Source organism: Taudactylus pleione, unplaced genomic scaffold (assembly GCF_031769625.1).
Source record: "Taudactylus pleione unplaced genomic scaffold, aTauple2 ptg000386l, whole genome shotgun sequence".
Taxonomy (NCBI): Eukaryota; Metazoa; Chordata; class Amphibia; order Anura; family Myobatrachidae; genus Taudactylus; species Taudactylus pleione.
This window is the reverse complement of record NW_028284787.1, coordinates 18,711,983-18,856,161: the sequence shown is the minus strand read 5'-3', so window position 1 is coordinate 18,856,161 and position 144,179 is coordinate 18,711,983. Positions and strand designations below refer to the sequence as shown.

The following is a 144,179-nucleotide window of genomic DNA, read 5'->3' as shown; positions in this document are numbered from 1 at the left end:
CTAAAAAAGGGTGACACTGGTCATTCTCACTTTATAGAAGCCTCTGGATATTTATTTATTTTTTTCTTCAGCAGTCTGATAGTCCGATAAGTAAATAGTCCGATAAGTAAAGATTACGTGAGCAGGGAGGTTGTAGAATTTCCCAGCCATACTTACTTATCACATTACTTATCTCTGATGCTGTAGGTGGATTTCTCCCAAAATAACAACTGGCCCATGGAAGGTTTCGAGACAGCGTGGCAGGTGGGTTATGAGCATTTTCCCTAACAGCTCTTTGTGACAGGGAGAGTGAGTCTGCTCTGGAAGACTGGGTCCTGCACTGCAAAATGCCTGAGTTAACTTGGGGAGAGTAGAATCACTAAAGATTGTAGGATAGTGAGATTGCGTTTGCTTTCTTTGTCTCGCTTTATTTTCTCACTTCACTGATCATCCTGATTTCTTCTTGTCCAACTTCTACTTCATCCTCCTAGTAAGAGGTTTATTGTGCAAACTAGCCTGTAGTCTTTGATGTTCCATGGTTGGAAATGATTTAAATGTACCTTTATCCAGTACAATTGAGGTACTCGCTGTTCCAGGTGAAGGAAAGTTTTCTGAAATAAGGATTTTTGCAGCAGTACCACCTTGGGCGGTACCAGTTTGGTCACAAAACACAAATTAAAGCCACTACCTAATGACCTTCAGTATCCTTATTCTCATGCTGAGGAAGCTCAGCGTTTGTCAAGGATCTGTTATTGGCCCCTTCTCACTTTACACCTTCTCAATTGGAGATCTCATTAGCCCCTTTGGCCTCCAGCACCACCTTTATGCTAACAACACCCAAATTTACCTCTCCTTTCCTGACCTCTGTCCTCTCTCATGTCTCTACCTTTCTGCCATCTCCACCTGTCCCAGCGCTTTCTCCAACTCATTGGGCGGAATTAAATTGTTTACGTGGTCCGGATCTCCCGTCTAAAGTGACAGGAGATCACGGGCCGCTATTCAATTGCTCCCATTTTTCACACTAATCATGCCCAAAGTGGTCGGGTTTACCCACGTAAACCAGCTACCCCCGACCAAAGTGCTGGGCTCAACCACAGAAAGTGATGTTTGGGCAACCAAACAGGTCACTTTTCGCTCATTTCAGCTCTCGCCCCCCTGGGGCTGTGAGCTGAAATGGAGCACTGATAGCTGATCGCGCCTGACAGTAGCAACAATTGAATAGCTCCGTCGGGCACGATGGGGGTAGGAAACAATTGAATTCCGCCCATTATGTCTAAAACCGAACTTATTGTATTTCCCCCATCTAGGACTCCCTCACCTCCTCTTCTCATTATCTATTGACCTCACCACATTTACCTTTGTTCCTCAAGTCTGCTGCCTGGGCATCATCCTTTACTACTCTTTTTCCTCCATCCCAATAATCTCTATCACAATCTTGCTGCTTCTAACGCAATATCTCTAGAATCAAAACCCTTCCTCACAATGAGCACCACCAAAACTCTCATACATGCACTTGTCATTTTCCACTCATGCATCCAAGATTTCTCCTATTCTGCCCCTCTACCCTGGAACACACTCCCTTGCTCTACCAGACTTTTGGGCAGCCTCCAAACCTTCAAAAGATCCCTCAATATTCACTACTTTATAAAAGCCTATCAGCCATCATAACTCTCTACTCAGGACCTCTGAGCACCCAGCTACTGTACTCTCTTTTCCAGTTCAACCTTCTATTCCTCTCCCTCATAGAATGTAAGCCCTCATTGGCTGGACAATCTTCATTTGTTCTCTTCTCCTTGCACTTTTCCCTACTCCTTTCTGTGTGAGCCATTATTGATTGAGCCATATTCCCCCACTGTCTTTGTTTTGCTTTTTTAATTCTGTTTATCCTATTTATTTTTGCAATTTATTTTTATTATCACTGTACACTGCTACAGATAGCTTGTGGGACCCTATAAATAAATGTTGATAATAATAATACATTTTCCACAAGGTGCTTTTTGTCAAGGAACATGAGATAGCTGTATATTCTGAAATGTATAAATAAATAGTATAAAAACATATATAATACCACATCTAAAACCAATATCAACTCACCATAATACAGTTTACTATTGCACAATTTAAAAGCTGCAATTTACATTAATGTATTTTGATGGGCTTAATAACCCAATAGTGAATAAATGTAAACATTTCAGCAAAAGGTGAAACTTCTAAAATCATGGTTATATAAGAAATGAATCCTCTGGAAAAGAGTCGTGCATCTTGTCACAAAATTATATTAATTATTCTGGAGCGTAAACAGCTGAACCAATGGGGAACGAAGATCTGATTCTTTCTAGTAGATCCTATTTACCTCTAGTCCTTATAGAGAGCTTTATTTAAATTTTTCTTGGTGAACAACAAGTCCAGGTTGCCCTGTTGCCAGGGATAGCCAAGGCCTGTGGTTCTTCAACTGCCAGCTTGCCTGGCACTAATGTTTGGCATGCTAGGACTTGGAGTTCTCTTTTTAACAATTAGCCCCATACCTACTGGACATAGGCAATAGGCAAAAGCTCTGGTGGTATTGGCACCAGGGCTGGTTATAACCAGGAGGGAAACCAGACCTGTTGTAGGCAAACTGGAATGATAATTGTGCCGTGTATGACCAGCTTAATCGTGGGATCCGCAGAAACTCTTGTCCTATTTACCACTGTAGCTTTTCTACATGTGGTACATACATTTTTGTTAAAAACAGAAATCACACATGTTGCATGGCAAATTTACCAAATATGTCCCAGGTCCTGGTCCCAGCTGTCATGACACTATAATTTCTAGTTGACTCTTGTCTCAATCTATCCTGTTTAGTGCACCTAGCCTGGAGGTGAAGTCATACAGCTCACAGGTTGCAGGCCCCGAGTCTAGCACAGGATGAGACTAGTGAGGGAAGTAGATATGCTTGGTAACTAGTTCAAGAAGTATAGATGTGGCTTTGTAGAGCAAGTGAGGGTTAGTGCAGAGATGATGCTGGAGGATTGCTGAAGTAGTGAAATGTAATGCACAGGATATGTTGCAGGACTGTTGGAGCAGTGTGAGAATCAATGCAATGGAGATACTGAAGGTCTGCTGGGGGAAGTACAGAAGTTAAAGCACACATTTAGTTGCAGGATTACAGGAGTAGTGTGAAAGACAGTGCACTTGAGACATAGCAGATCTGATGGAGCAAGCATGATGGTTAAAGCACTGTCTGCTGCCTGCCAGCCAGGGAGACAGGTGGGGGCCCCCTCCTCTCTTAATATGCTCCTGTGTGAGAGACTGTGTACTGTTGATGTTGCAGGTCTGCTGGAGCAGTGTTGGTGTTAATAAACAGGTGTAGCTGCAGGACTATATGAGCCACAAGGATACATAAAGAGATTTTAAAGAGGAGACTGGATCTCTTAAAGCAAGGCACTGATGACTGTACAGGTGTGCAAGAAACTTCCAGAAGGATTGCAGATGGAGTCACAGGAACACAATGATACCAGGAACCAGGAGCCAAAGATCTGATGACCAAGTACTGTAGGTTAGATGAAGTCCAGGTGTTGAGGAAGTGCACAGAAGGGGTTTAAATAGCTCGCAACAAGAGGACTAACTCAGGGTTGGCTGACAGCCCCTGGGTGACCACAGGTCCAGGGACAGGATTTGTAATTTGTGGAAATCTAGCAAAGATGGTGATTCCCATGTACTGCATCACCATGTGAGATGCTGAAACAGCCAATCTCAGAAGATAGCAGGAGAGAACCACAGCCCAGCGGACACCGCAGAGAGAGGGAGATAATCCAACAAGATATCAGACATGGTAAGCTGAAGCCAAAGTCCAGCGGTTTGTGACACCAGCACTCCATCACAGGAGCAGCACACTCTATAGCGAGGCACATAGCTGACACAGCTGGGACACTGTAAGAAGACTTTTCTTGGCTCAGTGGCAATTTCATCATCACTGACTACATGACTGCTGGTCAGTCTCATTCTCAGCTTTCCATCACAGGAGCAGGTAACTCTCTGCAGCATGGCACATTTTGGATATCTGTACGAGATTTTTTCTTGGTAAGCATATATTATCTTACCACTTTGTTTATTACAAACTTGCAGCTTGTATTAATGAGCCTTTTCCTAACTAAACAGTAATCAAATTCTAAGGTAAAATCCTATGCTGGCACCTGGATAACGTATATTTTGGGACAGTGGTTAAGATATACAAATACATAATACTGGACATTATCAGTTGAAATACTTTCATCGCTGTTGCCATTAATATATCATTTGCTGCTTTTTTTCCTGGGAAGGAAGTTGTTATCTAACACCTATTACTATAATCAAGGAGGATTTACATGTCCCTTCACCTATTTGGACACAGATCTTTATACATACCATGCTGTGAACTCTATATCATTTTCATTATAGAGAATCCTTTGTTCTAATAATATATTTACATCGACACAGGGGGCCTGATTCAGAGCCGGACGCTCTGACAGAGTGCTCACTCTGAATCAGGGCCACAGCTATAGTGAGCGGCCATGATGATGGTCGCGATGGTCAAGACCATCGCGACCATCGGGCTTGTGACGAGACCCTTGTGGTAGGGTCTCACTGCCGCAAGCCCCAGAGTGCTTTTGGCTCTAACAGAGCCGAAAGCACTCCCACTGATATCACTTGTGATGTCAGTGGGGCCGGCCCCAGATGGTAGGCCCCATGGGAACGCCTCCGTCTGGGTAGCCATGCCCCCGGCCCACCCACCAAAGGGGGCGTGCTGTCACTCAACATCGACAGCTTGCCCCCTTTGGTACGAGACCCGGAGCGACGGTTTGCCCGTCGCTATCCGGGTCTCACGAATGCGCATGACGGAGCCAGCTCCATCGTGCGCATGCGCACTGGGCCACCATCAACCCACTTGCGAGCGCATAGCGCTCGCGAGCGGCTCTGAATCAGGCCCAGAGTCCACCGTGAATGGCTAATCTTAAGGACAGTATATTGAAAGGATTAAAAGTTCAGTAGCATTATTATATTAATATCTACCTGGATACTATCTATGTGTGCTTAATTGATATATTGTCATCAGCTCCTGTTATTTGCACATATTGGGCCTGATTCAGAGATGGACACAATGCCGATATTTATGCAGTTGAGTGATTATCGGTAAACTGCGTATGCAGCTAACTTGCACTGCGCATGCGTCAAGGTACATTACTGCAGTTGCAGTGACTTTTTACTTGCAGTGTGATTGACAGTCGGGAGCATTTGTGGGAGGTAATGGGGAGTGGGGGCAAATAACGAAGGCCTTTCACAACCGTTTTCGGGGCATTTCTCAGCCTGCGTCTGCGATCCTGTATGCAGAGAAAGTGGCTCCGGTGTTTCAGTTCCTGCAACCATTCTGAGTAGCCATAGAATGTGATATTAGAATGATCTGCGAACGATGCTGCACCTACAGTATGTACGCAGATGTTTGTATTTGCAAAGCCGCTGGTGGGTATCACAATACAATCCCTTGAAGCATTTGCTTTTTTTCGCACATAGGCTGCGTACGAGATCGCAGATGTGATGGCATATATCCCTGAATCAGGCCCCTTGTTTTGTGTTTTTGGCAATAAATTGTTATATTTTAGTTAAGATTATTATTATTACTATTATAATTTATTTATATGGCGCCATAAGTGTTCCGCAGCCGTAGATCCTTTTTTGTCAGTTCTGTGCATTAGAGCTCCTTCATTCCTTTACTATTTCTGTTCTGAAGGTTAGCCAACCTCTATTAGAGCTGCATTTTACTCCACTCATTCCATACTGTAAAGACTGTGCCCTAATCATTTTTGGGCCTTTTAGGGCCTTTGCTGACTCCACTATCAAAACTGCAATTCTGCCCCATATAGAATTGCTAAATTTGAAAAATGAAAAAACTGAGACAAAATTTGTGAGCATCCCGTTGATGCAGTCAACTCGCACCGCAACGTATTACATAAACCTCATAATATGGGAATTATCTTGCCGTGAAGGCAAAATACAGGCTGACCATAGAATTTGGACATTTAGTGTACTCATATGTATTTTCATTAAAAAAATGTGTATACTGAACAAATAAATAAATATTTTAAAAAACTAACATTATGATGTCGCCCTCGCTTTTATTTTGAGAGTAGATTAATTTTCCGCTTTGACAGGTGTAAAAAAACTGGTTAGCTTCCTGGAAGTCAAGGAAGTCTGAGCAGCAAGTTTGTATTTCTTTGATTTAATATGGACCATAATACATACATGCCTACCCTCCCGGTTTTCGCGGGAGGCTCCCAATCTTTCGGGTAACCCCCCACACCCCCGGAAGGGTAGGCATTACTCCCGAATTCTGCCCACTTCCTAGTGAAGTGGGCAGAATGAGAATTCCCGCGCCGATTGCGGGTCTCCGTGTAGGGGGCGGGGCTTAATGACATGATTCTGCATGAATCACGTCATTTGGCCCCACCTCCTATGTAAATGCTAGCCAATCACAGCAATTTTACCGTGAGGGGGCAGGGCTTAATGACGCAACTCATCAGGCCTCGCACCCGTCGCCACCCTCTGGCTTCTCCCAGGAAGAGAGCTTTCAAGGTAGGCAAGTATGCCATAATGTCAGACCTCTCACCATTTCCAATGGAAAACACAGCCCTGCACATTGAACATAACACAGTTGTATTGTCGTTATCTTAATAGAATGAAAGGCATTACGCAATTTATCAGTTAACTGACATTTTCTCTTTGATGGTGGCATTCTTAGATAATTATAAATTAGCAAGAGCTTAAAACACAAAATAGGATTTAATATAAATGATGGACAATTTTTTTAATCAAAAGATCCAAGACCAAGTTGTAATACAACATACACTTTTATCCCTTATTGCAGGGAAATAGTGTAGCTTATATTCATTAGTATATGGAGTCTTTTTCTACTTTGCCCAACAATTAGTAGTGTGAAATTGATTTGCCACACTCAGAGTAAAAGTACGTAAAGCCAAGTACAACTTGAAATAAAAAAATCGATTTTTGTCCCTTATTGTAGGGGAATAGTATAGTTTATATTTAGTTTTCAGTATTTTGCACAGCACGTCTCAGTAGTAGGGCCAAGAGAACAAGACAACTCCAAGTCCAAATCCAAATAATAACATATATTTTTCTCCCTTATATTGCAGGGTAAGATCTGCCAAACCAAGCCAATAATAATCCAAATAATAATAATAATAATAATAATTATTATTATTAAAAAAAGCAGCAACAATAGATAAACGGGTTTGGTCGGGCCTGGCAGTCAACAATCTCTGAGCAGCCTCAAGCAAACAGACTATATAATATACAGGCAATACAGTATTCAGTATACAGTAGGTAGTCTGTGTTGACTCTGGGCCTGATTCAAAGATGTAATCTAACCCGATGGTTTTCATACATCTCTGATAATTTAGGAGCTGCGCAAGCGCAGGACACGTTCTACACATGTGCAGGGATCTCGGACGTCAATATACCAACATCAGAATCCCGATGCCCGTCAAAATTCCAACCCTGCCATCCCGAAGACATCAGGATACAGACGTCAGCATCCCGACCGCTGTCATCCTGAAGGTAAGTATGCGGTCAAGTATGACAGTTAGCCTGGGGGGGTAGGTTTAGGGACCTTCTGTGGGGGGGGTGTGGCGGGGTTAGACATTGACCAGGGTGGGTTAGGCTGCGGGGAGGGAAGGTTAGGCACCACCAGGGGGAGGTTAGGGTTAGGCACCCCAGTCAGAAATGTAAGTGGGAGAGGATTTGGTGACTGCTTTGTAGGCAAGTGTAAGAACCTTGAATTGGCATCTGAAGGGAAAGGGGAGCCAGTGTAGGGCTTGAAGTATAGGGGAAGCAGATGTAGAACATCTAGAGAGGAAGATGAGCAGAGCAGCAGCATTGAGGACCGCTTGTAGTGAACAGAGGTGGGAGACTGGGAGGCCAGGTTACAGTAGCCCTAATCTGGAGATGACCAGCAAGTGGATGAGGAAGGTGTCAGGTTTGCCATTGTGTAATCTCCTACTGAGGGGTTGTGATCTTGGGTTTGGAAGAATTTGGGGTGAAAGGCCTGGATATCAGAACTCCTCATCCACAGATCATGGAAGTTGGTGAGACCTGGTCAATGGTGCGGAGTATAACCTGCAGGGATGTGTTCACCAGTGACCTCTCCAAGTGGGTTATGGGTTTAGCTGCACCCTGCAGGCAGGTTGCAGTCCTTTGAACAGGTATCCAAGATCCATGGAAATAGAGACTCTAGGTAGCAATGGCCAAGGGGAAGTGCCTAACAAAGGCACTGTTACACAAGGAGTTTCACCAGCAGATGGTACTTGAGGAATACTCCAGGAATAGCGTACTGATGCACTTTTGCACAACTGGATTGCACTTGAGAAGTACTTTGAAATTGACACTTGAGAGGAATACACAGCTAGTGGTGTGCGGATGCACTTTTGCACCACGGAATGGCACTCGAGGGATAAACGGGAAGTGGTGTGCTGACCAGGAATGGCACATATAATGCACACAGGCAGTGATGTAATAGCACTGTTGCTGGAAGTGAAGCACTCAGGCAAAGATGTTAGTCGCACTGCTGCTCCGGAAGTCACACTGTAGCCCGATGAATCACTGGAAAATAAGAAAACCAAGGGAACCTGGAATGAAGACTCTACTAGCACACTAGAACACTAGGAGTGACAATTGTTGATCATGCAACTTCCTGGAGTTCTGTAGCCAGATATATACCCAGGGGTAGCATATGATTGGAGCACAGTGTCAGCTGACCTAGACAATGCTACCATTGGTTGGGATATGGTCACATGAGAGGAACTGTCATGGTGGCACCCATAACGGGAACTCTGATCCCTGACACACACAGCTGACCATGGAAGTCCGCAACCACCTAAGGCAGAATGCTCAGCACCTCGCCCATCACTGCACCAGATGTCTGACCGCATGAGAAGTCAGGGGAAGCCAGTGCGGAGGTAAGAGATGGCTGATCCTAGGCTGAACCCTGACAAGACCCCTCCCTTTCAGGGTGGACACCGGACACCCATAAAGGCTCAGCTGGAACTTCTCAGAAGGACAGAACATCAACTAACCACCTCGAAAAGTGAATATTTTCACTTTAGTTTTGAGCCCAAACTTCCAGAAAACCTTGAAGAGATCTTCACTAAGAATACAAAAACAAATGTTTTACTTGAAAACACAAGAAAATCAAACAAACAATCTTGCTTGAAAACATAAGAAGAATTAGGTTCCACAAGACTTGAAAATACATTTTTCAGATATCTTCCAACTCTCGTATCCAATTTTAGAGTCTGACGGTGCTGGACTATTACTTCCAGAGATAAATTGCTCAAGAAATAATTGCTTGCTGAACAAAATGTCAATCAATTCAAAGAAGCCATCCACATTAATGACCAACTCCAAAACTCTTTGCTTTCGCTCGTCTGGATTTTCCACCGTAATGGCCCATAATAAGATAAGATAATTGGTTTTACTGCAAATCTTCCCCAAAACTTTGCCTCCATAATTCTCTATTAATGAGTTGGCTTCATCATTTTCAATGGACTCCAAGACTCCCATGATTACAAAGGTCAAGCCCTTCAAGAAATTATCTGTTCCCATAAAATGTTGCTTAGTGCTTAGAACCTTAGCTGAAGAACTGGTTTTATCTATAGAGGAAGGCAGAAGATCTGATTGTGCACATGAAATTTCCTTGGTCTTTAATTTGGAGCCTTTTCCTTTCAGAAATGTAGATACCGCAGATATTTTAGTCAAACAATCTGGAATGGACAAGTTACTATCAGGAGTAGACATGGAACTACATTGGAAATCTACCGATTGATAAACAGAAGACGTAATTGGCATTAATTGATGTCCTTTCTGCACCAGTGTCACATAATTCATTATTCTCAGTGATAATATGTTCAGTACACACTTCATCGCTGGACGAGGAAAACATGAATTCAAATAACTCATTCTCATCTATGACCTTAATACCAAGACTCATGATGAGGTAGTAGGTTTCTCTGCTAATATTTTCCGCAACTTTACCCCCAACAGCCTCTACTAGTGACTTAAGTCCTTTTCTCCCCAGAAAACCAGAGATCTCAGAGATCACAAATATTAAATTTCCCATGTGATTATCCGCTCCCTGGGAAGTCTGTGCAAAACTTTAGACACAGTTTTTACAGAGATAGAGGCTTGTAAAGATCCTTCAAAAGTAGAAAAAGAAGAATTCATAGCTGAAATGGATAGATCACCGGAGGTTGCCTCCTGAGGTGTAGTACTCGAAAACCCCTCCTGGGGTACAACATCTGAAATCCTCTTCAGGGGGATGAAACTTGAATCATAGACCCCTTCTTGGGGTATGGTACTTGAAATAGAAACTCTCTCCTGGGGCGTGAGACTTGTAACCCCCTCTTGGGATGAGAGACTTGAAACTCTCTCTTGGTATGTGAAACATGAGATGGAAACTCCCTCTTGGGGTGAGAGACTTGAGACCCCTACCTGGGGTATGGAACTTGAAAACCCCTGCTGAAGTATGGGACTAAAAACCCCTTCCTGTGGTAAGACACTTGAGAATCCCTCCTGAGAAATGACACCTGAAGCCCCACCTTGGGAAATAATACTTGGAATCTTCTCCTGGGACATGAAACTTGTAACCTCCTCCAGGGGCATAAAACTTAAGGCTGAGTCCCCTTCTTCGGGAGTGAAACTCGAAACACAAACCCTCTCCTGGGGTTCGACACTTGAAAGCTCCTCATGGAGAATAAAACTGGAATACCCTTCTTGACGAAGAAGCAGGGATTCTCTCCTGGGCTATAACATCTGGAAACCCCTGTTGGGGTACATCCCTTGAACCTCCATCTTGGGAATGGAAATTAGAGACCCCCTCCTGGGTTATATATCTCAAATTGGAGACCTCATCCTGAGGCATGAAACTTGTAATCCCCTCCTGAGGTGAAGAACTCGAAACAAAGACTCCGTCCTGGGATGTGAAACTCGAATTGGAAACCCCCTCTTGGGGAATGTAACTTGAAATGAAGGCCCTCTCCTGGGGCGTAAAACTCAAAAAGAAGGCCCCCCTCCTGGGGCATGAAACGCGAAACAAAGACCCCCTCCTGGGATGGGAAACTTGAATTGGAAACCCCCTCTTGGGGAATGTAACTTGAAATGAAGGCCCTCTCCTGGGGCGTAAAACTCGAAAAGAAGGCCCCCTGCTGGGGCATGAAATTCAAAACGAAGGCCCTCTCCTGGGGTGTGAAACTCGAAATGAAGACCCCTTCCAGGGGCATAAGACTTGTAACCCCTCCTTGGGGAATAACACCAGAGGACCCCACCTGGGGAATTAAACTTGTAACCTCTTCTTGGGGTGAGAGACTTGAAATTGAAGGCCCCTTCTGGGGCATGGCACTTGGAACCCCCTCCTGGGGTAGAACACCCAAAAACCCCTCCTGGGGTATGAGACTTGTAACCCCCTCTTGGAGTGAGAGACTTGAAATTGAAGGCCCCCCTGGGGCATGGCACTTGGAACCCCCTCCTGGGGTATGAGACTAGTAACACCCTCTTGGGGTGAGAGATTTGAAATCGAAGTGCCCTTCTGGGGCATAGCACTTAAAACCCCTTCCTAGGGAAGAACACCTGAAAACCCTTCCTGGGGTATGAGTCTTGTAACCCCCTCTTGGGGTGAGAAACTTGAAATCAAAGCCCCCTCCTGGGGTAGGATACCCAAAAACCCCTCCTGGAGTATGGCACATATTCTCCCTCTCGGAGAGAGCGACTTGAAACTCTCATTTGGGTAAATACACTTGAGACCCCCTCCCGGGCTGAAATACTTCAAACCCCCTCCTGGGGTAAGAAGCTCAAAACAGAGACCCCCACCTGAGATGTGGTACGAGAAATCCTCTCGTGGAGTTTGTTGTTCAAATCGGTAGGACCTAAATCTGAATGTTCTTCTATTGGTGCCCCCCATAAGTTTCCGATCAAAGTCCACGACTGCCTCCTTAGCAGTCCATACCCCAACTGGGATAAAATACTCGGACAAGTCTCCCGGAGTTGGTAATACTGATACCCCTCCTGAAGTCGGCTGAGAACACTTCTCAGAAAGGTAAGGCACCGACGTCTGCCTGGATACAGATGATTCAGGTGTTACCCCTTGACTCCTAGATCTTGAGGAGAGACTTGTTACGGGACCTCCGTCGAAAAGTTGAACCTTCTTTAACATGGTGGATCTTATCCCTTTGCCTGAAACTGAGGAAAGTTCGGTTGCCGACGGGTAACGAAGGGAACTCGGAACAAGATCTCTGAAGCGCAGGCCTTTGGTATCAGAGTTAGGCTGACAAATGGAACAGTCTCTGATAAAATTATCGGAGCTCCCACAATATAGACACAGAAAAAATTCTCTACAACATTGGCGCTCAGCCTCAGAAAGCTTAGGACATGGGAAACTCCGATGCCTGACTTCATTCTGTGTGGAGGAGGAATCAGATGAATTAGATGAAACACCTAGAAGCTCAGGAATAAATTAAAAAAATTTTAAGAGGGAATCCTGTACTTGTTCTAGTAATTGCTGGAAGGCAGCCAGATGTCCGGAGTTAAGAACACTAGAAAGCATTGATGTAGAGAATTGTTTAGATAGTGCCTGAAAATTCTGTGTAAGTTGTAACTGTGCTATTTCCTGTTTTTTTAAATGAGAGGCAAGATCTTGAATAGCCCTAATATCCAGAGAACCACTGACTTACATATTTTTTGGGCCTGATCAGACTGTTAGGTTTGCCATTGACAAATCCCCTACTGAGGGGTTGTGATCTTGGCTTTGGAAGAATTTGGGGTGAAAGGCCTGGATATCATAACTCCTCATCCACAGATCTTGGACATTGGTGAGACCTGGTCAATTGTGCGGAGTCTAACCTGAAGGGAGGTGTTCACCAGTGACCCTTCCAAGCAGGATATACATTTAGCCGCACCCTGCTGGCAGGCCGCAGTCCTTTGACCAGGTATCCAAGATACTCTAGAGACTCTAGATATCTATGGCCCAAGGGAAGTGCCTAACAAAGGCACTGTTATACAAGGAGTTTCACCAGCAGATGATACTTGAGGAATACTCCAGGAATAGCATACTGATGCACTTTGAACAACTGGATTGCACTTGAGAAGTACTTTGAAATTGACACTTGAGGTACACTGGAAGTTACACTTGAGAGTAATACACAGGTAGTGGCGTGCAGACGCACTTTTACACCACAGGATGGCACTTGAGGGGCACCCAGGGAGTGGCGTGCGGATGCACTTTTGCACCATGGGATGGCACTCGAGGGATACATGGGCAGTGGCTTGCTGATGTACTTTTGCACCATGGGGTGGCGCTCGATGAATTCACATGTAATGGCGTGTGGACGCACTTTTGCACCACAGGGTGGCACTCAAGGAATTCACAGGTAATGGCTTGTGGATGCACTTTTGCACCATGGGGTGGCTCTCAAATACACAGGGAGTGGTGTGTCGATGCACTTTTGCACCAAGGAATGGCACATATAACGCACATAGGCAGAGATGTAATAGCACTGTTGCTGGCAGTGAAGCACTCAGGCAAAGATGTTAATCGCACTGCTTCTCTAGAAACCACTTGTAATTTGCACACAGGCAGGGATGTTGGTCACACTGTAGCTCGAGGAATCACTGGAAAACGATAAAACCAAGGGAACCTGGAACGAAGACTCTACTTGCACACTAGAACACTAGGAGTGAAAATTGTTGATCAGGCAACTTCCTGGAGTTCTGGAGCCAGATATAAATGCAGGGGTAGGAGATGATTGGAGCACAGCGTCAGCTGACCTAGACCATGCTACCATTGGTTGGGATACTGTCACATGAGAGGAACTGTCATGGCGGCGCCCATGATGAGAATTCCGATCCCCAACACACACAGCCGACCATGGAAGTCCAGAAGCACCTAAGGCAGAATGCTTAACACCTTGCCCATCACTGCACCAGACATCTGACCGCATGAGAATTCAGGGGAAGCCGGCATTGGTATAAGAGATGGCTGATCGTAGGCTGAACCCTGATAAAGGGTCTAATCCTGGAAATATTTTTGGGTGGAAATGGCAGGACTGCATGACGTGCTGAATGTGTGGTTTAAAGGAGAGGGAGGAGTCTAGGATAACTCCAAGATAGCGCACTTTGGGACTAGAGGAGATAGTTGTGCCTTCAATAGATAATGAAATTGTGGGAAGTGAGGTAGTGGAAGAGGGTGGGAAGATGATCAGTTCAGTCTTAGACATGTTAAGTTTAACAAAGCGCTGGGACATCCATGAAGAGATAGCAGAGAGACAGTTGGAGATATGGGTAAGTAGCAAGGGGGAGAGGTCAGGGATGGAAAGGTAGATTTGAGTATCATCAACATAGAGATGATATTGGAGGTCAAAAGGTTGATGATTTCACCTAAATAGGATGTATATAGGGAGAATAGAAGAGGTCCAAGAACAGAACCACGGGGAACTACTGTTAGTGGAAGTGGGGGGGGAGGAGTCATGAGAGGAGACAGAGAAGGAACGATCAGAGAGGTATAGGATGACAGCCAGGATAGGGCAGTGCCATGTAGACCAAGAGAGTGAAGGGAATACAAAATATGCAACAAGCGCCAAAAAGAACCTTGTAATGGGTATACAACAGAAAAACTTACTTCACAATGGTATTAGTGAAAGATATTTTTACTGTTAATGTAGAAGGTCTATACACAAATGCATTAAAAACAAAAAATAATAATAGCTCCAAAATGACTATGCACAGAAACAAATATACTCCCTGATGAAGGCCGCAAGGCTGATACGCGTAGGAGCACAGACTTTGTTTCATTTTCCAGTAACAGCCATCACATAGCTGCACCTGCAATGAGAAGTGGATTCTGCTCTCCCTCCATCTGTACAGCCGGCATCCGAGACACTTACCCGCGGCAACTTCCAACATCTGAGACGCGATCACGTGATCGAAGAAAGGAGAACCCGGAAGTCACCAGGATAGGAGATTCCCGGCAGAGACAGTAGTGCGCAGGCGGCACGCACTGTGAAGATGGACAGAGACGGAGTGAGAGACGCCCGCATCGCACACAGGTAAGACTCCGTTGGAGAGACCACCTGACGTTTGGCCCGGCAAGGCTTTTTCGCCAGACACAGTCACTCCAAGACTGCTGTGACAGTTTCAGTGGTCTCAGGACAGTAGCATTGCCCCCTTCACAAAGAGCAGTACACTGTGTGTGTACACATACCCCGGCTGCCATAAGCAAGTCCAGAGTTTGACACCGGTCCTGCAAGGCAGTCCCGCCCATTCTGCAAACACCTATGCCGGCCAGTTTTAACAGGACCACCTCTACAGAGATGCTGCAGCATCACTACTAAAACTGTATTACCTTACACGCATTAGCCCATTTGGAGTTGTGGGACGCCACTCTCCATTAGGGTGCATCAGTAACTCTTCACAAAGTGGTTGGTTTCCGATGCCAGTGAACCACACTTCTCTTTGTCATTTAAACCCGCCTCCGTGCGGTACTCAGCGGTATTATATGAACCTCTAGTAGGATCATATTTTCCATTTCTACGGTGTTACATTTCTTGTGCCACGAGTTTATTTTGTTTTTGTTCTTGTTTTGTTTCTGTGCATATTTATTTTGGAGCTATTATTATTTTTTGTTTTTAATGCATTTGTGTATATACCTTCTACATTAACAGTAAAAATATCTTTCACTAATACCATTGTGAAGTAAGTTTTTCTGTTGTACACCCATTACAAGGTTCTTTTTGGTGCTTGTTGCATATTTTGTATTCCCTCTACTGTGTCTGCAGGACTACGGGGCACCTCCATTTGCAACCATCTGCTGCCTTGGGTAAACCCTACGAGTGAGCGCCAAGTGGTCTATAGTTTCTGTCAAGAGAGTGAAGGATTTGCAGGAGGAGAGGGTGGTCTACAGTGTCAGATGCAGCAGAGAAGTCAAGGAGAATGAGCAGAGAGTAGTGGCCCTTAGATTTGGCAATAAGGAGGTCATTGCATACTTTTGTGAGGGCAGTTTCAGTGGAGTGGAGAGAACGGAAGCCAGATTGAAATGAGTCAAGAAGGGAGTGGGAGGAAAGAAAGGTGGTAAGGCGGTTGTAAACAATACGCACAAGGAGTTTGGAAGCAAAAGGGAGGAGAGAGATGGGTCGAGAGTATGTTAGGATCAAGGGTAGGTATTTTAAGAATGGGAGAGACAAGAGCATGTTTGAATGCAGAAGGGACAGTGCCAGATGATAGGGAAAGATTGAGGTGGTGGGCAAAATGGGAACAGGCAGGAGACAGGTAACAGAGGAGATGGGAAGGGATAGGGTCAAGGGGCAGGTGGAAGGAGGGGAGGACCTGATGAGGGCCATGACTTCATCTCCAGAAACAGGGGGGAAGGATGTCATAGTTGGCGAGACAGATGGGGAGGGGTGGTCAAGGAAAGGAGGGGCAGGAGTGCTGAGGGTCTGATAGGATATGATGTCCTCATGTATGGAGTCAATCTTAGATGTAAAGTAGGTGGCAAAGTCAAGGGCAGAGAGCGAGGAGGGAATGGGCAGAGGAGGGATTTGAAAGTGGGAAAGAGACACTGGGGGTTTGAGGACTTGGAGGAGATGAGGTTTTTTAAATATGATTATTTGGTGAAGGACAGGGCAGCACTGTAGGATGAGAGAATACATTTGAAATGGAGGAAGTCTGCCTTAGAGCGTGATTGCCTCCACTGATGCTCGGCAATTCGTGTACACTTTGGCAGGTATCTGGTGCATTTGGAATGCCAGGGTTGTGGTGTGGATCTGTGGGGGTGAGTAGTTATTGCTGGAGCAACAGAGTCACGAGAAGAAGTAAGGGAGGCATTGTTCAGGTAAGTGGCTTGTTCAGGACAGGAGAGAGAAAGTATAGGTGAAAGAAGAGAGTCCAGGAGGAAGGAAAAAGCAACAGTGTCAATAGCCTCAATGTTACACTTAGTAATGTTAGCCTTAGGAGGTAGAGGAGGGGAAGTAGAGAGGGATAAGTTAAAAAAGAGAAGGTGATGGTCAGAGAGGGGGGATTGGAGTAATCCGAAATATCACAACAGTGGGTAAAGACAAAGTCAAGTGAGTGCCCACTCACATGGGAGGGTGATGAGGTTCATTGGGTGAGACCAAATGAAGAGGAGAGGGTAAGGAGTTTAGCAGCAGAGAATTCTGTGGGAATGTCAATAAGAAAGTTAAAATCACCTAGGATAAGGGAGGGAAGATCTGAGGAGAGAAAGGTTAGGCCCCCAGAGGAGAGAACATCAGGAGAAGTGGTGTCAGAGGGTGAAATCCAGGTTTAAGTAATGGCTAGGAGATGTAGAGAGTTGGGTGGGGACCAGTTTATTACAGACTGACCGCAGCAGAGCCATCATGACGGCCATGACCTTTGTGAACACTCTTGGTGCCGATGAAAGACCGAAAAGGTAGGGCCTGAAATTGCAAATGCGAGTCTAGGACCGTAAATCGAAGAAAAGCCTGATGAGGAGGCCAGATGGGGATGTGGAGGTAGGCATCCTTTATGTCTAGGGACACAAAAAAGTCATCTTTTTCGAGTCCTGCTATAACAGATTGGAGAGACTCAATCTTGAACTTGAAGGCTCGAAGATAAGGGTTTAGATCCCTAAGATTGAGAATGGGTCTCATAGAGCCGTCCGGCTTGAGCACCACAAACAAGCTGGAATAAAAACCCTGACCTCTCTGATGGGTCGGAACCTTCACTACCACTTCCCTGAAGTGTAGAAGTCATGCGGAAGGTTTTGCTGCTGTCTTGTCCTGCTGGGATCCGGATGTAGAGGATGTCGCAGTTCTACCGCGGCCTCTGGACCCACTGGAGAAAGCCGGAGCTCCCCTGGATCATCCTCTAAACTGACCGGGGGCACGAAAGGACCGAAAGGAGTGTCCTGCTGTAGGTCGTCTAGGAGGAGGAGCCGCAGATGGTAGGTAAGTGGATTTCCCAACAGTATCCTGTGAGATCCACTTATCTAACTCCGTCCTGAAAAGAACCTCCCCGGTAAAAGGAATAGCTTCTACTGCTCTCTTGGACTCTGCATCTGCGTGCCATTGATGCAGCCAAAAGGCTCTTCGGGCTGATATAGCTAAAGCCGAAGATCTAGCAGAAAGACCACATATGTCCTTAGAAGCTTCCCCAAGGAAAGCGGCTGATTCTGCTATCTGTTCAGCCAGCTGAATAAGATCTTCAGTCTGCGTTCCGGTCCTGAGACCTTCTGCAAGCTGTGTAGCCCAGACTTCGACAGCCTTATTTACCCAACAGCTAACCAGTGCTGGATGCAGTGATACTCCTGCCACTGTATATATGGATTTTAGCATGTTTTCCAGCTTTCTGTCTGAGGACTCCTTTAAGGAAACAGCCCCAGGTACAGGAAGCACTGTCTTTTTAGAAAGACGGGATACTGAGGGATCTACTGCTGGCTGAGTTTCACATAATTTCCTACTATCTGGTGGAAATGGATAATAGGATAAAAGTTTCTTAGAGATCTGAAACCTCTTATCAGGGTGTTTCCACACTGAGGTTACAATATCATCCAACTCCTCAGAAGCTGGGAAAGTGACAGCCTGTCTAAATCTCTTACCAAATATAGACGGTTTAGAAGTCACCTCTGAGTCTTCTATATGCAAGGCCTGGTGTACTGCAGTAATTAATGCATCTATGCCCTGAGAAATAGGTTCTGACTTATCAGAAAACTGAACCTCCTTTTGAACCTCGCCCTCTTCAGGCTCCTGCGCCTCCTCGTCATCCAAATCATCCCAATGTAAGGGATTCTGGATAAGTCTCTTATTAGGAACATTATATGACGAAGCAGCAGGGGGACCTGGGACATAACTTTAGTAAGTCCCTCCACAGATCTGGCTAAAGAACGTGCCCAATCTGGTTCAGGTGATCTCTGCCTGATCACCTCCCTGTCTCTGCGAGCTGCTACAAGCTCATCAGACAGTCTTGACAGATTTTATCTGATCAGACCATAATGGTTGGGATGGTGTGTCAGCAGCCTGCGGCTGAGACACACACTTGTCACAGAGCAGAGAAGAGTTAGATTGGTCTTGTGTGAACTTCTCTACACATTTCTTGCATGACAAGGCTTTTTTTGCAGCTTTAGATCCCTTGGAAGCCATGCTGCATCACTCTGTCACACACACCAGTAGGTGAAAGGACAGATATAGAGACCACACAGTAGAAGGGGGGGGCAGAGAGGGAGATATGCTATGCATCCTATAGAGCTCTAAATAATAGAGCTATAATACTCTGAAATAAAACACCCCCTACTTTGCCTTATTTAGCCTTCTGAGTGCAGTCCACAAGCAGCCCTTCTTCTAAAATGGTTCCCCAGCATCCTTGCAGAAGCGCTGGGGTTGCTGGGAGGCAGGGGCAGAAGTCTGACTTAAGCTCCGCCCCCTCCGCTATGGTGCCTTCACAGCGCTAGCGGCTGCTGCTTGTTTTACTTGCCTTTTAAGTCCTGGCTCTCCCGCTAGTCAGGGAGCGAGGATGCACTGATCTTATGCTGCCGATGGCGGGGTTTTTGCGGGGGGAAGCCCATGACATGCACCGCATACAGTGCGTCTTGGGCTCCCCAGAGACTGAGGTCTCTGTAGCTAGAGACCTCAGCAGTGAGGTCTCCCTGGCAGCTCCAGCAATGCAGACAGGCAGGGGCAGTGGGCTGCCCATCTGTATTCTCTATTGCTTGAAGCTCAAATATATTCTTTTTCAGTGTGCCTTAAGGAGCATAGGTCCAGCTCCCAGGGCACAATTTTTAGACTGACCTGGGGGGGTAATAGAGGGGGAGGAGCTAGCCACCATTCAAGTTTTTTTATTAAAGGTGCCAGCTCCCGGTTAACCCACTTCTATACCCCATTGTACTGAGGCTCCAGTGTCCCCTAGTGGATGAAGGAGAAATAGGGGAGACCCACTTACATGGTTAATGACATGTGGTGCTTGTTGTTATGGAAACACAACATCATATGTGTTACATGAACACTGATTGGCTGCTGTCCGTTTTAGAGACAAGATGTGTTATTGGATCCTGTGTTACAGCAGCCTGAATGGGGAAGGCAATCAAAAATGAGCTAGTTTGCCCATGAGAAGCTTCAAACAGGTGTGGGTGATTGTTTCTAAATTAGTTAATGAAACTTCTTTTTCAAACACTGTGTTAGCAGTAACTTGATGAGGAGAATGCAATATTACTAAAATTGCAAAAATACACTTATCTATCATACTTTATTTTGGTGATTTAAATGCAATACGGCGTCAGTATTTTGGTGATTTAAATGCAATACGGTGTCATCGTTGGCTGTTTATATATAAATAAATCATACTTTATGTTATAACTGAATGTTAGCAACATCATAATCTACTGTTTGTATATATATGTGAATCATGATAGAAGTTTGTAGCTGGATATTAGCAACCATTGTGTCTGTGAGATAACAATGAATGCAGAAGGTATACCAATGTATCAATACGTTATCATGGTACTGAATTTATACGGCATTATACACAGTTAATTGGTTGAATGACTGACTTATTTGTATGTCTGTATTGCCAAGGAAATTCAATGTTTGTTGACATTAAAAAACAGGAAGGCAAAAGAGGGAGGGGGACAAAAGGTTCCTATAGACAAGAGGGGTTAGGGAATGCATTCAATTACATAGAGAACCTATCAGTGTAGTGAGAGGTTCAGTAGTTGATAATAGATTTAACCTCGTTGTCAATATAAAGTCCCTTTGGTGTTTGTGTCTTAAGTGTAAATATCCACTTGAGCTCTTCTTTGTCCAGTTGTTTTTCAAAATTACCACCCTCCAGTTTTTGTGAATCAGTTGTATGCTTATTATTTGTAATCCCCCGGGATCATTGTTATGTGAATTTTTGAAGTGATTTGATAGGCTGTGGGTGACTAGGCCTTTCTTGATATTTCTCACGTGTTCTGAAGTTCTTGTGCATAGTTTCCTCTTAGTCTTTCCCATGTATTGTAGACCGCAAGGACATTCAGCTATGTATAGGAGACCTATACTGTCACACGTGATATGTTCCTTGATTTTGTATTCTGATTTGGTTTGGTTAGATATAAAGGTTTTGATGCGTTTGGTAGTGTTGTTGCAGGAGTGGCAATATGAGCATCACCCACAAAAGAAGAATCCCCCAGGATTATTGTTGGTAAGTGTTTTCTGTATTAAGCTGGTTGGTGGGATATGGTTTTTATTGAGTTTTGAGTTGAGATCTGGGGCTTTTCTAAAGATTATGTGCGGTTTGTCAGGAAGAATATCCGAAAGTTTCTCATCCTAGAGGAGAATGTGCAGTGTTTTCTCATGATCTTCTGGAGGGACGTTGAGTCACGGCTGTATTGTGTTACCATGCATGTTTTAAAATTATCGTTTGTGGTTTGTTGTTTTGGTCTGTGTTTAATTAATGTGTTCCTGTCGGTATTTAAGGCTTTGTCATATGTCGTCTCTATTGTTGTGGAGTCATATTGTTTGGATATAAATTGTTTTTTTCATCTCCTTCCCTTGTTCTATGTAGTCCTGTATTCGTGGCAATTACGTCTTACTCTTTGGAATTGCCCCATGGGGACACTCCCAAACTAATTGGGGTGGTGACCACTGGTTGATAAAATATAACTATTTACGTCAACACTTTTTTGGAAGGTTTTGGTTAGTATTTGATTTTTTTTTATGAAAATGGTGAGATCCAAAAAGTTGACTTGTTCTTGGCTATAATCAGTGGTGAATGTCAGGTTCCTGTCATTCTGGTTGATGTGATTTAAGAAAGTTTTTAGGGACAATTCGTCACCTTTCCAAATAAACAGGATGTCATTGATATAACATCGCCAGAGGACTAGACTTGTGCCGAACTCGCTAACTGACCAAATGGTACTATCTTAACATTAACTCATGAAAAGGTTAGCGTAGCTCGATGCAAATCTAGTCCCTATGGCTGTATCTGTAGTCTGTTTGTAAAACTTGTTGTTAAACCAAACATAATTGTGTTGTAGTATGAATTTCACTCCCTCTAGTATGAAGTTGATTTGGTCTATCTGTATATCTGTGTAGAGTAATAGAGTAAAAAACTGGTACCATGGGATGTTTGTTAATCAGGAATTGGTATTCTGCTTTGTTTAGAATGCCTCAGTCTTGGCCTGCCTCTAGATGTTGTAATTTTGCCTGATATTGGTTCGTAGGGTCCAAATCCATTCTTCTATGTAGTCTGATTTGTCTAGTAGGACAATCCCCCCTCCCTTGTCCGCTGGTTTGATTATCAGATTTATATTATCCATTAGCTCATGTAGAGCGATCCTTTCTGTTCTAGTTAGGTTGACTTTGTGGTTTTTATCTGTTTTCAGATTGTCTAAATCCTTGGTGACTAGGGATTGGAATGTATCGATGAATGGGCCTCGTAGGTGTTGTGGATAGAACTTGGAGGGCGGTTTGAGATTAGATTGTTTAAATCCGAGTGAATCCTCTATGGGTCTGTAGTCCACTCTACTCTCATTTTTATAGTATTTTTGTAATGTGAATTTCCTAATAAATTTATTAAGATCAAGGTACGTTTCAAATTTGTTAATGCTTTTATGGGGGGCAAATTTTAGGCCTATGCTGAGTACCATTACATGGGTTTCATTCAATGCGTTGGTGCTCAGGTTGAAGATCCCATTTTTTCGTGTTGTGTCTGTGTTTTGTTAGCTTTATTTATTATGGGGGTGTTTTCCTCCAGTACATCCCCTTCTGTGGTTTCCAGTTTTCTTTTTTGTGGGGTGTGTGTCATTTGGCAGGCTAACAGGCCTGCACCCATATCTAAAAAAACTGAACCCCATTCTGGTTGTGGGTCCTCTCTAATTAATTTGGAGGAGTTGGTGGGGGGGAGTGTTAAAGAAATATCTGTGAATGTTTGTAGGCCTGCGTCTACTGAAAGTCTGGCTAGTTGTTCGTAATCAGTGTCCTCTTCTATACTATAGGTAAAAAAGGTTGAGTTGATGCTGGTGTTTAGTGTCGTATCATCCTGTTGAGTGTTGAGTTTTTTTGTAGATTGGTGTTCTATTTCTGCCTTTGTCTGTATTGGTCAAGGGTTTTTCTTCTTGTTTTTTTTATTTATTTTTTTGATCTTTTTGGATCCTGGTGTGGTGAATCAAATGTTTTAAATGTTTTGATCTTGTTTTTATCGTTGTTTTAGGTTTTACCTAGTCTGTCTCTGTTTGGTGGGAACTATTGAGCTTTCATTTCTTGCAAGTTTGGTAAGTGCAATAGCTTCTAATTGTAGGTATTCATCATCTTTTTTGTATTCGTCTAATTGGTTATTCAGTGAGTCTAATACCCCTTTTACACCGGAGCTAAAACCTGGGTTATTGAAGGGTTAACCCGGGCAGCTCACTAGTGTAAAAGGGGAGAGGGTTGGATCGCCGGGTCGAGTGACCCTGCTATTTATCCATCCCAGGTAAATAGCAGGGTTTAACATTGGCATAGCCCGTGAAACCCTGCTGTGAGAACAGCGCGCTCCGGGTCACGATGACCTGGAGTGCGCTGCTAGCCGGCCGATTGGTCCGGCTTCAGTGGTGCTTGGAGATGACGTCATCTCCAAACGACCACTTACACGCCAGAAAAGCCGGGTCTACACAGACCCAACTCTGGTGTGAGTGGCGCTGACGGCAAAATTCCGGGTCTGAGCTGGATAGGAACCCTGTTCCAACTCCGGGTTGGACCCGGAATTTTGGTGGAAAAGGGGTAGAAGTCTCCTTCTAGTTGTTTGAGTGTTTCGGTGTGTGTGTCAATAATTTTATTAATTGTTTGGAGCAATCGTTTAATATGTTGTCCCATTTGGTCATGAAGTTAATGTTCTCTTTACTATGGGTGGGATGTTTCTTAATCTTCAAGCCCTTAGGTATTGTGTTATTTGTGAGATACCATTCCAATGTCTTCTTATCCCACCATGTTTTTGTTTCTTTCTGTATTAGTTTTTCTAATTGTAGGAAGGTATCGCAGAAATTAGTACCCTTGATTTGTGCATTCGTTGTGGTGTCCAGCTCTAGGAACATCTGCTGTGCCCTTGCATCTATATTGTGCGTTATGTCTAGCAGTTGCATTTATGAGTAGCTGCAGGTAATCAGGATTAGACAATGATTAATTAAATGAGAAGAACCTGCGCTTACTCTCTAAGAAGTAAATCAGCAGCCAGCACCTTGGGGTATTCCAGACCCCTCGATTATAATTTGCAACAAGAAAATATGTGCCTGCGCTTGAAAATGAGTAAATGTATAAATTAATCTTCTTGTAAATGATGATGACTAAGTACTGAATGTTCTTTATAGATTTAATTATTGCTGTTTTAGAGAATAAAGTGGAGTCACAATGCTCCTCTCTGTAATCATTAACATACACCGATCATTGTGATTTGTGTATGTTTCTGCATGTGTACTTAATGTAGTGTTTATATATTTTTTAAAATGATGTAGGGTCCCCCCATAAAAGCCATAACCAGCGCCAGACTGGTCAGCCAGTCCTGGTTCCAAAAATTAAGGGGAACAAAATGAGTAGAGTTCCACCGTAATTTAGGAACCAGCACCTGGCTGCAGGGCCAGTGCTGGTTTTAAATATAAGGAGAAAAAAATTGCATAGGGGTCCCCCTATATTTAAAACCAGCAGCGGACCCAAACTGACCGGGGTGTAATGCCACAGCCAGGAGACCCTATTACCAGGTCTCCATGGCCAAAGCATTCTCACCCCAAGCCAGTCAGGCCAAGCTGGGAATCTCAGGGGAGGTGGGGACCCTCCAGTAACAGCAATTAAATAATTTAACACTAGCCTGTGTTGCACCAGTTCTTTCTTGTACGCTTGCAATTCTCTCCCTGTATACCTGAATGTGTCATCGTACATCTCAGTGAAATTATCTATCAATTTAGCAAGTTCCTGAATATATCTAAAGTTTAATGTACCCCGAGCGATCCAATGTGACTAAAACTTGAAAGCCAGTTGTCTCACTAATTAACTGAGTGGCTTTGTGCACGTCACCAGGTATCATATTTTGTTTGCCTCTGTGTTCATATTGTGTGTGAAGGTATGGTGATGGTGTGTTTTTATGTATACCAAGCATTTCAACATGTGTGAGGGTCATAACTTCTGGGACTACTCTTCCCAGTTAACACAAACCTTCGGAACTCAGGGAGAGCCACTTAACTCAACGCATACTGGTACCTAAAATGTCTCCCACTAGATTTATACATTATCAGGGAGAACATAAGGAATGGTATGCATCATTATAATTTCTTTGGTGGCATTATCAGCTCTTTGTGAGAAGGTCATCGTCTGATTATTCCCTGTCACTTCCCAACTCCCGGTTTATTGGGGTTGGTTATGTTTAAACACAAAAGTGATCTATCTGCTTGGAATTGATAGAGTTTGAAATGAGGTAGTTTGGATGAGAGGAATTTTCCATCCAATGTTTTCCCTTTCTGTAATTCTAAAATTTCCGTGATATTCAGCGGAAATGGCACCAACCCTTCATTATGCTGTCCATGTGGCACATGTGAACACACCCAGCAATCAGTTTGATTGAACACTTTGCCTACCATGCTATGATAATCCTCTAAAGGATACCCACCCCAGTACGCGTTATATTTAGGCTGGCACCGTTGGATACAATTCTCATCAACTAGGGACCCACAAAGCTCACAAATACAGGAATCTTCAGACGATAAACCTCCACACCGTCCCCGAGTATCCGGAATAACAGCTCTCTTAACAATAACAGTACTAAGATTGGTCAGACACTCCCCTGATTGGCATTGCACTCCTTCTGACTCCACTCCATCAGCACTGCCATCAACTCCCCTCTCCACAATCGGTCCCCCTTCACAGAAACCGGACATTCCCGAACCGACCAGGATGATGAACACTCTAAAAGAGAACATAAAAATGAACACAGCAGGCCCGTCCATTGCCACAACAAGACCTACAGATTTCTTTTAGTTCAGGTATTTCACTACAACCTTTTCAATCCTCCCGGAACAAGTTCGCGAGCGACAGGTCCATGCTATCAGCCTTGTCTCCGACTTGTTTCTCCACCGGTTGATTGACCTTTTTGCAGTGAGTGGAATGGACCCAGGTATCTCTCTCAGTCACCTTCAACGATGTAGTACTTGTCAGCAGCACCTGGTACGGACCTTCTCACCGATCAGTCAAACAACCTGAACGCAAGAAATTTCTGATCATAACATATTCTCCTGGTTCAACATCATGACAGTTCGTTTCAGGCATATCATTGGACAACAATTTCAGTTTCTGCTGCTGTTGTTTTAACGGCTTACTCATTGATATAAGATACTTTACAGTTACCTCGTTGTTACCTTTCAAGTCTTCCTGTGGACTTATAATCAAATGAGGTTGTCTACTGAACAGTATTTCAAAGGGAGACAGATTTAGAGGGGGTCTGGGAGTGGTCCTTATACTATGCAGGACCAATGGTAATGCTTCTGGCCAACCTAGTCCAGTCTCTGCCATGATTTTACTTAACTTATTTTTAATAGTCCCGTTCATCCTCTCTACCTTGGCACTGGCTTGCGGTCGGTAAGGGGTGTGAAGTCGGCTATTAATACCCATCAGCTTACACATATTTTGAAAAACATCACCTGTGAAATGAGTACCCCTGTCACTCTCGATGATTTTAGGGATACCGTATCTGCATACAAATTCCTGAACTATTTTCTTGGCAGTAAATGCAGCAGTATTAGTGGCCGCTGGGTAGGCCTCAACCCAATTAGAAAATACATCAGTGCACACTAATACATACTTAAGAGAAATCAATTTATATCACCTGGAAAGGTCCATCAGTCGGTGGAATGTGGGACGGTTCGGTAGGGATCGCTTTCCCTATGTTCTTCCTCAAGCAGGTCAGACAGGACATTGCTATCTTTTCTGCATGTGAAGAAAAACCTGGTGCGCACCAGTATGCTCTCACCAACTTGCACATACCTTGCTTTCCCAGATGAGTCAGACCATGTGCTGCCTCAGCCAGGCTGGGGTAATATGCCATGGGGGCTACTGGCTTACCTTGTCCGTCCCTCCAGAGCCCAGAGGACTCTTTCCCACATCCCATAGACTTCCAAATGGACTTTTCCTGGATTGAACACAAATTTTGCATCTCAATTAATTTCAGCATATCAATTGTTTGGAAAGACATAATTTTTTCAGTGGGAAAAAACATTTTTAACCCTACTGCCCATTTTGCAGCTTCATCAGCTCTGTTGTTGCCCAGTGACACCGGGTCATCCTCACATGTATGGGCTTTACACTTGATTACTGCCACCACTTTGGGCAGTTGGATTGCTTCTAAAAGATGTTTTATGTGTCGGGAATGTGCAACTGGTGTGCCTGCTGCTGTCATAACATTTCTCAGACGCCATAGAGCCCCGAAATCGTGCACCACCCCGAACGCGTACCTCAAGTCAGTGTAAATGTTAGCAGATTTGCCTGCTGCCAGTTCACATGCTCTAGTTAGTGCTTATATGATGTCTGTCATTTATAACAGCATAACCTGTACATAATTCACCTGTGTCTGTTTGTCTATGACAACTCCCATCCATGTAAAAAGTCACATCTACATTCTCTAAAGGTGTGTCATGTATGTCAGGTCTAGCAGTAAAAGTCTGATTCAGATATTCCATACAATCGTGTGTATCATTATGTCCGCTGAAGTCACCCTCCGCCAGCAACTTGTCTCCTTCCACCGTTTGTACATCTTGTTGTACATATGGTAAATACGTTGCTGGATTCAGCGTGCTGCAACATTTAACAGTGATGTTCGCAGGTGCGATTAGAGCTAGTTCCCATTTGGTAAACCTAGCCGAAGAGACATGTCTGGTTTGAGCAGAGTTCAGCAGAGCAGGTACAGCATGGGGAGTATAGACAATCATATTATGACCCAATACTACGTCCTCACTTTTACTCACCAATAGAGCGGTAGATGCTAAACTTCTCAAACTGGTGGGGAGTTATCTCACCACATTGTCCAATTCTGCACTGTAGTATACTACAGGCCTACTGGCATCACCATGTTTTTGTGTAAGGACACCTGGAGCACAACCATCAGCTTCCGTACAATACAAATCAAAAGGTTTTTCATAATCAGGTATTCGCAATGCTGGTGCTTTGGTCAGACTATCCTTAAGATTAAGGAAAGCCTGCTGATTCCTCTGTGTGTATGACACAATCGGGCTTTGAGGAAGAGACTAAGTCATGCAAAGGCAAGGCCAAAATAGAAAAACCTGGTATCCACATTCTACAGTATCCACACATTCCCAAGAAGGTACGAATTTGCTGTTGATTCTGTGGCAGTGTCATGTTCTGTATGGCCTGGATTCTATCACTTGTGAGATGTCTTAACCCCTGGGTTAGGCAGTGTCCCAAATATTTTACTCTGGATTGGCACGGCTGTAGTTTGTCTTTAGCCACCTTGTGTCCTGTATGCGAGAGATGAAGCAACAAAAGTTTAGTATCATTCAAACATGACATAAACAAATCAGAACACAGAATTAAATCGTCCACATATTGAATTAGAACAGATCCATTTGCAGGTTGAAAAGATTGTAAACAGTCGTGCAATGCCTGGGAAGATACTGGGGCTGTCTATGAAACCTTGGGGCAACCATGTCCATGTATATTGCACACCTCTGTATGTAAATGCGAATAGATACTGACAGTCAGCATGGAGAGGCACAGAGAAGAAAGCAGAACAGAGGTCAATGACAGTGAAATGGGTTGCGTTTGGAGGGATCTGCATAATGACAGCTGGATTTGGCTCTCTACTACCTTATTAACACCTCTAAGGTCCTCTACCAGCCTATAACCCCTCCCACCACTCTTCTTCACTGGAAAGATGGGACTGTTGGCTACACTAGCTGTACGAACTAAAATTCCCTGTTGCAATAATCGTTCAATTATTGGAAAAACCCCTAATTCTACCTCCTGTTTTAGTGGGTACTGGGGAATTTTTGGAGCTTGCCTACCGCTTTTCAAATTTACCATTACAGGGCTTACGTTTGCCATTAATCCAGTGTCCTGTCCATCCGTAGTCCAAAGGGAATCTGGAACAACATTTAATCTACCTGGGATGGATTTTCATTTAAACTGGTAGAATGATACATTATACTTTGGGGAGTGTCCAACATATCCCGCACCTCGTGCGCAACTCTCTCAGGGATATCACCATCAGGGGTGCAATATATAACACATCCCATCTTACATAACAAGTCTCTACCCAGCAGGTTAGTAATAGCCGCAGCAGCCAGAAGGAAAGAATGCCTGGTATGCAACGGCCCAATAGTAACCTCTGTGGACTTTGTTAAAGTATAATGTTGCACTTTACCGGGTACACCCATTGTTGGTACTGTCTCGTTGGTCACCTGTAAATTAACGGGAGATTTTCTCACTGACCTGGTCGCCCGTGTCTACAAGAAAAGGATATTCAGTACAAGCTACATCAACCATCATGACCAGTTCTTCCTTAGTACTTCCCGTTAACCTGACTATCTGTAGACTACAGGTATGACCTGACCCCTAGCGTTGGCTACCATTCTCCAATAAAGCATTAACGGCCACAATTGGAGCTGGTGCTTGCTGGATATTTGCTGATCTTTGTGCGTATCCCTTATGGGGATATCCAGGTACTCTCAGGTTTGGGGGTCCTACCCTTTTTACTCTGCAGGTTCTACTTAAATGTCCTGGCTGGTTACAATTAAAACATATTCATGGATCGGATGAAGACACGGGTTGTTGTGAGGTTTGAGCAGGGGGAAAAGGTGGTGGATATGGGCAGAGATATGGAGGATAAGAGTATTGTGGGGGATATGAAGTTTGTGAGTAGTGTGGGACCTGTGGTTGTGTAGGGTTAGTAGAATAGAGCTGTGTTTGCTGTTGCGTGGTATTAGTGAGGGCATATAACTGTTCAGGTGTAGGTGTGTGTGTAGATGCAAGTGTGTCTGTTAGCTGTGATGTTACCGTCATTCCTTCCAGAGCTTGAATACTGACAGCCATTAGTTTTTCACTCTGGGTCTCTCTCTTCTTTGAGATGTTCTCATCATGTTCTATGGTAGATTCTATGAGTGTATCTATTGTGACTCCCCTCCAGCCAGGTTGTGAGGTCTGAAACCGAGTCTTTAAGTTTTCCTTAAGACCATCCATGAGTACCATGACTATAACTCCCCTGTGGTGAGTGCTATCTTTAATATCTTCTATCCCAGTGTACTGGGTGATAGCTAGCAGAGCCCGGTCGCAATAATCTTCTGCAGATTCACTCTCCTTTTGCTTTATGGTGAAAATTTTGTTCCAGTTAACTACTACCGGAAAATATATACCCAATTGAGTTACAATGCGGGAAATGTTACCTTGGTTTACTTGGTCTGTTAAGGGAATGTCACCATCCAATACACAATCCGTGATAAATTTTGTCACGTCGGTATTGCGTGGTAGACAGGCCCTTAACACCACACGCCAATCTTTATTAGTTGGCTCATGAAAACTACCCAAATTCCTCAAAAATCTCTGACATTTGGCTAGTTCCTTTTTGGGATCGGGGAAATCATTTTTGATGGAATTTAGTTCTGCTCTTGTCCGAGGACAATGCATCATCACCACCCTCGTGGGCACTACACCGTTCGCATCTGCATTTCCATTCGGAACAGTTATTGTCCGAATGGGATGCAGACTGGTAGCACTGCTACCTTTGACCTTGTTACCTGGCTGTGGGTTTATTCTGTTGCTGCTATGTATGGTACAACTTCCTCTACGGGTGCAGATGGTGTTAGCACTTCCCTTGCTGTTATCGATGGAGATGGCGGCACCACTCGTGATTGTCGTGGCGTAGCATCTATCATTTGTACAGCATGGGAAATGGCAGACATTACAATAGGCTCATCATCCACATCATGAACATTTTCTTTATAGTTGCTTAAGAGAGGGTACAAATTGCTTGTTACATTTTTATGGGTATTTTTGATAACTGTACTTGCACCTCCATCCACATAAGGTGGGGGTGGTGCACGTGAACTGCTGGCAATACCTTCCGCAACGCTACCTTGCCACATGTGCACGCCATTTTGCGGCTTGCCGGCATTGCAATTCAGCGTTGTGCATGTATTCTCTAGCAATGCGCTCACAACGCTAGTTTGCATTTTTAAGCCACGCATCCCCTTCATGCTGCCACAACTTTAAACATTCATAATATTTGACCTTTTTCTCTCGGGAGCTGATGTGATCCTGGACATTATCTAATACATCTTTATCAAAACTACCAATTCTGGGAAACGGTCTAACTCTCTTCATCGTCATTTTAAACCATACATCACAATACCTTATTGCATAAGTACCGTACTTAGTATGCATAATACGACGGGCCGATGCAAACGGCGCTTCCATTAGCAGCACATGATTGTCTAACATCTCTATTGTTTGCATGGCTTCCATTCTGAGACAACTCCTATGTTTTTCAATAAAGATTTAAACTGGTGAAAGATAGACAAGATACTTTCACTTACCTGTGGACGATTTAAACGGCAGCGCCCACACACCTGTGAAGATTTGAAGAAAGCTACTCCACATACCCGGATAAGATTTAAGAAGGCAATTTCCACACCTATGGAAGTTTAAGTTGGCTACTTCCACGCACCTCTCTACAACAAAGACAACATGTACACCTGCTGCTGTGTATAGAACGGTAAGCTGCTTACCGAGCGGCAAGCACTTAGCCCTTAAAGGTCATACGGTACCCCTAATTTTAGGGAACAAGTGACCCCTACCAACAAATACTCACTGTTACACTTTTTTTCTGCGCAGAAAAATACACGTTAACCCAGATATTGACAACAATTGAAAAGAATGTAAACCTCAACGGCTTTGTTTAAATACGTGGCAGCACGACCGGAAGTACGTATACGCTATTGTGCGACCAGTCGCATACACAACAATGTGACTACCACACAACCGTATGACAACCTTTAGCTGCGTACACAAAAGTGCGTCTTTACTGTGCGCAAAACTGTGACTCAGCCGTGTGTTCAATACTGCGGCACCCCTTTAAATGTTAGGTTCTATAAACAAAGGAAAATAAACTTTTTCCTCTTGTCCCTGGATTCTAGTCAGCATCCCTGGCTGACACGAAAATGGGTAGCGATCTCTCAGCACAGAGCGGTTGCAGGTAAACCCTGCATGTGGCCACTCCACCCTTTGGTGAGAAATCGATAACCGTAAGTGCCATGTGAGCGGGTGACTTCACTACGAGCCCCCAACTAACGATACTGCCTTTGAACCTCTATATACCCCTGCCTATACCTTCTAATATCCTGCCTACAAACCTCTAAGGATGACGCTAATTTGCGTACGCAGTCATACAGTAAATAAAGACTCCAGACTTGGAACGTGTGGTTCCAAAGCACAAAGTATTATTCAAGTAAAAGTACAGTCAGTTACACGCTATGATCCTCATATAATCTTAGCGCAAAGAGATTATACAGACCCAAGTACAATTATACATACGCAGCGCTCTCTGGTCCAGATGTAGGCATCAGCAAGAAACCCCTCGTCAATCAGCATTCAGAACGAAGACTAGGAACCCAGCTTCAGAGCACACATATTTATACCCCCCAGGAATAAACAACACAATAGAAAAGTTTGTTGCTAATACCATTGGTCCTAAAGGAGAGGGCATATGTTACGAGGCATTTATCAGGTTGGTTCAAATAGACACAATCCAGCCTCTAACAACTGTTGGTCTCTGGTTTCCCACCTCATGCAAATCCTAACAGTTGCTCAAATAATGTCAATTTTGTTGCTTGAAGTCTCTGCGGTCCATAAGTTGAGAATGCATGCTGCGATCTCTCCATCGATATTACCGGAATACTGTTGAGAGAATACGCATCAGTACAATACCAAACATGGCTTACTTACACGTATAAAACCTTAGTTACGAAATAACCTAGCAATGATAATAAATGTGCATACTCGAATCTTATACCTTAAAACTTATGGAACCTTGTATGTGAATATGTAATGTGTGAGTATGTGGGGTTTGATTTTAAGTCGCTAGTTAACTTGGGGCAGATGCATGTGCATGGAGCTAATATTCAGCGTTTTCATACAGGATCTTATGCATTCACTAATATGCGACTAGTTAACAGCGCAATTGTGCGTATTAATGTGTGTATGAGAAATGGTGAAAGATGCAATCGCATGATGCTAATAGTAATATCACCACATGTACTAAAGTGTGAGTTTATCTAAAATGGCGCTTAGGCGGCCATTCACAAAATGGCGTCTTGCAATCTCATTTCCAAGATGGCGTAGCTGCATTCCAATTTTTAACTGATCTTGTCTCAGCCAATTATCCAGCTTCGACAAATGCAACTCCTGCAGTGGGAAGTACAGGCAATATAAAGGTGCCCATCCTAGACGATTTATGTGAGCGATTGAACGATAACGATATCGTTCAAAAATCATTTGCAAAAATGTCTTAAACGACCAGCGATGAGCGTGCCCCCTGGTCGTTTAGACATCTATCATCGTGCAAACATGCTGGACAATCTGACAATGGTTCAGCAAGTTTCCAGATGATTGATGAGCCTGCACTGAACGACTGAACACTCAGTGTTGGCTCATCAGACTGACAAATGACTGCACGCTTACAATGTCATAATCGTGCAGTCGTTTTCATGTCTGCTAGTGGATGGGCACCTTAAGTTCTATGTAGGGTCCAAACAAAATAGTTAAGTTTATTATATACAGTAGAACAGAAATCATAACAAGGAAAAAACACTTATCTGGGATCCAATTTTATTTGAAGACCTAGCTCCCCTGGAGTCACCAATAAACTGGTCAAAAAAGTTGTTACTTCAGATATATACTTCTTGCAATTAGGCTTGTTAATTCTCTTCCAAAAGATAAGATTAAGGGGGAGACACTTAAAAAACAGGTATTTTGCAGCCTTATTCCCATTTTTGGAGTAAGGATTAGCAAAAAATTTTAGATCTAGTGTGAAAAGGTTAGCAATGGTACTACAAACACACTACAATTTAAAAAACAAACAAACCATTATTAAAGTGCCTGCTACTAGAACTGTGACCCCATTGGTAATGGGCATTATGTTGTCCAGTAAAGATGAAGTGTGTCCCCTTACAGGAAAGGATATGTAACCAAGCTGAACATAACAGAGATTAAAAAAAAAATGATGAATTGTAAATATTTAATGGATTTTCAGAAGCACTATTGACACAATTATTTCCTGGTATCTTGCTGTATCCTGTACTTTTTTCATAGATTTGTAATTTTTATCGTACACTGCCTGCAATCGCAATGCCGTCGCAGACCGATATAAAGATGCCCAATTCCCCTATAACACATCGGTAATAACTTGCAATCCAGCGAAAACATCGGTACCATCAAGTAACATCAGAGCCTCACGCAATTACAGCAGGTCAGACCTTACTCAGAAATTGCTAACCTTTCTTAAGGCATTCAGAAGGACAGGCACACCTGCGTTTCTCCAATCACTCCGCCGTCACCACTCCCAAACGCTGACTGGGTGTGGTATAAGAGACAATGTCTAGGTAGACACCAGATGTTAGACAGACAATAAGTCGTCAGCGACAAAAAGTCGACATGTAAGGTCGACGGGTACAAATGGTCGCCAAGGTCAAAGGTAGACACAAAAAAGGTCGCAGTAAAAATGATCGACACATAGCCCTATTCTTCACTCTAACTCTCCCCTTGGTGCCTAACCCTACCCCTCCCTCCTGGTGCCTAACCGTCCTTTCTAGTACCTAACCCTCCCCTTGGTGCCTAGCCCTAACCGTCAGGGTAGGTGTCTGACCCTATCCATCCACTCTAGTGCCTAACCCTCCAGTTAGTGTCTAATCCTAAAAAAAAAAAAAATCATTTGTCAACCTTTGACCTTGTTCACCTTCTTCCATGTCAACTTTTGTCCCTGTCGATCTATTGACTATCTAACATCTGGTGTCTATCCAATTGCTGTCTATCTACAGTCCGGAACCCACGCTGACTACCTGTCGCTCACTCTGCAATGGCTTATCACAGTGCGATCGCAGCGTAGCCTTTGCGCGCACACCCACACTGCGATGCATACGCAGTACACAGCAATCGGGCAACTGCGTACATTGTTGCAGTTGTGATCTGTAATGAATCAGGCCCTCTGTACCATTTGTATGCAGAGAACAAGTTGAAACTACTTAGTAGGGCAAAAGAAAATGAGTGCTCTGCTTCAATCGAGGTGGAAAAAGCTCAAAATATGGTAGTATGGAAACAGTGCTTAAGAGCCAGATCTTAATGAGTTAAAGGAATTTCTGAAAGTATGTGGTGATACCTGATCATATATTGTACCTGTTATGGAGTGGTCTAAGAGATTATTTTTAACCAGATGTGTTCACGAATGTAGAAACAATTGCAGATTATCTAAGTTTTAGGTATGATAAGAGAAACATTTTTGAAAAAATTTTTTTTTTACCAAAATACCCTCAAAATTTATTTAAAAAAAAAATAATGAAGTTAAAACACATTTTTGAAAATGTTTTTAAATATTTTATTGAAATTAAAATGCCAAGGCATTTCGCACCCAGCATATCTACTGGCCCTCATAGCAAAATTAGCACACATCCTCCAGTGGCAATAGATTCTCAGTAGTGTTATACCCCACCACCATAGTGGTAACAGACTCCCAGTGACATAATACCCACCACCCCAGTGTAAATAGGTCCCCCTAGTGCAATGTGTCACAATGGGCCAGCAAAGCGCTTTGAGCATGCTTGGATGGGGGTGGTGGGTGGGAGAGGATATTGGGGGAACCAAGTACCCTTCTTTGCACCAAAGGGGGCGTGCTGTCACTCAACTGCCCGTCGCTATCCGGGTTTCGTGCATGTGCAAGACGGAGCCGGCTCCGTCGTGCACATGCGCTCTGGGCCACCATCGACCCGGTTGCGAGCGCTCAGCGCTTGCGACCAGGTCTGAATCAGGCTCAGACTTCCTATTTATAGCTGGGGCGCTAAGCAGGATGGCACAGTTAACAAAAGCCCAGCTAGATGTGGTCACATTCCATGTGACCATGCCAGTAACATGGTTAAAGTTACTGTACATGGCCCTTAATCTTTCATTTATTTTAAAATGTTTCAAGCTATAACCATGATTGCAGCTGCCCAGGGGCGTAAAATGCTTTGTAACATTCATGACAGATATATACTACTGTCCCTGGTTCGTACTGGATTTCTGAAAAAACGTGATCCTGGAACTAAAGTTGTATATGCCTCTGGATCTTGATTTCTCCATCTTGAAACAGACAGATGAGTAGAGAGGAGCGAAAATTATTGGTGGAATATGTATCACATGGTGGACCATGCTGTTTGAGAACTCCCCTTCCCCAATCTGTATGAAAAAACTCTTTTGCTGCACGTTTGCTCATCGCTGATAGATGAACTCCCATAAACAAAAAAACAGCCATGCATGGGAATGAGGGTTCCTGAACTCAGAAAGTAATCTGATATTGCTGTATATCACAATAAGTTCATACCAAATTTGGAGAATAAGTTTATAAAGAAAGAGATGGGCAAACATGAGAAATGCTCTTAATGGAACATTACTATTATAATGGTGGACTATGAACAGAGCAATGACTTTAAATTAAAGTTCATAGTTTTAGATTTATGGGACTTGATCCAATTAGGTGTGAATTACTCGAACCCGCAAGCAAGTGAGGCTATATGGCACACTTACTCTGACCTCGCACACAAAAATATGCAGGTCCGGGGTGAGGTTTGGCAGTGATGAGGGGAGAATTGCTGTGCTTTTGCAATGGCAATTTGCCCCCTTCGTCCCTAATTGGATCGAGCCCATGGTGTCTAGGAGTGCATTATTACAAGGACATTTGCAAACTGCTTTTGGGCCCTGAGATGCAGTCATGGCTGTCTTTGCCTAGACAGATCAGGATAGCACTCAAGATACTTACGAGGCAGAATATATTAGGAGCTGGAACATTTTCTGACTGCTTATACACGATTGCTGCAGAAGGCAGATGCTGCTTGCTGTCTATGGAGCTGCAAACAGAATCTGCCATCTGTAATGCGAGTAATTGAATCTATACATCTCTATTTATTTGATTTATTTATTAGCACGTAATCCTGCCCAAGAATTAGTTCTACTAAGAATTTCTCATACACACACTTATGAGGTACTAGCTGGAGTACCTGGCGTTGCCCGGGATTTTAAGAATGTTTATTACACATCATCCTCCAACAAACCTCTCCACAAAAACTGTGACAAACTTCCCCATCAACAATCCTAAGGTCTTCGAAGGAAGTAGGACCTGTAACGGTGTAAAGCAAACTTTGGAGATAGAAGCATTCAAAATTTGTAGGATGTAAAAGTGTAAACACGGGCAAGAGCTTCTGTTGCTCTGATACCAGGATGACCATCTACAGTGACTCCCTGTTTTCTGCGCATAAAAACTTTTGGAGAAGCATTACATGTGTAATATTTTGGAAGGTCACAGTACAGCAGTGTCCTTGCAAAGTCATCATTTTGACACAGCTCAAAGAAAGAAGTCAATGTTGTTGCGTAATTTGGTATAGTCAGACAGCTGAGAATGCTGGGAAACTCTGCTAAAGCGCTCTTCGATAATAAACATTAAGATCATGACAAATCATGACAACAAAAACGCTCGCTCAGAGGCCCTACCCATATGCCGTGAGATCCCACAATGAGCGTCCAGCAAAAGCTGTGGTTTTTAATGAATTAAAAATGAACAGTAATTTATTTCCATTTAAAAAATTTTTAGTTTACCTCGCCGTGTTTGAATATGCTCATATGTAAAATGTCAAGATCTTCGCTTGTAAACTGTGGATTTGTATAGAAATACAAAAGGACAAATTTTTGCTTTTATATAGTAGAGAAGATAGAAAAGAAAAAATAGTAGATGAGCTAAATCCTTTTCTAATTCCGTACCTGACCTGTAGAGGGCGAATGCTATGCAAAAATTGTGGTTTTTCATTAATTAAAAATTAACAGCAATTCATTTTTATTTCAAAATTTTTTAGTTGCCTCAGCCGTGTATAATACGCTCATATGTAAAATTTCACGATCGTGACTTGTAAACTGTGGACAAATTTTTGCTTTTATACACTGTAGTAGAGATAAGAAAGTTCTTAAATATCACCACTGGAAGCAGCAGACAGCAGTACTGAGTGCAAGGCCCCACAATGAGCATCCAGCAAAAATTGTTTTTATTAATTAATTAAACATTAACAGTAATTAATTTCGATTGAAAATTTTTTTAGCTGTCTCGGCCATGTTTTAATACACTTGTATGTAAAATTTCACGATCTTGGCTTGTAAACTGTGGATTTGTATAAGAAAGACAGAAGGACAAATTTTCGCTATTATACAGTAGATAGTGAGAAAACCTGAAGCTTTCAGTATTTTTCAATGTGAACTTAACCAGTTAATCTAGCATATTTACAATAAGCAGGAATGTTGACTAAACAAAGTAATACAAATAATACATTTAGCATGATACTTTTTTTGTTACTAACAAATTACATAATGTTATGAAGAATTATGAAGTTTTTGGGATTGTACGCTTTAATGAAATTGTTATGATACAATGCTGGTTGCTTTTCTTAGAGCCAAATATCCAGTAATAACATCTGTGGGAAGCATCCTGATGTAACTGAATTCCTCTACTGTGCTGAATCGCAGCTTGGTTTGAGGGTCAGTATAATTGGCCTAGGAAACACAAAAAGAAACCATTAGTGAAAAGGCAAACAAAACATTTAATATGTCTTCTATAAACGGCTTTCTCATGGTCCAGCAATAGTCAACATGAGTTTTAATCAAAGCCAACAATCATTGGTGGCTTTGACCAGTAGTTTTAAACAGCCAAAAATTAAAAGTCTATACTTGTAAAAAGAAAGCATATGTAGAGCATGTATATATTATTTATGTCATATTACAAGTTATGACATTTTCACAATGTAACTATACACCCAACAGCCATAACATAAAAACCAACTAACTAATATTGTGTATTGTGACGCAAAAACAGCTCTGACCCTTTAAGGCATGGACTCCATAAGACCTCAAAGATGTCCTATTGTATCTGGCACCAAAACATTAGTAGCAGATCATTTAAGTTGTGCTCTTGGGTCCTCATGGTTTTTTCAGCGCATGCCACAGATGCTCGGTCAGATTGAGATGTGGAGAATTTGGAGGCCAAGTCAACACCTTGCAATTTTTTGTTATATTCCTCAAACCATTTCTGAACAATTTTTGCAGTCTGGCAGATTGCATTGTCCTGCTCAAAGAGGCCATCAGGGAACACAATTGCCATGAAGAGGTGTACTTGGTCTGCAACAATGTTTAGGTAGGTGGTATGTTTTAAAGTAAAAGCCACATGACCCAAGGTTTCCAAACAGAACATTGCCAGGAGCATCACACTGCCTACACAGGCTTGCCATCTCTTTCCCAGGTAACCGACACACATGCACCTGGCAGACCACATGATATAAAAGAAAATGTGACTCATCAGACCAGGCCACTTTCCAGGCTCACATGCCCATGGTTGGCACTATCAGCGGTGGATAGGGGTCAGTATGGGCACTCTGACCATTTGGCAGCTACATAATCCTATACGCAGCAAACTGTGATGCACTGTGTGTTCTGACCTTTCAATCATAGCCTGCACCGCTACCACAGCCTCAGAGTCCTTGAACACCACTGCAGTGTGCAGTCAGGGCCTGATTCAGAGCCACTCGCTCTGAATCAGGGCTGGGCTTTTTTTTTTTTTTGGATCGGCCTCTTGGCCATTCGCATAGCTGCGGCCATGATGATGGTCGTGATGGTCAAGACCATCGCGACCATCGGGCTTGCGACGAGACCCTTGTGGTAGGGTCTCGTGGCCGCAAGCCCCAGAGAGATTTCGGCTCTAACAGAGCCGGAATCTCTCCACTGACATCACTCGTGATGTCAATGGGGCCGCCCCCAAACGGCAGGCGTTCTCATGGGAACGCCTCAGTTTGGGCAGCCACCCCCCGGCCCGCCCACCAAAGGGGGCGAGCTGTCACTCAACATCGACAGCTCGCCCCCTTTGGGGCGAGACCCGGAGCGACGGATTGCCTGTCGCTAGCCGGGTCTCGCGCATGCACACGACGGAGCCGGCTCCGTCGTGCGCTTGCGCTGTGGGCCACCATCGACCCGATTGCGAGTGCTCAGCGCTTGCGACCGTGTCTGAAACAGGCCCTCAGTCTGTTCATATGCAGCCATTGTGGGCCCAGATGTCACTGTTATGAAACAGCAAAATGAAGGAAATTTAAAAAAAAGGTAAAACAAAACAACAACAAGTAGATAGAACGTGCAAATAAACCCACGAGTCTCATATAAGGTAAAGCAGTCTGCAACTCACAGGTCAAAATGTTGTCTCTGGGGACAAACAGTTGATGGATATATAACAAATACATGGCTTGGAGGATATGTTAAAGAAATTTGTATAACTAGGTGAAGTCAGTTACAGTAACTAAATTCTGAGGATGCAATTACTGCTTTAATAAAATAAAGCCGGGTACACACTAGACCAGGGATGGGGAACCTCCTGCCCAGGGGCTGTATAAGGCCCCCGGAATCAATCGGTCTGGCCCGCGGAGCTTTTTTCTGCTAGGCTCATCTGGCTAGCAGGGTGCCTAGATTGGAACACTGCAGCCAGAATCTATGCAGCAGTGCCGCCTGGAGGGTCCTTAGGACACTTCAGACGGTCACACTGCTGCCCTTACCTCTCCCAGGAGCATCATCAGGATGCTCCGGGCATTGCTGTAATCATCGGCGATTGTGGCCCTACCCCTGTGTGATGTCACGCGGAGGGGGCACGGCCTGCACCAGGCCCGCAAATAATGTTCTATATATCAAAATGGCCCTCGGCAGGAAAAAAGGTTCCCCACCCCTGCACTAGACAGATCGGACGACATATCGGGCACATCGACATGTGTGTGCACCCGCTATGTTGCTGATGATGCGCACTGGGCGATATAGTCAGCGGGGGCCATGCTGCCGAATGCATAATGGCCCCGCCGTCACCGGCAAGTGTGTATGCACTTGCCGATGCCGCCGCCACCCCCGCTAGCGACAACGCGCTGGGTACACACTTCGTTTAGTGTGTACCCAGCTTTAGTTTAAATTCTTGCTAGTTCAATGACTGTTAGCAGACAAAACACCACAAGTGTAATCATATGGATACATATGCAGATCACTTACAAGACTGAGATCCCATTACTGTAATAACACCCAATTGATTCTAAACATAGCTAATTTTCCTTATCAAATCACCACTGCCACAGGTTCAACAACATACATATTGCTTTTACCATAGTAAAAATATGGGGATATTACCTAAGACCTGAAATACTACCTTTATTTTTATGCAATTACAAAATGACAAACCTAGGCGATAAAGTACCAGAAGCTATAAAATTTAAGAGACAGGTTTAGTTCCAAAGGACATGTATTTTCAATGTACGGTTTTCTATTAAATTATATTTACATCTCATTAAAATGTCTGAACAGTACAAACATGATACAGAGCCTTTATGCATTTAAACACAGAGCTACACAATATTGTGCTCTTAATCACTGCTTATATATATCAAAAGTCATGAGGGTTTTCGAAGTGATGTTTACATTAAGTAAAATATTATTTATCTGCAGAAGCAAAGAAAAATTATTTGAGAGGTCAATAAACCCAGATAGAAAGCTTAAAAGGTATGTGTGGGCATTTGTTATGCTAATAGAGGAACATTCTTTACAGACTTGGAAATCTAGAAGAATAGAACACACACATCAAAATGCTAAGGGACAAATATCACACAGCAAGTCAAAGACTAGGAAACTATACATGCCATTATTCCTCTAGGAAACTATACATGCCATTATTCCTCTAGGAAACTATAGGAAACAAAGCTTTTATTCCTGTCAAACTACTGTAAATATTTGGCTTTATTATTTTGTGTAGAAAAAATAGTAATAGTACATTAAGTAATGATAATGAGGCACCCTACTGAGTATAGCAATTGCAAACGGAACTATAATGAAAATATACTGCTATGTTTATTAGAGCTTTTTGATTTATTTTACTACTGTATAGGGAATTTTTTTTCAGCTTCATTAATTTGAGGGTATTTTTATAATTAATAATAAAAAATACTCATATTCACACCATATCACTGTATGTTCTCTCCCAACACACACACACGTTTAACCTGGCCCAAGCAAGGTTGACAAATACAATACTTCATCCAATACCAGGATTGTTACGTTGGATTAGTCGAGCTGAAAACTGAATTAAGTAAAAACATGTTCACCCAGACCCAATCTACTATAAATTAAGTTATTTCACTTATCCAGAGTAGAGTATAAATCGGTAAAACATACAGTTGGATGCAACCTTTTGAGAACCACTGTAAAATATTTCCTTGAATCTTTCACATTAATAGAATGTCTGCAGTGATTCAAATTGAAACATAAATTTTCTGCACCGTTTAATGACCAATTAATATTTTATGATGATTTTAACAGCGTGAAAAAAGAAAAACAAATAGGGAATGTGGTCTATCTTGGGCATTTTTTGATTAATAGATGTTCAATTCCAACAATATGCTGGTGCAGTTAGAGCTATTTGTATACACTGTGGAATGTGACCCCAATTAGCAGCTTATTTGATGCAGTACAAATGATTGTTTTTATGCTTTATTTTTGTTTTTATCCATTTACATGATGCTGAGGGGTATATTATAGAAGTGGAGATGTTGCCCATAGCAACCAATCAGATTCTACTTATTTACCTAGTACCTTTTAAAAGATAATAGCTATAATCTGATTGGTTGCTATGGGCAACATCTCTGCTTCTATAAACCCTCATTTTAGTAAATATACCCCTGAGAAGATGTTCTAAGACTATCCATCATTGAGAGATATAGAAGGGTATTCAATATGAAACGTTAACCTCGCCGTCGAAGATTTCGCCGCACATCGGAGCTTTTGCCGCCGAAAAAGTATCGCGCGCGCTCCCGCTTATTCCCGTATTCAATATGAAATCGTTGAAAACGGGACCCGGCGATACTTGGATCGACGAAAACAAATGGGAATTTTTTGGAAATAATTGTAGGAGTCCCCTAAAGATGTCCAGACCTGGGGGATCACTATGGGTACCCCCGTTTTTGCCTGCAGAAGTCGGGGTTTTTAAATAGCCGTGGCAGGTGTTTTTTTCCCGACTTTGAAGAAGTGATGCAGAAGAGCATTTAGCTTTTTTTTTAGTTTTTAAAAGTGGTCCCATCAAATTTGGGGTACATGAAAATGGGTACTAGCATATTTTTAAGTCCCTAAAGTTATTTTAAAAAAATTCAGCAAAAATGCACCTGCCGCTACTTTGCGCAATGAAAAAAAACACCTGCCACATACTTGGGGACCCCACCAGAATTTATATTTTTAGTTTGGCAATTTTTTCTCCTTTCTTTATATTTTCACAACACATTTTTTTTTTTTTTTTTTTTTTTTTAGGGTGTCCCGATTTCTTTTTTAAAAAATTTTTTTGGAACATTTCCTTTTAAGGGGACATTCCCAAAAGTACAGGCTATTTTTTATAAGCCTGCACCCCCAAACCAAAATTCTGCACTTTTTTTTATTTGAAAAATTATCCCTGTTTTTTCAAAAATGACCCTTGACCCCATTAAGGAATAAAAACGTGAATTTTCGGGAAATATGCTTGGGACCCCCCTAAAGATGTCCAGACATGGGGGATCACTATGGGTTTTTAACTAGCTTTGCCAGGTCTTTTTCCCTGCCGCGGCTATTAGAAACCCCGACTTCCCTGATCAGCCAAAGTGATCCCCCATGTCTACACATCTTTAGGGGGGTCCCTAGAATATTTCCCGAAAATTCCCCTTTTTGTTGAACCTGTAAAAAAAAGTAGCAAAAATTTACAAAAAAAATTACATAAGGTCCCCCCCCAAGTTTGTTTTCCTTTGTTGATAGTATTTTGCGTTTAAAAGGGGTGTTTAAGTATTGTGCACGTGGCTAAGTCGCATTTTTGTGCGCAATAAAGACGCACATTTGTTTAGGGTGTAACACGTTACCTAAATGTTAAGGGTATCGTAGGACCCTTAAGTGCTAGGCGCAATAGAAATGTTAGACAATGATGTGCTGCTAATGGAGGCGCTGCTTGGATCGGCCCGTCGTATTATGCATACTAAGTACGGTTCTTATGCAATAAGGTATTGTGACGTATGGTTTAAAATAACGATGAAGAGTGTTAGACCGTTTCCCAGAATTGGTAGCTTTGATAAAGATGTATTGAATAATGTCCCGGACCACATCAGTCTGATGCGGTCTCGAGGTAAAAAGGTAAAATATTATGAATGTTTAAAATTGTGGCAATATGAAGGGGATGCGTGGCTTAAAAATGTGCAAGCGACACAAACTAGCGTCGCAAACGCATTGCCAGAAAATACACCCGCATCGCTGGATTGCAATGTGTGCAAGCCGCAAAATGGCACGCACATGTGGCAAGGTAGCGTTGCGGAAGGTATTGCCAGCAGTTCACGTGCACCACCACCACCTTATGTGGATGGGGGTGCAAGTACAGTTATCAAAAAAAAACATAAAAATTTAACAAGCAATTTGTACCCTCTCTTAAGCAACCATAAAGAAAATGTTCATGATGTGGATGATGTGCCTATTGTAATGTCTGCCATTTCCCATGCTGTACAAATGATAGATGCTGTACCACGACAATCACGAGTGGTGCCGCCATCTCCATCGGTAACAGCAAGGGAAGTGCTAACACCCTCTGCACCCGAAGAAGAAGTTGTTAATACCATACGTAGCAGCAACAGATTAAACCCCCAGCCAGGTAACAAGGTCAAAAGGTAGCAGCGCTGCCGGTCTGCATCCCATTCGGACAATAACTGTTCCGAATGGAAATGCAGATGTGAACGGTGTAGTGCCCACAAGGGAAGTGGTAATTCATTGTCCTTGGACAAGGGCAGAACTAAATTCCATCATAAATGATTTCCCCGATCCCAAAAAGGAACTAGCCAAATGTCAAAGATTTTTGAGGAATTTGGGTAGTTTTCATGAGCCAACTAATAAAGATTGGCGAGTGGTGTTAAATTTATCATGGATTGTGTATTGGATGGTGACGTTCCCTTAACAGACCAAGTAAACCAAGGTAACATTTCCCGCATTGTAACTCAATTGGGTATATATTTTCCAGTAGTAGTTAAGTGGAACAAAATTTTCACCATAAAGCAAAAGGAGAGTGAATCTGCAGAAGATTATTGCGACCGGGCTTTGCAGGCTATCACCCAGTACACTGGGTTAGAGGATATTAAAGATAGCACTCACCACAGGGGAATGATAGTCACCATACTCATGGACGGTCTTAAAGAGAACCTAAAGACCCGGGTTCAGACCTCACAGCCTGGCTGGAGGGGAGTCACAATAGATACCCTCATAGAATCCGCAATAGAACATGATAAAAACATCTCAAAGAAGAGAGAGACACAGAGCGAGAAACTAATGGCTGTCAGTATCCAAGCTCTGGAAGGAATGACGGTAACATCACAGCCAGCAGACACACTTGCACCCACACACAGAACTTTCACCTGAACAGTTATATGCCCTCACTAATCCCACGCAACAGCAAACACAGCTCTATCCCACTTATCCTACACAACCACAAGTCCCATACTACCCACAAGCTCCATACCTCCCACAATATCCTTTTCCTCAATATCCTTACCCATACCCACCACCTTTCTCTCCTGCTCAACTCAATCCTTCCCACGAAAGTGTTTTAATTGCAACGAGCCAAGGCAACATAAGTAAGAGCTGCACGGTAAAGAGGGTAGGACCCCCAAACCAGGGAGTACCTGGATATCCCCATAAGAGATATGCACAGAGACCAGCATATGTCCAACAGGCACCAGCTCCAATTGTGGCCGTTAATGCTTTATTGAAGAGTGAGAGCCAACGCTAGGAGTCGGGTCATACTTGTGGTCTGCAGATAGGCAGGTTGACGAGAAGTACTAAGGAAAAACTGGTAATGGTAATTGATGTAACTGATACCCAATCTCTGTTCTGCTTTCTTCCCTGTACCCTAACACCCTGACTGTCAGAATTTTTCTTTTGCCACCTAGGGGGAGATGGACACGAGTGTCCCTTTGTTTTCATAGACAACCCCAGTATCTTCTCCCAGGCCTTATATGAGTGTTTACAATCTTTTCCACCTGCCAATGGGTCTTTTCTAATGTAAAATGTGGACGATTTATTGTTGTATTTAGGTCATGTTTAAATGATATTAAACTGTTGTGCTTTATCTCTCACACACAGGACACAAGGTCGCTAAGGACAAACGGCAGCCATGCCAGGCTAAGGTCTAATACTCTGAATACTGTCCAACCCAGGGGCCCAGGCAATATTTAGAGCAGTAGATATTGATAACAGAATTTAACTTGCAGGAATTTGTGTACAAATACAGTATCCCTAGAATAATTGAATATAGGAGGGATACTCATTTCACAAGTAATGTCTTCTATAACCTGTGTAAGGTGATGGGTATTAATATCAAGATCATCCCAGACCATCTGTCTACCTGTCCCCCTTTGAGATACTGTTTAATGGGCAGCCTCATGTGAAAATACTTAAATCCTACATAATAGAGATTCAGAGGTATTAGTTACATACATTTGCAAATATATGAATAAGCGCCAGGCCAATCGTCAAGGCTCCTCTATACTGGCGTCCCTAACATTAAAGGGTTCACGTCCAAGAAGCAGGGTACCCCAAAAAATTCCAGCCAAGGACCATCCCCAGGGCATCACACGAAAAGGGGAAAAAAAAGTGATAGTGAAGTGTAAAGGATAGATGTGTAAGGATAAATCACTAAGTGTTAAAGAAATGTGAAAAAATTAAAATGACAAATAATAAACAAACAATTAGAAAAGTTATAAAAATATTCTATGTGAATTAAGTGGTGAGAGGACCTGGCACTCTCAGAAGGGCTGTTTGGAGAGACTGCAGCAATAGTGTATGAGGAAATATCTGTATAAATTAAAACAACCTCAAAATATTTATGTTACAACTTTACATATGCTATCTAAACACTAAAAATTATGGAATCAAATAGTGGGCCTGATTCAGACCTACTCGCGAGCACTGAGCGCTCGCAAGCGGGTCGATGTTGCCCAAGTGTGCAAGTGCACGACGGAGGCGGCTCCGTCCTGCGCGAGACCCGAATAACGACGGCCAAGCCGTCGTTAAGGGTCTCGCACCAAAGGGGGCGTGCTGTCGATGGTGATTGACAGCACACCCTCTTTGGTGGGCATGCCGGGGGCGTGGCTGCCCAGACGGAGGCGTTCCCATGGGAATGCCTACCGTCTGGGGCCGGCCCCACTGACATCACTAGTGATGTCAGTGGGAGTGCTTTTGACTCTGAAAGAGCCAAAAGCACTCCAAGGCATGCGGCAGCGAGACCCTACCGCAAGGGTCTCGTCGCAAGCCCGATGGTCGCGATGGTCTTGACCGCTTAACAGGTTAGATATATATGGTCAGTGTTCCTGGTCATATCAGGCCAGCAAAAAAAATAAAAAATAAAAGAATAAATGTTTCTCTTGGATAGAATACACTGTATCTGTGGTAACTTGTAAATATACTCACGTCTCTGCCTCCGAGAGACATATTGGATCCATAAAATGCGCACTCTATACCCTGAGGGACTTAATGAAATGGCGGAGGTGGATTTTGACATATAGTCCTTGATTCGACTACAGTTCCCTGTAGGTCTCTGGGACTATATCAAGTCAATATCCAATTATCACCATAGAATTAATATTCACAACATTGAATATATGTAATAAAACAATGTAGTGATATGCATAACACTGTTGTTTTCCAAAATGTATGAGATTGACAAATGAATATATATATATATATATATATATATATATATATATATAGATGTATACAGTATGGAATTATATATCTATATATTGATTCAAAATTGGGAACAGATTTATTGTACAATATAATAGAACATATGAATAGCTCATTCAATATCATTTATTCGTATTACAATATATTTTTACATCTATGTATATTTATTTTATTTACATAAATTTTTTTCAAAAAGTACTAGTGCTGTTGTCTTGAAATATCCCGTTGTTTTGTTATTTTGTTGTAAGCTATACTTTTACTAAAAGGATTTGTACTGTCAAAACACTTATGAGCCTTAAGTATTTTCTCTATCATACACACACAGTACTGTGACCATTTGTTATATTGTACTAAATCTATAAAAAAAGATAAACAATGGGGGAACAGTAAAGAAATTTAAAGAAAACTATTTGTCAAAGGTCTGTGGAACACTTCTGTGCGTGTGAGTATGGACAATATATATATATATTTCTTCTTCATTCTCCATGGCAGCCACAACAGTGGGTTAGTCCCCCAGCTCCCTAAAGACAAACAGGAAGTTTTTGCTACAGGGACCTCCCACTTGGTGTATATAAGCTAGCTCCTCATATTCCCCTGTGTCTATTCGAGTGTCTCTTCATCACCTTCTCTGTGGTACAGGTGGCTGATGTGCCGGGTTCCCGATGCAGCGGTGGCTCCATAACAGATTCTCTAGCGGCCTCGTAACGCATCCCTGGCAGAGGCTGATGCTGCGATCATCCAGGAGGCATTGTGTCTCTGACCGGGCAGGCGCCCACCAATTATTGAGGTCAGAAGGCTATTAGGTTGGTGCCGTACACCGGAGAGGCATCTCGTGTATGTCTCTGCCAAGCAGTTGCTGTGATTGCAGACATGGAACAGGAGCCTTCCCCCCAACAGCCGAATAGCGCCCAGATGGGGTAAGTCCTTATTAGATGGGCGCAATTTTCCATTTTAGTTTAGGGCAGATAATAGTAGGATTTTATTATTCTTTCTCTGCAGTGTGCCTAGTTCAGTGGAGCACAAGAAGAAACTTTCTAAAAAGAAACATATGAATGTTAAATGTGCAGCATGTGACATACCATTTTCTGGAAGTCAGGATGTGGCTTTTTGTGATGATTACAAGCATAAATCTCCATCTGTTCAGAGTCAGCAAGTTACTCAGATTCAGGATCTGATGGAATGGTTGAAAAAGTCTTGTCTCCAAAGAGGAATTTTTAACCCTTCAGTGGTCTAAAAGATCAAGGTCTCAGACAAGTCTTGGATTGGAGGAGGCAGAGTCCTTTGAGCAAATGACCTCAATTCAGATCCGCTCGCAAGCGGGTCGATGGTTTTGCATTGCGCACGCAAGCACCGTAGCGAGTGAGAATTTCACTCGCTCCGGGGCTCGCTACAAACGGGGCGGCTGTCGATGTTGATCGACAGCTCGCCCCGTTTTGTAGGCGGGGTGGGGGGGTGGCTGGACAAACTGAGGCGTTCCTGAAGGAACGCCTGCCGTTTGTGGGCGGCCCTACTGACATCACCAATGATGTCAGTAGTAAGAGCCGGAAGCTCACTGGGGCTTGCGGCAGACGAGACCCTACCACAAGGGTCTCGTCACAAGCCTGATGGTCGAGACCATCACCTGGCCGCTCACAAAAGCTGTGGGTGGTCGCCCACAGCTTAGCGAGCGGCCAGGAGGCCGGCTAAAGAAAAAAAAATGCGGCCGCCCACATTAAGAGCGAGCGGCTCTGAATGAGGTAAGTGTTAAGGAAGGATTGGAACAGGTATCCAGTGATGAATCTGGTGAGATTCGGGAGGAAACAAGATCTTTTAATATGGATATTGTAGAAATGATGTTGAAAAATATTTATAAGTCTCTGAATTATAAGGATGTGCCTGAAGGCAATGAACAACAGGATTTATTGTTTGAAGATAGAGCAAAAATAAATAGAGTTTTTCCTGTACATAAGGTCATGAAGGAAATTGTGTTAAAGGAATGGCAGAATGTGGATAAAAGACAGGGAAGTCTGGCCAGAATTGATCGTATGTATCCTATAAGGCATGATGAGTTTTTTAAATGGCGCATTATTCCCAAAGTGGATGCTCAGGTTGCAGAAGTGATGTCTAAAACAAGTATTCCTTTAGAGGATGGAGCCTCTTTTTAGGATACAATGTATAAGAGAATGGAAATCTCTCACTTAAAAAGGGACATCTGGTGTAGCAATTGCTTCTGTGTCCAGAGCTCTAAGATTATGGAGTGCTAATATGCACACAGATTTAGAAGAAAAGATTTCAAAACAGTATTTGTTAAAAAATCTGGAGATAATGCATAGAGCGGTTGAATATTTATTTGAAGCCTCTTTGGATGTGATAACTTTTAGTGCAAGATCTATGGCTGCTGCAGTGGTTGCAAAGAGAGCATTGTGGCTTCGTTCTTGGTCTGCTGATGCTCACTCTAAAAACAGATTAACAAATCTACCATATGAGGGGTCATTACTGTTTGGAAATAAATTAGAAGCATTGATACAGAGGATAACAGGTGTGAAATCTACTAAGTTACCTCAAGACAAGTGGACAAGATATCAGACGCAGACCTCTAAACAGTTTAAGGAGGCATGAGGTTACAGGCCAGGGATACCGTACAATAGAAGATGCTGTACAGGCGTGACAAGACAGTCATTTCGTAAAAACCCAGGGTAGACCTTATGGACGAAGACAATGACTATATACCGTCCCTCCCCAGATTACCAGTAGGGGGCAGACTTTTAAAATTAGCAGAAATATGGAAAAAGATTACCCAGGACAGATGGGTTTTACAGATAGTCTCCAAGGGTTATTAGATAGAATTCCAGGAATTTCTCAGACAGGACAGATTTGTGATCTCAAGAACTCCAACATCAGAACTAAAGATCCTAAAAGAAAGTATAAAGGAGTTAATCAGTTTACAGGCCATAAAACCAGTGAAAACAGGGAAGGGCTTTTATTCTCAAATGTTTCTAGTAAAGAAACCATCGGGACAGTTCAGGACAATATTGGATTTAAGAGACTTAAACAAGTTTCTTCAGACAAGAAGATTTTCGGATAGAAACTTTAAAAACAATTCTGTTGGGAGTAAGAAGATATTTTCTAATGTTTTAAACCTGAAAGACGCTTACTTCCACATTCCAATCTAGCATCTGCATCAGAGCTATTTAAGGATTTGTATCCTATAGTCAGTCACTTTCAATTCACATGTCTACCATTCGGTCTGGCGTCATCCCCAAGAACGTTCACAAAGGTCTTGTCAGTAGTAATAGCCTATCTACGAAGACAGGGCCTGTCAATTTGGCCATATCTCGACAACATACTGATTTCAGGAAAAACAATACCAGAAATAAAGGACAGTCAGGACCAAATTCTTAAAACCATACCATTAAGTGGCTGGGTAGTAAACTGGAAGAAGAGTAAATTGGTAAAAGTTCAACAATTACAGTTCCTGGGGGTACAGATAAATACTGTTCGATACGAGATCACACTCTCGGAAGACAGATACGAAAAGATTCAAAGACTGGTTGCATTTGTCCTAAAATGCAGAAGAATACAATTACGTACGGCTGTCTCTCTTCTAGGAATGAGGTCTTCAACCATAGGGATCATACCATGGGCAAGATGGCGAATGAGAGATCTTCAGTGGAATATACTAAAGTTTACTCGTAGAGGATTACCGCTACATCATTACGTAACGCTGGAACAGCACACAAGGAAGTTCCTAATGTGGTGGAGGACTTTGAAGAGAAAGGAAATATCAACATCGTTAGCACAGCCACAGTACCTAAGACTAACTACAGATGCAAGTTCAACAGGCTGGGGAGCACATCTACTACATCTAATTATGCAGGTACAGTGGTCTCCACAGGAGAGACTACTATCATCAAATCTAAGAGAAATGAAGGCAGTCTGGAATGCGAAGATGTTTTTCAAAGATAAGATTAGAGATTCTCATTTGAAGATTCTGTCAGACAATATGACAGTACAGGTTGAGTCTCCCATATCCAAATATTCCGAAATACGGAATTATTTTGGCATGACTTGAGATAATGAAACCCTTGATTTTTGGTGGTTTAATGTACACAAACTTTGTCTAAGGCACAAATTATTAAAAATATTGTATAAAATAACCTTCAGGCTGTGTGTATAAGGTGTATATGAAACATAAATGAATTTCATTTCTGTACACAAACTTTGCTTGAGCCACAAAATTATTGAAAATATTGTATAAAATTACCTGCAGGCTGTGTATATAAGGTGTAAATAACACATAAATTTATTCTGTGTGTATATTTGGGCCCCATTCCCAAGATATTTCATTATGATATGCAAATATTCCAAAATACGGAATATTCCGTTATCCAACATACCCCTGGTCCCAAGCATTTTGGATATGGGAAACTCAACCTGTAGTAGCTTACTTGAGTCGGCAGGGTGACACCAAAAGCAGAAGTCTTATGGAAGAAGTAAAGAACATTATGTTTTGGGCACAGAGGTATCTACAGTCCCTTTCAGCAATCCATGTCCCAGGGGTACAAAATGTGACAGACGATTTTCTGAGTCGCAAGGATTAGAACATGAGAATGGGAGTTGAATATGGAAATCTTTCAAGAAATAATGGAGATTTGGGGTGCCTGAAATAGATTTAATGGCAACAAATCTGAATGCAAAACTTGCTCGGTTTTTCTCCAGATATCAGATGAAGGGAACTCAAGCAGTAGATGCATTATCGATAAAGTGGAGCTTTCACCTAGGATACATTTTTCCACTTTTTCCCTTGATACCTCGAGTTCTGAAGAAAATAAGAGAGGAGCAAGTCGAGATAGTAGCAGTGTTACCATATTGGCCAAGAAGAGCCTGGTTTCAAACAGCTCTGAGGATGTCAGTAGAGAAGCCATGGGTACTTCCAGTCAGAAAGGATCTTCTAAGTGAGGGACCTGTTTTTCATCCAGGAATAAGAGAGCTCAATTTATCGGTATGGAGATTGAGTGGTCATTATTAAAACAGAAAGGACTTTCAGATCAAGTTATTAAAATTCTTCTACAGGCAAGGAAAAGAGTTTCCTTAGAAGTATATTATAAAATATGGAAGACGTTTTTGGTCTGGAGAGGGGCAGTAACTGACCCTTTGAATGTAGAGATTCCACAGGTCTTACAATTCTTGTGTGATGGTTTTATGAAAGGTCTGGCAGTGGCAACTATTAAGGTGCAGATTTCCGCTCTAAGGACCTGATTCAGACCCATTCGCTAGACGCGTTGGCATGCACCCAGCGTATGCACATCTTGCCAACCTACAGAAGGCAGGCGATCGCACGGCAAGGCATTAGCACGCCCACTATGTCTTGGCGTGCGATTGATTTGTGTATGCAGATGTCCACCAGCCTGTCTTCAGACGCATACTTGCGCACGTCAGCTCCAGGAAGTGTATGCAACCATCGGTACATTGGGTACCATCGGAAGCGATCGCAGAGCTTGAGGCAAACCATACCCTACTGCAAGCACTGCGAGCACTTCAGTTTAAAGCCAGCCAGGTGACATGTACTATGACGCTGCCTCTCAATTATGCACGCCTCTGAAACGGCATTAAGATGCTCAGGCACGCCTGTGTTCGCACTACCACTCCCCAGTTTATAATGTCCAGTCCCTGTCACCACCAACAAACGGCTTCTCTGGTCACTCATTCTGCTGGGCTGTCTATGCGCAGCGAGCAAATGCTTCCCGATCTCTCACACTGGTTCGCGCCTTGCGATGCATATGCAGGGCCACAATGCGAAAATTGGCCAGCTACAAGTGAACACATCCTAGCGAGCGGGTCTGAATCAGGTCCTAAGTGTACTGATGAAATCAAACTTGTGAGAGGAAACCTTAATTAAGAGGTTTTGTCAAGCCATAAAGAAGTTTCGACCACAAATAAGATCTTTGGTAGCGCCTTGGGATTTAAATCTTATACTTAACGCGATGATGGCAGCTCAGTTTGAACCGTTAGAAGAGGTGGCTTTGAAATATGTGACATGGAAGATAGTTATTCTAATTGCAATTACATCTGCTAGGAGAGTTAGTGAACTACAGGCTTTATGGGCAGAAGAACCTTTTCAGACAGAGTAGTGTTGAGAACTAATCCTGCTTTTCTTCCTAAAGTGGTTTCTGTTTTTCATTTGAATCAGGAAATTGTTTTACCTAATTTTTTTCCTCAGCCAGAAAATGAAGAAGAAAGGAACCTGTATAAATTGGATTTAGTAAGAGCTCCTACTATATACTTGGAATGAGTGAAGATATTAGGAAAACAAAACATCTCTTGGTCATTCCTACTGGAGTCAGGAGAGGCTGTGTGCCAACCAAGCAAACTATTTTCCAGATGGATCAGATAAGTACTTGTCTTCGTATATAAAAAGGAAGGACACATAGTTCCAGAAATTATAAAGCCACACTCTACTAGGGCGATGTCAGCATCATGAGCAGAAAAGGCTCAGGCATCAGCAGTGGACATTTGCAAAGCAGCAACTTGGTCCTCTATACACACATTTTCAAGACAGTATGCTTTACAGATTGCGGACCCTCACTTTGGAGGTCAAGTACTTCAAGGGACCTTAAATAAATAGATTTGCATCAGATTTGGAGTCTTGACTATATATATATATATATTTTACATATACACAGTCAGGTGCACAAATATTGGGACATTGACAGAATTTTCATATTTTGGCCTCTATTCACCACCACAATGGCTTTGAAATGAAACAAACGAGATGTGCTTTCACTACAGACTTTTAGATTTAATTTGAAGGTAATTACATCCAGGTGAACGGTGTAGGAATTACAACGGTTTCTATATGTGCCTCCCACTTTTTAAGGGGCCAAAAGTAATGGGACAAACTAAACAATCCTAAATGTAACTTTCACTTTTTAATACTTTGTTGCAAATCCTTTGCAGGCAATTACAGCCTGAAGACTGGAACGCATAGACATCACCAGACGCTGGGTTTCATCCCTGGTGATGCTCTGCCAGGCCTCTACTGCAAATGTCTTCAGTTCCTGCTTGTTCTTGGGGCATTTTCCCTTCAGTTTTGTCTTCATCAAGTGAAATGCATGCTCAATCGGATTCAGGTCAGGGGATTGACTTGGCCATTGCATAACATTCCTCTTTTTAGCCTTCGGGTCATTGTCCATCTGCACTGTGAAGCGCCGTCCAATGAGTTTTGAAGCATTTGACTGAATATGAGCATATAATATTGCCCAAAACACTTCAGAATTCATTCTGCTGCTTTTGTCAGCAGTCACATCACCAATAAATACAAGGGAACCAGTTCCATTGGCAGCCATACATGCCCACGCCATGACACTACCACCACCATGCTTCACTGATGAGGTGGTATGTTTTTGATCATGAGCAGTTCCTTTCCTTCTCCATACTCTTCTCTTCCCATCACTCTGGTACAAGTTGATATTTGTCTCATCCATCCATAGGATGTTGTTCCAGAACTGTAATGGCTTTTTTAGATGTTGTTTGGCAAACTCTAATCTGGTCTTCCTTTTTTTGAGGCTCACCAATGGTTTACATCTTGTGGTGAACCCTCTATATTCACTCTTGTGAAGTCTTCTCTTGATTGTTGACTTTGACACATATACACCTACCTCCTGGAGAGTGTTCTTCATTTGGCCAACTGTTGTGAAGGGGTTTTTCTTCACCAGGGAAATTATTCTTCTGTCATCCACCACAGTTGTTTTCTGTGGTCTTCCGGGTCTTTTGGTGTTGCTGAGCTCTCTGGTGCGTTCTTTCTTTTTAAGAATGTTCCAAACAGTTCATTTGGCCACACCTAATGTTTTTGCTATCTCTCTGATGGGTTTGTTTTGATTTTTCAGCCTAATGATGGCTTGCTTCACTGATAGTGACAGCTCTTTGGATCTCATATTGAGAGTCGACAGCAACTGATTCTAAATGCAAATGTTACACCTGGAATCAACTCCAGACCTTTTACCTGCTTAATTGATAATGAAATAACGAAGGAATAGCCCACACCTGTCCATGAAATAGCTTTTGAGTTCATAGTCCCATTACTTTTGGCCACTTAAAAAGTGGGAGGCACAAACCATTGTAATTCCTACACCGTTCACCTGATTTCGATGTAATTACCCTCAAATTAAATCTGAAAGTCTGCAGTTAAAGCACATCTTGTTTTTTTCATTTCAAAGCCATTGTGGTGGTGAATAGAGGCCAAAATATGAAAATTCTGTCAATGTCCCAATATTTATGCACGTGTGTGTGTGTGTATATATATATATATATATATATATATATATATATAAAATCTGGCCCAATATATATATATAAGCTTGGGTACATCCCACTGTTATGGCTGCCATGGAGACCGAAGAAGAAAATTACGAATTATATCTTGCCGATAATTCAGTTTCTTTGAGGGCTCCATGGCAGCCCTCTCTTGATTGTATTTTTTATACAGAGGTGATGGAGACACTCAAAATGACACAGGGGAACAGGAGGAGCTAGCTTATATACACCAAGTGGGAGGTCCCTGTAGAAAAAAATTGCTGTCTGTCATTAGGGAGGTGGAGGACTAACCCACTGTTATGGCTGCCATGGAGCCTTCGAAGAAACGGAATCATATATTTGATTGATAGATATATATATATATATATCTATCAATCGAACTCCTTCGACATTCCTGTCCCCACTAGGGGTAACTTGCTCCGGTGCTCGCCTACGGGGGTCAACACCCCTATCTTATAGGACTTGAACAAATCGGCACTCCAGAGACACAAAAATGTGTGAATCAACTGTAAAATTTTACTGAGGTCGTCAAAGTTTCGGGGACGTGCTCCCCTTCTTCAGGACTGTATAACTTTCTGGATTTGTAAGGTCTTGTTCAGGTCTAAAGGAGGGCCTATGTAGAAAAACTGGTGGGGTGGCCATCTGAGAAATGAGAGGGCATACCCGTGAGAGAGACCACTTCTCTTATCCAAGCATCCGTGGTGGTTTGACACCAGTACTGGGCGGAAGTTGGCCCCCCACTCTGGAATCCCCCAGAGGGAGGCCCGTCCCGTCAGGCTGATGGTTTATCCTCGGATTTTAAAACAGGGCATCCGGGTCTGCTTGGTCCTGGGTTTGGCGGCCCTCGTGGAGGTGCCTAGGAAGGACTGGCCTTTAGGCTTACCTTGAGGACGAAAGGCCTTAAAAGATGTAGTCCGAGGCCTTGTAGTAGAATTTGCTGAAGGGAGATATACAGTTTTTGATGCTGCCAACGTGGTTACAATCTTGTCAAGGTCTGGGCCAAACAAGATCTCCCATTATAGGGAGCTGCGGCAAAGTCAGAAAAAAAGGGAAAGATATATGCTGACAGTAGATGATAGAAACAGATAGGCAGCACTAGCATAAGTCACATACAATGCAGAAATAAAAGATAACTGCAAACTGGCACTACAATCAACTACACAGACTCAGTGTCTGGTAGGCTATAGCGCTACATACACTGACTCCAGGGAGAGATATGTAGGGGGACCGAACCCTGCATATCCCTGAGAGAGCTGTGGCTGTGCCTGGAGAAAATGGCTGCTGGAGACCTCAGAGGGGGCGGGGTCGGAGGAGAGCAACTCAGGGAAGCGAGACCTCAGAGGAATGGCGCCCTAAGCTTAGGGGAGGGGCCGCTTTAATGGGGAAAGCTGACCACCCCATGGTGATTGTTTACCCACCGGGACGCTGGATTCCTGCCCCATATGTACCCTGGTGGTTTACACTCAGCGCCTCCGGTCTGTCGCCTGAGACCGAAGGTATGACTGCCAATGCGCGGGTCACCGCAAGCGATGACCCACCTTACCTGTCCCCTTGTGTCCGGGTTGCTGTATGGGTCTGTCCGGGTGCGGCTAGCAAAGACCCTGGGATGCTGGCCGAAATCCCCAGCCGAAACTGGTGCTGCGATGCCCGGAGGGGTGACGAAGTGGCATCACAGACGTCCTGTGGACAGTCTGCTGCTGCGCATTCACAGGAAAATATATAATAAACAAAACATAAAAAGAAAAGCTATTTGGGCTGCCTAAGCAGCCCACTGCATATTGGTGACCCGACTCCGGACGGGTACCTAGGAAACTGAGGTGCCTCTGGCTTGGGGTATAGTGAGATGGACCGGTGCATCCTGGGAGCTAAAGCTTTAACTGCGTGGTGCCCGGTGTTCTCATCCACCACCTACACCCCCAAGGTCTCCCTGTGGAGCCCTATGGACCCTGAAGAAGAAAAACTACTTTGAGACATGTGCCATGATTATTACTGTGTAGAAACTACCAGTGAAAAATTAATATGACTTACATCAATAAAACATAGTCAATAAATCTAATCTAAGACTGTACGCAATAAAAGTTAAAATTACTGTATTAAACCTGAAAATGTTCATTCACTGGCTGATTCACCCTATGTATAATGCTCTATGCGCTCTCCTTTAATGTTATGGATTCCTCCTCATTACTGCCAGATTTCTCTCACTTTAATTTATAGAATAAATATTTTTAGTTTTTTGCGATGTAAATATATTTTATATAGCATTTAAATACTTCGGAAATTGTTTTCTGTTCACAGACAACTTGTACTTACCGGAAGTCCTGATATGTCAGAATATTTCTTTGATGGTTTGCATGAGGGTGGTGCATCAATATTAAAATCTGCAATACAAAACAAATAATAATAATTTAAAAAAAAACACACAACACATCAGCAGGACGATGAGTAGAGATAGGGACATTTTCAAGTTACACTCAGTGAAGCAATGTCCAATTGAACTTCTGGGTAATGCAATTTAGATGTCAGCCCTGAGAGATGATAATTTTTGAGCTTGGCCTGAACATGTACTGGCACAGAAAATCCACAGAAGTCCCTGCTCCTCTTGGACAATGGACTTGCTTGTTTGCATTAATAAAACAAAAACACACCAACACATCAAATTCATTAATAAATAGTGATGATCATCATCACATTTTTGGCAGGTGTAAAACAATATTACCTGACAAACAAAACAGTAAAACAATACATATAAAATCCTACAAAAATGAATGCCAGATTTGATCAGATTTTTTTATTATATTTTACACAAGCCAAAAGGAGTAATTAACTTCATAAGCTTGGAAGAAAATGATGGCATAAATTAAATGTTAAAATTTATGAAAAATGAATATGTAAAACTCTGGCATTTTCATAATTAGCTGCCCTTGAACAGCTGCTTAAAAGTATGGCACCAAAAATGAGATACTGAGAAATCAGAGCTATGCACTCAAAGTACAAGAGCACACAAATTCAAATATGTGCATCAACTTTACTTAAATTTAGTTTTTGTTGCAGCAACATGAACTTTATCTTTAATGACTAATGCTGGGCATACACATTATCTGTCAGTGTCCAATTTGGCTGGTTGAAATAAAAATTCGGTAATGTATGGGAGCAAATGACAGGAAAATAGACAAAAATGGTCAGTCAGACAAATTGGTTAAAACACATGAATTTAACCAATTTGAACAATTGTTTATTGACTGTTTTCCAGTGTTTAAGACCATATGATCGACTATTTGCTCCCATACATTACCATGTTTTCATTCCAACCAGCCAGATTGGACAGATAATTGTATAGTGTATGCCCAGCGTTACTCTTCACACTAGAAGACCTTTCCGATCACGTTAAAACAGACAAAAAATTACTAATACGTTTTTCTTCCATTAGGTGCAGAGACTTATAATTTCACATCTGTTTACACAGTTAACACACGTCATATTCACAAAATGTTGTACACCAGTGTAAGTACAGACATCAGCACTGTATTCTGGAGACATCCATTTTAGTTAAAAAAAAAAAAAAACAAACATACTATGGGCCATATTCAATTTGCAGTAAAAAGTCAGTTGCCGGACTTTTCAGAGTCATCGCAGGTTTCAGGATCGAAAAGTTATCGTGCTCGTCCCCGCATATCCCCATATTAAATTCCAAATCGGTAAAAACGGGACCCGGCGAAACCTAAATCGCCGAAAAGTCCTGTCATTTTTGGGGAAATCATCCTGACACACCCCTAAAGATGCTCTGACATGGGGGTTCACTATGGTATAACCCTGCTAAAGATATTTGGGGTTTTGAAATGGTCTCAATAAGTGCTATTTAGCGTATTTGAGCTAGTGGTGAAGAATAGTATTTTCCACTGGTTTTAATAAGTAGTCTCTTCAAATTTGGGGTACAGGAAAATGGATGCAAGCATATTTAAAAATCACTAAAGTCAAGCATTAAAAGCGCCAAAAAAGCACCTTCAGCAAACACCTGCAATCAACAAAACACCTCCCCCATACTTGCAGACCCCCCCAAAGGCTATTTCGCTAGTTTTTGAATTTGGACCCCCCACTTTGAACTTTTTCGTCCTCTTTTTCAAAGTGCTTTTTTGGGCTACCCTTTGAATTTTTTTAAGATTTGACGCAGTTAGAGTCAAGGGGGGTGTACAAAGTGTGCAGAGAGGTTTCCGCACCTCTGCACCCCAAAACCGCAATTCTGCACTTTTTTCTGCCAGGTATTCATAGGTGAAACTTTTTCGCCCACTGCATTGCGTTTTTGCACTGGCGAAAAAGGTGCTACAATTGAAAACGGGGAGAAGTGAAAACGGCGAAAATTATGTCATCGGCGAAAAAGTTTTGCTGAGAACGGCTTTTCGCTCCAAATTGAATACGGCCCTATAACTTACAAACCAACACTATCTTCACAGGACATTCTGCAGTAGTCATGTGATGACCAATAAAGCATATCAATGTAATTGATGTAAGTTGCATAAATAATTAACTAATAACAGAATTAGCCAGAAAGCAAGGAGCTGTAGAAGGATAACTATTTTATTATGTATAACCAGTAACTTGCAGTTTAACCTGTACAGAGTATTCTAAAAGCCACCATTTAAAAGTGTATATAGTTTTGCAACACCTTATCTACAGAGAATGTAAAAGTGTGAACGGGTTGCTTTGCTTGCTCATCAAATTTGTAACTTACTTGTTTTTATCCTAATCGTTACAAATGTATAATTTGACAGTGTTTGTGGTAAAAAAAACAGCCCCTTTCTGAAGGCTTATTTCATTTAACAAAAATACATAATGGCATAGTGGCATTTCTGTTTTGCATTCAGCTGTTATTTTCAGATACTCAACAGAAAATAAAATGTTCAAAACATTAGACAATCTTATTAAACCTAACAGAGGGGAAAGTAGTGCAAGTCGGCATATTTTCAGTGAAAGTTTTGTGTGGATTTTATTATTTATAAATGCATGTTAAGCAGCTTACAGCTCGGATCATTTAGTTGCCATGGCAATGCCCTTTCTAATGCAAGAATCTGTTTCAGGTTCTTCCAGGTCCTGTTCTTTTTGCCAGCTGCAGCTCCTCCAATTCCTGAATGCTGCAATAAAAAGAAGTAACAAAATCAATTGGATTAATGTTATGTACTATAATTAGCCTAATATTGTACTTCTTGTATTACTGATAGTAATATTATAGATAGAGACATCTACAAATACAGACATACATAAACAAATCTGAATAAAACTACAATTTCTTGACTTTTCTAACATTGTACACTTGAAATTATGTCATCCTAATATCAGTTTGTTTGAATCAAGGTTGCTATCACACATTAAAATAATGGTGTCAAGGGTTATTTTTAATGTTGTCTTTGGAATTATCAACACTAATGAGAAAGTAGCTATATATAAGCAGACATGCGAGGCAGTCATTTAATGGTTTGAAAAATTACACACTGAAGTGCCAAAAGTCATAAGATAACAGTATGTAAAGGTAATGGTAGGTGGCATCACCATACTGTGACGTCCTGGAAATGCCCAGACCTACATCAGTTGTAATCTGACATCTTGTGAGTCAGTTTGAATACCAGCTAGGCTGCTAATGGCAAGACAATTATTATTGAAGTTCAAACGGGGCATTATAGTGGGTGCCCGATAGATGGGACATTACATTTCCAAAGCTGTGCGGACATTTAACATTGCTCATTCTCAGATGTCAAGTGTGTACAGGGATTACTTCAGAAGTTCATGGAAGGCATTACCACCCACGGTGGACAGAGCAGCGACAATGGGTGCTTAATGATTGTGACCAGCAGTGACAAACAAAGCGACACGGGTTCAAATCACATCCAAATTCAATGCAGGTGGTACCAGATGCATATCCATGGGAGCAGAAGAACCACCAGAGTGCCCGTTAACACGACAACACCAGACAGTGCCTCACATGGGCACGTGACATTGCTAATTGGAGCGTGGAGGACTGGAATGGTCCGATGAGTCACGGTTCAAGTTGTTTCAGGCTTATGGTAGGGTTCGCGTGTGGCACTGACACCATGAGGCCATGGACCCCAGTTGTGAACAAGGCACCATGGAAGCTGGTGGTGGTTCCATAATAGTGTGGGATGTGTTCATGTGGCATGGGTTGGGTCTGCTTGAACAAGTCATTGAATGGTAACCGCTACGTTTCATTGCTTGATGACCATTTGCAGTCCTTCATGGACTTCATGTACCCCCACAGCAATATTCAAACAGGATAATGCACAGTGTCATCAGTCCCAAGTTGTCCAGAATCAATTCAAGGAGCATTCTGGAGAATTATGATAAATGGTGTGGCCACTACATTTGCCCGACATGAACCCAATTGAGAATTTATGGGATGCAGTGGAGAGGTCCATTCACACCCAATATCCTGCACCTACAAATATCAGGGAGCTTCGAGAAACTATCCAGATGGCATGGGTTCAACATCTCTCCAGAGGTCTTTCCTACACTTGTGGAATCGATGCCACGTCGAGTGGAATCGATGCCACTTCACCAGTCTAGAGGGGGTCCTACACGATGTTACGCATCTAACCCATGACTTTTGGAACCTCAGTGTACACTCAAGTTTATTTTATGTTCAAATCAAGACTTACCCTGATTAAGGGCCTGATTCAGAGGTGGACGCAAGTAGTGTCAGTGCTGCGTCTTCGGTAGCAGCCAATCTGAGTGGTTAAGTTAATGTAGCAGGAGGAGTTTTCTGTAAAAAAATGCCTCATGCTGGCTTCTCAGATCAGCTGCATGCTTCCGAAGATGCAGAATCGGATCACCATCGTATGTGCCATCAGACATCTGCGCAACCTTAAGTTTGCTCAGAATGTCCAACTATGGAGGCCAGTGAAGTTGCATTCGACAAAGTAGTTGCTGGCTTCAGCACGTCACAGACACATAGAAGATGCCTCAGTTTTCTGAAACGCGCCTCCTTCCCATCCCCAAAGCCTGCAGTCTGTCAATCAGGTTGCGGCATCCCCCATACTGCGCCCGCAACTGCAGCACCATTGTGGCACGTGACCTGCAGCAACATTCGGTCAGCTGCGACCGAATTGGTCAAACGTTTGAGGTTGAATCGGGTCCTAAATCTTGATTAGAGACAAAACACGTTGGGGCGTTCTGAGACACCTTCTTAAGCTGGTGATCAGCTTCAGAATTTACCTCGATAAACCAAGCTTCTGTATACTGGTTGAGTCTCCCATATCCAAAACCCTTGGGACCAGGGATATATTGGATATCGTAATATTCGCATACCATAATGCAATATCTTGGGAATGGGACCCAAATCTAAACACAGAATGCTTTTATGTTTTATATACACCTTATACATACAGCCTGAAGGTTATTTTCTACAATATTTTTTATAATTTTGTGCATCAAAAAAAGCTTGTGTACATACATGAAATTCATTTATGTTTCATATACACCTTATGCTGGGCATACACTGCCAGATAAAATGTCTGTCAGACCGACAGACATTTTATCTGGCTGCCTGCCAGCCGCAGATGTCGCCGGCATACACTGTGAGAGAAATCTCACAGTGTATAGCCCGACATCCGCGCTCCGCCCCCGGGGGAGGAGACATTTCCCTGTTCCTTCTGTAGGAAGGAACACAGGAAATGTCTGTCTGTTGGCCGCGCTGGGCATACACTGCCCGATGCGGCCAACAGTTTCCCGGGTAAATATCGCATCGGACGGGCATGCTGGACAATCCAGCATGCCCGACCGAGCAATATTTAACCCTCGGTCTCCCGCATACACGCTGCAATTATCGCGGCGATCCGCCGATATCGGGCGGATCGTCCCGATAATTGCAGAGTGTATGGCCAGCATTATACACACAGCTTTAAGGTTATTTTATACTATATTTTTAATAATTTTGTGCCTTAAACAAAGTTTGTGTACATTGAACAATCAGAAAGCAAAGGTTTCACTATCTCAGTCATGCTAAATATATTCCGTATTTCGGAATATTTGGTTATGGGAGACTCAACCTGTATTGGGATAAGCAGGGTTTTTTTTTTTTTTAAGCCTACTTAATGTACACACATTACTTATTTGTTTCAGCCCTCAATAATAAAATACTACACTATACGGTCAGTCTGTTTTTGTTCCACATATCTCCCCTAAATCTCCTGAAGAGATGACATCTCATGATAGAATTCAGAAAACCATAAAAATCCACAGATAAGCTTAAATTATTTCACTATTTGATACAAGAATATTCTTTATGCCAAGTCTAATTATGATTTTATACTAGAAATGAAATGTATATGTGATACTAAAAATTGTACCTAGAGGCAGACAGTGTTTCTCCTAGATGTACACCACCAGTTTAATCTTAAATTGAAGATACTACAAATATTTGGTTGCACAATCATCACAGATATCTTAGTAGAAAAATAGCACATTTATTAAATCAATAAAAAAAATCATAACATTAAAAATATACAAATAAAACATTAAAACACCACAGGTACAGAGAGACTCATTTATCAACGAGTTGTATCACTCACGAGTTGCATATGATAAATGATGCTCCAGCCAAATCAGCTCCCAACTGTCATTTTTAAGGATACTGGATTTAAACCTCTATACGCTCCTGCCTATACCTTCTAAATCCTGCCTATACCTCCTAGAATTGACGCTATTTGTGTATGCAGTCATACAGTAAATAAATGCCTTCAGACTTTGAGAAATGTGTTTCCAACGCACAAAGGTTATTATTCAACATAAAAACAGTAGGTTACACGCTGTGATCTAAAGATAATTTAGCGCAAAGAAATCATACAGACCCAAGGTACAGTTATACATACGCACGCGCACTGGGACCAGTTACCGGCATCAACAAGAAACCTCCATCATCAGCAAGAAGACTCCAGATTGGAGTCGGTACGCACATTTATACCCTTACAGGGATAAGCAACACAATAGGCAAGTTTGGCATGGTTCCATTGGTTCCCAGTCACGGTGCTTCTGTTACAGGACATTTAACAGGTTGATTCAAATGGACACAGGTCAGCCTCTGACAGTCTTTTGTCTCCTTTTTCCTGCCGCATGCAAATCTAAGCTGCTAACATTACAAAGTACATTTTAGTGTTTTAGCTCTCTACAGTCCATAAGTTGAGAATGCATGTTGCGATCTTCTCACCGATGACACCGGACAGCTGTTGAGACAGTAGATCAGTACAACACCAAACACAGTTTGCTTATCATGTACTAAACCTTAGATATCAAAATAGTCTCTATTTCACAACATTAGTAAGAAATGAATAAACCTTGAATATTACACTTTGAAGCTATGGAACCTTTTATGTGAGTGTGCAGTGTGTAAGTATGAGGGGTTTGGGAAAAGAAGCTAGTTAACTTGGGGCAGATGCATACGCATGAAGCTAATAAACAGCGTTCACATGCAGGACATTATGCATTCGGTAATGTGCGTCGTGTTAACAGCGCAACTGTGTGTATTTAATGTGTGTACGGGGTATGGTGAAATATGCGATCGCATGATGCTAATAATAGCATCGCCGTATGCACTTAAGTGTGAGTTTCTCTAAAATGGCACCGGGCGGCCATTCGCAAAATGGTGTCATGCAGATCTCATTTTCTAAGATGGTGTCTTGTGGCCATTCGCAAGATGGCGTCATTCCAATCTAATTTTAAACGGATTCTGTCTCAGCCAATTATCCAGCTTCGACATTTTTCAAACAGTTGACAGTTGGGAGTTGATTGGCTGGACAACCATTTTTCATATGCAGCGAGTTTAAATAATTTGCCCAGGTTACACAAATTGTTATAGCTTCACAAATTTATGTAGATATATCCCCTGGATGTCCTCAGCTTGCAATAAAACTGTGAATATTTAGAGCTAAGGGGCCTATGTATCAAAGCTGGGAGAGAGATAAAATTGTAACAAATCAGCTCCTATCATTTTTTAAACACAGCCTGCAAAATGTAAATTGGAAGCTGATTGGTTAGTACTTTATCTCTCACAATTTTATCTGTCTCCCAGCTTTGTTACATAGGCCCCTAATTCTGGAACCTGAATGCTAACATGTCTCATGAATGGTGATTCAGTTACTGACTTTGAAAGTACAGTAGGCCAATTTATCAAGGAAAACTTACCCAAGATAGCACTTAAGCTATTTTGATAGTATTTTGTGAGGTTTATTATGACTGTTGGGTTATGATGATTTGTTCACATTAGTGGTGGCAGTTGTACACGTTTATCACTGTAAAAAGGTGATTTTGTTACAGCTGGAATTGCCCAATAAAGTGTATTGATTATTATATAGGTTTGCTACCTGCTAATGCAACCACCACTACTTATATTTCCTAACCATGTTTTACAAAAGGACAAAATGACAATTTGGAATGTATCAAGATGGCTCAATACTTTGTGAACAAAAGTTGACATAAACATGCAAACATAGGGGGTGATTCAATTCAGCGCGATGTTGGAATACCCCTGGGAAGGAGTTCCCGGAGCTATTCAATTGACCGCGCTAGAGGATTTCTGCTTGCACCCTACTGAGGTGCGAGCAGAAATCCAACTTAAGAGCCAGCTACAATTTTGTCTTCCGGCTTAGCGCAGCGCTAACAACATCGCACACACCACTTTAGTTGGAGAATGCAGGTTACCGCGACTAAACACCCAGCTTAAGGCACCTTAATTGTCCATTCTCAGACTTAAGCAGTTCTAGTTTGGCTTAACAGTGAGGTCAATTGAATAGCTCCAGGAAGTCCTTCCCGAGACTATTCAACATCGCGCTGAACTGAAATCGCCCCCCAAAATCTCAACTACAAATCAAAAAAAGTTAAGACTAATCAAGTAGTACATCCATGAAATGTCGCCTTTACTGAGCATCTGGAATAGGTGGACTAAAACAATGCCCACTTATCGATATTGGGGTGTTACAACAAACTTGTGTTTCATCCACCCAACATTTGTCCTCTCTTTCTGGGAATATAAAACACACTTCCTGCAGTATCTTGTTTCCTAATGCTGGGCATACACAATACAATTATTGGGCGATCCGCCCGATATCAGTGGATCGACCCAATAATTGTACTGTGTGCGCGGGTGACTAAGGGTAAAATATCAGTCGGGCATGTTCTGCAAGTTAAATGTGGACCGCATCGGGCAGTGTATGCCCAGCCGTGCCCGACTGACAGTCATTGCACTTGTTCCATCACAGAGAAGGAACTGGGAATTGTCTCCTCCCCATCCAGGGGAGGAGCGCAGATATCGGGACAAATACACTGAAATATCTCACAGTGTATGCCCGAGATATCTGCTGGGTGTCAGGCTGCCAGATAAAAATGTATGTCAGACTGCCAGGCATTTTATCCTGCAGGGTATGCCAAGCACTAGGAATGAAACTTCCAAGTTCTAACTCATTCATCATAAGCACCTAAACAACAAACTTTCTTACAGATGGTTTGCCTGCATACTCAGTGAAAACACAATCAGCAGAATGTGTTTCATTCTATTCTTCTTCCTGTACATCTGTAGTTATGTTGTGCTTGTCCAGAAACTAGTATTTTCACAGCAAGTGATGAGGAATAGGACTTGCATTCTACTACACCTTTGCCTATTGGCTTAACTCAGTGCTTTTGATGTGTTTGTGGCAAGGAAGATATTACTTCCCATCTCTCAATCAACACGGCATGCTTTTCATGAATCTCCTCCCTACTAAGAAATAAGATTTTAACATTCTGAACTATTGAATATGCCTCTTAACAATTTGAAATATGTAGGTAGAGTTAATATTATATGCTATATCCTCATCAGAAATATATTGAGAATAATACTATTGTTAAGGATTATTTAAAAAAAAAAAAAATACTTAGCACCTGGTTCATTCGAAAAAATGTTATCACCATCTCCTTTTAAAAACAGCTTGTATTTAGAAACATTATTATATAAAACTGAATTTTGAGGTAATACAGACGTGTCCTGTTACATAGTTGCCACTGCTGCATGTCGCGCGCCCACGAGAGGGCATGTGCGTTGCGTTCGCACCCGCGATCCATGGGATTGATGGTGCGAATGTGGCGGGCGTGGCAAATCGAATGGCGTAATGCGTGTGCACGTTTGCCGCATCGGCAAGAATATTTAGGGCCGTATTCAATTTTCGGCGATACTATTGGGATTGTCATTAGCTCCCCTAATGATACTTAGCAAAGTTTTTTTTTTGTAAATTGCGTACTTTGGCAAAAAACGACCGCTGAAATTTCGTTGGTTTTTTTTTGTGAAAAATGCATTTAATGTATTGGGGTTGGTATTTTGGAGGGACATATAGATGCGCCAAGTGTTTTAAACATCGCATGTGGCTGGCGCAGTCGTTTTTTAAAAGAGTGTTTAAAACGCTTGGCACATTCCTTATGGCCCAACGAAATACCAGACACAATACGTTAAACGCATTTTTCACGGGAAAAGAAAAAATTTATAGAAATTTCAGCGGCCGTTTCTCACCAAAGTACGCAACTTAGAATTTTTTTTCCCGCTAAAGTATCATTAGGGGAGCTGTCCAAAGGGTTCTGTAAGAAATCCCCACATTTTTACCCAAAAATATGGATTTTGCAAATTTTTTCTCCTGCCCTTGGCTGGAGAAAAGTTTTTCCAGCTTGAGGGATAGTCTCGACGTTTCGGTCCGTATAGGATCTTCCTCAAGAGGCACATCTTGCATATCTTGCAACAGGGCAAACAGCCCACCCAGAAGCCAACCTCATACTGACCATGTCTCACAGGCCCCTATAAATACCCCCAAAGAAATGGGCGTCAAACACATCACCCAATTACAGCACATGTATAATAATAAACAAATCATCGCAGCCCAGGCACTCACCTGATAAAAATCAGCATGAGCCTCCATCATGCGATGCAAACAATAAGTATCTGCAACTCGATACTATGCCAGGTGCACACCCGATGGGCATATATCCACATCACCCCACGAGATCCACCGGCCGTCTAAAGAGAATGATAACATCCGGCCAGGTGCAATGTACATCCGGATGGCACGCATACAGTCACATGGTGCGCGCCAACCAACCGGCCCAGGGAAACATAACAGTCGCCTAGACCAAATACCAGCATCCGGCCAAGTGCAACACACATCCGGATGGCACACGCAACCACATGGTGCGCGCCATCCATTCGGTGGAGAATATCAACATCCAGCCAGTGCGCTGTCAGTGCACAGCCCGAATGTAACCATAGCAACCACAGATAACAAATACATTAATGCGTTACAACTAAGACGCAGTATATTTGGACTTTCTGGTGTGGACCCCAGTGGATGATACTATTTATGGATGCGAGTGCGACCCAACAATAGAGTAAATATACACATACATACACACACACACACACACACACACACACACACACACACACACACACACACACACACACACACACACAGAGTCAGGTGCATAAATATTGGGACATTGACAGAATTTTCATATTTTGGCCTCTATTCACCACCACAATGGCTTTGAAATGAAACAAACAATATGTGCTTTAACTGCAGACTTTCAGATTTAATTTGAGGGTAATTACATCCAAATCCGGTGAACGGTGTAGGAATTACAACAGTTTCTATATGTGCCTCCCACTTTTTAAGGGGCCAAAAGTAATGGGACTATGAACTCAAAAGCTATTTCATGGACAGGTGTGGGCTATTCCTTCGTTATTTCATTATCAATTAAGCAGGTAAAAGGTCTGGAGTTGATTCTAGGTGACATTTGCATTTTGAATCCGTTGCTGTCGACTCTCGATATGAGAACCAAAGAGCTGTCACGATCAGTGAAGCAAGCCATCATTAGGCTGAAAAATCAAAACAAACCCATCAGAGAGATAGCAAAAACATTAGGTGTGGCCAAATGAACTGTTTGGAACATTCTTAAAAAGAAAGAACGCACCGGAGAGCTCAGCAACACCAAAAGACCCTGAAGACCACGGAAAACAACTGTGGTGGATGACAGAAGAATTATTTCCCTGGTGAATAAAAAACCGCTTCACAACAGTTGGCCAAATCAAGAACACTCTCCAGGAGGTAGGTGTAAATGTGTCAAAGTCAACAATCAAGAGAAGACTTCACAAGAGTGAATATAGAGGGTTCGCCACAAGATGTAAACCATTGGTGAGCCTCAAAAACAGGAAGACCAGATTAGAGTTTGCCAAACAACATCTAAAAAAGCCATTACAGTTCTGGAACAACATCCTATTGACAGATGAGACAAAGATCAACTTGTACCAGAGTGATGGGAAGAGAAGAGTATGGAGAAGGAAAGGAACTGCTCATGATCAAAAACATACCACCTCATCAGTGAAGCATGGTGGTGGTAGTGTCATGGCGTTGGCATGTATGGCTGCCAATGGAATTGGTTCCCGTGTATTTATTGATGATGTGACTGCTGACAAAAGCAGCAGAATGAATTCTGAAGTGTTTTGGGCAATATTATATGCTCATATTCAGTCAAATGCTTCAGAACTCATTGAACGGCGCTTCACAGTGCAGATGGACAATGAGCCGAAGCATACTGCAAAAGCAATCAAAGAGTTTTTTAAGGCTAAAAAGAGGAATGTTATGCAATGGCCAAGTCAATCCCCTGACCTGAATCCGATTAAGCATGCATTTCACTTGATGAAGACAAAACTGAAGGGAAAATGCCCCAAGAACAAGCAGGAACTGAAGACATTTACAGTAGAGGCCTGGCAGAGCATCACCAGGGATGAAACCCAGCGTCTGGTGATGTCTATGCGTTCCAGACGTCAGGCTGTAATTGCCTGCAAAGGATTTGCAACAAAGTATTAAAAAGTGAAAGTTAGATTTAGGATTGCTTAGTTTGTCCCATTACTTTTGGCCCCTTAAAAAGTGGGAGGCACATATAGAAACCGTTGTAATTCCTACACCGTTCACCTGATTTGGATGTAATTACCCTCAAATTAAATCTGAAAGTCTGCAGTTAAAGCACATCTTGTTTGTTTAATTTCAAAGCCATTGTGTTGGTGAATAGAGGCCAAAATATGAAAATTCTGTCAATGTCCCAATATTTATGCACCTGACACACACACACATATATTTTATAATATATATATATATATATATATATATATATATATATATAAATAAACTCTTATGCAGCTATAATCAGGTAAATTAATTACTTATTCTATAGCAAAAGTAAGGTTTAGAAACACCCCTTTTATGAACGCACCTATTAGATGAAAGCAAAGGGGGTGTGGTTTGGACTCCCACAGACCAGGGAGGACAGAGGCAAAGGCACTCTCACAGGAACATACAGCTGAACACTTAAGGTGCGTACACACGGGATGACTGCACGAAGATCAGATAACGATCGTTATGCATGTGTTGGATGATCATTATCGAACATCCATCACATGCATCAACCTATCACGTCCGGCGATTAACGGTCGCGGGTCCCTGTAGTAAATAGGCCAACATGGTCAAAATCGACTATGTATGCCGGTTTTCCCGGGTGACGGACGATGGTCGATAACGACCATTCGTGCCCGCGCATCGACCATCGTTTGCAGGGGCATTAAAGTGAACAATTGGAACGATAACAATAAGATACTTATCGTTTAAATCGTTCACTTTATCTGAATTTGTGCGGTCATTTTTCTCCAAAGTGTGCAAGTTACGAAAACATTTTGGGGTAATTTATCATTGGGAGGGGTGTCCAAAGGGTTCTGAAAAAGGAATTATTGAGGAGTATAATCAGTTTTTCCATTCAATATTCAATGTAACCAATGTTTGTACGCACTTGCTTGAATCTGCAAAGCCGCCAGTAGGCGTCTCAATATATTTCAAGGTGGCTGCATGCATTAGCATATTTTCACACAGCAGCTGCGTACAGGATTGCAGCTGTGATTGCATTAGCTTACATATCTAAATCAGGCCCTGAGAGTCAAGAGGGGAATTAAATATCCAAGTGATAATGACAAGAAAATTATATGGATAGATATCTAACCTTTGTGATCATTCAAGGTCCAGCAGGGAGCCGGACCGTAAAAAGGGCACTGGCACGCACGAAAAAAGGTTCCCCACCCCTGCTGTAGAATATATTTTTCAGTTTGATGTCAGCTGGCGATTGTAGTTTGTTAAAGGAATTCGTAATGGAGTTTTTGTATTATTCTGTGAAGATGTCTTGAAACATGTGCTTGGTTCAATGAGAGTTTTCCTGTAAGCAAAGGAAGTCCATGTGCTTTTCCATCCCCCCTTGAATCTTGTTAATGGTGACTGTATTTTGGAAGGATTGTGAGGTCTGTATTAGATATTGGAATACTATATAATGCAATGTTTGCCTGAAGATATCATACAGTATTGGTGTGTGTGTATGGTGTAGCAATCGGCATACAGTATCCAGTTTCTACATGTATAATACTATTGCAAGGATGGTGAAGTTGGTGTATGGATAGATATGTGAATAACTAGATGTATTACAGAGCTACAGCATTATGGGAGTTTTTCTCATATTCAAAATGAAGTCAGGCCTATAATCAAAGGAACTCCATGTGGTCTCCCATCTCACACACACACACACACACACACACACACACACACACACACACACACACACACACACACACACACACTGCTTCCTAGCAGCCAACTTGAATTCTCTTTCTTTCTCTTTGTCTCTCACTCTCTCTCAGTTATTTTTGTATAGTGAATATTGTATTTTGACTAATATTGTGAATTTTAAATACTGTTTTATGATATACTTTATGTATGTGGACTTTAAGAGCATTGATTTGATTATTTAAATACACTTTTACTTTACTACATCTCGTGTGCAATGTTCTTATTGAAATGAAATTATCCTAATGATTCAAAAGGGGAAACACTTTGAAAGTTCATATATTCATTATAATCTGTTAATAAAAGAATAAAGATAGAATATTTGCTTCATACATATGAGATTAAAACAGGCAACTGCATGTACAAACAAACGAAGGAAGGAAAAAAGGAAAAACACCCCGTAACAGGGCCGATTCAATTCAGAGCGCTGTTGATAGCGCTGGGAGAGAGCTCTCGGACCTATTCAATTCAGAGCGCTGTTGATAGCGCTGGGAGAGAGCTCTCGGAGCTATTCAATTCAGCGCACTGTTAGGTAGACTAAATGATTTCTTCCCGCACACTCCGCAGGGTGCGAGGAGAAATCTGACTAAAGAGCTGGCCCTGGAGCTGTTTGCCGGCTTAGAGAGGCGCTAACAACCTCAAGGCAGGGACTTTAGTCAGAGAGTGACGGTTCTCACACCTAAACACCCTTCTTTAGTCGCAAGAACCGGCATTCTCCGTCAGACTAGTCGTCCTACACTGTGAGGTGATTGAATAGCTACTGGACCAACTTCCCGGCGCTATTCAACTCACTCTTAATTGAATCGCCCCAATGATAGCATCTTCCCATTTGGAAGATTACAGAGCTGGGTCAGGTCTACAAGTCTTTAACCACTTGCCTGGCGTGGTTGCACCGCTTACGACCACGACAGGCTGTGTGTTCCCTGACATGGTCACAAACAATGCGACCAGTCAGAAACCCCTTTCTGCCAACAGCCGTCAATCACAAAAGGACCTTCCAGACTCTCTGCATCCTTGCAACCCCCCCCCCTGTCCCCCACCCCCAGTCCTGATAACTGCTTGTTTTTTGGGCACCTGGAGCTATTCAACTGCTGCTCCAAATCGAGAGCAAGTGCTCAGATTTCTGCTTGCAGCCCTGAGGTGGCGAGCAGAAATCTGCTAAAAGTCAGCAGTTTGGGCACACTACACGGTACTTTAGATAGGTTTATCTGCTTTACGCAGCTATACCCGATGCACTTGGGTGCAAAAAGCGAGATAACCACTCCAGAGGCGGATTTAGACCTCAAGGGGTCCTAAGCAGTGTGGAGCGGGGAGATGGCGACACTGATATAATGCAGTCACACTAATGAGTGTAATATAACGGGTATTATAAGGGATGTAGGACCTGTTAGGCAGCTACAATCAATGAGGGGAAGACACTAAAATAATACCCTTTATTACACCCATTAGTGTGACTGTATTATACATCAGTGCCCCCACCCCTTCCTGATTGTAGCAGACAGGCCCCCCCACCTCCTATACATACACAATACTATTAGAGTATTGTGTATGTATAGGAAATGGGGGCCTGTCTGCTCGCATATAAAATATCGTAGTCAGTGTGTGCCACAAGCTCCCCCCCATGCCCTTTCTTCCATGATAGCAGGCAGATGATGAATCAAACTGTACTTAAAATAACACTGACCGGCCTCTCCTGGTATGAGGGCAGGCTAATCATATACAAAATTAAAATGACAATAAAAGGTACTGGCAGGAGCCGGCAGCCACTGTGCCAGGAACACTAACCTCAGCCTCTTCTTTCTTCTATGGGCATGTCCCGGCCTCTTACTGTAAGCCAGCCGGAGAGCCACCAGGTGCTGGCCGCATCCACTCTTGGGGTCCTGCTGCTGCGGCATCCTCATCAGCGGTCCCAATGCTGCTACATCCTCTCCCGTGGTCCCGCTTCACAACTCAGACTCGAGTCCCGCATGGTTTTTGGCCCTTCCCTCAGCTCCCACCCAGCGCCTGATGTCCTTCCCGTAAAGAGGGTCAGTCACTGCCGTCCCAGCTCCTCTCTCCATGCGTGTGACGTCATACGCATGTGCATCATGATGTCACATGCTCTACACACTGCAGGATTCAGGCGTTCGCTGGAGCAGGCACCCGGCAGCTGTGCTGACAGCCTGCCGGGGGGACTCCGTACGCAGCCAGCGCAGAGTTCGGAAATGCCCTCTATATAAAAGCCCTGTTGGTGGGTCCTCCTGGACCTGCTGGGCCCTAAGCGCCTGCCTTTGTTGCCTAGTGAATCCGCCACTGAACCACTCCCAAGCAAAAATTTAATAGCTACATTGTTTTTTACCTAATTCAATCATACAAAAACCCCAATAATATCTTAAAGATTCTTGGAAAAAATATTACCAGTTAAGGGCCGTATTCAATTAGCGGCGAAAACTGAAAATTTTCGCCAAAAAAAACCTTCAAAAACGTCAAATAGGCAAAAATGGAGAAAATAAACCGGAGAAAAAGTTCTCCATCCCAGACCAGGAGGAAAAAAAAAGTGCAAAATCCCTATTTATGGCTAAAAGTGTGGGGATTTCTTTCAGAACCCTTTGAACACCCCCCTAATGATAAATTACCCAAATTTTTTTTCGTAAGTTGCGGACTTTGGTGAAAAATGAGCACACAAATTTTGGGTAAAAAAAAAAAATGGTTGAAAATTATAAAAAGCTATTTTTTTTTACAGGAAATTACTGTTCCAGATAAATTTGGGGGTACGTTAAAATAGGTGCAAGTATATTTTCGTATTGTAAAAACTTAATTTAAAAAAAACGCCTGCTGCTACCGCATGCAATGTTTAAAACACTTGACGCATCCATTCTGCCCCCTGAAAAGTCAGACCCAATACGTTAAAACCATTTTAAAAAAAAAATTTCACCAAAAATTTGTGCGGTCATTTTTCTCCAAAGTGTGCAAGTTACGAAAACATTTTGGGGTAATTTATCATTGGGAGGGGTGTCCAAAGGGTTCTGAAAAAGGAATTATTGAGGAGTATAATCAGTTTTTCCATTCAATATTCAATGTAACCAATGTTTGTACGCACTTGCTTGAATCTGCAAAGCCGCCAGTAGGCGTCTCAATATATTTCAAGGTGGCTGCATGCATTAGCATATTTTCACACAGCAGCTGCGTACAGGATTGCAGCTGTGATTGCATTAGCTTACATATCTAAATCAGGCCCTGAGAGTCAAGAGGGGAATTAAATATCCAAGTGATAATGACAAGAAAATTATACGGATAGATATCTAACCTTTGTGATCATTCAAGGTCCAGCAGGGAGCCGGACCGTAAAAAGGGCACTGGCACGCACGTAAAGGAGATGTGGCCATGAGAAGAGGGGGGGTGTATTAAGACACGCCCTATCATCACTCATGGGGGAGTGCCCAGCACTCACGGACATGCAGGGCTACCCCCAAGCTCTCCAATCACTTTGAAAAGATGCCGAGCGCATGCATTCACCGGCGGGGAGTGCTGCACCACAACTTTCCCCCCATGGGACGGAACCCGTCAGGCTGTTTCAGCAGGGCGCCACCATAAGGGAAAGTCACATTTTGAGGTTTTGAAATTGAGCAGGGCACAGCACCCTGCTAAAAAAGCCTAGCAGGAATGATAAACCTGCTGCTTTGCACAGCCTGGACCACTCTCACTCAAGAGATCAACAGCGCTTGTGTAGAGTGTCTCTGCATCTCTGGTACATATAGTAAGTTTCCTTGTAAGATTGTATGACCATATTTGAGATTCCATATGGAGTACAAACAAATGTTTTATATTTCTGAGATTTTCAGTCCCAGTTCAATACACAGCGATTGCTCTCACAAGATGTAATGAATGCAGTTTATTTTCCTTTTCACCCATTGGTTAAGAATAAAACATTGGTAATTTCTCGGTTGATATGAAGAGTGGATACGATCTTTGGTGGGAAAGTGAATGGATTCCATGCAACATAGTGCCTGTGTAAAGGACAATCAGGTATCTAGGAGGGAGTTCAGCGGTACACAGACGAACAGTATAGGAAAGATACAATAATATTTTATATACCGCAGGTAGCATACAGAGCAACAGTAACAATGAAATAATACATTAAATCAGTCAAATTAAGTCAGGTAGGTCTCAGAAACTGGTACACTCCCACAATTCTTTAACACAGTACTAACCGCTCACAAACTTAGACTAGAATAGACCTTAGCTAGGGACTATAAAGTCCAAGGTAGACGGTCAATATTTTAAGTCCAGTTTCCACTATGCAAAATGGCAAAATCCTTGTTGGGTCCACAAAAACTGGAAGAGGCTACTATACCATATCCAAGCTGTGGAAAAACAACCAACTCCTCTCTAGCCCCCCATGGTTGAATCTAAAATTTTCTTCCAGCTCTCATATATCCTCAGGACCTTCTTACCCCAATATCTTCCCCCACAGTATGCTCGCCTCTCACTGGATCCGTGGCTGTGACAACTGACACAGGTTGGTCAATTCCATTTGGGCTAAATCAGGTATCCCCCCTGGGGACAAGGATCCAGTAAGCATTTCTGGACCATCAAGGAAAGAAATGTCCACTTGCCAAGGAGATGAGGGGTTGGGCCTAAGTAAATCAGTAACCTACACCAGTTTAACCCTTTCCAATCAGAAGTAATGTCAGGGGGCTCCAGAAGATCGCCATTTCCCTTAGGGATTGAGAAAGGAGTGAGTGTAAGAGGGAGATACAGCATACCATCAACATACTTTCAGAAGACTTGGCATCATTAGAGAAACAGAAGAAAATCATAACATATAGGTTAATCCACTGAATACAATGCAATACATTGTCCCGATATTATTACCACCAAAAAAAATCAGAACTCCCCCCTTTTAACCTACTTCTTAAAATGGTGAATCCATAAGAACCCTAGTGGTAACTGTACTACATTGCGAAGCAGCAAAATTTTGGTCAACATTTTAACAAAAATAATCTTAATATATAAAAAACAAATGTCCTAGAGCCCAGTCCAAACCTTTGGTTGTAGAAACATTAAGTCAGTGGAGTATATTCCTTCCATGACCTAAGCACCCACTAAGCAGGGATTTATCAAAATGTGACTCCTAAGGTGGTGCAAAGGGGTAAAAAATAAAAAATGTCCTCCCCTTTGCAATGTCCTAGCTGACAGACTCATCAACACCCAGCCCAAATCCCTGGATCTAGAAACATGACATTTTGGGAATATATTCCTACCATGACCTAAGCACCCACTAAGCAGGGATAGGTTAATTCGATTCCTAAGGGGATGAAAAGGGGTAAAATGTTTCTTATCGACCAGGATGATTGGTGATAAAAGCAACATGACTCAAGTGCTGCGGGACTGTAAGCTCATTGTCTGGGACAAGTGGCAGCTCCAGAGATGTAGCTCTAGCGCAGTCCATTATTCAAATAAGCCACACCTCTGGAGCCGCCACTGCTAAGGACTTAACACTTTGGGGTATATTTACAAAAGGAAGAGTTTTTAGAAGTGAAGATGTTGCCCATAGCAAACAATCAGATTCTAAACATTTAACTAGCACCTTCTAGAACATTATACCTAGAATCTGATAGGTTGTTTTGACTTTGGACTGCAATACGGTACTTCACTTGATTTGCGATTTGGTTTTTGGACATGGCAATTGAGCTTTTGAATGTTAATGGGGAGGTGGTGCCCCCATCACACCCGATGCCAAGAGTGGATGAATTGATTGAGAGACTAGGGACGGCAAGGTATTTAACCACTCTTGACCTAACCAAAGGGTATTGGCAAGTACTGTTAACCGAGAGCGCCAAACAAAAGACAGCTTTTTCAGTGCCAGAGGGCTTGTTTCAGTAAAAGATGTTGCCCTTCGGGCTACATGGGGCACCTGCTACCTTCCAAAGAATGATGGACAGGATTCTAAGGCCCCATAGACGGTATGCGGCTGCTTATCTGGATGACGTGGTCATTCATAGTCCTGAATGGCAGTCTCACTTACCCAGGGTACAAGCAGTTTTGGACTCCATCTATAAGGCAGGTTTGACAGCCAACCCAAAAAAGTGTTGTCTAGGCATGGAGGAAGTAAAATATCTGGGATACACCATTGGCAGAGGCCTGATAAAGCCTCAGCTCAATAAAGTTGATGCCATACAAAACTGGCCACGGCCTCTGAATAAGAAGCAGGTGAGAGCCTTCTTGGGAATTACGGGGTACTACAGGAGGTTTATACCCAACTTTGCCACCATGGCAGTCCCACTGACTGACCTGACCAAAGGCAAACAAAAAGTCATGGTAGAATGGAGTCCTGAGGCGGAGAAAGCTTTTCAGGAGTTGAAAGTAGCGTTGTGTTCCCAACCAGTCCTGATGACCCCTAATTTTGACAGGGAATTCATAGTACAAACCGATGCATCAGAAGTAGGTATAGGGGCGGTCCTGTCCCAGAACAAGGAGGGTGAGGAACACCCTATTTTCAATCTAAGCAGAAAGTTGAATGTACATGAGAGAAACTATGCCACAGTGGAGGAGGCGTTGGCCATAAAGTGGGCGTTAGAGGCTCTCAGGTACTGCTTGGTTGGAAGAAAGTTCAAATTGATCACTGACCATGCCCCTTTGAAGTGGATGTCCGAAAATAAAGACAGTAATGCGAGAATTACGAGATGGTTCTTGGCGTTACAAACTTTTAAATTTTCAGTGGAACACAGGCCAGGAAGCCAGCTGGCCAATGCTGACGCGTTGTCACGCGTTCATTGTTTGGGGGCTTAAATTGTTCCGCCCCACAGGTCAAAACAAAGGGGGGGTATGCGATAGGATCATTGGTAAAGTGGTCGGTGGCAGGTACATTTGTCCCAGATTCCTGTCTTATGTGTTTTAAACCCCCAGGAGAAAGTCTGCAGTGTAGCAGGCTTGAGTTTCGGCTTTTTGAAAAGCCGGTTTGGGACCTGGGGGTTGTGGGTGAGAGGAGAGGGAGGGCTCCACCCATGGCCACTCCAGGTTTTGGTTCTCGCAGCCTGGTAACAGGCTTGTTAGGGTTTCCACCTGAGAGTGGCCAATATAAGCCTAGTGTGTTGAGGGCTGATTGTCTCACCTGGGAGAGCAGACAGGGAGTTTGCTCAGAGACACTTGAAAACCTAACTGTAAGTGTTGTGCTGTGCCCTTGTTGCTGGTGAGGGCATTAGGCCCTGCCAGGTAGTGAGGGAACTACCTGTGAAGTTAGTGCCCCGACAGGGCAAGGATTTTTGTTTATGTTTTCTTTATGTTGTTTCTGACATTGTACAATAAAGACTGGCGCCGACCAGCTTGTACTTGCATCCAGTCTGGCGTACTGTTTCCCAGCTGCTGTGTGTGAAAGGAAGGAGTCCTCTACCCAGGAGAGGGAACCCCTAACCTAACTGTGTCACGCTATATTAAGGTAAAAATGTTGGGATTTGGTTCAGAACCCCTGAGACACCAAAACTCCCTCTCAAGTCCCCGCAACCCACCCTTATCCGATGACTAATTAGGCACTTAGAAGTTATTATCTTTGTTTGCCCAATAACGACATGTATTTTCTAGGATGACAAAGTGCAAAGTGATGGAATTTTGGGGTCAAGTTATGGGCTGGTATATTGGGGTGCTTTATGAGTGAAACAAATGTTTTTAGTCTTGCAGGTGGGAGTAGTCAGTCTTTTTGCACCTTTTTTAAAGTCCCCTAAAAATACCCAAATATATATTTATACCTATTTTTATGTACCCTGAATTTAATGAGCGCACTTATTTTGCTGAGAAAAATAGCTTTTATAATTTTTTTTCCATTTTTTTTTGTTAAATGCATACAACAGCCATTTGACTCAATTATTACACTTCTATGCGGTTATCCTATGTTAGTTTGGCAATTTTTGTGGTACAGGCAAATTTCCCCATTTTCACAGCAAGAATTTTCGCGATTTTGGAATTGAATAGGTGCTATAACGGGAGCGAGCATACCCACTAAAAGCCATTTTAAATACATCAGCTTATTAATCTTATTTTTTTTTTTTTAACAGAGATGCCTGACATCTAACTGAAGTTGAGACTGTACGGTCGTTGTACATAATCAACTTCCTTTTCAGGGAAGTAATACATCCTTCCAGTACCCTTTGTGATAGGAGGGCTGACAGAGGAAATATATTGCACATAGGAACATAACAGATGTCTTCTTTCTTCTGTAGAAGCCAGTGAAATGATCGCGCAGGGCCTTAGGTGTGCATGAACTTCAACATCACATTCCTCCTTATCTTATTAAAGTACTTATAAAAAAAATGATTATCATAAACACATGATATGTATGAATTTGTACAGATTTGTGACATTTTGACTAGTGTTGGATTGTTCTGAGATAACAATCCAAAATTCTAACACTATGCACTCTTTTAACCCAAAAATGACATGTCATTATTGGCCAATTAAAAACGTCAAGGTGCCTAATTAGGTCATCGGAAGGGGGGGCAGTCTTAACAGGGGTTCTGAATCAAATCCTAACATTTTTACATCAAAATAGGGATTTTCCCTTATTTTGCACCTGCTCATAGTAGGTGAAGTGAAATTTGAATACACCCCTATGTGTAATAAGAAATCTGCACATATATGTAGAAATATAAAAATTAAAATACTCCCCTGGCGGGCAAAATTATACCTAATGGTAATTTTCATTTTTAAAGATAGATTTTTAATTAAACATTACTTTACTCATCTAAAATAAATGGAAGATATATAAGCAATGCCTGGATTCAATAATACAGAGAAATATATAAAATCCCTAATCTAAACGCACTTTCCCATCTGGTTATAGGTGTCAGCTATCTCAAGAAAAAGTAAATAGCAGTGGTAATCTGCTATTAAGGAATCTTATTTTGACAGTGAAATTGATATGCAGCGACTTAAGTGCTTAGATGCTAATTAGTACTCGTCTAATTAGTAGTAAACTTAAGAATGTGAATATTTTTCACATAACCCTATTATGTGGTAATATTAAAACTAGTGACCAGTTAAGGGATAAATAAATATACTAAAAATTCAACAAGTGGATGATGTGATAAATTGTCAGTGCATCTGTGCAAAAAGACATATAGAAAGTGAACCAATGTATGTACTACTATCATGCACAAACAATATTTCTCTTATAGTCTATTGTAATGAATATATAATGCATTATTATTATTATTATTAGGTATATACCAGGGAGACATTTAGATAAAAAAAAGATAGACAGTTTTATTCAGATTACAATTTTTTTTTCTGGAATCTCCATATTCTGATTGACAAAGGGCCAAAATTTCAAAGTGATACTTTGGTTAGGCACTGAGATACGAATGTTTTTCCACATACACCTCAGATAAAAACTTAATTTCCGAACAATTTTTCAAAACTTTGACCCCCTATTTTTCAAAAACTATGAGCCCTAGAGAAGAAAAAAATTACATGGGTTTGTTGCTATGTGGTAGTATTAAGTGTACAAAGTTTCATGAAAATCTGAGTCAGTTGGTGTCATGGCCTGGGTGAACTGACATGGAGTGACCCTATAAACATTTAACCTTTCTATGTTTGTTTGATTATTATGGTTTTATTTCAAGCGCTCATTTTCACATTTTTACATGCCTTCAGAAAGTCACGCCAGGGGGTGGCTGGGTGGGTCCTCCAACACCAGGGAAGTAAGGCACTGCCCAGTGAATACAGAGGCATCCAGGCGGCACCACTCACACATCCCTAGATACGGAGCTGAAAGCATTGTAACTGTTCAACAGTTTTACAATCAATTTATATGCCTTAGTAGGCCAATAAGATTGTTAAAATTCAACCAGACAAAAGAGTGCTTGACATTACAATTAATTCAACCATATAGTTATTTTGTCTTACAATAAATTGTTAATTTTATGTCAAGCGCTCTTTTGTCTGGTTGAATTTAAACAATCTTATTGGCCTACTAAGGCATATAAGTTGAACATTCTATATCCAGGCTTTTTTGTGTTTTCATATACTAGTGTTGATTGCAGATTAACATGGTTAGGAGCAGCTTAACTATATTTAGATATCATTATTATTTACATGTGCACCTGAATTATATATGTGAATTGTATATATATTTTGTATATTAAGTTTTAGAATCAATTATATTTTTTTCAGAACTTGTACGCCAAGGCCCTGTGAAGATTAACATTGCGGACACTGCAGCTAGCAGAGGGAGCTATCGAGATCCCTCTCTGCTGTAACTGCACTACGGAGCTCCGGGAGCTGAGAAGCTCTGGGGCACTGCAGCCCTGTGTACATATACAAAATAAAAAAGTCACTCAAGGCGCTAAAAAGAAAGTCAGCAGAAACAAACCTCAAAAACAAGTCACCAAACTTGTATAAAACATACAATAAACACAATCTCTCTGCGCCAATCCTGTTCTAGATATCAACTTCTGTGCCTCATTTATTGTAGAGATCTTCCAATAATAATGTATCCCATGATATCAGTGATTCTCAAAATAAATAACAAAAAAAAGTTTAAGCACAATGTGGATATACCAAGTTTATGTGAAAAATTGGAAAGTGCAAAAATAGATTCTCGGCCAAAAAAGTTCTGAGCAATGACCAAAACCTGCATGCATGAAAAACACCCAAACTTCACTCTTAGAGCAAGACTTGTAAGGAATAGTGCTTACATTAAAGCTTACATTAGAGTATAAGGGGTCACTCCTATAATGGTTTCTTTCACTCTATGTGCCTCCACCAATATAGACCAAACGCATACCATATGCAAATGAATGTGGAAATGCTCACACTATATCTTACATATGTACTCGTGTTTGTACTCATATCAGGGTTTCTTTGAAATATCTATCAATCCAAAGTCATAGGTTACTCATGCAGAGAAACATGAAATAATCCTCATGGTGCAGATATGATCTAATATAACACTTTTAATATACAGTAGGTCACTTCTGTAGCAGATGACGAAGTAACTGGATCCACATGAAGAGAACAGCAGCAAAGGAGCCCGGGTACTTCTATAGCTGCATCGATTCCGGATCAGATACTGCTGGCAATGGAAGGTGAGACTATTCCCCTAACACTCCTCCGACATGCTTCAACACAAATGTGTGTCTTTCTCAAGGTGGAGTGCATATGTAAAAGGACAGGGTTTAAATACCGCTGGACCGGAAGTTTAGAAAAAAAATGAAAGTGTGCATCCGCCAAACTAGTCCACTTATACTCCGAATGCTACACAGTATAAATAGGGCGATCAGTGCGATGTCTGAGCGCTAGTGAACGGGCATCCTAATGAGGGCTAATATATAACACAAACATGCCCCATTCTGAGATGGAAATACCGCAGTATATTAAGTGCGCACGCCATCTTGTTAGCGTGACCGGTTTTCTATAAAGTTATTCTGGTGACACGTGATCATAAGGACAATTGATATCCAATCACATGACTTTCAGATATTCATTTGTCTGGCTTCCTATAAAGCTAATTCAAGTGCCAAGTGATCCCAAAAACATAGATGCCCTATGAAGGGCAAATCTAAAAGGGAATGATTTAAAAAATAAATAGATAAAAAGGGGATATTAAAAATGAATAAAAATAAGGTCAAATATTCGGCTTCCTTTGTAACAAACATATATCATATCGTAAACATAAACCTATATACATATTTCAATAAATACAATAAAAGACCACATTTTATAAAAACCATTTGACTTCAAATTCATGATTAAGCCCCATGGGTTTTAAGGTATTCAAGTCATATATACATCGCATTTCCTTTTGGGCTAGGCGAACATCTGTTATTGGTTCTCCAATTTTCCTTTACTAGGTATACATCACATATACATTTTAAACCTTTCAAAGACCCATTTGGTTTCTCTTTAAAATGGTCCTCAAAGGGGTCCCTCTCTAAACCATTTAAAATTTTTCTTACATGTTCGCCCCACCTTATTTTAAGTTTTCCCAACATAAACTTTATTACATTTGCATTCTATTACGTCTATGGCATACCTCAAATGTAATGAAGTCTGTGATTTTAAAATTCCTATTATGAGTTTTATATTCTGTGACTTTGGATCTCTCACTGGGACAAGTTTTACAAAGTTTACAATCCCCACATCAATAAAAACCCTTATTTCTTGGTAATAACCTATTAGTTTCTGTGGGTAAAGCACTTGAAACCACAGTATCCTTGATAGTGGGGGCTCGCCTATAGATGAATTTGGATTGTTTTGGAAGGATCTCCCCTAAGACTTAATCTTTTAATAGTAATTTCCAGTTGTTCTTAATTATCGTTTCAACTCTTTTGTAATGGGTATTAAATCTGGTGCAAAAGGCTAGACTATACTCAGCTGTAAGGGGTCCTTTTTTCTTTTCCTCGAATAACACCGTTCTATTTTTTATACTTCCACTATGGTGTTTTTTAAAAAATCATCACTATATCCCTTCTGTAGGAATTTCTCCACCATTTGATTGACTTGATTCTTAAATGTGGTTTCTTCTGAACAATTTCTGCGTACTCGCAGCAATTGTCCTTTGGGCGCACCATCTAGCAGCTGCGGTAAATGATTACTTTGCCACTGAATATAAGTATTTGAGTTTGTGGGTTTGTTATAGTTATATGTCACAAGGGTCCAATTTTTTACTTCGATAGATCCAAAAAATTAACTACCTCACAACTTATAGTAAAAGTGAGGTTGATATTAAGATTATTTCTATTTAAATAATCACAAACATGTTCACCTTTCCAAATAAAAAGGATATCATCTATGTATCGCCACCACTGTACCAGGTTCACACTCCAGTCATGTTCAGTCCAAACATGGGACCCTTCCCACCTGGACATAAATATGTTCGTATAACTGGGCGCGAACCTGGTGCCAATTGCAGTGCCGACATCCTGTTGGTAAAACTTCCCATCAAAATTAAAATAATTATTATTAAGAAAAAACATTATTCCCTCTAAAAGAAACTGGGTTAATAAAAGATCACATTCTGTCTTCTCTAAGGTTGTCTTAATAGCCTCAATACCATCATTGTGTGAGATAATGGTGTACAGTGATGACATCAGCTGTAACTAATATCATGTCATCCTCCCATTTCACTTTGCTCAGTTTGTTCAATACATCTTTTGTGTCCCTTCACCACTTAACTGACAAACTTTTTTTTCCAAAAACCGTTCCAAAAATGTCAGGTTTTTTTTATGATTGAATTAGGTCAAGAACAGCTTTATAAAAAACTTATCCAAAACGATTTTTTAAAAAAAAATTATATATTTTTTTTAAATGCTGTATACCATAAAAATGGCAGTTTATAAAAGGTATATAGCGGTAATGGCCATCGATAGAAACATCAATTGAGACCACAGCTGCCGATGTTTCCTTAACATCGGTTTGGAGGCTGCCATCTACAGTATATACGTATATATATATATATATATATATATATATTAGGGGTGAGCGGGTTCGGATTTCTGAAATCCGAACCCCCCCGAGCCCCACCGATCCGAGTCAGGCTCGACTTTTCCCGCCTGACTCGGATCTGAAATCGAGGCAAAACGTCATCATCCCGCCTTCCGAGTCTCGCGGGTTTTGGATCCTATATAAGGTACCCGCGTCGGCGCCATTTTCTCACTCGGCTGTGGACAGTGAAGAGGGAGGGTGGGAGTTAGGGCTGTGTAGTGTAGTGTAGTGCTGCTGTTGTCCACTACTTCAAAGTCCATAGGGGCTGGCTGTGTTGTGCTGTGCTGCTGTTGTTAATAGGGGCTGTGTCCACTACTTCAAAGTCCATAGGGGCTGGCTGGACTGTGTTGTGCAGTCAGTTCTCCATAGGGGCTGTGTCCACTCCAAAGTCCTGTGCAGTGTCCCAGTCCTAAAGGGGTGCAGTAGTGTTGTCCAGGGGGTGCTCTGTCCATCAGGGGTGCTCCCCCCAAGCGCTAAAAAAATAATATATTTTCTGTGTTTGTTAATTGTGTGCGCAGTAGCCGCACGTGCATCAACAAAGTAGTGCCAAGCGTGCGCCTGTGTCATAAGTAAAGGGCCGGCTGGCTTGACCGTTAAAGGGTGCTGTAACCCCCGAAAGTACACTCCAGTCCAAACCAAAAAAAAAATTATTTTCTGTGTTTGTGAATTGTGTGCGCAGTAGCCGCACGTGCATCAACAAAGTAGTGCCAAGCGTGCGCCTGTGTCATAAGGGCTGGCTGGCTTGACCGTTAAAGGGTGCTGTAACCCCCAAAGTACACTCCAGTCCAAACCAAAAAAATTTTTTTTTCTGTGTTTGTGAATTGTGTGCGCAGTAGCCGCACGTGCATCAACAAAGGAGCAGCGCCAAGCGTGCGCCTGTGTCCCATAAGTAAAGAGCCGGCTGGCTCATTTCTTAAAAGCTGGTGTAACCCACAAAGTGCACTACTCTCCAGCAAAAATAAAAAAATATTTTCTGTGTTTAGCCGCACGTATATATCAAATCGATATAACATAAATGGAGGACCAAACTTTCTCCGATAAAAATAAAATAGAGAAAGACCAAGAACCACTTCCTCCTAGTGCTGAAGCTGCTGCCACTAGTCATGACATAGACGATAACATGCCATCAACGTCGTCTGCCAAGGCCGATGCCCAATGTCATAGTAGAGGGCACATACAATCCCAAATGACAAAGTTCAGGAAAATGACCTTGAAAAAAACATTTAAATCAGCTGAAGAGAAACGTAAACTTGCCAATATGCCATTTACGACACGGAGTGGCAAGGAACGGCTAAGGTCGATCCCTAGTATGTTCATGACTAGTGGTTCAGCTTCACATGACGATGGAAGCCCTCCTCCCACTAAAAAAATCAAAAGAGTTAAGCTGGCAAAAGCACAGCGAAGAACTGTGCTTTCTAAGAAGATATCACAAATCCCCAAGGAGAGTCCAAGTGTGGTGGTGGTTGCGATGCCTGACCTTCCCAGCACTGGACGGGAAGAGGTGGCTCTTTCCACCATTTGACTGCTATGTTGGTGTTAGACGTGCGTCCGGTATCCGCCATTAGTGCAGTGGGATTTAGACAATTGATGGAGGTAGTGTGTCCCCGGTTCCAAATCCCGTCTAGATTCCACTTCACTAGGCAGGCGATACCGAGACTGTACAGAAACGTCAGAGTGTCCTCAGTGTCCTGAAAAATGCCGTTGTACACACTGTCCACTTAACCACGGACATGTGGACAACTGGAACAGGGCAGACTAAGGACTATATGACTGTGACAGCCCACTGGGTAGATGTATCACCTTATGCAGCAACAGCAGCAGCGTCACCAGTAGCAGCATCTCAGAAACGCCAGCTCGTTACAAGGCAGGCTACGCTGTGTATCACCGGTTTCAGTAAGAGGCACACCGCCGACAACCTCTTAGAGAAACTGAGGGAAATCATCGCCCAGTGGCTTACCCCACTTAGACTCTCCTGGGGATTTGTGATATCTGACAACGCCACCAATATTGTGCGGGCATTATATCTGGGCAAATTCCAGCACGTCCCATGTTTTGCTCACACAATAAACTTGGTGGTGCAGAATTTTCTGAAAAGCGACAGGGGCGTGCAGGAGACGCTTTGGGTGGCCCGAAAAATTTCTGGCCACTTTCGCCATTCAGCGACTGCGTGCCGAAGACTGGAGCGCCAGCAAACACTCTTGAACCTGCCCCGCCATCACCTGAAGCAAGAGGTTGTGACGCGGTGGAACTCAACCCTCTATATGCTTCAGAGGATGGAGGAGCAGCAAAAGGGCATACAAGCCTATACATCCACCTATGACATAGGCAAAGGAGGGGGTATGCACCTGACTTAAGCGCAGTGGAGAATGATTTCCGTGTTGTGCAAGGTTCTCCAGCCCTTCGAACTTGCCACACGTGAAGTCAGTTCAGACACTGCCAGCTTGAGTCAGGTCATTCCCCTAATCAGGCTTTTGCAGAAGCAGCTGGAGAAAGTGAAGGAGCTAAGACGGAGCGATTCCGCTCGGCATGTGGGACTTGTGGATGAAGCCCTTCATTCGCTTTGCCAGGATTCCAGGGTGGTCAATCTGTTGAAATCAGACCACTACATTTTGGCCACCGTGCTCGATCCTAGGTTTAAAGCCTATGTGGTGTCTCTCTTTCCGGCCGACACAAGCCTGCAGAGGTGCAAAGACCTGCTGGTGAACACACTGTCAGCTGAAGCGGAACGTGACACGTCAACGGCTCCTTCTTCATTTTCTCCCGCAACTGGGGCTGCCAGGAAAAAACTTAGGTATCCTAAGCAACCCGCTGGCGGAGATGCAGGGCAGGCAGGACCAAGTTTGGACATCTGGTCCGGACTGAAGGACCTGGCAACAATTTCTGACATGTCTACTGTCACTGCATATTATACGGTCACCATTGACAGAATGGTGGAGGATTACATCGGTGACAGCATCCAAGTAGGCATGTCAGACAGTCCATACCTGTACTGGCAGGAAAAAGAAGCAATTTGGAGGCCCCTGTACAAACTGGCTCTATTTTACCTGAGTTGCCCCCCCTCCAGTGTGTACTCCGAAAGAGTGTTTAGTGCAGCCGGGAACCTTGTCAGCGAAAGGCGTAGGAGGTTGCTTCCACAGAATGTGGAGAAGATTATGTTCATCAAAATGAATTATCAGCTCTTCCAGGGAGACCAGCCTCCAGAAGGTACAGAGGGACCTGTGGTGGTGGATTCAAGTGGGGACGAGTTAATACTTTGTGAGGATGAGGATGTACACACTGAAGAGGGTGAGGATCGGTGGATGAGGATGACATCTTGCCTCCGTAGAGCCAGCTTGTGCAGGGACACATTAATTGCCAGCTTGTTTTGTGGGGGCCCAAACGAACCAATCATTTCAGCCACAGTTGTGTGGCAGATCCTGGCGCTGAAATGACTGGTTTGTTAAAGTGTGCATGTCCTGTTTAAACAACATAAGGGTGGGTGGGAGGGCCCAAGGACAATTCCATCTTGCACCTCTTTTTTTTCTTTGCATTATGTACAGTTTGGGGCCTAGTTTTTCAAACTGCCATCCTGTCAGCCACTGCAGTTTCACGCCTAGATGGGTCACGTGTTTGTGCCGCCCACTCGTGTCGCTTAGCATAGTCATCCCAGCTACCTCGGTGCAACCTTTTGGACATAAAAACACTATTGTGAGGTGTGAGGTGTTCAGAATAGACTGGAAATGAGTGGAAATTAAGGTTATTGAGGTTAATAATAGCATAGGAGCAGAAAAACCTACAAATTCTGTGATTTTAGCTGTTTTTATGCTTTTTTAAAAAAAAATACAGATCCAAAACACAAAACCCAGAACCCAAAACACGGAAGGGTGGTTTTGGCAAAACCAATCCAGATCCAAAACCAAAACACGAAAAGTGGACGGTGCACACCCCTAATATATATATATATATATATATATATCGTTCCCGCTAGGCTGTTTTAGCCTGTGGGTGCCGTCCTCACCCGCAGGACGCAGTGTCCGGCGGGTGGAGAAATGTGCGGTGACCCGGTCACCACCGAAGAATGGACACGGGGCGCATGCGCCCGGCATCTATTCTCCCTTTCTACAGCGCTTGGGGGCTGCTCGGCGTGTCCGTAAGTGCCGGGCACGCCCCCAAGTATGACGAAAAGGGGACATGTCTTATAGACTTCCCCCCTTTTCATGACCATGCCCCCTTTTCGGGCACGCGCGCGCCTTCGGCGTGTGCACATGGTTGCCCTCTCTAGCTCCGGTGCCCTGCCTGCCGCCGGAGTTAGAGTGAACACAATATATATATATATATTATATATACACACACACACACACACGTATACATATATAATTTTGAAGGCAGGGTACAATTTGAGGGGTGAAGCTTGCTCCTGTTTTACCGGGCTCTCGCAGGGCTGGGGGAGGTAGAGGAGCAGTGTTTCCTCCGAGAGCGCTGTGCTGTTCCGCCAGGTCTGGGTGTTACCAGGCTGCCGCTTGTTGGTGCATGGGGGAGAGGGTGACAGCGAGCTCTGTGCTGTGAACATTTTCCCGGCAGCTGCTGAGTCCTGTGCAGCCGCCGAAGGTGGGTCCCAACGGGCTGGCTGCCGCTTGTTGGTGCAGGGGGGAGGGAGAGGGTGACAACGCCTGAGCGCTGTGCTGTGAACATTTTCCCGGCAGCTGCTGTGACTTGTGCAGCTGCCGGAGGTGGGTCCCAACGGGCTGCCGCCTGTTGGTGCAGGGGGGAGGGAAAAGGTGACAGCGCCAAGATCAAGCTGTTGGTTTTTCTATTCCCGGCGGCTGCTCTTCCCTCTCTGCATCCGCTGGGTGTTGGTGCTGTGGGAGTCGGGCTGCCTCATCGTTCAGACACATGGAAATGTCTGAAGTGTGCAGAGGGACTGGGAGGTCCCTCTGAGATAGGCGGCTGCTAGAAGATCATCTTTCAGCAGCCGCCCACTGAGCTTTTCTGACTGGTCGTATCAGAAACGACCATGCCAGGCAAGTGGTTAAATGCGATCTCTTTCAATACCAGTGGCTGTAAATGATGCTCGATATATGCTGATAAAATAGCTGTAATCGCATTAGTCCCTGACACAATAGGATGTCCAGGGGTATTCAAGGTACACTTGTGTATTTTTGGCAAGAAATACACAACTGGGACAGAGTAATCTTCATTGATGAGGAATTCAGAAATGTCTTTGGTTATAGCACCCTGCTCTAAAGGTTTATGAATATACAACCTAAAAGACTGTAGTATCTTAATAGAGGGATCAGATTTTAATTTATTATATGTATTGCCATCTTGAAGCTGTCTTAACCCCTCATTGATGTAATCAATATTATTTAAAATCACCCCTCCCTTTATCGAGTTGTTTAATAATAATTTGATCATTATCATGTAATGCTTTCAATGCAATATTTTCTTGAACAGATAAATTATTCATACATCTCTTTTTTTCGCCTTTAACATCTTCAATATCTTTCATGACTCTCTTATAAAAGGATTCAACAAAACAGCCTTTAACGTGGGAGCAGTTGAATGTGGATTTCCTTTTAAATTGGTTAGAGGGTTATTCACGTGACTCTCCTGTACCTTTTATACTAAACAACTTTAAATGATAGTTTCCGTATGAACTTTTGGAGGAGATCAATAAAAAGATCAAAACAATTAATACCGGAGGCGTGGTCTGGCTGGTTGTGCTCCCGAGCTCCGATCAGCCAGCGCAGTCTCTCGCATGTTATCACGTCTGGAGCTGGGTTGGTGGTGTAGACCGGACACCGGAGCCCATCTGTTGACTTTGAGCTGGGTCCCGGGAGCTGAGTGCTGCCCGATGAGCCGCCAGACGCTGTGGCCTAAATGTCGGAGTGACGCCAGCCATGCCTGATAGCAGTCTATCATGGGGGACGGAGGTGAGATCCCTACCCATCTGACTGAGAACACTGTAAGCCGGGTCCCGGGTCCTGCTTGCCTCCCACTGAGCCGCTGGATGCTGAGGCCTGATTGCCGGTGTGTCACAGACTGCACCTGTCAGTGGCCTGCCATGGAAGACAGAGGCAGAGTCCCTGCCAGTCTCTGGACAGAGACACATTGCTTCACACGCTTTCTGTCCACCAGGGGCTGTGACATTCTAGATATTGCATCTCCAGGGAGCAGTGAGTAAAACTCTCTGCATATTTTATACATTGTGCCTGGAGCCATTCAGTGGATTCATAGGGGCCAATATATATATATATATATATATATATATATATATATATATATTTATTAGGGATGTGCAGGCTCGGTTCTACTCGGTTCCGTTCGGTAATTATATAATATGAGATATGGTAAGAACTTACCCTTGTTATCTCTATTTCTACGAAGTCCATAGGGTTCCACAGGATACCTTGGGTATAGGTGTGACGTCAGTCATCGGGCACCAAAGAGTTAAGCTTTCAGCCTCCCAGGATGCACTAGGTCCCCCTCCTATACCCCGCCCCCGAGCCAAGGCATCTCAGTTAGTTACCAAGCCATAGGCCGGAGGAGGAGAAGGAAGAGAGAGAACAAAGATCTGGACACATACAAGAATCACATTCTCACCAGAGGGAGACGGAAAACCGGTGACCAGAGCAAAGCCCATCTGCAGCACAGGTGCGACAGGGCGGGAGTCCTGTGAAACCCTATGGACTTCGTAGAAATAGAGATAACAAGGGTAAGTTCTTACCATATCTCATATTTTCTACTTCAGGGTCCATAGGGTATCCACAGGATACCTTGGGGATGTCCCAAAGCAGTATCCTTTAAGGGTGGGGATGCTCCTGTGCAGAAAGGAGAATCCGCCGCCCGAAGGAAGCATCCTGAGAGGCGAAGGTGTCAAACCTGTAATACCTCACGAAGGTATGGACAGAGGACCACGTAGCAGCCTTGCAGATCTGGACTGCAGAGGCACCACGTCGAGCTGCCCACGAAGGATCCACAGACCTAGTGGAATGAGCCTTCACAGAAGGAGGAACCGGCAGGCCTTCATGAAGATAAGCTTCAGAAATAGCCATACGGATCCAGGCTGCCAAAGTTTGCTTTGAAGAAGGCCAACCCCTTTTTACGGAAGCCATAGAGGACAAAGAAAGTGTCCGACTTCCTAAACGAAGAAGTGCGGTCAACATAAGTCCTTAAGGCCCGCACAACATCCAAAGAGGCCTCACCCACGGAAAGACCCGGTGAGTTAAAGGCCGGAACAACGATTTCCTCGTTAACATGAAACTGGGAAACAACTTTGGGAAGAAACTCGGGCCGAGTGCGGAGCACTGCCCTGTTCCCATGAAAAACCAAGAAAGGGGGTCTACAAGAAAGAGCCCCTAACTCAGAAACACGTGTGGCTGAAGCAATAGCCAGAAGGAAAACAGTCTTAGCTGTTAGCCATTTAAGATCCACTGAGCCCAGTGGCTCAAACGGCGGTCCTTGGAGAGCCCTCAGGACCACAGCCAAATCCCAAGGCGCCACAGGTGGAACAAAGGGCGGCTGAATGCGGACAACACCTTGCATAAAGGTGCGCACATCCGGGATTGTAGCAATCCTACGGTGAAACCAAACAGACAGGGCCGAAACCTGTACCTTCAAAGAAGCAAGGCGAAGCCCATGATCTAGTCCCGCTTGTAGGAAGGCGAGAATCCGAGACAGACGAATCTCCCGCGGTGCATAACCTCTCGGTCGACAACACTGGAAGAACGTATGCCAGACGCGATGGTTTATCCTCGCGGAAGACGGTTTCCAAGCTCGCAACATGGTATGCACCACAGAGCTGGAAAACCCCAGGGACCTCAGCATGGCCGTCTCAACAGCCACGCCGTCAAAGACAGCCGAGTCAGGTCCGGGTGAAGACAAGGACCCTGAGACAGAAGGTCCGGTCGTAGCGGCAACCGCAGTGGACTGTCCACGTACAGACCCTGAAAGTCTGAGAACCAGTGCAGTCTGGGCCACGCGGGAGCTATCAACAGGAGCGTCCCTCCTTCCTGTTTGAATTTCCGGATTACCCGTGGAAGAAGGGAGACCGGAGGGAACAGGTATGCGAACCAGAACGTCCACCGGACGGACAGAGCATCCACCAGAGATGCCCCTTCGTCTCTTGTGCGAGACCCGTACACCGGCAACTTGTTGTTGTGCCGGGACGCCATGAGGTCGATCTCTGGAAGACCCCACCTGTCCACCAACAGTTGAAAAACGTCCGGGTGCAGGGACCATTCCCCCGGATGAATGTCCTGGCGACTTAGAAAGTCCGCCTCCCAATTTAGCACTCCCGGGATGAAGACCGCTGATATGGCCAGAAGATTGCGCTCCGCCCAAACCAGGATCCGAGAGAACTTTACGAGAGCCGCCCGACTGCGGGTTCCTCCTTGCCTGTTTATGTAGGCCACGGTGGTAGCGTTGTCCGACTGGACCTGTACCGGGTGACCCTGGAGAAACCGATGTGCCGGCTGGAGAGCATTGAAGACCGCACGGATTTCCAAGATATTTATGGGAAACTCCGCTTCAGCCGGCGTCCACCTGCCCTGGAACAAGTGTGGACCCGAAACCGCTCCCCAGCCCCGAAGACTGGCGTCCGTTCCAATTTGGAACCAAGAACGGACGTCCCTTGTTGAGGTGGGTCGTCTCTAACCACCAAGCAAGGGACAGGCGAACCTCCGGGGTGAGCACAATCGTCTGGGATTTCAGAGACTGAGGCAGCCCGTTCCACCTGGACAGGATCAGGTGCTGCAGAGGTCTGGAGTGAAACTGGGCGTATTCCACCATGTCGAACACCGACACCATGGAGCCCAGTAACCTCATCGCCGAGTGTAGGGACACCCGGCGGCTGTGCAGACAACTGCGCACCCTTGACTGTAAAGCAGAGATCTTGTCCTCCGTCACGAAGATCCTTTGCTGTCCCGAGTCCAATAAGGCTCCAAGATGCAGAATCCTCCGAGACGGGATTAGAGTGGACTTCTGCCAGTTGATTAGCCAGCCGTGCCGTTGCAGCAGTGCAATGGTCAGGTCCAAGTGGCGTAACAGGAGCTCTGGAGATCCTGCCACCAATAACAGGTCGTCCAAGTACGGCAACATGCGGACTCCCTGCAGCCGCAGAGAAGCCGCCATAACCGCCATCACCTTGGTGAAAACCCGTGGTGCTGTCGCCAGGCCAAAAGGTAACGCCCGAAACTGGAAGTGGTCGCTTTGGATTGCAAACCTGAGGAACTGTTGATGGCGCAAAAGAATAGGGACATGCAGGTAAGCGTCCTGTATGTCCAATGACACCATGTAGTCCCCAGGTTCCAGCGCCAGAATGATGGACCGTAGGGTCTCCATCCGAAACTTCGGTACCCGCAAAGACCTGTTGAGTGCTTTGAGGTTGAGAATCGGACGATACGACCCATTGGGTTTCTGTACCAAAAAAAGATTTGAATAGAAACCCTGGCCCCTCTGGGAGAATGGAACAGGCACTATAACTCCAGCCTGCAGCATAGTGTGCAATACCTTCTGCAGCTCCGTAGCCTTGTTCCGGTCTGATGGTAGACCCGTGGTGAAGAATCGAGCCGGGGGTCTGTGCCGGAAGGAGAGGGCGTACCCGTGGGAGACCACCTCCAGAACCCAAGTGTCTGTCGTAGTGGTCGACCAACACTGGGCGAACTGCAGCAGGCGGCCTCCCACCCTGGGATCCCCCAAAGGGAGGCCCGGACCGTCAGGCCGCAGGCTTGTCATCTGGCTTGGGGGCCGGACGTCTGGTACTCCATGCCCGCTTCCGGGGCTTGACCGATTTCTTAGGGCCAGCCTGTCGAGGAAACAACTGTGGTTTGGGCCTGCCCTGGGCCCTAGATGACCGAAAGGACGATGGTCCAGAACCAGAAGGAGCAGTGTGGCCACAATCTTATCCAGATCCGGACCGAAGAGAACTTCTCCGGTAAACGGCAACGCCTCCAGACCCTTTTTGGAATCTGCGTCCGCCTTCCAGGATCGCAGCCACAAGGTGCGACGAGCAGCTACCGCTGCTGAAGAAATCCTAGACACCAGAGTACTAATGTCTAGGGCCACCTCGTTGATGTAGGTGGCCGAATCACGGAGATTGCCAATCAACTCCGCCTGTTCGGCCGGACAGTCGGAATCAAAAGAAGCCTCTAATGAATACGCCCAGCGCTCCATCGCTCTGGCAACCCAGCAAATGGCCATAGCCGGCCGTGCTGCCCCCCCCGCAAGGGAATAAGCGGACTTCAGGCAGATCTCCACCTTGCGGTCCGTAGCATCCTTAAGGGAGGACATGGATGGCATCGGCAATATGGCACTACGGACAAGACGGGTCACGTGAGAATCCACCTGTGGAGGGGATTCCCACTTTGCAAAATAATTATCCGCGAACGGATAAGCCACCGCCAGGCGTCTCTGCGGCTGGTATCTTTTGCCAGGCTGTTTCCACGCCTCCTCTAAATGGTCCACCAACTGACCCGAAAGAGGAAAGACTGTGGCATCGCCCTTCACATCTTTGAAAAAGGCATACTTAGATTTAGCCGCTGGGGGAACTTCGTCCTCAATCACCAAGGCTGTGCGGACCGCCCGAATAAGTCCAGGAATATATACTTTGGACTTAGCATCAGCGTCCTTAGCATGGAGAGGTTCCTGATCGTAAGGATCCAGAATCTCCCCATCATCAGACGTCCCCTCGTCATCCTCATAAGGAGCCGACAAAGACGCCACCGGCCGTTTATGCGGCCGCATCACAGACTCCCCTTGCAACACATCCGACAAGTGCTGTACAGAACTCGTCAGGGAGTTAACCCACGCTGGCTCCTGAGAAACCGGGAGCGGGGAAATAGGGAGACTGTGGGGTACCACCAATTGTCGTGGGAAACCCTGCATGGGTGACGACACCACTGACTGCTGGGACAAACCCATCGGGTTGCAGAGCTAACTGGCCCACTAAGGCTGTAAGTGCTTGAGCGAAACAAGCCCAGGGCGGCTCCTGTACCGGTGCAGTAACCGTAAGAGGCCGCGCCATAGACAAACACTGCCGGCAGAGGCCCTCCGCGCTACCCTCACCCTCCGCTAACGGTACTTTACACGTAGTACACTGTAGCCGGAGGGGAAAATCACTTTCAGACATGATGGCACCACGTATGTGACCCCTCTCACCAATTATATATTTAAGAGGCGAGAGATCACCCTGCAGCACCGCACCGCAAGGGCTTAGCTGAAAAAACAGGGACAGTATAAAGCTGACAGTTTAGAAAAAAAGTTACAGGCAGCAGCGCTAGCACAGTCACATACAATGCAGAGAAATAACAATTCCTGCACTAACAGCGCTGATCACTCAACTACACAGACACAGGGCCTGGTAGGACACAGCGCTGCATACACAGACCTGACCACAGCGGAGGAGAGGTATGCGGGGGGACCCAGACCACGATGCTTCCAATGCAGGCTTCCAGCAGCGTTCACCATGCTTCAGAAAAGATGGCCGCCGAGGAACAGAGAGAAGGCTGGCCTGGGGGAGGAGCGCTGACACAGGGCCAGTCAGCACAGTGCAGAGAGGGCTGTGTGCAGCGGGGGAGGCGCCGGCTGTGAGACAGGGAAGGCGTGCTCCCCTGGCATGCATTTAACCCCTGGGACGCCGCAGCGCTACCGCTCTGCTGCGGTCCGCTGTCCCAGGGGGTAGTGGAAGCTCAGGTTGGTCGGCTGGCTCCACGCTGCAGCCAGTCCCCAGGGAGCCCCGCCCGGGGACTTAGGACCATGTGATCAGCGGGGACCCCCCGCGGGACCCCACTGCTTACCTCTGTCCCCCTTGAATCCGGCCATGGTCCGGAACATCTGGGGTCACCGCTAGCTGTGACCCCAGATGTCCAAAAGCATCCCCGGATCAGTACCGGCGTTCTGGTACCGGCGGGGTGTAGGGAAGACAGCATGGACGTCAGGACTGACTGTATATGCTGTACATCCAGATGTGCAGCCACAGCTGCATGAAGAAAAAGTTTCAGGGGTTCTTCTAAGCCCCCCTCTAGCAGGTGCCTCCGACTCCGGCCGGGCACCAAACGAAACTGAGATGCCTTGGCTCGGGGGCGGGGTATAGGAGGGGGACCTAGTGCATCCTGGGAGGCTGAAAGCTTAACTCTTTGGTGCCCGATGACTGACGTCACACCTATACCCAAGGTATGCTGTGGATACCCTATGGACCCTGAAGTAGAAATATATATATTTAAATATATATATTTAAATCTGAGGGCTATTTGATTCCTCTGTCCGGGCTACACCTCCACCCAGGCTTTCACTCTGCCTCACAGCCAATTCAGTACAGAAGTATACTCTCTGATCACAGGGATCCTGCCCAGGCTTTGGTTGTACAGATACTCTGTATAAAGATGTCATATCGTTGACTGTTGCTGCCTCACACTGCTTCATGACCTAATCCTAGACCTGAAGAATTTTCATTATGCCTAAACCTCGCAAATCTGCTCCTCCCACTGATCTTACCTTTTATTAATAAAATGCAGACTCCCTCTCCTAAACCAGCAGCTCTCACTTTCTGCCCATATTTCAGAATCAGAAGAGGAGATAGACCCCCCGCTGTCTCTATGAGGGATAGCATTGCCTCCATTCTATCTGAGATGAAATCACTTAAAAATGCATTCCATTCTGAGATTCAAAAAGCAGTCAGGTCTCAAGGCTGAGGTTTCAGAGCTTGGAACACGCACTAACGAGATGGAACATAAAATGGACATAGTTATCCAATTCCAGCAGGAAGTGGAACACTCTTTGACCGCTATGCAGGCTGATATTCATTTACTTCAAAATCAACAGGAGGATAGCGAGAATAGGGCTCGGCAGAATAACCTGTGGATCAAGAATATCCCTGAATCCATTGAACTGGCCCAATTGGAGGACTTTCTAATTTGCTTTTTCCAACACCTTCTACCTGACATTTCTGTCAATCAATTGCTTCTAGACAGGACGCATCACACCTTGCGAGCAAAGCCGGTACCCTCTGCTCCCCCACGTGATGTGGTGCTACGTTGCCACCATTTCAAGATGGAGAAGATATTGGTCTCGGCACAGGAGCGGGACAAATGTGTCTTCGATTCGCACCACCTATCGGTCTTCCAGGATCTTTCAACTACAATACTACAGGCCTCTCAAATGAGTCCGGCCCGCAGGCAGTCCTCTAGCTCTCCAATGCCTCAAAGAGCTCCAAAACACGTTTGGTCAACGGTGCCTTCTACATCTCCATGCAACCCACCTTGAGACTGGCTCTTCATTCATCCTTGCTGGATTTACTTCACTTATTAGCTAACCCTTTTTGAGCTGTAATTGCTAAATCGGGTTGCTTTATTTTGATGTCTCATTTATCAAGTTAATGTTTGCATGATATGTCTGTGCTTAGTGCAGGTTTAGGTTTTTTGCTTATCTAGATATTTTTCATAAGTATCCATTTTATATATTTCTTTTATTGTACTGTATTGACGTTTTCTTGGTCAAGTTAGCAGTGTGGCCTCAGTTCTTGATTTCTATGATATGATCCCGTTTTTATGACTATTTATTTTTCTAATTCTGTGCTTACAATCTGTGCTGGGTAAGGTTCCCTTTTGGATGATATCAGTCGGTGTGGGGCCAGTGCCTTGCCCACTCTGATCAATATGACCTTTGCCCTGCCTTTCCCCTTCTGGGTGCCCAGTATGTCAGACTCTTTTCTCTCTGGGTCAACGAGTCTATTTTTTTATTTCTCTCCTCTTAACTGTTTTTTTTTTTTGGGGGGGGGGCACCTTTTACTGCATGTGTTGGGTTACCACTTCTACTATATAAATGTCAATTCGTATTGTAACTTACAGTGTTAAGGGTTTGAATACCCCACAAAAGTGGACCAAGTTATTCTTCGACTTAAAACAAATCTCTGGTGACTTAATTTTTCTCCAGGAGACACATTTCTGTGGTTCTTCCCACCCTGAACGCCATTCCTCGAGGTATCCTTTTATTCTCCATGCCTGTGATCACTCACATAAAAAGAGGGGAGTGGCGGTTCTAGTTGCTAGTCATTTACAATTGGAACCGGAAACAGTGTTTAGAGATAAGAGGGGTAGGTTTATTATTATAGTGGGTATGTTAAATAACAAACTGGTCACATTGGTAAATGTTTACACCCCGAATGTAAATCAATCCTCTTTCTTTGCCTCTCTAGACTCCAATCTCTATCAATACCGTAAAGGGGAGGTCATTTTAGCAGAGAATTTAATACTATCATTCACCATAAATATGACAGGTCCCACCCCTTGCCTCCTTCACTAACCTATATTGGCGAACGTAACTCTAAAGCTCTACTGTCCCTACTTAAAAACCATTTACTATTTGACACTTGGCAGGCTCAGGATCCCTTCGCTAAATTCTATACATTTTTCTCCCAAGAAAATATATAGCAGAATTGATGATATTCATTGGTCAGGCCATGACTCCCCATATTAGTGGGGTCAACATACATTCCATTACATGGTCTGATCACGCTCCAGTCTCTTTTATTCTGTCTAGTCTCTCTCCTATATCCCTACCTCCCTCCTAGTGCCTGAATGACTCTCTTTTACAAAACAATGATGTTTCAATACAGATTTCCCAATTACTCAAGGATTATTTTTCCATTAATCAGACCCCCAACATGTGACTATATGACTTTGTGAGAAGCCCACAAAGTAGTTCTGCGCGGGCATTTCATTCAAATGGCTTCTAGTAAATGACAGCATACCCAATCCATTTTAGATTTATCTGCACAACTACACCAGCTAGAAACAAAACATAAGTCTACTCTTATTCAGTCTGACTTAGATCGGCTTATTAAGATTCGAGGCAAACTCAATGTGTTACTGTCTCATGATACAGAACTTTGCCTCCGTCGATTGAATCAGAGGTATTATGAAAAAGGGTATAAAGCCGACAAGTTATTGGCTCGGAAATTGCGAGTCAAAGTTTCATCCAAGAATATTCTGTTGATTAAAACTAGGTTGGGAGATCGGACGCATGATCCCGGGAGAATTGTGACAGAATTTGAAACTTTTTATCAAAATCTGTATAATGCTAAACACAACTGTTTCATCTGCCTCTTTAGATAAGGATATTGATTCCTTTTTAACAAAGTGTCTTCTCCCTAAATTAAGTTGTTCTTAGGTCGCTCAGCTAAACTCTGACATATCTTTAGAGGAGTTGGAGTAGACTTTAAAATTCCAAATATCTGGTAAAGCCCCTGGACCTGACGGCTTCTCCTTAGCATAGTATAAGAAATTTAAATCTGTTTTATTACCTCACTTGTGCAGACTTTTTAATGTATTCCTTAAAAGTGAGACTTTATCTTCTCGTACTTTGGAGGCTAGAATTGTTGTTATACATAAACCAGGAAAGTATCCCACTGTTTTCTTTATAGACCCATATCTCTCCTCAATTTTGATATTAAGCTGTTTTCCAAAATTTTACCGACACGGCTTGGTGGGGCATTACCACAGCTTGTTCATCCCGATCAGGTGGGTTTCATCCCGGGTCGACAAGCTAGGGTTAACACAAGGAGAACAACTGATCTTATCCATAGTATAAAAAAGAGAAAGATGACCTCTCTGCTTCTTTCGTTAGATGCTGAGAAGGCGTTCGGGCCTTTTATGTTTGCTACTCTTCGGGGTTTTGGCTTGGGAGGGAGCCTTCTGAAGGGGTATACGGGTTTTGTACTCCGCAAGGGTTCGGGTGAATGGCAGAGACTCTGATCTATTTAAAATAAGCAATGGCACCAGGCAGGGCTGTCCCACTTCCCCTCTAATCTTTGCCTTAACTATAGAACCTCTTGCTTTTTTTTAATACGCTCCTCTCCCGATATTAAAGGGATTCGGGTTGGTGGGGAATATACAATTCAAACTTTTGCGTACAACGCATTACTTATAATTTCCTCTCCTCAAATCTCTATCCCTATCCTTTCTCAAACTTTATCTTCTTACTCTACTCTTGCTGGATACCAAATTAATTATTCCAAATCGGAGGCCCTTCCACTACACGTATCATCAGATACCCGTAAACTATTAGAACAAAACTTTCAATTTGCTTGGCATTCTAAAAAGATAAAATATCTTGGTATTTATATTACTGGATCTTATAGTTCCCTATAGAAGGAAAACTTCCCCTCTCTTTGCTACTGTGGAATCTGATCTTAAGGCTTGGAGGGGCAGATCATTTCTTGGTTTGGCAGGATGACTACAGTTAAAATGTGCTGCCCAGAATTCTTTATTTTCTGCAAACTTTACCTGTAAGAATTCCTAGTGTGGTATTATGCCAGGTGCAGAAGGCAATAAATAATTTTGTCTGGCTGGACAAGCCTCCTACAGTGAAATTCTCTAGTCTTATAAGGAGCTTCCTGGAGGGTGGACGAGGTCTACCTGATGTGCAGAAGTATTACTTTGCTACTCATTTGGGTCAGGCACTCACCTGGTTTGCGCCTACACTCAATTTACTTGGGTTCAAATTTAAACTGCTGTCCTCCATTCTTATTCCCAATATACCTAAACATAATGCACTGGGGCTTGGACCAGCTACTAAACTAACTCGTTCTATATGGCTTTTCTGCACCAGGTGATTCGACCTTTCATCCTATCCATCCCTCGACTCCTATTTGGGATAACCCAGATTTTCTCCCTGGATTCTATAGTAATCATTCCCATTCATGATTTAAGTTTCCGTCCTGTCCTAGGTTTCTATGTGATTTTATACAGGGCACTTCCTGGCATTCATTGGAGCATTTGGCACAAAAGTACCAAATTTCCCGCCCAGTTCTCTATGAATACCTCCAACTTAGGTCATTTCTTAATTCTCTCCCTAACGATTCTAAATTTAGGCCATTCACCCCTTTGGAGAGGCTTTGCTATTACACACCTGTGAGACAAGGTATCATCTCTATTTTATATAATCTACTCAGTTCCGCGAATACACTTTCCCATGAAGTGGCGTGAGAGGCTGATTTGGGTCCTCCACCTGGTGAGAAATCCTGAGATAATGTGGCAAAATCTTCCATTTCTACTTGGATAAAAGAAAACTCCTACACGAGATGGTGCTTAGTTCCCACTAGATTGTGTAAATTTTCCCCTCCTCTTCCCCACTGTGCTGGCGGAATTGTGGTCAGCAGGGTGATTTTATACATATTTGGTGGTCTTGTCCCAAAAGTATTCATTATTGGAATGAGATAAAGTCCTTATTAGACAATGTATTTCATATCTCGGTGCCCCTGAGTCCATGGACTGCCCTGTTAGGGCTCTCTGTATCTGGGCTGAATTCCTCCACAAATAAACTTGTTCTTCAAATATTACAGGCCGCAAGCTGTACTCTGGCCAAGTCATGGAAACAACCTTCCGCGCCCGCATTACATTTAGTGCATTCCAATATTTGGTTTATTGCTAGTATGGAAAAACTCACCTTTGCTCTTAGGGATCAATCAGATAAATTTAATAAGATTTGGGACCCATGGTTTAATTATTTTGCAGAAATGTTATGGTGGTTTTGTGTGTATTGGATGGGTTCCAATATGATATTGTTAAGTGCTAGACCCCTCCGGTTTCCTATATACCAAGATATTAAGGGTTTACATTCCTTTTTTGAAGAAGTTATTGTATATGTACTCAGGTTGGTGGTCCCCCCTCCTTTTTTTTTTCTTTGCTTATTTCTCTTTTTCTTTTTTTCACTCAATACTAATATGAAAATTTAGGGTGAATACTCATTCCGTATATATTTTATTATGGATATGACTTCAATTTTATTGTTGATCTCTATAATTCTAGTAATGTGATGTTGATGCTATTGTATTCTCCTTTTTTGAATACAATGATGGTAAAAATACTTAATACCATTAGCTGGAGCAAACTTCAAACCTCTTGCAAGAACTGAGGTTTCAATTTCATTTAATACATAATTACAGAGGTTAAAAATTTTGACAAAGCCTTTTTTCTTTAAACCTGAATCCATATCCTCAGACCTCTCTTAATATATATTTTACTCCTTTTTTTCTTCTTTTTAGTATGTTTGGTTCTAGGTTTCCATGCTTTTTCCTCTTCTTGTTTTTCCCTTTTGGAGATTAAAGTTTATGTTGGGAAAACAAAAAGAAAACTTAAAATAAGGTGGGGCGAACATGTAAGAAACATTTTAAATGGTTTAGAGAGCCACCCCATTTCTGCCCATTTTAAAGAGAAACATAATGGATCTTTGCATGGTTTAAAAAGTTTTTTTGTGGTAAATCTCTAGTAAAGGAAAATTGGAAAACCAATAACATATGTTCGCCTAGCCCAAAAGGAAATGCGATGTATATATGACTTGAATACCTTAAAACCCATGGGGCTTAATCATGAATTTGAAGTCAAATGGTTTTTATAAAATGTGGTCTTTTATTGTATTTATTCAAATATGTATATAGGTTTATGTTTACGATATGATATATGTTTGTTACAAAGGAAGCAGGATATTTTACCTTATTTTTATTCATTTTTAATATCCTCTTTTTATCTATTTATTTTTTAAATCATTCCCTTTTAGATTAGCCCTTCTTAGGGCATCTATGTTTTTGGGATCACTTGACGCTTTAATTAGCCTTATAGGAAGCCAGGCAAATGAATATCTGAAATTCATGTGATCGGGTATCAATTGTCCTTATGATAACGTGTCACCAGAATAACTTTATAGAAACTTTATAGAAAGCCGGATATGCTAACAAGATGGCGTCCGCACTTAATATACTGCGGTATTTCCATCTCAGAATGGGGCATGTTTGTGTAATATATTAGCCCTCATTAGGATGCCCGTTCACTAGCGATCAGACATCGCGCTGATCGCCCTATTTATATTGTGCAGCATTCGGAGTATAAGGGGACTCATTTGGCGGATGCACACTTTAATTTTTTTCTAAACTTCCGGTCCAGCGGTATTTAAACCCTGTCCTTTTATAGACCCACTCCACCTTGAGAAAGACACACATTTGTGTCGAAACATGTCAGAGGAGTATTAGGGGAATAGTCTCACCTTCCATTGCAGCTATAGAAGTACCCGGGCTCCTTTGCTGTTGTTCTGTTCATGTGGATCCAGTTACTTCATCATCTGGTAAGGAGGTGACCTACCTCCTTTTTTATGTATTTTTTGTTTATTAAAAGTGTTGTTATATCATATCTGCACCATGAGGATTATTTCATGTTTCTTTGCATGAGTAACCTACAACTTTGGATTGATTGAGAGGTTCCAAAGAAACCCTGATATGAGTACAAACACGAGTATCGACAGGATGTAAGATATAGTGTGAGCATTTCCACATTCATTTGCATATGGCATGCATTTTGTCTATATTGGTGGAGGCACATAGAGTGAAAGAAACCTTTATAGGAGTGACACCTTATACTCTAATGTAAGCTTTAATGTAAGCACTATTCCTTACAAGTCTTGCACTAAGTGTGACGTTTGGGTGATTTTCATGCATGCGGGTTTTGGTCATTGCTCAGAACTTTTTTGGCCGAGAATCTATTTTTGCACTTTCCAATTTTTCACGTAAACTTAGCCCTGTGTACAGCCCACACTGCCTCCTACTTCTACTCACCTGTCACGTTCTTCCTCCCGTCCAGGCTCCACTGCGACACTTCAGGTAGGCAGAGGAGACAGGTGGGAGGGAGCGGGGGGAGAAGACAGCGTGCACACTGGGGGAAATTATGTGGGGATGGGACACAGCACAATGATCGCGCTGAGCAACAACATGTGGGTCCAAGGGACCCACCACTTTAAAAATAAAAAATTGGGTTCTACCTGACCAATTCTGGGTCCCATCATAAATAATGCTTTAGAGCTCCCCATATGCTCTTTAGACCTCCCCACATGCCACCACACATACCCCTAGAACAGGACTTGACAAATTTTTCTAAAATCTAGGAGCCAGTATGAAAGTGTAGGAGCCAGATCACTGTCCCCCCAAAAACATTACAGGAGTGAGTGAGAGCACAGCTGTGTGTGTTATGCAACATATACACACTATACTAGTCCACAAAATGGTCACACTTGAATGTATACAGTAACATGGAGGCCCTCTCACTGCTCTGCACAGCTCCCCTGCGCCACCCTCCAGTAATAACGGACCACATTTCATATAAAACAATGGTGCCATAAAGTACAACAGAACCCCCCTCCCCTCGTGGTCACACCACTATCCATCTGAAGCAGCTCCGCAATCCATGGCCTCGCATAGACCCTATTACCGGGGAGCTCTATGCAGCCAGAGATAGGAGACAGTAGACAGCCGGGACGTACAGGAGGATCAGCGTAGACTGGGACAGACAGCAGGGATCAGAGCAGGTCAGGATGGAGAGGAGTCGTCAGTGCAGGCCGACACGGACATAGGCACAGCAGTCACCGCAGGTGACACTCAGCACATGCACTCCTGTGCATGACATGAACACCGCAATACTAAAGGCACGAATCTTCGCCAGAGCTGATGAGGATCTGCTTCCTCCCTCACTGCAAAATATAGTAGCCAGGCAGCAAAATCTGGCCCCTGTGATTTGTCAAGCCCCGCCATAGAATGCCCATCTGATACCCCCAATAGCATCGGTTTTGTACCTAGAGGTCAGACTGCAGTTCCTATTGACAATAATGGGGACATAAGTCTGCTGCGGTAGTTAGTCTTGTGCAGGAGATTTCTGTGAAAGCTTCTGCATTAGACTGTTCTCATATAGCGGTGATACATAAAATTATGCAGAAACTGTAGTTTTAGCATAATTTTATGAAAAACCCACGAACCTATGAATACATTTTAAAAATATACTAAAAAGATTTTGTTCTCTTACCTTTGAACAAAAATGCTCAAGGAATTATCTGCCTCTAGCTGTGCACTCTGCTCTCCTTTTTATTATGTGGGAGCCATATGGGAGCGGCTGCGTTCCTGCTGCAGGTCCTTTTGGCTCCTTGTCTTGATGTATGGGAGGCAGAGCCGGGGACAGGAGTAGGATGTGGAGGGGAGCCGGGGACAGGAGTAGGATAGGCAGGGACAGCAAAAGGGGCTGGGTGCCACCGGGTATTAGAGGGGATGGGCAGCCACATACAGGAGGTGAAAGGGAGCTGAGGACAAGAGGAGTAGGCAGAAACAGCAGAAGGAGCTGGGTGAGACCGGGTATTAGGGGTGGATGGGAGGCGGGGATTAGAGGCAGAAAGCCAGGGACTGCTGGGGCCAGGTGCACTGTGGTACACTCATCCTCATTCGCAGCAGGCACCTGGCTGGCTGTTCCAAAAGAGGCTGACACTTTAGCCTACGGCCGCGCTGTCCTCTGGCAGGGGAGACGAGAAACTGGGGGCGGGGCATCGCGTCATCACTGTGCTTCGGGCCAGATAGGGGGCGGGGTCTCATGTCTGCACAGTGCACTGTACTTCTGACAATAGACAGCACACTCAGCCCATGCAGATAACAGCAGCTGGCCCAAGGTGTTAAAATGGGACCAGCCAGTGGTGCATCTGTCACTCTGTCCCCCGGTCCAGCGAATCTGGCTTCTGCTCCTGACTGTGAGGTGAGCTGGTTTTCCGGCTCTGCCTCCAAATACCAGGAGGCGTGGCAGCAAATGAAATTTCCTCCAGCTTTTGAAGGGGAAGACAGGGTAGATTCCCTTTGGCTGCAACGCACGGCATCTCAGGATCCAGGGATTGGCCACAGCGGAGCGCGTCCCCAGGGACCCACCCATTCTGCAAAAGCGAGTCCCTGGTCCTCAATACTGGGTAAAATATGCGCAATAGCAAGGATTTGCAATCACTGCAGCAGAGGGAAAAGGAGACAACAGAGCACAAACCTCTGAAAGAATGCAGGGGGAGGGCACCAGGGGGACACAGAGTGCATGCCGTAGACAGAACACAGCAGCAGGGGGAGGAGAGATGGGGGGGAATGAGAGACAACAGAGCGGAAATAAGACGAAAGGGTTGCAAGGGAAGGAGAATGCAAAAGGCAGCAGGGGGCATCGTCGTCGGCAGCTGCAGGGTTGGGGCTGCAACTGTGGGCGGGGTGGCGGCACAGACTACAGCAGGGAAATCCATAAGGACATGGCAGGTGTAGGTGGAAAAGTATCACTTTTCCGAAAAGCTGACTCTGCAAAAAGAGCAGCTTTTCGGAAGTGATACTTTTGTTAATGAGGCATGATGAATGCCTCAAAACAATTTTTTAAACTCACAGCGAGTTTAAAACATAATTATCACAAGTGATTTTTATGTAATTAATAGAAATCCAATTTAAAGACACCCAATATGTGTGCACTGTATAAATAAATAATGGTCCATAGTCCACAAATGAGTTTGCAGATTTAGGGGCCTATTTATCAGCATATTCCCTGGAAAAAAAAAAAATTTTTTTTAGTGCATACCCACAAATATTTAGTGCCACCCCAATGTATGAAGGAGGAACCACTGCAGTCCCTCCATTTACAACAGTAGCCACAGCCCCCATAGGTTGCTCTGGGGGATGTGGTGCTGTAAAACTTACCACGCTCCAGAATGCTTTGCCCCACAGCTAACGTTATGCTGCTATAGCCTATGGACTTCGCTATATATCATTTAAAGGGAGAGGGTCCCGGAGTAATGGACGCTGCACAGGGGCGTTTCTAAAGAGGAGGGGGCCCGTGTGCAGTCTCCGACATGGGCCCCCTGCTCTCCGCCCGCAGCGCACTGAGCTGCGCGCGGCCAGCGCCGGATTTATAGACACTGGGCACTAGAGTGTGCCCAGAGTCTATAGTGTATGCACAGTTCACGGGGAAATGGCCACGACGGCCATTTTCCCTGTACTGCGCATGCGCTAACAATGGGAAAATGGCTGCCAGAGCCATTTTCCTGTCGTTTAACAGCGCCAGACCCCTGCACTGACGTGGGACTCCGGAGAGGTAAATAATATTATGGGTGCAGGGTGTGCGGTGTGGGGCCCCCCTGGACACAGGGGCCCATGTTGACCGCACACCCTGCACCCATTACAGATACGCCCCTGACGCTGCACATGCGTGGTCAAAGACTGCGCATGCAGAGGAGTGAAGAGACTGCTTATGCAGTACATTCACTCTGAACACATCACAGAGATGGGCTCTTTATTGGAGCCCCTGGCCTTGCGTGTACCATTTAATACATCAGAGTGTTATATTCGTATCGTGCAATAGGATTTTGGGTGCTAATATCAAGCCCAGATCACATTGCAAATGTGATTATTGTTAAATATGCCCCTTAATAAAGTATTACCAATGCATCCTTACCTAAACCACTGCTGCTTTATTGTAACACAGACTAATGAATAAAATGAAAGTTGCTGCATGACAAAGAAAACCCCAGTGTACAGGAAAGACGAGTTACATAACATAGATACACACACACACTAGAAGTCTCACGGAGAAAGCGAGCAGTATAGAGAAGTGACACTTACAAGGAAATTCGCCTGTTTAAAAGGCAGCGGTCTCCCAGCTGCATCTGCTGCTAGTGATGTGCTGCCAGCGTCAGCCACTGCTGCTATTACTCTGCTGTCGCTCATACTGTATATCACCCCCAGCTCACAATATCACACTCTGTAATACGGTAGTAGCCACACAGCGTATCTGTATATACATTCACCGGAACACTGTGCTAACCGCCCACGCCTCTACCACCAATAGCAGCGCCGCTCTCATGCTGACCATACAGTGTACTATGCGCATAAGAGAAGAACTGTAATTGGCTCACGAGTTCGTGTAATAGTGACGTGGAAGGAAAATCTCGAGGTCCTTCCTTGTTGTTTCCTCCACTGAAGGAAGAACTTGTGATACTGAGACATATAACGAGGGCTCATCCACCGAGTCCCCAGCATAGTGGAGGATGATTAATTGGCGACGGACGCCGGACACATGAAACCAGTTTACAGAACCCAGATGAATTGATTGGTGGGAATTGTGTCTTTAAAAACATCTGGTCAGCAAAAGTTACTTGATAAAGGGGTCGATGTATCAACGCAGTCTTGCGGAAAAAACGCCCAAAACAATAGTTTTTGTAGTACTGTGCATCAGTTAGGTTTCCTTTATAGCTTTGTAAGCACAGGGAAATACATATTTATTGGAGGTACCTGCTACGTTCTGGCTATTTTCTGTCATCTGGGATCAGGGCAAGGTTAGGTCTAAAGCAGAGGTTCTCAAACTCGGTCCTCAGGACACCACACGGGTCACGTTTTCCAGGTCACCCAGCAGGTGCACAGGTGTAATTATCACTCTGACACATTTTAAAAGCTCCATTTGTGGAGCTAATTATTTAATTTGTAGTTCTGTGAGGACACCTGGAAAACATGCACTGTTTGGGGTCCTGAGAACCGAGTTTGGGAACCTGTGGTCTAAAGTGAATTGCTTCCCAGGACTAGGATGGCCATGGGTTTATGGCCGATGTCAAATAGTTTTAACATCGATGATAGAGAGCCAATGGTTCTTTGCCATCGATGTACGAGTAGCAGCTGATACTTTTATTTTTTCTGGATGGGACGGAGCTTAGCCCAGCCCCCGGTGGCCGCTAAGCCACGCCCCCATTGTCTATTGGCCCGCAGGCCCCATTCCCAACTGCAGCGGTGGCCATCAAGGGGTGCAAACCATTGATTGTGTACCATCGATGGTAACCACTGATAGACCCGTAGATGGCAATCATTGATGGACACCCCTCCGATGGCCATCCCTACCCAGGACCCGGCTCTGACTGATGTCACAACTATGTGACTCGGGACAACAGGAGGAGGAGCAAGGTTTAGAACGGGGCCAAAACTGTTCTCTCGCTACGCTTTGGGCACAGTGTCTTGCTTCCCTCTCCACAGGTTTGTATTCCCCCACTATAGTAACACTGGCAGCTGACCGGCCCTGCTGTAGCAGTCACGTGATTGTGACGTCAGAGGTCCTTGCTCCAATTTGGATTAGCAACAACCATCAGGGCAATTACCCCCTTCTCTACTCCATGGGCACTTCCGATGGCCTCGACCTCTGTCTTCCTGCTCCCACACTTGCACGGCCCTGTAAAGAAGAGGGAGCCGTGGCTGCCGAAAGTGTCCATAGGATCTGTCATTGATGGGACTGTGATCTGGCTGAATTTATCAATCTCCGTAAAGCTTAGTGCTTCACGGGGGTCTCAGGTAAGCGGTGGGTTCCCGCCGAAGATTGTATCACAGTCCTTTGGTCCCCAGGCAGGGGGCTCCCTGGGGACCGGCTGCAGCGTGGAGCCAGGCTCACCATACCCTGCGCTTCCACTACCCCCGGGGACACAGGACCGCGCGATAATAGAAAATGCCCGGCGTCCCAGGGGTTAAATGCAGGCCAGGGGAGTGTGCTTTCCCTGCACAGCAGGCGGAGCCTCCCCCGCTGCACACAGCCTTTCCACTGCTGTCTGGCATCTGCATGCGCTCCTCCCTCAGCCCTGCCCTCACTCTGCTCCTCAGCGGCCATTTTCTGTGACTTGGCAAGCGCTGCTGGACGCTGAAAGCGGCGGCATTAGGGTCGGGGGTCCCCCTGCATACCTCTCCTCCAGGTAAGGTCAGGTTATGCTGCGCTGTTTCCTACCAGGCTTTCAGTCTGAGTAGTTGATGAAGCGCTGATAGTGCAGGTTGTTATTTCTGCATTATGTGAGACTAAATCGCTAGTGTCTGCTGCTTGTGCTTTCACTTTCAATCTGTCAGACATTTTCCTATCCCTGTCTCTCTGCTATTAGCCCTTGTGGTGCGGTGTTTCCAGGGGTCAGTGTCCCACTATACAAGTCTGTTAGTGAGACGTGTCACACACAGTTCCGGTCATTCAGCATGTCTGACACTGACCGGGACTTGCCCCTTCAGCCAAGGTGTACAGTATGTCTGGCACCATTGGTGGAAGGAGATGGCAGCTCTGACGGGGTTTGCAAAACGTGTCTTACAAGGCACAGCGAACTACTGTCTTGTTTGCTAAGGCACTTACAACCCTGGCGGGCCAGCTAGCAACGCCCCCATATGGGGGTTTCACAGCAGTCTATGGCGTTGTCCCCTATACAGGGGTTCTCTAGACAGTTGGTAATCCCTCAGAGTCCCTCAGTCTCGCCCCCCCAGGTCATGCAAGAACTTGCGTGGGCGAAGTCATTGTCCACGTCGGTACAACACCTGCTGGACGCTTGCAGGGAGAGCCATCCTGGCGGCCGCATATGCGGCAGCTGAAACTGATCAGGGTGATCGGGATGATATGTCTCCTGATGACGGAGAAATATTTGACACTTCTGATCACGACCTTGGTTGTTGAGGATGACGCTCCGCCTGTGGAAAAATCTAAATATCCCTTTTTTAAGGATATTAAAGGTGATGCTGCGGTATTCCCCCTATCTGGTCAAATAGTGGATCATTTAGAGGAACCTTGGAAATTGCCAGATAGGCGTTTCCAGCCCCAGAAGCGTTTGGCAGTGGCATATCTCTTCATAGAAAATTTTTCTAAATGAGGATACCCTGCCACAGGTCAACACTCGTCTCGTCAAGAGTGCGACGTTGCCAATGCCCTCCATGGTCTCTTTAAAGGATCCCGCGGATCGCAAGGTGGAAATATGTCTTAAGTCTATGTATTCCCTTGCTGGAGGCGCTTCCAGACCGGCTATGGCCGTGTGCTGGGTAACTAGAGCCATGGAATATTGGGCAGATCCGTTGGACGCGTCTCTGGACCCAGACTCAGTCCCTGATCACGTGGAGCTGGTGGGTAATTAAGAGAATATGCAAACCGAGGAGTGAGGCCGCACTAGTGGTTACATTTGAGTGACACTTAAAGAGAGTCACTATAACGCAATAACAGAAACCAACATAATAAAAATCAAAATAAGATTCTCAAAATATTTATAAGTTGGTGGTGCCTCCCAAAAAAATTTGTGCTAAACACATGTAAAAAACTCCTTTATTGCAAAAAGCAGAAAAAGGGGAAAAAGACAAATATGTCTTTATGGGAGCAATCTTGTATAAGATTTAAATATGATGTATATGGAAATGAGGTGAAAATAAAACTTAACATTTATTGAAATATTATTTAAGATGAATTCCCATCAAGGGTGAAGTTATATACAGGTATCAATCCAATGAAAGGTCACCGTAATTATATGAATCAAAACTTATCACTAAGCATATATATATAAATTCCAATATCTTGCTATATATGATAGTGACCTTGTATTTGATCTAGAGTGACATGAAGTGTACACTTATAGCAACGTTGTGTCATCGAAAACCCTGAGGGAAAAGACAATGATAAACATAAATTGAGAAACATATAATGTTATATATCTCCTGCAGGGATATGATATAGAGTGTACACCTGCGGCAAAATTATTCAAAAAGTAACCCTGAGGAAAAAGAGACAAAATTCTTATATATACATAATGTATGTCTCCTGCAGGGATAATAGCCTACTCCAAAGTCTCGATTTGAATGACAATAAACAGCTTCCAATTGTATTCACCTACGGACAATGACTGGCAACATAATTAGCTGTTACATATAGAATTTCCCTTGTTGAAAAAGGAAGTTTGAGGATATACACATGAATTAAATAATATCAAACAATTAATCAGAGCCACAGTGAGGTAACAGCAGATGAATAATAAAACCAAATTTTTTTGGGAGGCACCACCAACTTATAAATATTTTGAGAATCTTATTTTGATTTTTATTATGTTGGTTTCTGTTATTGCATTATAGTGACTCTCTTTAAGTGTCACTCAAATTTAACCACAAGTGCGGTCTCACTCCTCGGTTTGCATATAGTACTTTTCCTGAGTTTCTCTCAGATCCTGAGTCCTGCACAGTAAATAATTCTGATATACTAGAAATAATTACCTTATCAATTGCTTTCTTCTATTGGAATTCCCTCTTTGTTCATAATTTTGACTCTATATTTCTGCCTCAACACTTATAACTTGTTGACTGCAAATTGTCTCTATTTTATACACATTTTTTCATCTGTATAAATAACTTTCTCTGTATTATGACCAGTTTCAGTCTTAAGACTGAATTACACAATAGATGTCGCTTAGAAGATCTAGAAAATATCTTTTCTCAAGAGTCTAATAATTCAGAAATTAATTCAGGTTGGGAAGAGGACCTGTCCAAACTTAAACGTATTTTACAGCGACAAACGAGGACAAATTGGGATTTAATTAGTCTTGATAATTATTGCAAAAATAAGATCACCCCAAGGGGTTTACGTCCAAAACTCTTCCCCACTTTTGAACTATGTACTGAAAATTTACGAAAGGAATGGGAGAACTGTTTACTGAAATGCTCCCAGGTGTTGATGGGGATATTAATAAAACATGACCATCTGATCCTAGAAGAATGTACCAAAGAAATTAATAAACTAGGTCAGGTCTTGGAACAATGGGAACAAAATCCCACCTTCCAAAATTCCTTCTCTAAAATCAAAAAAGATCTTGAAGATTATGATAAAACAATAATTGAACGAAAACGGAGCAAATTTAATAGAGACAAAAGGGACTTCTCATCAGGTAATATCTTCCGTTGGAGTAAACCCCAAAGAAGAAAACATTTGGAACCCCTGGATCGTACACCCTCATCTTCAGAAACAGACATCTCTGATATAGATGAATTGAGTGACTACAACTTACACCAAAAAGATTTACTAATAAAAAGAAATACCGATCCCTCACATTTTACATCTTTTTTAGAGGATACCAGGGGTACCCGCGGACGCCCCGCAAATCTAAAACAAGGCGGGGCAAAAGGAAGAAACAGATGGGAACATCAATCTCCAAGCCGTCACTCAACAAGGACCAGCAAAAGATAGCCATGCCAACTGCAAAACTTAAAATCATTAATTTATCAGAACATATCCTTACTGAAGATCAAATTCAGATTTTAAGTAAAGGTCTTTCTTTTTCCCCTGCTCATCGTTTCAATAGATTCAAATGGGAAACCAACTTGAAACTATTTGGGAGAAAACTTTTGCTTAATAAATTTCACAAAATGAGATCTACTGACATCAATACCAACATGGAAGACATCTCACAACTGGAAACCGAGGCACTTGCTGCTCTTGAAGAACTGGCCCAAGATACCGAAACGGAACCTACAAACAAAAGACCTGTTTGTAAGAAACGTTCAACCTTTTTCCCTTCGGACAATATATGCCCGGAAGTAGGTGTTTTTCTAAAACTAGTTTCCAAAGATTTTGATAATATCCACAAACAACAGAGATATTGTAAACCGAATGACAATCTTAATCTGCCACTTAGGAGAGCTATGGAAGAGATTAAAAACTGGGATGATGTAATAATAAAACCGTCTGATAAAGGTGGGAATATCGTCATCTGGCCTTTGAGTATGTACCTTAAAGAAGCCAATAAGCAACTCCAAGACGTATCATGTTACCATACCACCTTATTTGACCCTACAGATAATTTCAAAACCTTATACCTTAGAATCATAGATAAGGCTTTCTATAACGGAACAATAACTAAATCTGAATACGATTACCTATGGGTCTCTCATCCTAGAACCCCGACATTTTATCTTCTACCAAAGATTCACAAAAATTTATTAAATCCACCTGGTAGACCCATAATGTCGGGCAATGAAGGACTCCTTGAAAAAGCCAGTTGCTTTCTTGACGTACATCTCAGACATCATGTCCTTAGTCTTCCATCTTACACTAAGGACACAACTGATGTTCTGAGGAAATTACATGATATCACTCTTGAAGATAACTATCTTCTCGTCAGTCTTGATGTTGAATCACTCTATACGTCCATCATTCACAATCTAGGGATTCAAGCTGTGAAATATTTTCTCTCCATGGAAGGACTAGGGGACTTCCAAGAATTTCTTTTGGAACTTCTGGATTTCGTTTTACATCACAACTACTTTATTTTTAACAACCATTTCCACATCCAAATGAGGGGTACTGCGATGGGAGCGGCCTGTGCTCCCACGTACGCTAACCTTTTGCCTAGGATGGTGGGAGAGAGAATATGTGTTCCAAGATGTAAATGAATCTCATACCCAACACAATCATCTGGATGCGTTATATAGATGACATCCTGATGATATGGGAGGGATCAATGACACAACTTGATAGTTTCATTGGACATCTTAATAAGAACAACATCAATTTGAAATTAACACATGAAAGCAGCAGTACGAGCATCTCACTCTTAGATCTCAGAATCCTCAGAGGAGAAAATAATAAAATTCATACTGAGATTTTCAGGAAAGAAACTTCTACAAACAGTTTATTACATAGTGACAGTTCTCACTTCCCACCAACTATAAAGAATATCCCCAAAGGGGAATTCTTGAGACTAAGAAGGAATTGCTCAGATGAAAAAACATTCGAAATCCAGAGTAAAGACCTTACCATGAGACTAAGTGATAGGGGGTACAGTAAGAGACTGATAAAAAAAAGCAAGAAATGAAGTCTCGAGAACAACAAGAGAATCCCTTATTTTCAATGATAAATCTCAAAGAGAAAAAAACAACAACATCAGATTTATAGGGGATTTTTGTAATAGTTGGCAAGAAGTTAAAAATACGCTACAGAAACATTGGCACATTCTTTTATCAGATAGTGACCTAGCCGAAAACCTAGATGAAAAGGTTAATATGAGCTGGCGAAGATCACCAAATCTCAAAGACCAACTGGTAAGGAGTCATTTTACCTTACAACCCAAAAAAATCTCTTCTAATGTAGGCAGTTACCCATGTGGCAACTGCAAAGTATGCTCACATATTCTTAATATCCAAACGATTAAAGATAAATTCGGTCAGGAGATGAAAATTAAAGACTTTCATAATTGCAAAACTACTAACGTTATTTATTGTATCACATGCACATGTGAGAAAAAATATGTTGGCATGACATCAAGAATGATGAAGACCCGAATTCTTGAACACATAGGAAATGTTCGAAATGCCGCCACTGATATTATTAAAATGAAACAACTTACCACAGTGGCAAAACATTTCCATTCCGGAAGGACACAAGATCTTAAAGCATTTTGTCTAGAGAAGGTGAAACTTGGACTCAGAGGAGGAGATATAACCAGAGCCCTCCAGAGAAGAGAAAGTGAGTGGATTTTCCGTTTAGGAACACTAATACCCGGAGGCCTAAACGAGAATATAAATTATACTGTTTTTTTGGCTGAATAATATTATTAGCCAACTTAACTCTATTTAACTCTTCCCTTATGACCATATTAATAAAACGCTTTATTTTCCACTTTTGTATTTCGTTATCTATATAATCACAACTTTATGCTTTGAACATAAGGATTTTGAGATTATGTGGTTGTCACATTGGATTTTTAATTATTCTGTCATTTTATTCATGTTTACTCTTTTTGTACTTTGTGCATCATTTTATTAATTCATTTTTCTTTGTAATTACTTTCAGTTCTTTTGCTTTATTAGTTTTCACATTTTATTTCATCACATTTCACCCCTTGTCTCATCTTCTAGGCTAATTGTTCTATACATTATATTCATTTATTTTCATTTATTTTTATTTTATTGTATTTTTTCACTTGTATAATTCCTAAATATTCACATTTATGAATTCGCCCATATTCACTCACTTATACCCATCATAAATCTGCTGTTCGCTACACACTGTATTTCTTTACCCTTCACATCAACACCTCCTAACACATAGGACTTATTATCATATATATATGTACATATATATATATATATTTTATAATCATCTATTCCACTTTTGAATCACTCTTTTTCCCACACCATAATTGTCTCACACTCTGTCAATTATATAACAAAGCCACTTTTAATGATCCTGATAAATATATAGGTTAACATATAAGTAATATCTTTTTTATCTCCCTTTTCCTCATAGACATTTATAATATGTCTATAATATAACTATATAATATAATTTTTCTAATCATATTTGTAATCATTTATAATTTCACTTATTTCACTAATTAATCATACTTACATATTTTATTACTATTATTTTTAATCTTTATATTTATCTTTTATTTTTTATTTCTAACTTCATTAATTATTATTCATGTACAATTATATCACTGAGTATGTCCTTACAAATATAAACATATATATGTTTATTTGATATATAATGTGTACATAATTTAATTATTATTTTAACAGGCTCTATTGAGACTGTAATAGTCACTTTATAGATCCATGATGTTCTTTTCATTTTTCCCTTATCCATGTGATTGAATCAGAGCTTTTATCTATAGAAATCGGTTTTGTTTACATATGGTAATGAGAGCTCTGGGACACTCCCATGTATCTCTCTAGCACTACTACTAATGGTTGTCTGAGTCATTCAGGTTATTGGTGAACGATGCAGTCAATCTCAAGCCTAGCTCCATGATTGGATGCAGGTAATGTAAAAGGCAGGAAGCTTGAGTCAACACTGACGATCAGGTGACCAAGCCTCCCGGCGAAACGCGCGTCCTACTGCGCCAGCAGCATCACTTTACACGCCACTCCAGCAGCCCCACTGCACACGGACCTTACCTAAGGTAACTTCTTTTCTTTCCCTCACAGTGCTCTCTCATCTGGGAGGAAGCCGGCGACCTCTCCTGCAATGCCCAGCGGTAACAGGAGATAGACGCGGCGGATTCCCCAGATAGCAGAAGCACTACTGTTGTTTCCTCCAGGGCAAGCAACTCCCTCTCTCTCATCCCCTGTTTGATCCCAAGACAGGGGAAAGCAGAATTGGCCACTCGCTTTTCTCATCCCCCTGTTTCTAACTTCTTTCATCTAACACGTGATACATACACCATTATAATCACAATTATATTGTGTCTATTAACAACGGAGCTCAGCAAGAGGTTTTATTATTCATCTGCTGTTACCTCACTGTGGCTCTGATTAATTGTTTGATATTATTTAATTCATGTGTATATCCTCAAACTTCCTTTTTCAACAAGGGAAATTCTATATGTAACAGCTAATTATGTTGCCAGTCATTGTCCGTAGGTGAATACAATTGGAAGCTGTTTATTGTCATACAAATCGAGACTTTGGAGTAGGCTATTATCCCTGCAGGAGACATACATTATGTATATATAAGAATTTTGTCTCTTTTTCCTCAGGGTTACTTTTTGAATAATTTTGCCGCGGGTGTACACTCTATATCATATCCCTGCCGGAGATATATAACATTATATGTTTCTCAATTTATGTTTATCATTTTCTTTTCCCTCAGGGTTTTCGATGACACAACGTTGCTATAAGTGTACACTTCATGTCACTCTAGATCAAATACAAGGTCACTATCATATATAGCAAGATATTGGAATTTATATATATATGCTTAGTGATAAGTTTTGATTCATATAATTACGGTGACCTTTCATTGGATTGATACCTGTATATAACTTCACCCTTGATGGGAATTCATCTTAAATAATATTTCAATAAATGTTAAGTTTTATTTTCACCTCATTTCCATATACATGATATTTAAATCTTATACAAGAGTGCTCCCATAAAGACATATTTGTCTTTTTCCCCTTTTTCTGCTTTTTGCAATAAAGGAGTTTTTTACATGGGTAATTAAGAGACTCAGCCGCTTACATTACTGAGCGGCTTTGGACATAGGCATGCTTGCTTCCAGGATTTCCTTGGCAGCAGTAGCAGCACGACGTACCCTGTGGTTGCGGTCTTGGAAAGTTTCCAAGAAAGGGTTAGAGGGTTTACCCTTTAATGGTGAGGTACTTTTTGGCCCTGATTTGGACAAAATTGTGGCTACCCTGGCAGCGGCAAAGTCTGCGTGTTTGCCATCACTTACGGTCCCTTCAGGGTAGGGTTCTTCTTCCTTTCGGCCTTACAGAACCCTGGGTAAGTCCAGGGTGCAGTTTTTTCTGAGAAAGACTGCCACCAAGAAGCCTACCAAGTCAAACAAGCAGGGCTAGAGTACCAGACGCCCTGCTCCTACGTCCAACAACAATCCTTTGGCCTGATGGGACGGGCCTCTCTTTGGGGGACCCAAAGTGGAAGGCCGACGGGTAAGAGAAGTGGTGTCTCAGGGGCACGCCCTCTCCTTCTGCAGAAAGCCGCCCAGTTGTTTTTTTACCCCACGGGTCTTCTGTCCAAATTAGGACAAGGCCCGGAAGTTTCAGATGGTAGTGCACTCTATGCTCCAGGCTGGGGTCATAGTGCCAGTTCCTTGGTCTCAGAGGGGATTGGGATATTACTCCAATCTTATTCTGGGAATTTCATGGTGTCGTTAGATATGCAGGATGCTCACCTACATATCCCCATTATCTCAGCGCACCAACGCTTCCTCAGGTGGGCAGTGGTCAAGGATCATTTCCAGTTTTAGCTATGCCTTTTGGTCTAGCCACAGCTCACCTGCGGATGCAGGGAGTCTGCTTGTTACCCTATCTGGACGATCTCCTGCTGCTCGCAGAATCTCCAGAGGTACTTTAGCGCCATCTGCACCTGACTGTGTCTGTATAGCAGACTCACGACTGGCGGATAAATTGGAAGAAGTCCTCCTTGGTACTATCACAGAGTATGCTCCATCTAGGAGCTCTGTTGGATGCCCAACATCAGAGGATCTTTGTAACTGAGGAAAAGATCTCTGCGTTACAGCGAAAGGTACTCCTTTGCCTGCAAAGTTGCCGGGTGTCCATTCACTCGGCAATGAGGCTCTTGGGTTCCATGGTGTCGGTATTCAACATGGTAGAGTTTGTCCAGTTCCACTCTAGGCCTCTGCAGCAGCTGATCCTTTCCAAATGGAATGGGTTGCCTCACCAGATATTGACACAAATTATGGTGCTTTCTCTGGAGGTTCGGCTGTCTCTGGCCTGATGGCTACAGACTGCTCACCTGAACATGGGGCGCCCTTTTTGGATAGCGTACTGGGTCCTTTTGACAACGGACGCCAGTCTCTGCGGCTGGGGAGCGGTGACGGGACCACGCTTCTTTCAGGGGAGGTGGACTCCAGGAGAAGCAGCACTCCCATTAAATATATTAGAACTGGGAGCAGTCTTCAATGCTCTCCAGCAAGCAAGACACGTCCTGCAGGGAAGACCCGTGCAGCTACAGTCAGACAACGCCACCATGGTGGCTTACGTAAACTGTCAAGGAGGAACACGCAGTCAGGCGGCTCTGACAGAGGTTTCCCGGATCCTACTCTGGGCGGAAAAAAAAACCTCACCGCAATATTGGCAGTGCTCATTCCAGGAGTCCTCAACTGGGAGGCAGACTTTCTCAGCCATCAAGATGTGCATCCAGGAGAGTGGTCTCTTCACCAGGTGGTGTGTCAGTTACGGGTGAACCAGAGATAGATCTCTTGGCCTCACGACACAACAACAAACTGCCAATGTTCGGGTCAAGAACAAGAGACGCAAAGCCTTGTCTAGTGGACACTCTGGCGGTCAAGTGGACCTTCCAGTATGCGTACCTCTTCCTCCATTCTTCCTTATTCCTCGAGTGAAACGCAAATTCAAGCAAGAAGGCGGCGCACTACTGCTGATTGTTTCAGCGTTGCACAGGTAACACTGGTACACGGATCTTCAGAGTCTCAGTGGACACTCCACTGTTGTTGCCTCAATGTCGGGACCAGCTATCTCAGGGTCCTTGCCTTCATCCGGACCTGAGTCAGCTGTCTTTGACGGCATGGCTATTGAGACTGCCCTCTTGAGGTCCAGAGGTTTCTCCAGCTCGGTGGTCAACACCATGCTGAGAGCTTGGAAGCCTTCATCTGCCAACATCTACCATAGAGTGTGGCAGGCTTTCTTCCAGTGGTGTCGCACTAGAGGTTATGCTCCTCAGATGTTCAGACTGTCCAGGGTTCTGGCCTTCCTACAGGTGGGTTTAGACCAGGGTCTTCGCCTAGCTTCTCTGAAGGTACAGGTGTCTGCACTTTCAGTGTGGTTTCATCATAGGATTGCTATGCTTCCTGATGTCCGCACCTTTATGCAAAGGGTGCTTCTTGTTCAGCCTCCCTTTGTTCCACCTGTGGCACCATGGGATCTGGCTGTGGTCTTGAAGACTCTTCAAGGACCGCCTTTTGAACCACTGGGCTCAGTGGATTTGAAATGGCTAACCATTAAGACTGTATTCCTTCTGACTATTCCTTCGGCCAGAAGGGTTTCGGAATTGGGAGCTCTCTCATGTAGACCTCCATTTCTAATTTTTCATGGAAACAGGGCTGTTCTGCGCACTCGTCCTGGGTTTCTTCCAAAGGTGGTATCTGGCTTCCATATCAATGAGGAAATTATTGTACCATCGTTTACTTCACCGGACCTTTCAGTTGGTGAGGCCACCTTGGATGTGGTGCGGGCCTTGAAAATCTATGTAGACCGCACTTCTGTCTATTGGAAGTCAGACTCTTTGTCCTTTATGGCTTCCATAAAAGGGGTTGGCCTGCCACTAAAGAAACATTGGCAGGATGGATTCGACTGGCTATCTCTGAAACTTTTGCTCACGAGGGCCTTCCTGTTCCATCTTCTGTTAAGGCTCATTCCACTAGGTCTGTGGGTCCTTCGTGGGCAGCTCGATGTAGCGCCTCAGCTGTTCAGCTTTGCAAGGCGGCCACTTGGTCATCTGTCCATACTTTCGTACGGTATACTTTTGATACCTACGCCTCTCAGGATGCTTTCTTCGGGCGACGGATTCTCCTCTCAGCACAGGAGCGTCCCCACCCTTGAAGGATACTGCTTTGGGACATCCCCAAGGTATCCTGTGGATACCCTATGGACCCTGAAGTAGAAAATATGAGATATGGTAAGAACTTACCCTTGTTATCTCTATTTCTACGAAGTCCATAGGGTTCCACAGGACTCCCGCTCTGTCGCACCTGTACTGCAGATGGGCTGTGATTCTAGTCACCGGTTTTTCCATCTCCCTCTGGTGAGACTGTGATTCTTGTGTGTTCCAGACTGTCTTCTCTCTCTTTGTTTTTTGCTCCTGCTCTGGCCTATGGCTTGTTATGAAACTAAGTAGCCTGGGGCTGGGGGGCGGGGTATAGAAGAGGGACCCCAGTGCATCCTGGGAGGCTGAAAATGTAACTCTGTGGTGCCTGGATGTCTGCCGTCATCGCCTATACCCCAAGGTATCCTGTGGAACCCTATGGACTTCGTAGAAATAGAGATAACAAGGGTAAGTTCATACCATATCTCATATTATCACTGCATCATACGTTTGACTCAGATTGCAAAGGTTCTAGGTGGGCTATATGATTCAGTCACACAGCAGTGTTGGTCTGGGATCAGTGGGTTGGAGGGTGTAGAAAGAGAACATGTAAAGTTGTGGGTTGACTGTGTAGAGGGCGGGTAATTGAGTATGATAGCTTTTGGAGGTTATGTGGGTGGTTCTGGAATTTTATAAGATTCATGAAGAGTTGAGTTTTCAGGGAACACCTGATGGTTTGGAGACTAGAGGAAAGTCTTGTTGCACATGGGAGGCTATTCCACAGAGTTAATGCAGCCCGACTAAAATCTTGTAACCGTAAATTGGTCCAGGTAATGCGTGTGGTTCAGATATGCATAGTTGAACTGGGAGATATTTTAAGATAACCAAGGAGATGTACATACATCTTGCATCCTTGTGCGTTAATCAACCCTTCTAGTCGGGCCATGCCGTTGTGTGACTCGGTAGCGCTGAGCATCTTAGTGCATCTTTTTACCTTCAAACATGTCTTATTCACAAAGTGATGCATATTGGACGCAGCACAAGCAGATTCTGCTCATTAAAATTATATGCAGCATGCCTGTATTTAGTGTTCACTCTAGCTCCAGCGGCAGGCAGGGCGCCGGAGCTAGAGAGGGCACCTTAGTATGCGCGCGTGTCCGAAAAGAGGTCGTGGCCATCGATAAGTGGGCGTGTCTATAAGACGCGTCCCCTTTCGTCACTCTTGGGGGCGTGCCTGGCACCTACGGACACGCCGGGCAGCCCCCAAGTGCTGCAGACAGGGAGAATAGATGCCGGGCGCATGCAGGCGTCTATTCTCCGGCAGTGACCGGGTCACCGCAGATTTCTCCACCCGTGGGAAAATGTGACCCGCGGGTGAAGTCGGCACCCGCAGGCTATGAGGGCAGGGCGCTTTTTGCCCTCCTTCTGGAGGGCAGGGTGCTTTTTTCCCTCCAGTAGGAGGGCAGGGCACCGCACCCCACTAAAACAGCCTAGCGGGAACGCTATATATTCTGTGTGCAACTGCAGCTATATCTGCATGCAAAATGCTATGTTACAGTGTCTCAACATCTGACATTATACGCATTTGAAGGTAAAAGACATTCAGCGCTATCAAGTAGCATGGCACTCACGTTATGTTTAACGTGACTTGTAGAGGTAAGATGTATGTGGACACATCTGTATGTTGGTGTAGTTTGGTCAATATACTTATATGTACTTTCAGTCCTGTTCTTCATGGTGGGACTACAGCCTGCCCTGTGGCACTTGTAGAACCACAAGTGCCAGCAGTCCGCTGGCACCTATACCCCACTGTGAAGAAAATATAAAAAAAAGACATGACACGGACACCGAAGGTTGTAACACTTCAATACAGATTCACTCACCCGCGCTCACACTACATAGTTAACCACTCCCTGAAGCTGGTCGGTCCTCTTGTCCAGTAGGCATCCTGGGGTTTAGAAAAAAAATACTGAATTCCTGATCCAGTGGTCCTAGAACATGTGGACACTGACAGGTAACCCACAAGGTTTCCTGCACCTTATCTATGATTGGCTAAGAGTCAGACCACTCTTAGCCAATCAGCGGCCGCTGTCATGTGTGTTTGATTGGGAAAAACTCTGACGTGTCTCAGCGAGGCACAGCGTGTTTACTTTCAGCTAGACACAATTCTTAGTAAATATACCCTAAAACAGTACAGCCAATTAAACATCCTTGGGATAGGGATACGTACTGTATAAACTTACAAAGAACTAAGGATCAGATAGGGTTGAGGTTACCAAAAGGTTAAAATAAGGGCAGACTAGATGGGCCAAGATAAGAACTATCTACCATCAAATTGTATGTTTCTATGTAATACTGCACTGTGCTACTATGTATTTCAGCAATTGCATTTTGTATTGAGAGAAGTAAAGTGCAACATGGGTTGCTTGATATCCACATTTTAGCTCCTAACTTCAAATTACATTGTGTGTATATCTGTCTGTATATTTAATTGTTTTTAGTTTTTTTGTGTATTGCATGTTATTGTGGTTGTCATTTGAAAGCTCTCTGTATTATATAGTGGTCTCTGTATTATATAGTGTTTTGTATGGTGGTCACTAGAATGCCAGTGCTCTTGTATGGTGGTTATTCCCACATCATGCTGGATTGTGGCACTGGCGTTCCCACTTTTACAGGATGGGTGAATTGGGGATAGGCCGTCACGAGTAGAGACGGGTCCGGGTACTGGGAAGTGCATGACTAAATCCAGAAGACATGGCCATGTCCCCTCCACCAATAATGAAAAAAAATACTATGCAAAGGGGGGGTACACCTCACTGCAAGGACGGTCATTTGTCCACCCAGCAGCATCACCATAAAGGTGGACAATGTCTCCATCAGCAATTGATGCTGGGCCCCTCCATCAAGCCTGGGCCCTTGTGATAAGTACGGTCCCCCATGGCACCTCTGATTGGGGGATGATAATGTGTTCATGGTGTGTGATAGGGACTCATATTAATACATACTCACACTGTGTCACATTGCTCTGCAGTTGCAGCACCATATAGCGCTCCATCTCTCACCACTGGTGCTAGAAGTCTGCTCCTCATGGTACAAGTTCCCCAGTCATACAAAACTGTAAACAGCCCCAACTGCACAGAGAACTCTCCCAATACTTACAAGAGATGTGGTTTTTGCTCTTAATCAACATCAAGTTTTGGCAAAACCCTCAAGAGTTTCGGTTCGGTTCTGGTTTGGGATTTCTTTAAAAAAATTTAAAAACAGCTAAAATTATGTAACTGGGACTTATTTTTGTTCCTATAGTATTATTAACATCAATACCATTAATTTCTAGTCAATTTTGACCACCACAGCACCTGAAATTATGAGGGAGGGACATTTAAGCAATCCAGAAAACGCGAGATCTGTTTTTTAGATCCGAGTTCTGAACTTTGGATGAGAAACCCCAAATTGGTACTCAGTTCTACTCGGGACCCCAAAGTGATTCAAGCTAGGAGTCCGTTGGACTTGGAACCCCAAAGTTTGGGTTTGTTTAGCTTTCACCAAAACCGAAATGCTTATCTCTAGTCCTTACAGCATCCCATTCCTGGGTTGCTACGCCGGGATTCGCTCCATAATGCTGGGTGATGCGAAGAATATATAGCGCTCCTACTCAGTCTACATGAACTTGATTATAGAGGCCAGATCCCTTAGCAGCACCTCCATTAGGTCACTCATCTCCTCTTCACAGTGCATTGCTGAGAGCAGCCAGGGAGATCACTGCCACCATGCCGCAGCTTCCTGCCTGCTGCTCCACATCATCCTACTCACAGCACACAGCCAGCAGCATGTTATAGGAAGTCTGTGTCCTGCACTTGGGAAATGTAATGGCACTCTCAAGTTGCATGTGACATCGGGAATAGGCTGAGCCAAACTGTCTGGACTTGGAGCTCTGCCTCACACGGTTACCACCTGTAAAATTGCACTTTTCTACTGCAGCATGTTGAATACCTAATATGGGACAAACTGTGTCCCATGTTGAATCAATATGGGACGTAGCTTTTACTTTGAAATCTGGGACAATCTTGCATTATACAGGATGGATGGCAACCCCATGTGACACCCACTATAACAGCTGGGATAAAGTAAATTTGCCGGCGGATGGGATCTCAGAAGTTGATATACTGATGGCGGAATCCCACCGTCTGGCATAATGCCGAAACCCCCAAAGAGATCAGAATACCGGCGTTGGCATCCCGACCCCCGCCATCCCGAACATCTAGGGCCGGGTAAGTAGCGCACTTTCTGTCCCCAGGGATGGGGAGGTTAGGTTTAGGCACCCCCGGGGGAGATTAGGGTTAGGTACCCCCCAGGTAGGGTTAGGCTACAGGGAAGGGAGTTCCCCTGGGGGGAAGGTTAGGGCTAAGCACCCCCCCAAGAGGGTTAGGTTTAGGGTGCGTGAAGGGGGGGTTAGAATTAGGCACCACCAGGCGGAGTTAGGGTTAGGCACTAGGGGGGAGGTAAGGTTAGGCACAGAGAGGGAGGGTTAGGGGGTAGAAAGGTAGTAGGAATAGTATACTTAACACCACTGTCGGGATATTCAGTCTTCGGGGATCTGACATCGGGATATGAACAACTATTCAGCCACCGATATTTCATACCAATCCATCACAGCTACTTAATGCTGATGTGACTCAACCTACTGACAATTTGGCCACACACTACTATAATATACCCCTTTTCCATGGTCACTTTAAATTCCCAATATGCCCCTGGTACCATGGGAGTCTTAATTATGCTGGTAAATGTCCTACTAGCAGTGAAACTAATTTTCAAAATCATCTGGGACTTGTTCTTTAGAATCAGTGTATATGCAATTGCGGTGGCACAGTGGTTGGCATTGCTACCTCACACAATCAAGGCTATGGGTTCACTTATGACCAGGGCACTATATACATCGAGCTTGTATGTTTTCACCATGTTTGCGTGCATTTCCTCTAGGAGATTGTTTCCTACTCCATTCCAAAAACATGCTGGTAGGTTAATTGGCTTCTGACAAAATTAACCCTAATGTATTTCTGAGGATGTAGATTGTTAGCTCTACTAAAACAAGAACAATTCAACTCAACATTCCCTTTAAAACTCTGCGTAATATGGTAGTGCTATGTACATAAATATTATTAATAATCTTCTATATAAAAAATCAATTGATCTGTTTGTTTGCCTCTCCGGTTATGCATTTGGACACCTCTGCACCGATTGGGAAGAACCGAATGCAAGGTGGTTCTGTTGGATCTTGGCCAGGTTTTAGGGGGGTTAGGGTCCCGGTCGGACCTCCTGATGGTGTACACTGGGCAGAACTTTGACCTGGGGAGCCTGTTGTAAGCCTTCCACTGGATGGATTGGAACGAAAAACTTCACATAGTGGTAACATTGGATCCCAGAAGATGTACTAGGGAGTTGAAATCCCGGTCGGACCTCCCGTTGGTGCATGCTTGGCAGAACTTTGACCAGGGGACGCTGAGCAGAATTTTGACCTGGGGAGCCAGTTCTGGAACTTCCACTAATGGATTTGGATGAAACTTCACAGAAGGGTGGCAATTGGTCTGGGATGCCTAATGGAGTGGTTGGAATCCCAGTCTGACCTCCACGGTGGAGTGCGTCAGGAAGAACTTTGACCTGTTCTAGTCCTTCCACTGGATGGATTTGGACAACATCACATAATTTGGACAATAACTTCACAGAGTGGTAACATTGGATCCCAGAAGACCTACTAGTGGGTTGAGGTCCCAGTCAGACCTCTCGTTGGTGTATGCTTGGCAGAACTTTGACCCTGGGAGCCTGTTCTGAGCCTTCCACTGGATGGATTTGGAGAAGGACTTCAGAGTGTTAAAATTTCTTTATAGAGATAAAGGGACTAGGGAAATACTTATACACTAGTAGGTTAGATTTTTTTTCTTCTCTTATTCTTATTACAATTAGCCACTATTTTTTTTTTTATATTAGTGTGGGGGTGCTGCCAAAAGACAAAAAATTTAGAACACAAAATGGAGAGAAAGAGGAAAAGACGTCCTTTTTGTTGGCGCACAAAATGGAATTCAATATAAAATATAACTTTTATTCATTCAATTTTAAAATAAATAAACCTCACCAGTGAAATATACTTTTTCTTATAATAATGATTCATTACTATATGAGTATAATGAAATTGAATAAAGTTTAAAATCCACTCATCTCATTGTCCAATTCTTTAAATGTTGTACAAGTATTTCAAATTATAATGAATTTTTTGCAAATTATTTGCTGAGGATATAATAATCCTTAAAATTTATATGTACGTTGACATGGTATGGGAAAAATGGTATACCACTAATATCTTCATATAAGAATTATTTAGTTCCCCATTAATTAATCTATTAGATAGATGGTCCAAGATGTGTTAAATAATGGCCATAGTCTGAGTACTGGATCAAAATGAGTGTTCCTTATTGATAGGGAAATTAACCACATCTAAGAGTTATCTGGCTTATTTATACCAGTAGCCTTAATACTGTGCAGGAATGGGATACAGTATCTTTTATTATGAGGTATATCTCCTTTTTGAATACACGGTACTGTCCCTAAACACGGTTAACCTTATTTAGCAACCACGGTTGCACTATATAGTATTCATAGGGAGATGGCTAATTTTGGTAAGTTCGCCAATATCCTAATATTGAGAACTGATTAGACAAATATATATTTGTATATGTAACAGTGACTCCAGGCATGAAAAAATAAGTCACAGGACGGCATGCTTGCCGTCCTGTGACTTATTTTTTTCATGCCTGGAGTCCCACACCTTCTGTTACATATCCTCTCAATGTGAGGGCACCGTCAGCAGCTATTTGAAGTAATTGGGAGTGCCAGACCCTGGACAATGTTATATCTTTGTATATAATATACTAGACCATACATTTTTAGCAGTATAATCTGCATATCCAGTATTATCGATAGTCTTCACATTAGGCTAAATATATTAGGAACACATTAATACACAGTACATAAAATATATAGGAAATATAATTGTTTACTTGTTACCAAGACATGAGCAAATCTTTAGTACAAATTCATTAAGCTTCAAGGCTTGTATTCTTTGTCATTAGTGCTGTCACGACCAGGGTTTCCCGGCATAGGGGATGACGGTTATTACCTGTGAGGGTGCTGTGGCGTGGTCCTTCCAGCGGAGGAACTGGTGTCTGGCAGCAGGCGTTGCTGTGCGAGGTATTCCGCAGGCACTGTGTTATTCTGGCTGGGGTAAGCCTGGTGGTGCTTTTGTTCTGGTATGGGCGCCACCATCTTGCTTCTGGTCATTTGACTTAGTTGCTCTAATCCTGGCATGTCACATGCTCTTTCCGACCATTCACGATCCTGCACTGAGTACTTAAGGGAGTTCAGAGCTCCCCATAGTTGCCAGTTCAATGTGTTTCACAGCGTATGCTGTGAGAGAGTTCCTGTGCTCCTGAGACCTGTCTGTTCCGTGCTCACCTGTGCTCTTGCTGAATCCCAGCTTCCAAGCAGCCTGCATTGCTCTGCCTGCTACCCCTCTCCTGCTGGAACCACCCTGCATCTTCCATTAACCCTCTCCCTGCCTAAAGACCTGAGTGTGCAGCTAACCCTGTCTCTACACTGCCTCCAGTTACCTAGCTCCCTGCAGCTATCCTGTTTCTACACTGAGCCATCAGTGCTACTCAGCAGTTATTCAACTACTCCATAACCTCTCTGGATTTCATCACACCAGTATCAATTTGTAACCTGATATCCTGTCTGCAGCCTCGCAGTAACCATTTGGATTACAAATACTTTTTATTATTTCTATCACTACCTGGACATTACCCACTCTTGCTTCACTTCAGTTTCAAGTCACCACCTCCCCATCTATATTCTGGACTTTATATTATCAGTGTAAATGTCTTCAAATTCACCCATTAAAAAAAACACTTTTCAGTTTGTCTGTTCAGGTATCTGCTCCTGTTACTACCCCGGTTCAACATCATGACAGTTTGTTTCAGGAATATCATGGGACAACAATTTCAGTTTCTGCTGTTGCTGTTTTAACTGTTTACTCACAACAAACTCAGATCCTAACAAGCGCATGAGGCACTTGCTATATCCTGATTAAACCTTGGTACAATCCTGCCCATACCTTCTAAATCCTGCCTATACCTTCTAGAATTGTTGCAATTTAGCGTAATGAGACGCACATAAAAACAGATGGTTTCGACTCTACTCCATCAATTCTGCCATCAGCTCCCATCTCCTCTATCGGTCCCCCGTCACAGAAACCAGAAATCCCTGAACAAACCAGGATGATGGAAACTCTGGAAGAGAATATAAAAATGAACACAGCAGACCAGTCCATCGCCGCAGCAAGGACATGCAAATTTCTTTAGCTCAGGTATCTCACTACAACCTTTTAATCCTCCTGGAACAAACTTGCGATCGACACCTTGTTTCTCCACCGGTTGATTGACCTTTTTGCAGTGAGTGGAATGGACCCAGGTATCTCTCAGCCACCTTCAAAGATGTGGTACTCGTCAGCAACACCTGATACGGGCCCTCCCAACGATCAGTCAAACAACCTGAATGCAAGAAATTTCTGATCATAACATATTCTGCAAGTTCAACATCATGACAGTTTATTTCAGGCATATGGGACAACAATTTCAGTTTCTGCTGTTGCTGTTTTAACTGTTTACTCATTGATATAAGACACTTTACAGTTACCTCGTTGTTACCTTTCAAATCTTCCTGCGGACATATAATCAAATGAGGTTGTCTACCAAACAGTGTTTCAAAGGGGGACAGATTTAGAGGGGGTCTAGGAGTGGTCCTTATGCTATGTAGGACCAACGGTAATGCTTATGGCCATCCTAGTCCAGTCTCTGCCATGGTTTTACTTAGTTTGTTTTTAATAGTTCCGTTCATCCTCTCCACCTTGGCACTGGCTTGCGGTCGGTAGGGGGTGTGATGTCGACAATAACCATCATCCTACACATATTTTGAAAAACATCACGTGTGAAATGAGTACCCCTATCATTCTCGATAATTTTAGGGATACCGTATCTACACACAAACTCCTGAACAATTCTTTTGGCAGTGAACGCAGCAGTATTAGTGGCAGCTGGGTATGCCTCAACCCAATTGGAAAACACGTCAGTGCACACTAATACATACTTGAGATTCCTGCAGGGTGGTAATTGGATGAAATCAATTTGTATTACCTGGAAAAGTCCGTCAGTCGGAGGAATGTGAGATGATTCAGTAGGGATTATTTTCCCAATGTTTTTCCTCAAGCAAGTCAGACAGGACATTGCTCTCTTTTCCGCTTGAGAAGAGAAACCCGGTGTGCACCAGTATGCTCTCACCAATTTGCACATACCTTGCTTTCCCAGATGAGTCAGACCGTGTGCTGCCTCAGCCAGGCTGGGGTAGTATTCTTTGGGAGCCACTGGCTTACCTTGTCCGTCCCTCCAGAGTCCAGAGGACTCTTGCTCACATCCCTTGGACCTCCAGACTGACTTTTCCTAGGTAGAACACAAATTTTGCATCTCAATTAATTTCAGCTTATCAATTGTTTGGAAAGTCATGATTTGTTCAGTTGGTAAATTCATTTTTAACCCTGCTGCCAATTTTGCAGCTTAGTCTCCCATGTTGTTGCCCAGTGACACCGGATCATCTTCACATGTATGGGCTTTACACTTAATTACTGCCACTGCCTTTGGCAATTGGATTGCTGTTAATAGTCCTTTTATTAGGGGTATTCAATATGGGAGCGAAAACATTGTTTTTGCGTTAATATCGCACCTATGACATCATTATCGCAGGTTTTACTTTTATACTGTATTCAATTTCAAAGACTTTTCGCAGGTTCAAAAAGTCTTTGATAAAAAACGGGGATAACTTTTCACCATTGAATAGGTGTCGAAAAAAAGTGCAGAATTGGGGTTTAGGGGTGCAGGCTTAAAAAAAATAGCCTGCACCCCTGGGAATGACATTTAAAAAAGAACTGTGTCAAAAAAAGTTTTCAAAAAAATAGGGACACCCCAAAAAATGAATTTAAAAATTGGGGTTAAAAAAAAAAAGGGAAAAAATTGTTTAACAATAGGGCTATTCTGCAAGTATGCGGCAGGTGTTTTCTAGAATAGATTTATAGCGGCAGGTGCACAATTGCAGAATTTAAAAAAACTTACTTTAGGGACATCAAAATATGCTAGTACCCATTTTCATGTACCCCAAATTTGATGGGACCACTTAAAAAAACGAAAAAAATAACCTAAGTGCTCTTTTGCATCACTTCTTCAATGTCGGGAAAAAACACCTGCTGCGGCTATTTAAATCCCCGACTTTCATTTAAAGGCTAAAACGGGGTACCCATAGTGATCCCCCATGTTTTTACAACTTTAAGAAAAAATTTGTAACTTTACGCAAATCCAACTTCGCAGGCTCCCGTTTACGTTAATTTCATATTGAATACGGGGATAAGCAGGCGCGTGCCAGATACTTTAACGCAGGTAAAATCTCCGATATGAAACGTAAACTTCGACAGCGAAGTTTACGTTTCATATTGAATACCCCTCTATATGTTTGGAATGTGCCTGCTGCTGTCATAAATTTTCTCAGACGCCATAAGGCACCGAAATCGTGTACTACTACGAAGGCGTACCTAGAGTCAGTATAGATATTAGCAGATTTACCTTTTGCTAATTCACACGCTCTCTTTAGTGCCACCAGTTCCGCCACTTGTGCCGAGTGTGGTGGTCCTAAAGGTTCGGCTTCTATGATGTCTTCGTCATTTACAACAGCATAACCTGTACATAATTATCCAGTGTCAGTCTATGACAACTCCCATCCGTGTAAAATGTCACATCTACATTTTCTAAAGGTGTATCCCGTATGTCAGGTCTTGCAGTAAAGGTCTGATTTAGATATTCCATACAATCATGTGCATCAATATACCTGCAGAACTCACCTGCTGCCAATGGCTCACCTCTCTCCACCCTTTGTGCATCATGTTGCGCATATGGTAAATACGTAGCTGGATTTAACGTACTGCTCCTTTTGATGGTGATGTTTGCAGGTGCTATTAAGGCTAGTTCCCATTTTGTGAACCTAGCTGAGGAGACATATCTGGTTTGGGCAGAGTTTAGCAAAGCAGATACAGCATGGGGACTATAGACAATCATATCATGGCCTAGTACTACATCCTCACTCTTACTGACCAATAGAGCAGTTGCTGCTACACTTAAATACGTTGGGAGTGATCTTGCCACAGTGTCCAACTGTGCTCTGTAGTATGCTACGGGCCTACTGGCATCACCATGTTTTTGTGTGAGGACGCCTGCTGCACACCCATCAGCTTCCGTACAATACAAATCAAAAAGTTTTTCATAATCAGCTATTCCCAATGCAGGTGCTTTTGTCAGACTCTCCTTAAGATTAAGGAAAGCCTGCTCTGATTCCTCTGTGTATGACACGATCGGGCTTTGAGGAATAGACTAAGGAGCTCATTCAGAGGCGGTCGCTAGGGCACGATCGATCGCAACGAGCGATTTTTTTTTTGTCATGTGCACATGTGTGTAGTCGGCATTGCGCGTGTGCGCAAGCCAGTTCTTGCGAGCTATATGGAGCCTGTCAGGCACTACTTTGCCGTAGCTCTGATTGACAGTTCCATTTGTGGGTGGTAACAGGGGAAGGTGCATGTGAACGGGGGCATGGCACTGCGAACGCAGGTGTGTCTTGTAAAAAGAGAGATTTAAAGGCGTGCATAAATTACTGAGCGGGTCATCGCACACGTCATATAGCAGCCTTTAAGATGCTACTTCTCGTAGTGCTTGAGTGAGCATAGGGTCTACCTCAAGCACTGCGACTGCAGGCGATGGTTTCTGCCGATGTCTGAGGCAATTAGCAAAGTAACAGGTGTTTGTCATTGCAATGTATATTAGCAAAGTGGTTGCGTTAATTGGCTTTTTTTTTTCTTTTTAAAAGGACATTACATTTGGTTGGTCTCGGTATGTGATATTTATATTACATTTTCTTGCAAAACCATTTAAAATACATTTAATAATCAATTCCCTTTTTTTGGTTCAAATGCTAAATACATGTTTTTGTAGATTTTTTTTTATATTTTTTTAGGTTTGTGGTACTGCACATCCCAGCATGCTTTTTTTTTTAAAATAATAAAGCCCATAGCCAGATTTCTTAAACCAAACATCAAAAAACACATGCAAAATTGACACTAGAAGAATAGACAAATTAAAACAAAGCGATTGCACGCTGCTTGCATCCGCATCGAAATAGGCAAAAGAACCATTGAAAGTGCAGATGTGGAAACTTGACTCGAAAAAACCACGATGGTCACATAGCTTGACACCAGCGACCGACAAATTTCTGCGACTGTAGTCCTCGCTCACCCCTTTACGAGACTCAGGAGGTGTGTTTCAATTGTGATGGGAGTTTCCTCGCCTACGATGTGCACTGCAATTTTGCACTTGATTTGCATTTTCTCGCTCTTTTATGATATGATTGATCGCGCCATAGCGACCGCCTCTGAATGAGGGCCTAAGTCCTGTCATGGCACTGCCAAAATAGAAAAACCTGGGATCCACATTCTGCAGTATCCACACATTCCCAAGAAGGTACGAATTTGCTGTTGGTTTTGCGGCAGTGCCATGTTCTGTATGGTCTGGATTCTGTCGTTTGTGAGATGTCGTAACCCCTGAGTTAGGCAGTGTCACAAATATTTAACCCGGGACTGGCATGGCTGTAGTTTGTCCTTGGCAACCTCGTGTCCTGTTTGCGAGAGATGAAACAGCAAAAGTTTAGTATCATTTAAACATGACATAAACGAATCAGAACATAATAAATCGTCCACATATTGTATTAGAACAGATCCAGTGGCAGGTTGAAAAGATTGTAAACAGTTGTGTAAGGCTTGGGAAAAGATACTGGGGCTGTCTATGAAAGGATTGTTGTGTGGGTTGAGCAGGAGGGAAAGGTGGTGGGTATGGGTAAGGATATTGAGGGAGATATGGGGGTTGTGGATAGTATGGGAGTTGTGGTTGTGTGTGATAAGTGGGGTAGGGCTGTGTTTGCGGTGGTGTAGGATTAGTGAGGACGTGTAGCTGTTCAGGTGCAGGTGTGTCTGCTGGCTGTGATGTTACCGTCATTACTTCTAGAGCTTGAATACTAACAGACCTTAGTTCCTTATGTTCTTGTCATATTCAATTGTGGATTCTATGAGGGTGTCTACAGTGACTCCCCTCCAGCCAGGCTGTGAGGTCTGAACCCGGGTCTTTAGGTTCTCTTTAAGACCATCCATGAGTACAGTGACAATCATTCCCCTGTGGTGAGTGCTATCTTTAATATCTAACCCAGTGTACTGGGTGATAACCTGCAGAGCCCGGTTACAATAATTTTCTGCAGATTCACTCGCTTTCTGTTTTATGGTTAACTACTACTGGAAAATATACACCCAATTGAGTTACAATGCGGGAAATGTTACCTTGGTTAATTTAATCTGTTAAGGGAACATCTCCATCCAATACACAATCCGTGATAAATTTTGTCACATCGGTATTGTGTGGAAGACAAGCCCTTAACACCACTCACCAATCTTTGTTGGTTGGCTCGTGAGAACTACCCAAATTTTTCAAAAATCTTTGACATTTGGCTAATTCCTTTTTGGGATCGGGGAAATCATTCATTGTGGAATTTAGCGCAGCTCCAAGGACAATGCATTGCTACTTCCCTTGTGGGCACTCCACCATTTGCATCCGCATTCCCATTCGGAATAGTTATTGTTCGGATGGGATGCAGACCGGCCGCACTGCTACTTTTGACCTTATTACTTGGCTGGGGGTTTAGTCTGTTACTGCTACATATAGGGTTAACAACTTCCTCTACAGGTGCAGTGGATGTTAACACTTCCTGTACTATCATTGATGGAGATGGCGGCACCACTTGTGCTTGCCGTGGTGGAGCATCTAACATGTGTACAGCATGGGAAATGGCAGACATAACAATAGGCTCATCATCCACATCATAAACATTTTCCTTATGGTTACTTAAGAGTGGGTACAAATTACTTGTTATATTTTTATGTTTTTTTTTTTCAATAACTACCTGCACCCCCGTCAGCATAGGGCGGCGGTGGTGCACGTGAACCACTGGCAATACCTTCCACAATGCTACCTTGCTGCACGTGCACGCCATCTCGCGGTTCGCATGCACTGCAATTTTGCGCTGCGGGTGTACTTTCTTGTAACGTGCTCGCGACGCTAGTTTGCGTCGCTTGCACACCTTTAAGCCACACATCTCACTCATGCTGCCATAATTTTAAACATTTGTTATATTTTACCTTTTTCACTCGAGAACGCACCAAACTGATGTGATCTCGGACATTGTTCAATACATCCTTATCAAAGCTACCAATTCTGGGAAACGGTCTTACACTCTTCATTGTCATCTTAAACCATACATCACAATACCTAATTGCATAAGCACCGTACTTAGTATGCATAATACGGTGTGCCGACCCAAGCGGCGTCTCCATTAGCAGCACATCATTGTCTAACATCTCTACTGTTTGCGTGGCTCCCATCCTGGGACAACCCCTTCGTTTTTCAATAAAGATTTAAACCGGTGAAAGACACTCAAGATACTTTCACTTACCTGTTAACGTCTTTGAAAAAGGGCGTATCTACAAACCCTATGGAAGACCTCTAGATGCCTCCACTCACCTATTGAAGAAAGCTGCTTCCATGCAGAAATCCCTTTTTCACTACCTTTCAACTGCTAGGGGGTAATACTTACCCTTTGTTTTCCAGTTGATTTCGTCCACCCTCTCATCAGTTCACAATCACAATTTAGCCAAAATTATGCGGTTCAATTACAGTGCTCAAATAAGCCTAACCGATTACTGAATACTGTAATCACACTGAGAGCCGAACCCTAACAAAAATAACAACCCATACACCTGCCTTGTGTATAGTAAATGGTCAGCTTCTACCGAGTCACTAGGCCGCTCCTTACGCCTAGCACTTAAGGGTCCTATGATACCCTTAACATTTAGGAACCGTGTTGCACCCTAAACAAATTCTCACTGTAACACACTTCTTTCCTTGCGCAGAAAATACACGTTAACCCAGCTATTGGCAACACTTGAAAATGCAATTCAATGGCTTTGTTTAAAACACGTGGCAGCAAGACCGGAATTACGTATACGCTATTGTGCGGCTAGTCGCATACACAATAATGCAACTACTACACAACACGTATTATGACTCTTACGCTATAATGTGACTTAGCCGCATACACAATAATGCAACTTCCCCTATTTAACACACAAAACAAAATACAAAGAAAAACCTATCGATGAAGGAAAACAAACTTTTTCCTCCCTCGTCCCTGGATTCTAATCAGCACTCCTTTTACACAATAACCGGCAGTGCGCTCTCAGCAACAAAATGGTAACAGGCAAAGGCTAAATGCGTCTCCTGTCATGGCGCCTCCACCCTTTTGCTGAGAGACAACTGACCGAGTGTTACCATGTATCAGATAGTTTTGATTCACTCAGCAGAGCCCCCAACTGTTGTATCCTGATTACACCTTGGTACAATCCTACCTATACCTTCTAAATCCTGCCTATACCTTCTAGAATTGTCGCAATTTAGCGTAATGAGTCGCACAGTAAATAAATGCCTTCAGACTTTGAATGTGTTTCCAAAGCACAAAAAGTTATTATTCAACATAAAAACAGATGGTTACACGCAAAGACAATTAGCGCAAATAAATCATACAGACCCAAAGTACAGTTGTTATATACGCACGCGCTCTGGCCCAGATACCGGCATCAGCAAGAAACCTCCATCAACAGCATCAGCAAGAAGACTCCCGACTGGGGTCAGAGAGAGCACATACATACCCTTGCAGGGATTTGGAAATACAATAGATAAGTTGGTTACAGGATCGTTTATTGGACAATTTCAAATGGACACAACAGCCTCCAACTGCCCTTTGGATCCTTTTTCCCCCTGCATGCAAATCTAAGCTGCTAACATTACAGAGTACATTTTTAATGTTTTAACTCTCTATAGTCCATAGTTTGCAGATGCAGGTTCCGATCTTGTCACCGATGGTACCGGAAATCTGTGGAGACACAGTGGATCAGTACAACACCAAACACAGTCTGCTTACCATGTACTAAACCTTTGAAATCAAATAACCTTTATTACACAACATTAATAATCACTGAATAAACCTTGAATATTATACTTTAATACTAGGGAACCTTTCATGTAATTTGTGTAAGTGTAAGAGAATATTGCATAAAGTTGCTAATATGCATGGTGCATTTATTTGTAGAGTGAAACAGCGCAACTGTGCGTAATGTGTGGTGTTTATGCATGTGAGTGTCTGTGTGTGTGTTTTATGCATGTAAGTCTATAATGGATTTAATATATTTATGTATGTATATATATTCTTTTGTAAATAAGCGGCACTCCCAGACTTCAATGAAAATAAGTGTTTACTGCATCAAAACATCAACGTTGCGGGGTCATCCCCCTTCATCAGGATACAGTTATAAAGTGAAAAGCAAACAATTTATACTCACAAACAGTGACGGTGAATCCCCACAGCGCGCCATCCAGGCCTTCGGTATCCGGCGTTCTACTTCTGGTTTTCGACTGTGACGCTACTGTGCGTAATGTGTGGTGTCTATGCATGTAAGTCTATGTGTGTGTGTGTGTTTTATGCATGTAAGTCTATAATGGATTTAATATATTTATGTATGTATATATATATATTGTGACACAGTTAGGTTAGGGGGTCCCTCTCCTGGGTAGAGGACTCCTTCCTTACATACACACACAGCAGCAGGGAAGCAGCACACCAGTCTGGATGCAAGTACAAGCTGGTCGGCGCCAGTCTTTATTGTACAATGTCAGAAATATAAAGAAAACATAAATATAAATCCTAGCCCTGTCGGGGTACTAACTTCACAGGTAGTTCCCTCACTACCAGAACCTGGCAGGGCCTAATGCCCTCGCCAGCAGCAAAAGCACAGCACAACACTCATGGTTAGGTTTCCAAGTGTCTCTGAGCAAACTCCCTGCCTGCTCTCCCAGGTGAGACCCTCAGCCTTATCCAAACTAGGCTTATATTGGCCACTCTCAGGTGGAAACTCTAACAAGCCTGTTACCAGGCTGCGAGAACCAAAACCTGGAGTGGCCGTGGGTGGAGCCCTCCCTCTCCTCTCACCCACAACCCCCAGGTCCCAAACCGGCTTTTCAAAAAGCCGAAACTCAAGCCTGCTGTACTGCAGACTTTCTCCTGGGGGTTTAAAACACATAAGACAGGAATCTGGGACAAATGTACCTGCCACAGACTACTTTACCAATGATCCTATCACATATCCCCTCCCTTTGTTTTGACCTGTGGGGCGGAACAACTGAAGCCCCCAAACAATGAACGCGTGACAACGCGTCAGCATTGGCCAGCTGGCTTCCTGGCCTGTGTTCCACTGAAAATTTAAAAGTTTGTAACACCAAGAACCATCTCGTAATTCTCGCATTACTGTCCTTATTTTCGGACATCCACTTCAAAGGGGCATGGTCAGTGATCAATTTGAACTTTCTTCTTTGACCAAGTAGTACCTGAGAGCCTCTAACGCCCACTTTATGGCCAATGCCTCCTTCTCCACTGTGGCATAGTTTCTCTCATGTACATTCAACTTTCTACTTATATAGAAAATAGGGTGTTCCTCACCCTCCTTGTTCTGGGACAGGACCGCTCCTATACCTACTTCTGATGCATCGGTTTGTACTATGAATTCCCTTCCAGGACTGGTTGGGAACACAATGCTACTTTCAACTCCTGAAAAGCTTTCTCTGCCTCAGGACTCCATTCTACCATGACTTTTTGTTTGCCTTTGGTCAGGTCAGTCAGTGGGACTGCCATGGTGGCAAAGTTGGGTATAAACCTCCTGTAGTACCCCGTAATTCCCAAGAAGGCTCTCACCTGCTTCTTATTCAGAGGCCGTGGCCAGTTTTGTATGGCATCAACATTATTGAGCTGAGGCTTTATCAGGCCTCTGCCAATGGTGTATCCCAGATATTTTACTTCTTCCATGCCTAGACAACACTTTTTTGGGTTGGCTGTCAAACCTGCCTTATAGATGGAGTCCAACACTGCTTGTACCCTGGGTAAGTGAGACTGCCAATCAGGACTATGAATGACCATGTCATCCAGATAAGCAGCCGCATACCATCTATGGGGCCTTAGAATCCTGTCCATCATTCTTTGGAAGGTAGCAGGTGCCCCATGTAGCCCGAAGGGCAACATCTTGTACTGAAACAAGCCCTCTGGCGCTGAAAAAGCTGTCTTTTGTTTGGCGCTCTCGGTTAACGGTACTTGCCAATACCCTTTGGTTAGGTCAAGAGTGGTTAAATACCTTGCCGTCCCTAGTCTCTCAATCAGTTCATCCACTGTTGGCATCGGGTAGGCATCGAATTTTGAAACACTGTTCAACTTTCGGAAGTCATTGCAGAAACGCACACTCCCGTCGGGCTTTGGAATCAACACCAACACTCTGTCCCCAGGAGCAAAGCTGCGTAACCGGGCATTGCGGTTGTATACCCTCTGCTGTGCCTGTTGAGCCTGTTCCAGGTGCTCTCTTACTATCGGCACTACCGCAGCAATTCTCTCCTGCATTTGAGAAACATACTCAATCACCGTTTTGTAAGGACTAGACTGCCCCTCCCATGTCTCTTTGGCAATGTCTAGTAACCCCCTTGGGTGTCTCCCATACAACAAGTCGAAGGGTGAAAACCCGGTGGAGGACTGGGGAACCTCTCTTATGGCCAACAATAAATACGGCAATAAGTAATCCCAATCCCTACCATCCTTGTCAACCACTTTCCTAAGCATGTGTTTTAACGTCTTGTTAAACCTCTCGACCAGCCCATCGGTTTGGGGGTGATAAACCGAAGTTCTTAACTGTTCAATTTTGAACAGGTGGCATAACTCTTTCATGACTTTTGACATAAATGGTGTACCCTGGTCAGTTAGTATCTCCTTGGGTATACCCAGCCTGCTAAAGACATGAACTAGCTCTCTGGCAATGGTCTTGGTTGATGTATTGCGCAACGGGATCGCTTCCGGGTACCTGGTAGCGTAATCCATTATGACCAGAATATACTGGTGTCCCCTGGCAGACTTCATTAAGGGTCCCACCAAATCCATCGCTATTCTTTCAAACGGCACCTCTATGATAGGCAATGGAACTTGTGGACCCTTAAAATGTGGCCTGGGAGCATGATACTGACACTCAGGGCAGGATGCGCAAAAGTCAGACACCTCTTTATGAAGCCCGGGCCAGAAAAACCTCTGCATTATTCGCTCAGTGCTTTCTCTACCCCTAGATGGCCTGCCGTTATATGACCATGGGCCAGATCCAACACTGTTCTTCTGTAGGCTTTGGGAACTATTAGTTGTTCCACAATATCTTCCCCCTTCTTAGTCACCTGATATAACAAATCCTGACACATTGCCATGTGGGGATAGGACAAAGGACTATCAGGGTCTACGGGTTTACCATCAACTACTTTTACATTCTCCCTGGCTTTTACCAAAGTAGGGTCATTCAACTGCTCCACAGCAAAGACCTCTCTTCTGACCTCTAAATCAGGCAGACGATCACCTGGCCCAACAACACTTCCCATCTCAATGGGAGGCACATCAGTTGGCGGGCCACTGTCAGGTTCCGCATTCTCTAGTTCGCCAACCATAGTAGAAAAAGGGAATAACTCTGACTCAGAAGAAACTCCCTCCTCCACTACATCGACAACCTTCTCAAATTGATCGGGGTTGTTCACCTCTGGAACAAAACGGCTTTCCCACAACTTCCAGAAGTGAGCAAAGTCTCTCCCCAATATTGCATCGTACACCAGACCATGCACCAAACCCACAGAAACTATAGCAGAGCCACATGGTGTCTCGATGTTCACCTCGGCTGTAACATAATATCGAGTATCCTCATGTATGCAGGTCACACCAACAGTTTTCCCTGTATGCCTCAAGGGGTTCACCAGCTCAGCTTTTATAAGTGTCACCAAGCTACCAGAGTCTAACAGTGCCTCTACTCAGTTGCCATCTACAGTGAGTACACACATGTGCTTATCAGTCTCAGCCTGCCGGTCAGCCGTACAGGCTGTCTGTGCAAAGAAAGACCCCCTGCGGTAGACATGAGCAGTATCACATTGCATAGGTTCAGTTGTAAGTGAACAATTAGCGGCAATATGGCCAAAGTCACCACATCGGAAACACTGAGTCATATTAATGTCTAGTCGTTTACGGGGCAAGAACCTTCCTGGCCAGGCAGGCCTGTCTCCAGGTTCTACACCCTCAGTCTTAGGTACATTCCACCGCCCAGCACCCTTCTCCCCTGGAACAGTCTTACCAGTGTCTGTGGGAGTTCGCCGGTGCGCCATCGGGGCTTGGTGGGGCATACTCATCAGCTCCTCAGCCGCCACGTACCTCTCCACCAGCTCGACCAACTGGTCTGCGGACTTAGGGTCTTCATGGCTCACCCACTTGCACAGAGTCACAGGTAATGATTGCAGGTACCGGTCCATCACGACCCTTTCCACGATCTGTGGTCCCGTCAGCGTCTCGGGCTGTAGCCATTTTGAGGACAGATGGACGAGGTCATGCATCTGTGAACGTGGAGGCTTGTCCCTATGGAACTCCCAGCGGTGGACCCGTTGGGCACGAACAAAGGTGGTGACTCCCAAGCGAGTTAGGATCTCCTGTTTTAGTTTTTTATAGTCCTTGGCATCAGCCAGGCATAAGTCGAAATAGGCCTTTTGTGGCTCCCCAGACAAAAAAGGTGCAACCAGACTTGCCCGCTGCTCCTTGGGCCAACTCTCCCTTTCGGCCGTTCTTTCAAACGCGGTGAGATAGGCCTCCACATCATCGCCCGAAGTCATCTTTTGAAGGAAGTGACTGGCTCGTACAGAGTGAGTGGGGGTGGCAGGACCAGTAGCAACATCGCTG

General features: G+C 43.5%; 1 protein-coding gene and 1 pseudogene across 1 annotated transcript; one reads left to right on the top strand and one right to left on the bottom strand.

Annotated features, from left to right (window-relative positions):
• Positions 1–38,107: 38,107 nt before the first annotated feature.
• On the bottom strand, positions 38,108–110,121 carry INO80C (INO80 complex subunit C). The gene is made up of 4 exons (XM_088445662.1): positions 109,887–110,121; positions 61,360–61,471; positions 58,656–58,723; positions 38,108–38,804 (listed from the first exon to the last, which is right to left on the bottom strand). Exons 1-4 carry the CDS (start codon positions 109,989–109,991, stop codon positions 38,673–38,675), a joined length of 417 nt encoding a protein of 138 aa, XP_088301788.1. The 5' UTR covers positions 109,992–110,121; the 3' UTR covers positions 38,108–38,672.
• LOC148507760 (uncharacterized) lies at positions 48,924–50,732 on the top strand (annotated as a pseudogene).
• Positions 110,122–144,179: the final 34,058 nt, after the last annotated feature.

What these genes read in the sequence shown, in the direction of transcription:
- INO80C (XM_088445662.1), bottom strand. Translation starts at nt 109,991, where the DNA reads ATGAGCGACAGCAGAGTAATAGCAGCAGTGGCTGACGCTGGCAGCACA. An exon ending in GCAACTAAATGATCCGAGCT is followed by an intron (nt 58,724 to 61,359) that starts GTAAGCTGCTTA and finishes TTTGTATTGCAG; the next exon opens with ATTTTAATATTGATGCACCA. An exon ending in CTGACATATCAGGACTTCCG is followed by an intron (nt 38,805 to 58,655) that starts GTAAGTACAAGT and finishes TGTGTTTCCTAG; the next exon opens with GCCAATTATACTGACCCTCA.